Source organism: Marmota monax, unplaced genomic scaffold (assembly GCF_021218885.2).
Source record: "Marmota monax isolate L192 unplaced genomic scaffold, Marmota_monax_Labrador192_F-V1.1 WCK01_AAM20220418_F8-fsc00215, whole genome shotgun sequence".
NCBI lineage: Eukaryota > Metazoa > Chordata > Mammalia > Rodentia > Sciuridae > Marmota > Marmota monax.
In genome coordinates this window covers 1,393,874-1,515,769 of record NW_026695214.1, presented here as the reverse complement: position 1 = coordinate 1,515,769, position 121,896 = coordinate 1,393,874, and the positions used below count along the sequence as shown (strand labels likewise).

Here is a 121,896-nt window from a genome sequence, read left to right as displayed (position 1 = left end):
ATTGCAGCCAAGTTAAGTGCATACTGAAGGAAGGGAATGGGGTGTAGACTTCTGATGCAGCAACCCAAGGTTGTGTGCACTTTCAGCCCAAGTCTAGAATGTGTGGGCTGCTGTTGGGCAGGTGGAACTTGGCTGTTTCAGTCTTGTGTTGTCCTTGCTTATTTCCTGCCTAATGGAAGGAATTTCATTAAACCTGAATTTTTTTTGGGGGGGGAAATATTTGTCAGTATGTTGAATCTGACAATTTACAAAGTATTTCCACCTATTTGACTTATCAGCATTTTGGTCCTTAGCATACACGTTTTGTTTGATTTACACTTAGGTGATTCCCGTGTCTATTTTTTGCTTTCAGTTGGACCTGGTATTGTATTTTTTATTTTGGTTTCTAAGTGTTCATTCCTTGAAGCACTTCCTTTTCCCAGTCTTTTTTCATGTGGTTCAGATTGGATAATTTCAACTGATCTCTCTTTAAATTCCCAAAATCTTTTTAAAAAATATTTATTTACTTGTAGATGAAAACACAGTAACTTTATTTTTGTGTGGTGCTGAGGCTCGAACCCAGTGCCTCACACATGCAAGGCAAGAGCTTTACCATTGAGCTCCAGCCCCAGCCCCCCAGAATTTCCTTTTATTTCCATCCTGCTTTTAGGCCATGTGATTTCACACACACACACACACACACACACACACACTTGCACTGAGGATTGAACCCAAGGGTGCTTGACTGCTGAGCCACACCCCCCAGTCCTTTTTAATTTGAGGCAGGACCTTGTACCTGTGATCCTCCTGCCTCAGCTTCCGGAGTCAGTGGGATTAGAGGTGTGCCCCAGCGTGTGGGCAAGCCCAGGGAAATTCTAACATGCTGTATATTCCAGTTTAAACACATTCTTTTGATGAAGTACAATTGGTCACTGTATTGCCTTTCAGGAAAGTTCATAAACGTGTGACCAAAGTGAGACTGATGGGCTGAAGCCTTTTTGCATTCTCCAATTATAGTAGGTGCCATGTATATCTTTGTTTTTTTCATATATGTTTATCTTTGTTTTATTTATTTTATGTGGTGCTGAGGCTCGAACCCAGTTCCTCACCCATGCAAGGCAAGTGCTCAACCACTGAGCTACAACCCCAGCCCCCAAATGCTTTTTCTAATAGAAGACAAAGTCTGTGTTCTGCTGCCCACCTGCAGAACTGCCCGTGGCACTGTAATCCCAGTCTGACTTTCCCCTGGCACTCCCTTAGTACATTCTTCTGGTTGTCCGCCTGGTCTCCACTCACCCCTTTGTCTTTCCTAACAAAGCTCACCTTGTACTGGGGATCTCTTTACCCCCAGGATTCACAGGAAGCCACCTCATTCGCAGCGACAGGAGACTGTCATTGGCTTAGTCTTATTTTGAACACTGGTACTGGCCCAGGGTGGGGTTGTGCCATGTTGGCAGAGTGGGCCAAGGAAGGATTGGCATCTCATGATGTGGTTAAAGTCCGTGGACATAAAACAAAATCCCCTCAGAAAGAAGATCCCAACCTAGGAAGTTGTACAAAATTCATATTTTCATTAGGTTGACTTGATAGCGAAATTCATTGGACTAAAAATTACATCCCAAATGAGAGGCACGCCCCGCAGGGGCCTGGGGATTGTACGCGGGCGGCTCAGTGGAAACGCCCCCTGGGTTCCACCTGGGCGCTGCGCTGGCGGGGAGGTAGGGCAGAGCAGGCTTGGGGGAGGACACGGGCGGCGCCCACGGCAGAGGAGCGCGGGAGGCCGTAATGCGTGGAGGGGGCGCTGACCTTGTCCTCCTGCGCACGCGGACAGACACCCTCCCGCCCCACCAGGTTGAGTCGCTTTGAGTCCATCACTGAGGCCACAGGCTGGGGAAATTGGGACCGGTGTCAATTAAAACGAACTTAAAGTAAGCAGAAGGTGCAGGCAAAGCTTCAAGCCAGAGAGCACAAGCGGGAGGACGGCTTCGCCTCCAGGTGAGGGACAGCTCTGGAGGCTCGGAACTGCCCATGGGAAGGCGGGAAGGCGAGCCCAGCCGGCTGCGCGGCTGCCGTGGTGGGGGCCTGACTTCCACGAAACTCAGTCTTTGAGTTGGGTCCTGGGGAAGGCGCCTGTCTCTGCGCAGGCCCGACACCCGTCCACGGTGAGCAGGGCTAGCGGGGGCACACTGCCCTGGCGGGAGTGGGAGTAGGAAAGTCGCTGGCACCAGGCTGGGACAAGGCCCCAGGGGCTGTGGCCACTCTGTCCGCTACTGGTTCCCGTGTCCAACCGGGTCGGGCCTGGGAGCGCAGCCCCACTAGGGACGGGAACTGCAGGTCCGCAGCTGCACGTGCGAAGGGCGTCCACCTCCACCCGCGCTTGGCGGACCCCGGGGCTGTCCTAGGCCACGCACCTCCACCGGGCCAGGGCTCCGAGGGCTCCGGGACGGCGGTGTCTGGGATCGTGGGCAGCCTCGGGCGGCACGTGGAAGACCAGGAGAAGCCCGAAGGGCGGCCGGGAGCACTATCCCCACGCCCCCGCGCCCGCATCTCTCGGTGGTCAAGGCCAGCGCGGGTCCGGTCGGCACGTCTAGGGCAGCTCGCTGGTGGAGCCGGCCTGGGGAGGCCACGCCCCTCCGGGAGGCCCCGCCCCCGAGGAAGCCCCGCCCCCGCGACGTCTGCGCGCTCCCCGCCGGAGGCCCCGCCCCCGAGGAAGCCCCGCCCCCGCGACGTCTGCGCGCTCCCCGTCCGGCGTGGGCTTTCCCTGGCTGCGGGCGAGACGCGCGAAAGCCGGCCCGGGGCGGAACGACGTGCGAAGTAGGCCCGGGGGGACCCGAGCCCGGCGGCCTGAGCTGGGACTACGCCTCCCAGCGGGCGCTGCCTGGCCACGCCCACTTCCGGCTGAGTGCGCGCGAGAGTCGGGCTGCCGGGCAGGGCCGGGGCGGGAGCGCGGGTGTGGCCGGGGGCGTGTCGCGGGGCCGCCCGAGGGCGCGGGCGCCCGCGTCCCCACGCATGTCACCGGACGCGCGCACCCGCGCCCTCCCGAGGCGAGGCGGTCCGCGCACCAAGCCCCGGGCGGGCCGGGGTCGGACAGCGGCGGCGCCAGCGGCCCCGGCCTGCGCCGCGCGGAGAAGGCCGCGATCGCGGGGCCACCTCGTCCCCGAGGCCCGGCGAGGAGCGGTGTCCTGGGCGCCCGTGCGGGGAGGTGAGCGCGGCGGCGGGCGCACGGTGACAGCGCGTCCTCGGGGGCGAGGGTAGGGTGGGGCCGGCGGCGCTGGGGTTTGAGGCGGAGGTCGCCGGCCCGCGCTCCCCGGCCGTGCCCTGCGGGTCGCGCGGCTGTCGCGGCCCGGTTCGGTGCCCCGCGGTAGCAGGGTCCCCCTGCGCCTTCCAGAGCGCCCTCCCCGCTTCTGCGGAAGGGGCGCCCAGGGTGGTGGGGAGCGTGCCGCAGGCTCGTCCCTTCTCTTTCTCCTCTGCAGCTCTGCTTTCCGGGGACACTGCGCCGCTCCGGGAGAGGAACCGCCAGCGGGAGGTGGCGGGGCGGGGAGCTGGACAGAGAGCCATGGCGCAGGTGAGTGCCGGTCCTCTGCCTCCTACTCACTGAGGTTTCTTTTCCGTGAAGTTCCTGGTTGGGAGATCTGTCCTGGGTGCTGCCGACCGCTGCCCAGCGCCTCCCGCCTGCTTCCCTGCACCCCGGCCTCCCGCCTGCTTCCTCTGCACCCCGGCCAGTGTTCAGTCTTGGTTGATGAGGGGCTCCGACCCCTCTCCCCTGTGCCTTTTTGTCAGAGGTGGTCTCCAGGAGTGGAAGTGTGCTCCTTGGGGAAACAGGTGGCCCCTTGTGCTGTGCCTGGTTTGTTTGTGCCCATTCAATGCCAGTCCCCTAAATGCCATTTCTTTTTTCTTTCTTTGATTTTTCTGGAGGCGTGAACTCAGGCGATTTACCACTGAGCCCCCCCCTTTTTTTTTTTAATTTTGAGACAGGGTTTCACCCAGGACCTGGTTAAATTGAGGCTGGCCTCGAACTTGGCACACCTCCTGCCTCAGCCTCCCAAGTCACTGGAATTACAGGCCTGTGCCACCATGTCCACCTGGCTAAGCCCCATTCCTTCCTCTCAAGGGGCTCACAGCCTGTTGACAGGAAGTCAGGGAGGCAAGCGAGGGTCTAGACACCAGGTTCTAACCCTCGCTTTCAGGTTTTTCTCTTGGCCCCTATGACCTCCTGTTTCTGCCCAAGTTCCCACAGCCCCTCCCCAATGCAGCAGCTGGTAGCCCTGTTCAAACATTGCTCTTGTCATTCTTTGCTTGAAATCCTCCAATGGTTTCCCTGAAGAAGGGCCAAAATCCCTACTATGACAGGCCCCCAACTGGCTTCTTGTTATCTCTGATACCTGCTGCTTCACCTCACCACCACTCTTTCTGAAAAATCACCTTCTTGTTTTCCTGATCATACCTTCTACCATCTAAGAGCCTCCTACCACAATTCTTCAAATTCCTCTTCCTTGCTTTATTTATTTATTTTAAAATTCAGCACTTTCAACACACTATTTTACTTAATATCTTATTTTCTCCTACCTCATTGCCATACTTCATAAGCAGAGGTTCAGAGCAGTTTTGCCCTAGTGCCTGATACAGAAAATATTTGTTAGATAGATGTGCCTGATACAGAAAATATTTGTTAGATAGATGTGTAAATATATTCAGTTCTCTTGTGACCAATGTTTTGCTATTTAGTGTAGTGTTTAGACGCTGACCTTGAACTTGCAATCCTCCTGCTTCAGCCTCCCAAGTTGCTGGGATTACAGGCGTGTGCCAGTCTTACCTGGCTAGAATAATTATTCTTACACTTGATAATTGTGTCATCTCTTATTATTTTATTGGGAACATTCCCAGAAGTTTTCCTTTCTCTATGGACTAAGGTTTCCCAAACTTAGGTGAAAACATGGTACTTTTAAAATTTTATGTGGAGACAACAGCAGTAGAATGTCAAAAACTAGAATTGATGCTCCAAAAAAGTAACCACCCAGAAAAATAATCACCAAGTATTTGTTTCTACATGCTTTTAAGATTTAACTACATTTAATTGAGCAAAACAACAACACTTTTTGATACTTTTTTCCTATAATATTTTTAATTCACTTTTCTCTGTAAAATGTCAACAGAAAGCATTTTTTTTTTCTGTAAGGATAGAGTTGCTGTTTGGGGGGCTAAATTCATGTTTTCACATGTGTACTAAGGAAGAGTTAAATAACTGAATTTGAGGCTGCACCAGGTTCAGCTAACATGTCCTGGGTGATGTGGTGTGGAACGTGAACCCCGTTTGGATGGAGGTCTGCCTGTGTATGCTGCAGCACAGGAATAGAACAGGACTTGGATCTTTCAGCGGGTGTTCATACCCGGAATTAAGCAGGTTAATCTAGCTATCAGAGAAAGTTTGTCTTCCTCAGTGAGAGGGCGTGCTGTTTTCTAGTGCATCTTATTTCCTGGTCAGGAGAGGATGAGTGTATGAGTGTGTTCACTATTTCTGTTGCTGTCAGAGTTGAGGTTTTTTTGTTGTTGTTGTACCAGGGATTGAACCCAGGGCCATTTAATCACTGAGCCACCACATCTCCAGCCCTTTTTATTTTTATATTTTGAGACAGGGTCTCGTTAAGTTGCTAGGGCCTTGCTAAATTGCTGAGGCTGGCTTTGAACTCACGATCCTCCTGCCTCAGCCTCCCAAGTTGCTGGGACTACAGGTGTGCGCCACAGCGCCCGGCAGGAGTTAAGCGTTTTAATGGAGGCAGAGAAGCATGGCGTTTAAAGCATGGATTATGGAGCATCAGGGCTGACATTCAATCACTGGGTCCCATTTTCTTCCTCTGTCCGTGAGGAAGATGAAAGGCTGCTTCCGCGGTTCTCGTAAGGACTGCCTCTGTTGCCTCATTAGTGCCGAGCACATTGGACGAACTTGCTGTGTCAGCTGGCAGCAGCCTCATGACGTCATGGCAGTTTTAGAAGTTTGCAGGTAAGCCTTGTAGGTGGCATGCTTTTTAAAAATGTACACAATGTACAAAGAACTTTGGGAACTATGGCCTCTGGCTAAATCTGGCCCATCACCTCTTTTTATATGGCTCAAGAGCTGCAAATAGTTTTTACATATTTCAATTATTGAAAGAAATGAAAGGGAGAACAGTATTTGAGGACATGTGGAGTCACATGCAGTTGGATTTGGTGTCCCTGAGCAAGGTGTCCTGGAGCAGGGCATGCCTGTCCACGTCCTGCTGCCTGGGCACCTGTGCTGCCGAGGCGGAGCCGAGTGGTCGTGGCAGAGGCCCAGTGGCTCAGAAAGCCTAATTTTGTTTTCTCCGGGTCTTTGCAGAGAAACTCTGCGGGCCTCTGATGTCCAGCATGGGTGATGGCGTCAGACTGCCGAGCTGCATCCCAGCTCTGCAGCCAACGGACACGGATCCAGGGCGAGTTTCAGCTCCTTATTTTCTCTTGTGTGAGGAAAGCAGTTGTGGGGTAAAATAAGCTAATATATGAGGGTGCAGAATTGTTTCTGGAATGTTATGAGGGTCCTCAGCTGCTATTGATAGCCACAGGCATTTGCTAACAAAAGTCCTTGACTGAGAAAATGTCTTAGAAGGATGTGCACGTGATTAATGTTGGGTTCCTCAGAACACAGGTTAGAGAGATGGAGAAGGGGACTTTTTCTTTTCTTCTTCTTTCTTCTTTTTTTGTTTTTTTGTTTTTGTTTGTTTGTTTTGTTCCAGGAATTGAACCCAGGGGGCGCTTAACCACTGAGCTACATCCCCAGCCCTTTTTTATTTTTTATTTTGAGATAGGGCCCCCCTAAGTTGCTGAGGCTGGCCTCAAACTTGGGATCCTCCTGCCTCAGCCTCCCAAGGTGCTGGGCTTATAGGAGTGTACCACTTTCCCTGGCAGGAGACATTTCTTGTAAAGAAACATATCAAAACCAAAAAGATTATTCCCAGTTTAAGAAAGTACTTGAACTTGTTTACTTCTCTTTAGGAGTCACTAGACTCTGGGTTTCTTGACAGTGACAAGGTAGTTAAAAATGATAGAAGAGTGGGCATCATTTTACTTTGGTATCAACAAATTTATAAAAATGTAAAGATTTTTTAAAGATATCATAAAAATAACTTGCTCTATATACAGAGGTGTACTTGAAGAATATTTTCATATTTGAAGATATGAAGACAGTCTGTGTGAGACAGAGCAGGCAGGAGTGTGCAGCTGGAGTCTTGGGCTGGATCGTGCGAGCCCGTCTCCCTGCCCAGGCGCAGCACTGTTTGAGCGCCTAATTGTGTCTGTCCTGGAACACAGCTCCAGTGCCACATGTGCACTGGGACGTCTGGGATGCTGAGGTTCGTCAGCATGCCTGTGGGTTCCCACTGCCTGAGTGGCGGCATGTGACATCTGCTGGTGCAAAGTGCAGGTAGTGATAGAGGACACGGTCAACAGGAAACCAGCTGTGCTTCTTTCCATCCAGATCAACCTCTTGCCAGGCGCAGTGTACATGTCTGTAATCCCTGCAGCTTGGGAGGCTGAGGCAGGAGGATCTCGAGTTCCAAGCCAACCTCCTCAAGGGCGAGGCACTAAGCAACTCAGTGAGACCCTGTCTCTAAATAAAATACAAAATAGGGTTGGGATTGGGGCTCAGTGGTGAAGTACCCCTGACTTCAATCCCTGGTACCTGCTCCCCCCGAAAAAAAAATATGCATCCTCCCAAAAATCAGTTGGTGTGCTTTTGTGCCCAGATGCTGCAGCCGGCATGGTTGTTGCTGAGGGCCGAGCAGCATGTGTGTAGCTTCGATGGCTCAGTGTTAGTGCATCCTTGGCCCTTTCTAGGTGTTGCCGGGCAGTCTGTCCTGGGTAGGACCCTGGGAGATTTCCCCACAGGGTCCTCACGACTCACCTCTGCACTCTTCAGTAAAGTGCCCCCAGAGCTTGGTGGCAGGCTCTGAAGTCATGGTTGGGTCTTGTTCATCAGATGTCAAGCCTCTAAGGACTTTGGTTCCTGGTAGCACAGTGTGACCTTTAGGTTCAGGTGTTCAGTGTTGGGATCCCAGTGTGCTTAGGTGTGGTCTGAGCTTGGCAAGTGTGCACAGTGAGGGACCCCAAATCGGGGGGTTTCTCAGGTCCCAGAGGGAAGAGGGTAGTGCCAACAGGGAGCGGGGTAGACAGCACCCAGCACGCATGCTCAGCCAGCAGGGGGGGAGAGGCAGGCAGGGCCTGTGGGCGCCGCCCCCACTGGTTACACCAGGTGGGTTTCCCAGCCCTGGTGGTTTGGCTCATCTGAGGGGAGGGCAAAGCTGGATGGGGACTGGGGTGGCCTGCTGGAGACAGGTCAGACGGCTTGGAGTGTGGGGCCTTATTGACCTAGAGCACCGCGGGAGCCAGTGGGGACTGCCCTGGCGAATGCAGGTGGCAGGCTTGGGACAGCACGGTGTGAGAGGCAGCAGCAGGCGGTGAGCCGAGCTCACCGGCACTCGCCTGGCCTCGCTGCCTGGCCTCTGCCTGGCCTCGCATGTCCTGCACACTGAGGGGCTGGTGGGGCTAGGCAGAGGCAGCCTGGGACGTCTGTGCAGGTGAGGCATGCAGTCTGCCCTGCGGGTCACACGGATGCTCGGATGCTCACCAGACTCCAGGGGTCAGAGTTTGAGGGCACACGTTAGAATCTGGCGGCGTGTGTGCAGCTGTAGGCGAATCCAGGAGGGTGTGGGTCAGAGCAGGCTTTACCTTTATTTATTTATTTTGCGGTGCTGGGGACCGAACCCAGGCCTCACACATGCTAGGTAAGTGCTCTACCACTGAGCCACACCCACTCCCAGAGGTTTTCATCCTTACATGCTCATTTTTATTTTAGAAAAAAATAGTGTTAAATTTTGTCTTAACGAACATCTAGTAACAAAGTAAAGTAGAAATCCTTAGAGCTCAGTTTGGGCCGTAGCCATGCTGATCTCCTGAGGTCTGTCTCCAGGTTTCTCTCCCTATTCTTTTTTTTCCTGTCAGTCGACTCTATCTTTCCCCATGCTTGTGCTACCCCAGGCCACTTGCATGTCCCCATTGTGAGAAATGCCCTCCTATCTGTTGTATATGGAACAAGTTAGCCCTATTATGTACTGTTTGGAACTGATGGCAAATATGGGGGCGCCTCCTGCCACCCCACAAAGCTGCAGACTCCAAGGCAGGGGCGTCTCCATGTTTCTTCTTGTCTCTGGAGGCTGAGGTGGGAAGCCGGCTGTCCAGGCCAGGATGTGGCTCTGCGAGGGAGCACGTGCTTACGTGTGCTCCAGGCTTCCCACCCCTGCACCAGGAGAGAAAGCAAGCAAGGAGGCCACTGTCCAACAACCTCCAGGCCTTCAGATCACCAAGCATCGGTCTTTTATTTAAAAAAAAAAAAAAAAAAAAAGGCCCCACACTACTGTGTACGTGGAGGACAGACTTCAGTCCTTCCTTGAAGCACCCAGTCTTTCTAGGTGATTAGAAGATGCGCACAAAGTGTGTTGAAAGGGCTGGGGCTGCGCTCAGTGCTGGGGCCTTCCTGGCATGTGTGAGGCACTGGGCTCCATCTCAGCACCGCGTATAAATAAATGAATAAAGTAAAGGTCCACCAGCAACTACAACAAGGACAGGCGGTCTGGCCTGGACACACCAGAGCCCGGGACACAGTTCATCTGGGAACCGCCCGGTGAGCACGACTGGGGTTGTCTTTCAGGGCCTGGTGACCTTTGGGGATGTGGCTGTAGCTTTTTCCCCAGAGGAGTGGGAGTGGCTGAGCCCCACGCAGAGGAGCCTGTACAGGAAGGTGATGCTGGAGAACTACCGGAGCCTGGCGTCGCTGGGTAAGGGGCTGCCCGCCTGCCTCCCGCCCCCTCCCGCCCCGTCCCTTCCCCCCCCTTCCCCCCCCCGCCCTCCTCCTGCCCCCCTCCACCTCCCTCCCGCCCCCTCCAGCCTCCCTCCCCCGCCTCCCGCTCCCTATGTCCCCCCCTCCCCCCCGCCGCCTGCCCCCTCCAGCCCCCCTCCCTCCCCCTCCGTCCTCCCTCGACTGAGGAGCGCCCAGTCCTGGCCTCAGAGCCGGGGAGCTGCGCCCCTGTCTGGACAGGCCCACGGTGGGTGTGACATGCCTGTTCTTACCCCTCCAGGACTCTGTGCTTCTAAGCCCAACATGATCTCCTCCCTGGAACAAGGAAGAGCCCCCTGGACGGTGAGGAGAAGGGGGATGCGAGGCCGGTGCCCAGGTGAGTGTGGGGCTGGCGGGCTGCCTCTCTGCCTGCACGCTGTCCCTCGGGCAGTCCTCGCGGCCACGCGTCGGTCCCGCCTCCCTTCTCCATCAGACAGCCACCCACTCCAGGGCTTCCTCTCCTGTGTCTTCCAGACATGTGGAATCATCTGTGGTTTGAAAAAAATCTTTTGCTGATCCTTTTTAAAACCCGTTTTGTAGTTTCAGGTGGACAGCATGGCTTGATTGTGTTTATTTTTGTGTGCTGCTGAGGACCGGACCAGGGCCTCACATGCCAGGCAGCGTCACCACGGAGCCCCAGCCCAGCGCTGGCTGATGCTCGCGTGGTCTGTTGTTGGACTTGATGTCGGTTAGGGTTTGGTCAGCTGGTGCTCTCAGATGCTGGGTGGCATGAGGAGGGCAGACGTGGAAGAGTGACCAGCTCCCAGGGGAGGTGCCTCTGAACACTCCTGAAGGGAGCAGCAGCTGGGGTCCGCGGGTGGCAAGGGATGGCAGGACTAGGGAGTAAGAGAGCCCCAGGGCTGAGCCGGGGCGGCTCGAGTGACACTGGAGCTCAACAGAGCGTCGAGCAGGAGAGAGGGTCATCGGGATGGGCCTGGGGTCCAGGGGGCTTCTCAATGCAGACGGGCAGTGTGCAGCTAGGTAGTTGGCTCTCAGAAGACACCTGAGTGGCTGGTCAGACGTCCCGCTTGTTGTGGTGACATCAGGCTTTTGGGACTAGGAGGGCCACCGCAGTGTCCTTCCTGCAGCAGCAGTTGGTCAAGTGGACACAGCTTGGGACGTAGATTTCTTTTGAAGGCTCTGTTATAATAGGAAATGGCAATAGTTTTGAAGGCAGTGAAACTCTCGTAGATCTCTGCTCAAATCTTACTTCTAAGGCGGAGTTGTGTTGAAGGCAAGCACAGGTCGCTGGCCCTGTACCCGGCGAGGCCCCAGCGGGCCGCCGCCCCCGAAAGCCAGAGGGAGATGCCTGTGAGTTCTCCGTCCTGCAGTGTCTCACCACGTCCCCTGGGTGGACTGTGCAGGAGACGAGCTGGTCTTCCTGGCAGGCGCCTCTCCTGGTGGAGACCCGCTGCTCGTGAGGCTGGAGCTGCTCTCTTAGGAACCAACCTTGGGACCAAAGGGAGGCGTGGGGAGCTAGAGGTGGGCTTTCGTCAGACTGGAGGAAGCCGGAGCAGTCGAGCAGTCGCACGGCAGTCTCCTTTCATGGCGTCTGCCTCCTGGTTGTCTGGGTGAGCCACGTTCAGACTGGAACCTCCTCTCTCAGTTGTGCCATTGGGTGGAACCAGCCTCAGGCTTATTGGGCCAGCGACCTGCTGAGTTGTGCCCTGCCGAGGACTCGCATCTCTCTATGGATGACGCAGCGAGCACTACTTCTTCAGCCTGTGGGTGGGAAGGCTCATATTGCACCCTTTTGTACTGTGACCTCACAAAGTTAAGCACGTTCGTAGTCATTTTTAAAAGCTTCCAAAATGACATGCCTTTTTTACGTGTGTGGTGCTGGGGATTGAACTCAGGGCCTTGTGCACGCAGGGCAAGCACTCCACCAACTGAGCCACATCCCCAGCCCAACATGCTTTTTAAAAAATGTTTTTATCATAGATGGACACAATATCTTTATTGTTTACTTTTACGTGGTGCTGAGGATCGAACCCAGTGCCTCACACGTGCAAGGCCAGCGCTGTGCCACTGAGCCCAGCCCAGCCCATGACATGCTCTTGTCAGGATCTTAATTCAGCTGTTGGGCTTGGACGCTTTCTTCGTGCTAACACGTACCGGAGGAGAGATTGGTTTTCCATCTTTCAGAAGCGAAGGCTGTGCAGAAGACCCAGGAGGCCCTTCCCGATCGCCCACGTGAGGAAGGACGAGCCCCGGCGGCAGCAGGAGCGGGGCCCGCGGGCTGTTGCCTGGAGGACTCTATTTTAGGGGAGAACTGGGGTTCTGCTGCTCTACTTGAGACACAGCCGGTAAGTCAGGAGGTAAACTTCAGGCAGCCTTTTATGAGCAGCGCTGGGAGAGGCTTCCATCTGAGGGCAGTATTCCTGGGGGCACGCTGTCCCCTCGATGCACTTCAGAAAAGGGGGTGGCGGGGACGAGGTGAAGCCGCAGGAGAGGACGCGAGCACTCTGGGAGCAGCCCCCGCCTCTCTCCTGCTCTCACCCAGCACCTCGGCTTAACAAGGCTGTCACGGTGCGTCTGAGACGACCCAGCCCCACCTGAGTGACCAAGGTCACGCTTCTAGGTACAGACTGTGCCGATCCATGGGTGGCCATGGCCATCCCACTGGGGCCACGCAAGCCTGCAGGCGTGACCTGATCAGGAGCGTGTTCACACCTTTCCAGGGCTTGGTGACCGTCACCAGCATGGCCATGGACTTCTCCCGGCAGCCAGACCCAGCTCAGAGGACTTTCTGTAAGGATGTGCTGTGGGAGGAGCAGAGTGGCCAGGAGTCCGTAGGTAAGGCCTCCCTCTCCAGACCAGGTCTGTCTGCAGAGCCCCGCTGCACGCACAGGGGAGGCTCTTCTGAGGTGCTGCCCGGGCTCCGGCCCTGGCTGTGCGGTGCACCTCTGGCCTCCATGCAGGGGAAGGTTGGCGCGGTCCTTGTGCTCCAGGGGTCGTCTTGATGGCGCCTCCTCCTGACCACTCCCATCCTCACCAGGGAACGAGAGCCTGAGTTTAGAGGGCCACAGTGTGACCACCCCATCTCTCGCCCCTCACGCAGGACGGGGCGTTTCTAAGCCAGACGTGGCCTCTTTCCTGGAGCAAGAGGAGGAGCCCTGGAGGGTGCCCAGAGAGCTGGCTGCAGGCCTGTTCTCAGGTGAGTGTGCACATTGGTGTGGGGAAGTCCCTGCAGGTGAGAGTGAGCTGTCACCGCAGAGTGCAGGTCCTCAGCAGGAGGCTGTAGAAGCTTTACCAAGCCTCCAGATCCGGGAGGGAGTCAGTCCTGGGCCAGAAGGATGCCCGCCACCTTTGCTCCTCCTAACAGCTCATCTCCCAGTGCCCTCTTCCTCTCGGCCAGTGGCACCTGTGTCAGCCTCGCAGCTTTGAGTGACTTTTCCTGACCTGTACGTGCTCTTGAGCGTCTTTCAGGTTCACTCCTCTGTGGCTGAAGGGCCCGTTTGTCCATCACGCACCCCTTCCTGTGAGAAGCACCATCTGCAGGTGTGCCAGTGGGCCCCTCTGCCCAGCGCAGGCAGGCGACTGGAGGGAGGCAGGTGGACGCTCGGGCTGAGGCCTGTGTGAGTGTGTAGGCTGAGGGAAGGGTCACTCCAGCAGGACGACGCCACAGCCCTGGAGAACCGCAGGAGCAGAGACAGCAGAGCCTGCCTGGGCCTGAGAGGCCCCTGTGTCTCAGGACGGCGGGCAGAAGTCGTGTGCCAGAAGGCAGGGGCAGCGGGTGAAGTGCAAGAAATCCCTGTCAAGCTGACGGTTTGTAGAACATGTAACCATGTTGCCTACTGGAGAAGGAGTGGCACCCGTGACCCACCCCACAGGAGGGTAGCAGGAGCCTAGGCCTCTCACATGGTGGTTGCGCTCCTTTTCACACAGTGGTGGGTACCCTAGGTTCACCGTGGACGTGGACGCCCACTGCACGCGTTAGGTTTCTCAGTTATTAAAGGGATGCTACAACGGTTTCTTTATGCACAGCTGGCGATTGCTGTACCCCTGGACAGGACTGCCTGCTAGGCGCTCAGTGTTTTGTTTTAGTGAGGTTGGCAGGGACTGGGAGTGTGGATTTAATTGCATCCTGAAGCCAGATGTGGTAATCTTGCACACACCTGTAATCCCAGCAACTCGAGGCTGGGGCAGGAGGATCACAAGTTCAAGGCCAGTCTCAGCAACGTAGCAAGGCCTTGTCTCAAAATAAAAAATAAAAAAGTCTGTAATGTAGCTCAGTGGTAGAGCTCCCCTGGGCTCAGTCCCCAGTTCAGGAAAAAAAGAAGCATCCTCAAAATCTTGGCTATTTATTTGCCAACTCTTGCTTATTATTTGGTGAAAGATTATATAGCTTAAAATTATCATCTTATCGTGAAAGATTTGGTGCTGCCCCTAAGTTTTGTTTCCCTCTTCCTCTGTTTTCTTTTCTATGTTTACCCGCACTTTGCTGTTTGCCTGAGATGTTTTCTTCACAGTCCTGGTATTTTTTATGTATAAACATGCAAATTCATGGGCATATTGTCTCAAACTATTTTTGACAAATGGTAATAAGAATTTTAATTTTGGGCTGAGGCTGTAGTTCAGTGGAGAGCATTTGCCTAGCACCTAGGAAGCACTGGGTTCTATCCTTAGCACCACATAAAAATGAAGCAAATACAATAAATGCATGCTGTCCATCTACAACTGCAAAAAAATTTTTTAAAAAAAGTCTTAATTTTAATAGATCTTTTTCAGTTAGAACATATAAAATGTTTGAATTTTTATATGCATTTTTTTATTTAAATATTTTTTAGCTTAGATGGACACAATACCTTTATTTTATTTATTTATTTTATGTGGTGCTGAGGATCAAACCAGTGCTTCACACATGCTAAGCAAGTGCTCTACCACTGAGCCCCAGCCATAGCCCTGAGTTTTTACATGTTTTCTATTATGATTTCTCTGTTTCTGTCTTTATAAACTTATACACATAGTTGTGCTTCATTTTTCAATGGTTGTTTAGAAAAAAAAAAATAATAAGGTAAAAAAACAAATACCCCTTTGGGCCGAGATGGAACTCATCAGCAAAGCCCTGGGTTGAGCTTCAGTTCCAAAGAGAAAAGACAACAAAAAAAGAACCCCATCAAAGATAAGAAGTAAGACAAAGGCTGGCCTGGCTCAGTGTAGAGCCCTTGCCTGGCATTGCGAGGCGTGGGTCCAGTTCTCAGCACCACATATAAATAAATAAGATAAGGGTCCGTTCACAGCTAAATATAATATATATATATATATATATATATATATATATGAGATAATGGTTGTCCAGTAGTACAGCCCATGGACGTCCACTACCCTTGCACTTACTGTTGAAGATGTCTGACCGTTTAGGTCTGTTCCAGTTTCCACCTATGATGAAGAGGCTCAGTTTGCACATTCTCTTTGCTTATATGTCAGAATACCTCTTTAAGGTCCATGGGCCTCACAGACACTGCTGGACACAGGAGAGTGCCCCTTTCTGGAGATCATCACAGGCAGGGTCGGTCTGTTGCAGGCTGTTTCTGTTTGCGTTTCCTGCCCTTAGAGTTCTTCTGTTGGGTCACGTCCTTCTCTGTACGCAGTGCGGGGATGCCCGTGCTTAGGAGCAGGCAGCTCCGGCAGGCAGGCTGCGTGGTCTGGTGGTCTGCGTGGTCTGGTGGTCTCGTCTGCGGCCTGAACCCACCCACCGTCAGGCTTCCCTGCTGGGACGCCTGCCCACCCTCTGCTTCCTGCCCCTCCTTCTCCCTGCCGACCTTTCTCTTTATCCTCTCTTTTGCCGTGTGGGCTGCTGTTCTGTTTTATTTACCTGTTTTTATCATGGAAAAGTATGACTATGTAGCTATCCTAGCGCACACGATTGGGTGGCCTTATGTACATTCACAGTATTTTACAACAAAACCACTGTCTAATTCCAGAGGTTTTAAAGATTGCTCTAGAAGAAAACCTCCTGTTCACTAGGTGGTCATTACCATTCCTCCTTCCCCAGTCCGTGGTGACCACTGTCTGTCTGTCCAGGGGTTCTCCGTTCTGAGTACTTCACATACAGGAACCTGTACCATGCAGCCTCTGTGTCGGGGGGCTTTCCTGGGGTGCAGCGTTTGCCAAGCAGCATTTGTTTTACGGCTGAACAACACTGCACCTTATGGCTCTGCCACATCTGTCGGTCAGCTCACTGGTGGGCACTGGGGCTGTGTCTACCTTTTGGCTGCTATGACTAGTGGTGATTTGGACATTTGGACATTATGTTTTTATTTAAGCACCTGCTTTCCATTCTTTTTTGCTTTGTTTTAAGTGCTGGTTATTTAACCCATGATGCTCTATTACTGAGCTATGGCCCCAGCCTTTTTTTTTTACTACTTAGGATTGAATGCAGGGACACTTGATCACACTTGATCACTGAGCCACATCCCCACCTTTTTTTTTGTAATGTATTTGGAGACAGGGTCTCACTGAGTTGCTTAGGGCCTCACTAATTTGCTGAGGCTGGCTTTGAACTTGTGCTCCTCCTGCTTCAGCCTCCTGAGCTGCTGGGATTTCAGGTGTGTGCCGTTGCTCCTTGCAACCCGAGCCCTTTTCATTTTTTATTTTAAGACAGGATCTTTCTAAATCATTTAAAGTCTCTCTACATTACTAAGGCTGGCCTTGAACTTGCACTCCTCCTGCCTCAGCCTCCTGAATCTCTGGGATTATAGGCATGTGCTGCCATGCCCAACTAGACCTTTATGATACCTATGAGTTAAAAATATGTTTTCCTATTTTGTGGAATATTTTTTGTACTTCTTTTCTCTCTCTCTCGGTACTGGAGATTGAACCCAGAGGTGCTAAACCACTGAGCCACATTCCTAGCCCTTTTTGTGTTTTGAGACGAGTCTTGCTAAGTTGCTTAGGGTGACTTTGAACTTGTGATCCTCCTGCCTCAGCTTCCTGAGCTGCTGGGATTAGAGGCATGCACCATTACATCTGGCTCTCTTTCACTCTTGATAGTGTTGTTGTTGTTGTTAATGGAGATTGAACCCAGAGGTGCTCTACCACTGAGCTACATCCCAGCCACCCCCCTCACTTTTCAAATTTTTATTTTGAGACAGAGTTTCACTTTAGTTGCTGAGACTAGATTTGAACTTGCAGTCCTCCTGTCTCAGCCTCCCGATGTGTAGGAATTACAGGTGTGTGGCACTGCACCAGCATCCATAGTTTCTTTTTTTTTTTTTTTTTTTTTTGTGTGTGTGTGTGTGCATGTGGTGGTGCTAGGGATTGAGCACAGGGCCTCGTTCATGCCAGCAGACACTCTACCACTGAGCCACATCCCCAGCCCTTGGTAGTATGTTTGATGTACAGAAGTTTCTAATATTGTTAAGGTCCAGTTCACTCATTCTTTTGTTGCTTATTTTGATGTTACATAAGAAACCATCGCCAATCATGGGTCCTAGAGATCTTGTACGATCTGTGTGGTTTGACCATTAGAGTAGGATTTGGCCCGTGTTGTGTCAGTATTTGTATTTGGTGTGAGGTAAAGAGCTTTAGTCCTATTCCGGCTCCTCTTCTCCATTTCCCTCCCTCCCTCCCTCTCTTCCATGCTGGAGCCTCAACTCCGGGCAAGTGCTGTACCGCTGAGCCACAGCCCAGCCCTCAACTCGTTCTTCCCCAGGGGTGGGTCTCAGAACCCTTGAAAATCAGTTGACTCCAGAGAAGGCATGAAGTGTTCGGCAAGTACATGAAAAGTGCTCAGAGTCCCTCAGGGAGACGCTGACCAGGACCAGCGCCGTATCAAGACACGGACGTTGGGCTGTTAGGTAAAGAGATGGTGGGACCTTGAACGCTCTGGTGGGACTGCAGGATGGTGTAGTGGGGAACTGTATGGAGATTCCTCGTGATATCAAAAACAGGAGTTCCTCGGACTCAGCCAGCTGACTTCTGGGGGTCTGTCCAAAAGGACTGAAGTCAGGATCTCAAAGAGACAGTAGTCCTCTTACATGAATTCACACTGCAGCACCATTCATATACCAACATGTGGAAAACACGTCGTGTCCAACGGGGAGAAACAAGGAAATGTGGTGGATGCCCACAATGAGACACACTCTGTTTCCACAGAAAGGAAACCCTGCAGGAGTGACAGCATGGCTGGCTGCGAGGACATGGGAATGCTTGCTCAGAGACACGGCATTTAAATAGTCCAGTGAACAAAATCCGAGAGTAGAATGGTAATTGGTGGTGGCTGGGGGCAGGCAGAAATGAGGAGTTAGAATGAATGGGCATCAGGATTCAACTGGAGCATAAAGAAGCAAGATGAATATAGGTCCTAGAGATCTGCTTCATACAGCACTTCACTTACAGTGACCACGAGTATCCTGCACACTTGAAATTTTTCTCAGAAGGTCAATTTTAAGTGTTCTTTCCATGATAAAATGGAATAAAGAAAAATAGTTAGAATAATAATCATAATTCTATTAGGAAACCAGTTGGCTTAGTTGTATGGGTGTACTTCTGAGGTCTCAGTTCTGTTCCATGGATCTGTGTCTGTCGTTAGGCCAGTACCTCACTGGCTTGGATACCTTGCTCTGCATCAGGTGCTGGTGGTGGTGGTTGTCAAGGCTGTAGGTGGACTCAGTACCTTTACTTATTTACATGGTGCGAAGGGTTGAACCCAGTGCCCCACGCAGGCGAGGGACGCACTGTCCACTGGAGCCACAGCCTGCCCTGTAGTAGGCTCTGAGGTCAGGAATTGTACTCCTTCACTCTGTTCTCTTCCAAGGTTGTTTTTTGGCTATTAAGGGCCCTTGCAACTCTACTTGAATTTTAGGGTTAGCTTTCCCACATGTGCACAAAGAGGACTGGCATTTTGCTAGGGATTGCACTGGATCTTTCGATTACTTCAGGGACTGTTACATTTTACCTTTGTTGATCTTCTTACCATGAATGTGTGATATCTATTTAGGTTTTCTTTGATTTCATCCAGCAACATTTTGTAGTTTTCAACACATAATTTTACACTTCCTTAGCTAAATTTACTTCTCAGTATTCTATTTTTTAAATGACATTTTTCATGAAATTGTTTTTATAATTTCCTTTTTGAATTCTTGAGTATATAGAAATAGAACTGATTTTTGTGTATTTATCTTTTTTTCTGAATTCACTCTTCTGCAGTTTCCCCAGATTCATTAGCCGAATGCTTCTTCATGGATTCCTTAGGGTCCTGTACACATGGGCTGGGGTCAGAAGTGTTCCCCTCCTTCCTTTCTCACTCGGATGCCTTCTTTTTCTCGCCCATCTGACTGCAGCACCCAGGGCAGTGCTCAGTGAGTGGGGAGGGCAGCATCTGTTCTGTCCTGATCTGAGGCAGAACCTGCAGGCATTCAGCATGAGGAAGAAGTCTTTCTCCAAACATTTGGTGCTCTGCATCAGTTCCCTCAAGACCAATTTCATCTATATTTTTTGGGGGAAAAATAATTGTGCTTTCACAAAATTCTTGTAGAAGCTGGGTGACTTAGTGAAAAGATGTCAGGCACACTCTGTCTTCCCCATGAGTCAGAATGGGCTTGCTCAATAGTGTATATGAGTGTAATTAAATATAATATTAGTATTTGGTATTACTATAAAACAGTCTTTTCAAAAAAGAAATTAACATCTCAATAGATGCAAGAAAAGCATTTGACAAAATCAATATTCTTTCATAAAAACTCTCAACAAATGAGATCTACCTCAACAAAATCAAAGCTGTTGTGACAACCCACAGCTTACACTGTCGTCAGTGCAGGAGTGGGACACTTGTCCCTGAAGGCCAGGAACAAGACTAGGCTGCCCACTCTCACTTCACACGGCACTGGACGTCCTAGCCAGACTGTGAGTCAAGAAAAGGAGTACATGGCTGTGAGTTTAAAGAAGTTCGTGTCTCCGTCGCAGATGACATGCCCCTGTACGTAGGAAACTCTAAGGTCCCTGCACACGACAGAAGCCGGCCAGACCCGATCTGAGCAAAAGAAGCAGGATATACAACCGACGTGGAAAATAGTGACAGTCCTATAGACAGTGAACGCCTGAAGAAGAATTCAAGAGAAAACCCCACTTACAATAGTGACCAAAAAAGGAAGTGGAACACTTGGGGACAAATTCAGGCCAAGAGGTGAAAGGTGTGTACGCTGAAAACTGTGAACCACCAGTGAGGGGGCTTGACAAAGGTGGTCTGGACGGGAAAGCCACCCCAGGCCTAGGCTGGCCGGATGGGGTGCCCAATGTCCCCGTGTTCAAGGTGCTCTTAGACTCAAGTGTGGCCTAATCCAAACTCCAAAGGCATTTTACTAAAAATAGGAAAAGCAACTGAAAATTCATATGGAACCCCCAAAGACCCCAAGTAGCTAAAAGATAAGGCTGAAGACATCCTATTTCCTGATTTTAAATTCTGTTACAAAGCTATGATAGTCAAAATGGCATGGTCTTGGAATTAAAGCACATAAGGCACATAGACCAAAGGAGCAAAAAGAGACCCCAGAAATAGACCCATGCCTATAAGGTCGACCAGCCTTTGACAGAGGCCAAGAATATACAGAAGCCAAAGTATGATGTTTCCAATATATAGTTTTTGGAAAACTGAATGTCACATGCATAAAGAGAAATAGATAAAAGAGTCAGGTGCAGGGCATGCCCATGATCCCAGTGACCCAGGAGCTTGAGGGGTTTCAGTTTTGAGGCCAGCCTCATCAACTTAGCAAGACCCTGTCTCCAGATAAAAAGGGCTGGGGATGTAGCTCACTGGTCACACCCCTGGGTCCAGTCACCAGTGTCCAGAAGTGAATGAATAAAACAAGGGGCTGGAGACGGTGCCTCTTGGTCGAATGTCCTTTGGTTCAACACGCAGAACTGAGAGGAGGAGAAAGAGATCAGGTCCTGACACCAGGTGTAGAAATCAGTTCCAACATGAGATCCATGCGCCAGCTAGAACAGGCAAAAGGCACCTTGACATCGGTCTTGGCATGACTCTCTGGAGGTGACACTGAAGTGCAGGTGACAGAAGCAGGAATAAGTGGGGTCTCATGAGACTGACACTCCAGCACAGAAAGAAGCGAGGAACCAAGAGGAAGGACCATGTTCAAAATGGGAGGAGGGTTCAGACTCGGGAGAGGAGCTGAGAGTGACCGACTGCCAGGGACAGGGACGGGGAGGTGGGAGGTGTCGGTCTGGGTGTGCAGACTGCAGTGCACTGGGAGCCACCCCAGAGGCCCGGCGGATGTGCCAGTGGTGACTGTGATGAGTGACAACGGACGCGGGAGAGTCACCAGGAAGACGGTCTGGAGCGTTTGCACACACACACAGTAAGTGCGTGAGGTGACGCGTGCTCGTTGACTGCTGTGGCAGTCATGCCGCAGTGTACAGGTGTGTCAGAACACACCACATGTCTTAAGTATGCACATTTGTCAACTACACCTCAAAAAATCTGGAAAAAAGTTTCTTATAAAAAAGTGGCATTGCAAGCACCATTAAGAAACGACCAGGGATGTGAGGTTTCTCCTTCCTTTCTTTTTCTCCTGGCTTGTAGACAGCACAAAAGTGTGCAGTGACGGCTGAGTTTGAGCAGTCCATTGCAAATGTGTCTGTGTCCAAATACACTGAATAAAATAAGGCTAATAAAGACACATTTTCTACTTATAGAGAAATAACTGGACTTCCAAATAATCCTAATGATTGCCGTAGAAAAAGGGTCTTTTGTGTGCTTTTGCATGTTCCTTTGGACACATTAGTGATGTGGTAGTGTGATGCTGAATGACCACTACGTGGCGTCCAAAGCAGGTAGACAGTTGCGACTGAGAGGGAGATCAAGGCAGGAACATCCAGCCTCTCACTGCCTCTTCTCTGCCGTGCGACTGGCTCAGGCATACTTAACTATTTTGAACTTGCCTCCTGGTCCCTGTGTGACTTCAGTCTGGAGTGTCACATATTTGCAGACTGCATGTCTAAATGTAATGGCTTTAGAGCTGCAGAATTTGTGTTTCGTTCGCCAATTAGTGAATTAGTTCACCAATTTTCCTTTTACCAGAGTTCTCTTTTCTTGCACTTGAGAAAGAATAATTGTTTTCTTGATTTATTTCAGGCCAGCAATCTGTTCATGAGACCCAAGAATTATTTCCAAAACAGGACTTATGTGCTGATGGAGTAACAGATCGAACTTCAAGTGCCAAACTTGAGGGTTCCACTTTCAGAGAAAATTGGGCTTCTGAGTGTGTGTGTGAAGGGAAGCTGGCATATCACGAGACAGTCACTCATGACCAAGCCCCCCCAAAGGAGAGAGAGCATTTGTATAACAAACCTAGAAGATGGTTCCACTTGAATAGTTCAGAAGAGAGAGTCCATAGTTGTGATTCAGGTAAAGGTTTTCAGAAAACTTCAGTGGTAATAAAACAAGCAGGAATCTATGCAGGAAAAAAACTGTTCAAATGTAATGAATGTAAGAAAACTTTTACTCAGAGCTCATCCCTTACTGTTCATCAGAGAATTCATACTGGAGAGAAGCCCTATAAGTGTAGCGAGTGTGGGAAGGCCTTCAGTGACGGTTCCTCCTTTGCACGACACCAGCGGTGTCACACGGGCAGGAGGCCCTATGAGTGCACCGAGTGTGGGAAGGCCTTCATACAGAACACGTCCCTCATCCGCCACTGGAGGTACTACCACACCGGGGAGAAGCCCTTCGACTGCGCCGACTGCGGGAAGGCCTTCAGTGATCATATAGGGCTGAACCAGCACAGGAGGATCCACACCGGAGAGAAGCCCTACACATGTGACGTGTGTCACAAGTCCTTCAGGTACGGCTCTTCCCTCACTGTGCACCAGAGGATCCATACTGGAGAAAAGCCGTACGAGTGTGACGTCTGCAGAAAAGCCTTCAGCCATCATGCGTCCCTCACACAGCATCAGAGAGTGCATTCTGGGGAGAAGCCTTTCAAGTGCAAAGAATGTGGGAAAGCCTTTAGGCAGAACATCCACCTGGCCAGTCACCTGCGGATCCACACTGGAGAGAAGCCCTTCGAATGTGGCGAGTGCGGGAAGTCCTTCAGCATCAGCTCCCAGCTGGCCACTCACCAGAGGATCCACACGGGGGAGAAGCCCTACGAGTGCCAGGTGTGCGGCAAGGCCTTCACCCAGAAGGCCCACCTGGCGCAGCACCAGAAGACCCACACGGGGGAGCGGCCCTACGAGTGCAAGGAGTGCGGCAAGGCCTTCAGCCAGACCACCCACCTGGCGCAGCACCAGCGCGTGCACACCGGGGAGAAGCCCTACAAGTGCGTGGAGTGCGGGAAGGCCTTTGGGGACAACTCCTCCTGCACCCAGCACCAGAGGCTCCACACTGGCCAGAGGCCTTACGAGTGCCTGGAGTGTGGCAAGGCCTTCAAGACCAAGTCCTCCCTCATTTGTCACCGCAGAAGTCACACCGGGGAGAAGCCTTACGAGTGCAGTGCGTGCGGCAAGGCTTTCAGCCACCGGCAGTCCCTCAGCGTCCATCAGAGGATTCACTCTGGGAAGAAACCCTACGAGTGCAAGGAGTGCAGGAAAACCTTCATCCAAATCGGGCACTTGAACCAGCACAAGAGAGTTCACTCTGGAGAGAGGCCCTACGGCTGCAGGAAGAGCAGGAGAGGCTTCAGGCCCACGGCACACTGTGCCCACCCTCCGCGGGGCCACTCTGCAGAGTCCTCCACGACCAGTCCTGTGGACCTCTTCCCCAGATTCCTCTGGAGTCCGTCCTCACTGCCATCGCCGTAGTCTCAGGATATCATTTCAGCTGCGTCGTTTCACTTAAAAACTCATCTGTCTGCCCTTTGTTTTTGTCCCTTATAAGTTCATTCTTCAAAGTCAGACTGATTTTTAAGTGAAAATGTAATTAATTCATTTGTATAAAGCTTGTATTGCGATCCTCTCAATGATTAATGCATAAGATGTGCTGCACAGTGCTGGTCCATACCAAGCATTCAGTAAACTTGCTCCTTTTCTTTTCTTGTGGTAATGAACCTAGGGTGCTTTACCACTGAGCGCATGTACAACCCTTCTTAGTTTTTGGTAGGTTTTCACTAAGTTGTTGAGGGTGGCCCTGGACATTGAAATGTGACTGTAGGGGCTGGGGATGTAGCTCAGTGGTTGAGTCCTTCCCCAGCAGGCGTGAGGCCCCGGGTTTGATCCCTAGCACCAGAGGGAGGGAAAAAAGAATAAGAAAAAGTTATGGTAGTCATCTCTAGTAAAAATGATGCAGTGGGATGAAGGGAGAAGCCGATCGTGGGCCAGGAGTGGAGCTCTGCAGATAGCTAATGAAATCTGCCTGTGTTCCTTTAAAATTTGATTCCATGATGCTGAGAAGTATTGTGACATTCCCTTTGATCTACACGAATGTAAGGTGATCTGAGCTTTTTGGTGGCAAAATCCAAGTTTATGTTTGACAACAGTCTTTGATAGTGTAGAGAACATGAATGAATAGGCCATTTGGAACAAATGAATTAAATAGAAAATGCAAGATTGGTATGCAGAGTTAAAACTATTAATGCATTACTCAAGTATGAGAAAGTCGGCAGGATTTCATCTATTTAAAGTCACTTGGTTTGTGAATGAACTCTGTTAAACATTTAAGGTACCATTAACTCTGGATAAACCAATCTAGTAGCAAGAGTCAGCAATCCATGACTTGTGCCCAAGGTCTCACTGGTGATTTTTGTATTGCCCATGATCTAAAATTTTAAAACATATTCATAAGTGGTTCAAAAATGAAAATGTTTTCAACATGATCATTATGTTAAATTTCAGTGTCTGTAAATAAAGTCGTGTTTGCATATAGCCACCCTCGTTCATTCACACGTTGTTACAACAGCATAGTTGAGTAGCCCTAACAAAGACCATCTGGTTTGCAGACCCTAAGAAATCTGCTGCATGAACCTTTGCAGAAAAATTTGGTGATCCCTGCTGTACAGATTGCTGAGGAATCTTTGGCTCATGGGCAAAATCCTGTCTGCAGCCTGTGTAAATAGTCTTACCAAACAGTGACCATACTCATTTGTTCACCTACTTTCTCTGGCTGCTTTTACAACAGAGGCAGATGTTGAGTAGCTGCAACACTGATGATAGTTACTGTTTTTTTGTTTTGTTTTGTTTTTTGTTTGGGGGATTGAACCCAGGGCACTTTAGCAATGAGCTACATCCCCAGTCTTTTTGAGACAGGGCCTTGATAAGTTGCCCAGGCTGGCCTCAAACCTGTGATCCTTCTGTCATAGCCTCCTAAGTTGCTGGGATCACAGACATGCAGCACCACGCCCACCACATTGACCATTCTTTTATAGAACATTTACCGACCACTGCTCTGGAGTGGAGGAAAATTTACAAAATTATCAAATTTTGTAAGGTAATATAACTCTTACATCAGAAATTTAAAGACTGACTATAAAACAGTTTATGAAGAGATGAATTACTAAATTATAATGAAAAATAGAACATGTCAATAAAAAGGAAAAATAGATGAAATATTCAATTCTACTTAAATGATTGTAAATTATATATCCCAAATGGAATTCCAGTAGATATGTTTACTATAATGATTGTTGATGGTTGTCCTGAAATAACACAAGGAAGCACAACTAGGCAAGAAAAACCAAGATATACTTGAAAGAGTTTTCTTTGCATATGAAATTTAGTATGTGATACTGGTATGTTGATATTGGCTGAGATAGTTTTCTTTACATATGAGATTTGGTAGGTGATGCTGCCATAAAACTCTGTGTCAGAGGCATACATGAAAGGGTACGTTCAGTATGTAGGACATACAGTCTTTAAGATAAATGTGAAAGAGTTGTATTTAGATCTCTGTAAGGTCATTGTCACAGGGAGACAGAAGATGCCTTCCCCAAGAAGGCTTACTCCTTAAGATAAATGTGAGGCAGTAGTACTTAACATCTCTCATATGAAATCATATGTAGGAGGAACCAAAAAGAAATGCACATCTTCACCAAGTAGGGCATATAGATCTAGAAGGCACACAGGAAGAGGACCCTTCACCATGTAGGACACGCAGTCCTGGAAGACACAGGAAGAGGACCCTTCACCATGTAGGACATGTAGTCCTGGAAGACACACAGGAAGAGAACCTTTCACCATGTAGCACACGCAGTCCTGGAAGACACAGGAAGAGGACCCTTCACCAAGCAGGACGCAGAGTCCTAGAAGACACACAGGAAGAGGACCCTTCACCATGTAGGACATGTAGTCCTGGAAGACACACAGGAAGAGAACCTTTCACCATGTAGCACACGCAGTCCTGGAAGACATCCAGGAAGAGGACCCTTCACCAAGCAGGACACACAGTCCTAGAAGACACACAGGAAGAGGACCCTTCACCAAGTAGGACGCAGAGTCCTGGAAGACACACAGGAAGAGGACCCGTCATCATGTAGGAACACAGTCCTAGAAGACACACAGGAAGAGGACTCTTCACCAAGCAGGACGCGTAGTCCTAGAAGACACACAGGAGGAGGACCCTTCACCATGTAGGACACACAGTCCTGGAAGACACACAATAAGAGGATGCCTTTCATCAAGAAGGACACGTAGTCCTGGAAGACATCCAGGAAGAGGACCCTTTACCAAGCAGGACACACAGTCCTAGAAGACACACAGGAAGAGGACCCTTCACCAAGTAGGACGCAGAGTCCTGGAAGACACACAGGAAGAGGATCCTTCACCAAGTAGGACACACAATCCTGGAAGACACACAGGAAGAGGACCCGTCATCATGTAGGAACACAGTCCTAGAAGACACACAGGAAGAGGACTCTTCACCAAGCAGGACACACAGTCCTGGAAGACACAGGAAGAGGACCCTTCACCAAGTAGGACACACAGTCTTGGAAGACACAGGAAGAGGACCCTTCACCAAGTAGGACACGTAGTCCTAGAAGACACAAAGGAAGAGGACCCTTCACCAAGTAGGACGCGTAGTCCTGGAAGACACACAGGAAGAGGACCCTTCACCATGTAGGACGTGTAGTCCTGGAAGACATACAGGAAAGAGGACCCTTCACCATGTAGGACGCACAGTCCTGGAAGACACACGAAGAGGACCCTTCAACAAGTAGGATGCGTAGTCCTGGAAGACATACAGGAAAGAGGATGTCTTCACAGGTCATCCTAGAAGCTGTAAAGGAAAAGAATAGTTGACTTGTGCAATGATTTAGAACTCCATCATGGTGAAAGTCACCAGAAACATGTAAAAAACAAATGGCAGAAAATATACACAATTCATTTAAAAATATGCCACTTAGGAAAAATACCATTAAATATGAAAAGTCACGGGGGATCTTTATGGCACATACCAGAATGTATGTCACAGCTGCTACATTCAAGTGAATTAAGAAACTTTGTGATGCTCTTCCCTCATTAAACAGGGAATAATTAAAAATTATGAAAATAATTTTTCTTGACTCTTGGATTAAAATCTAAAGTTTGAATGACATCCCATCCTGGTGTCAGTATGTGAAAACAGGTCCTGTTTGTCACTAACAGTGTAAATCTGTATCCTGCCTTTTAGACAGCAATGTGGCATGACCTATCAACATTGTAAGTGTGTGCTTCTTTTGAGAGTCATTCCAGGTCTAGGAACTTTGTCTCATTGGAATACATGTAATGTTTATTGCAGAATCTTAAAAATCATGACAATAGGATTTCTGGGTCCTGGGGGGGCATACTGATTAAGTTGATATTTAATATAATACTGAAGTTTACAGTTGGTAGGAAGGGTTTAAGCTCCATGTACACTTCTGTAAAGAGCTGTCCCCAGTTACTACATGAAATGTCATTTGCAGAACCTCACATATGTACTGATCTTATAGTCAGAGCCAACAGGGATATCGAGCACACAGATACATGTGAGCATGTATGTGTGCACATACCACGTTCAGTTACATGCTGGTCTGTTTTTTCTTCAACACATTTTTTTCCCTAGCTTTTTCCTTTTTGGTACTGGAAATTTAATCCATGGAAGCTTTCGCACTGAACTATGATGTTTCCAGCCCTTTTGTTTTGAGACAAGGTATCCCTAAGTTGTTGATGCTGGCCTGGAACTTGGGTCCTCAGCCTCCGCGCAGGCTTTTCCGAGGCCTCCTCCTCTTCAGTGTTCCTGTTCTGGTGAGCGGCAGTCACACACACCTGCGGCCAAGCCAACCAGACGTCTCATTGTTTCACTGGAGAAGGGACGGAGCGGGGCCCAGCATGACTCCTCATGAACTGCCGGTCCACAGGAGTGCCTGCCATCAGCCAGGAGTCACGGCCACTGGCTCGGACGCCCACTGTGCCAGCTCTTACTGTGTAGGTGTCACTCCTGGGCTGCAAGGGCTTGGACTCAGGCACCCGTTGGCAGCACCTGAAGGTCCCAGCATTTGTCACTGGGGCCCTGCCTTCTCACACCCTGGTTTTTTACTTCTTTAAATCTTTAAGCCATTTGTATTCTTCTAATATTTAATTTCTAACTTTACATTAAATTCAGGTTCTATTGTTCTCAAAGAAAGCTAGATAATACAGAAGCTGATAATAGAGAATGATTATCAGGCTATAAAGAAGCAGAGTGTAGATCAAGAGACAGAAATTGGTCCTGAACTTGTGATCCTCCTGTCTCAGCCCTGAGTAGCTGGAATACACAGCTGCATCCCCAGGCCTTTGTGTTTTGAGACAGGGTCTTGCTAAGTCACTAAGGGTCTCACTAAGTTGCCCAGCTGGTCTTGAACTTGCGATCCTTCAGTCTCTGTCTCCTTAGTCCCCGGGATTCATGCATGTGCTACCATGCATGAGTGGGAAAGGATATTTCTACAGAGCAGGATCATAAGTTCATTGTGCATTAGGGACTGAAAGGCACCTACCCAAAACTGAAAGTGATGTGAGGGATGCTACTTCCAAAATTGTTGTGATAACTTGTTTTATAATGAAATCATATAATTAAAAGTCACAGCTCAAGGCTGCTTGAAATTCTGACCATAAGAAACTGAAGCCAGACCTTTATGTCTATGCTGGGAAACGTCTCTGTTTCCAACCATGGCTTCCCTCTGAAAACCAGACCAGTCAGCAGGTGCCTTTGGCTGCTGAGCTATGATGATGGATTCCCAGTGCCATCTCCATTATGTCATGCAATAAGGCTATCAAGAACGACTTCAGGGGCTGGGGTGTAGCTCAGTGGCAGAGTGCTCACCTAGCATGTGTGGGGCCCTGGGTTCCATCCTCAGCACCACACAAAGATGAGTAAGTAAAGGTATTATGTCCATCTACAACTAAAAGGTATTAAAAAAAATGACTCGAGGATCTTAGAAAACTTTGACCCTCCCCATCCTTAAGAAACCTACTAGTTAATTCTTACCTTCTCCCGTTTTGACTGAAAACTTAATTGTCCCTCAACAATATTGCTGGGATGGTAGCCCAAAACCAGAATTCAATATGACCTATAATGTGGAATACAGAAAAAAATTAATATCCAGATATATCTACTATCCTTATTTACTATCCTTTACCAGTCATACCATCAGAAATGTAGGATCATTTCTCAAAGTGTATTTAAAGTTATAAATTACTCTGCACAATATCAAGGACCTGAGGGACTTGAAGGCTTTACCAGGCTGGAGGGGCCATGTCAGCCCTGAATGTCAGTTGCAGCGAGGCCAGCAGCCTCCCCGTCCATCCTGGGGCTGAGGAGCACCAGCATGTGAGGCACAGTCTCCTCCTCGGACATGGAGTCTCCCCTTCCTGTGAGACGCTGCTTTTGAGTCAGCAGCTGGATGACAGGGTGGCAGGTAACTGCAAGAAGATGGTGGAGTGGTCATGATAAATCTGGTATTTGCCCTCCATTGAGCATGTGTGAGGCACTGGGTTCCAACCCAGCAGGAGAACATGACTACTCCAGGGCAGGGCACTCGGTCTCACCCGTGCTCAGGAGTCACTGGCCGGGGGCTTGGCACTTGGGGAGGGCTTGTGGAGCAGTCCTTACTGGAGGGTACCTGACACCAGATGCATGGAGGTCCCCAGGTCACAGGTGGGTTTTGCTAAGGGTATCTATGATGTGACTAGAGGATCACAAGTCTGTGCTTCCTTTTCTGTTGTCCGGAGTTGGCTCCGGGTTGTGACTGCCTGGCATATCCTGTTCCCTGCCCACACTTGCTTCTAGGTGTGGCTATAAACTTTCTTTCCTGGGAATAGAAGTGACCTGGTTACTGAAGACAGGAATGTTCTGTCCCACTGGGAGAACAATCTATCTTATATAATGACAAAGCTGAAAGATGGGAGACCTCCGGGTCTCTAAACCAAAATTTGGAGGAGAGCGGTTGCTCACCTAAGACCACCAGCAATGGATTATTATGAGAAAAAACTTATATTGTGGTAAGGTATTGATATTTGGGCTTCAATTGTAATAGCAGTTACTGTAATTCTAATCAATATGGTGTTTGACAACTGACTTTCTATTTTAATTCACCAAGTCATAGAAGAAGAGCTGTGACGGTGTTATCTACTGTTCCTAAGAGATTACCTCTGAGTGGCTCAGAGAGACAGCTGTTGACCATCCCAGTTCTCCCCCTAGGGAATCCAGGCAGAGCTGAGCTGGGAACCTCGAGTCCCGGGTCTTTTCCAAAGCTGTGGTCATGCTGTCGGCCAGGGACCCAGTTATCTGAAGGCTTCATTAGAGGAGAATCGGCTTCCAAACTCCCTAACTGTTGGCGGGCCTCAGTTCCCTCTGGCTTTGGGTTGGACGGTTCCTTTCCATGTGCGACCCTTTACAGGGCAGCTCCTAACATGGTAAATGGTGTCCTTGCAAGAGATGGGCAGGAGGAGAGGTGGGCAGGAGGAGGGGGCCCCGAGGTAAGCTGGGGTCTTTCTGAACTCTGGATCAGAGGGGCAACCCCTCACCTCTGCATCTGCTGCCTGGATGGAAAGGAATGCCCACTGCAGGGGGAGGGCGGCCGAGCGGTGTGACCGGTGTGACCATCGGGCGGCAGCGATGGTTGGGAACCCAGGGCGCGCAGCTACCCTCGCCGCGGCCTCAGGTCAGGCTGAGGGCGGTGTCCTCGGGTCGACCTCTCGGCCAGCTCGGCCGAGCCGTGGCCAGGCAGAGGTCGGGGACGCCGGCAGGGGTCTCGGCCGGCGGTGCGGCTCCCAGGCCCCGCCGCAGGGCGCTCAACACCCGTCCCGCTCCGCCTGCTGACGCCGCGCTAGCGACGAGCGGGCTGCGCAGCGGGCCCGGCCGGGGAAGGCAGCCCGTGCCTCGGGGCGCTCGCTGGGAGGCCGGGCAGTGCCGGGTCGTCCTCCGCCCGCGGACCCCGTCCGAGCACAGGGCTGGTGGGCAGGAAATCAATCGCCCACCAGGAAATCTCAGTGCTGGCGGGCGCCCGGAAGTCAGGCGCGCAGCCCAGGGGTCCAGCTCCCCGCCGGTCGGGCGGAGATCCCGCGAGCGCCTGTGTCCTGGCCCCGGCCTGAGAAGCGCAGCCCCTCCATCCGGCCCACCCGGCGCGCAGCACACAGGCGCCCGGCTTCCCCACTTCCGGCCGCCTCCTCCGAGACCACACTTCCCAGGGCTCCAAGCGGCAGGACACACGCACTTCCGGCCGCGACTGGAAGTCTCGGGTCCGGGGGCTGAGCGAGTCTGGCGCGGTGGCCTGTCCGGGCCGTGGGGAGGGCCCGAGCGGGAGGTGGGAGCTGTCGGCGGGGCTCCCGGAGGGGTCGCCCCGGGTGCCCTGCGTAGTCCCTGTGGGCCGGAGCCTGGGGCCCTGGAAGGCGTCGCGAGGGGTTGCGGCCGCGGCCTTTCCGGCCTTTCGGGCTCGCCCGCCTGACGGAGGGGCGGCGCAGGACGCGCCCCCACGCCGCGGAGACCCTGGGAACTCGCCGGAGCTGAGAGACGGTGGGTTGGGTGCGCCCGAAAGAGTGGAAATGGAGGCCTGGGTGCTGTCCTTTGGGGTCCGAGTACTGGAGGAGGCTGTCCCTGGTCCCCAGGGCTGGTGGATGCCGGAGTCCGCGGGGTTGGTGGGTCACCTTGGTGCAGAGCGTGGAGCGAGTTCAGAAGGGGAGCGTGACTCGCAGCGTCACCTCACCAGGTGTGCCCCCCAGTTCAGGTCGTGGGCCCAGGGCGCCAACACGAGAATGCTCCCCGTTACCGGCGTCCTCCGGGTCCTCGGCTGCTCTAGCGCCACCCTGTCAGCCCTTAGGATTTTCCTTCCGGGGTCCTTGTCCCGTCCACCAGGGAATTGGTCTGCGGAGGGACGCAGGGTTCGCACTTCACCTCGAAATGCGGAGCGATTCCGTCTCGTCCGTGGCGTAGTCACGTTCGAGTCAGTGCCAGAGACTATTCCCATCCTTCAGACTTCCTCTGTCACTGTCTCCAGGTCATTAAAGAGGGGGACAAATTGCTGCCCCTAGCCACCTAGCCCTTGTTCTTTGCTTGCTTTCCGCCGCGGGGTTAGAATGGCTCACCTTTGATGAGTGCCTCTGTGCCAGACCTTGTTGAAGACCTCTGGGAGTGTTAACAGCAAAGGCACGACTTTATAAAGTGGGGACCACCTGTCCTTACAGATGAGGATGAGAAGATAAGTAATCACTAATAAGTTGAAGAACCAGGATTCAGATCCAGGACAGGCTGACTCCAGAGCCCCTTCTAGGATTTTTTTTCTTTCCTCTGGGGTGCTGGGGTTTGAACCCAGGGCCTTGCATATGCTAGCACAGGCTCCTCCACTGAGCTCCACTCCCAGCCCTCCAGAGCCCCTTCTGTACTGTCCCTCAGTAACTGTCTGCAGTAGGTATTCCCAGCCACTTTTGACAACTGCAGAAACAATTGAGACTGGAAATAATTTTTAAGAGTTCAGATCTTCAAACTTCCACTAAGTGAGTTTGGAGATTTATTAAACTTTATGGTTCTAAGTAAGAGTTCATTCTTATTATCATCATTATAATATCCTTTTAGAAGGCAATTAAATTTTGGGGAAAGAAGCCAGAATTCATTTAGATACTGTCCTCTTCCTGATTAAAAGAATGGCTAAGGTTATCGAGGAACTTCATCAAAGCTGCAGTTTGCCTCAAAAGCAAAACGAGAACTTAGGTCTCATGACAGTTTTGTTGGAACAGTTTTCTGCACTCAAGGATGTTTTGTCACATCAAAGGTAAGGCCTCTCTCTGGGAACAGTGGCATTCTCCAAGGGATTCATCATGTAGAATCTGGACAAATCCTGGTTTCTTGCAAGAGGGCATATTTTCTGGTGTCAAGCAATTAATTTGTGTGGTAGAGTCAGGAAGACTTAGGTTGTTGACTGATTCTTACTAATTATGAGCTGTGTAACTACATAAAAGCTCTCACTTGCCCAGAGACTTCCTTTGTAAAATGGTGACAATATCCTCTACTTTGATGATTGTGGAGATTAAAAGAGATGATTAATATATGTAGCATACCTCATAAATCTCTGTTAGTGAATAGGTGGCTGAGAGAGAGAGGCACGAAGAGGGACTGGCTGTGTTCAACCTGAAAACCCAGAGCAGAGGGGAACCCTAGTTGTAGGCTACAAATTCCCCTGTGGGTATCTGGTCTGTGGAGATGGAGTGGGGATGGGGGCAAAAGCAAATGCGGCTGAAGGTAAGGGAAGGTTTCTACGCTGTGATTCCTAGTGCTACTTGGTCTCTCACAACTCTCTCCTCTTTCAGCTCTGTGCTTGAGGCAAGGCCCTTTTCCAAATAAAGAGCCAGCAAGAAGTGGAGGTGACAAGAACTGAACTTGTTAAAGCCATGTGCCCGGTGAGTTAATGTTCCCTTTCTCCCCACTAAAGTCTCACTTTTCCTGATTTTGTTCAGTTTGCTTTTTTCTGAAACTTGTCTATTTAAGAGTTCCAGGCAGGCATGGTGGTGCATACCTATAATCCCAGCAACTAGGAGGCTGAGGCAGGAGGAATGCAAGTTCAAGAGCAGCTTGAGCAACTTAGTGAGGCCCTATCAAAAACAAACAAACAAACAAACAAAAAAAAAAAAACAGTTTCACCTTGGGGCCTGTTTCCCATTTCTTGCATTTCTGGTGAATGCTGAGACTTCAGGGGTAGACTCAAAGAGTCCAGTGGACTCTCAGAGGTTCTTCCTCTTCTTCCTCCTTGGTGTTTATGTTTTCCATTCAAGAAATGACCAAGTGTAAGCCCTTTCTTTGTACTTAGTCTTTCTTTAGGCATCCGACGAAGCAGAAGAACAGTCCTAAGGAAATTTTTAAGAGCCACTGTGCCGGGCTCCTAAGTCTCTGTTGTGGCTCCCCAAGAACTTGTAGTTTCTTAGAGAAATGGAAAGGCAGCAGACACATATGACGTGATAATGTTGTGGAGTGGTGGGAGGGCCGCTGATACCCCCACGGTGCTTCCAGGGGGAATGGGAGGAAAGGGGCCCCTTCCTGGACTGGTGAGGACCACACCCTCTGTCAAGAGGGCTCTTCTCACTCTAGCTCTTACCTCTGCAGAGGGATCCTTGTGTGGGATGTGACTTGCGGTCCTGCTCATGCCCAGAGGGGAAGGGTTGGGAGTATGTGGCAGAGGAAGGGTTCCTGAGTCTCATCTTGAAGGCAGCAGAGGAGATCTACAGTCACAGGTGGGATGCAGGTTCCCCTCCCACCTGACTGTGCAGCCTGGGTCATCTTAAAATGCCAGGGAAAACTCTACATCCTCCTTTCTCTCTAGGGTAAACACCACAATCTATAATCAGCCAGTTGTTGTTCCATTGGTAAATTATGGTCAGCGTTTTGCTGTTTAATTGTGTTACAGTGATTACTCTTGTGGTTGAATTTTTGCTCTCATTTCTGATTGTTTTCTTTGACTAAATTTCTAGTTTTTTATTGTTTGTAGATTAGAGTTCTTAAACTTACTTTACTTTCATATTATTTTTATTATTAACATTTTTATGACCAGTAGTAGAAGCTTAAACTTAAGTTTAATATAAATTAAACTTAATTTATATTCTGAATAAACTGATAGTTCCATCAGCAAATTGATTATTATTATTATTTTTACAAGTCTGGCACCAGAGATTAGGACTTTCAATTTGTTCTAATGTCACTGGAGCAAAAATCATAAAACATTTTGCTTTCCTTTACAACCTCCTAATACAAAAATAAAACAAAAAACTATTTGTAGGGAAAAAAACAGTTTTGTGTGTGAGATGAAACAATATAAATTCAAAACTTACAGATAAGGGTAAGCTGTATCAGTCATCTCTTTAAAAAGTTCATGTGAACATCCTGTCATATCCAACAGGGTACCTCCTTTTGAAATGTCATCTGTGTGGATTTCCAAGCAGACCATAGGACTGTGCACTGTCTTAGAAGGTCCTCAGAGGGCTCTGTCATTCAGAGTTAAAAACCCCAGAGTCCTTTCTTTCAAATGGAAGAGGGACAGAAGAAACTGTTCAAACTCTGTCTTCTTTCCTTGTGGCTTGTGGTCTCCTCCTCCCCCTGTCTCCTTGGCCACCAACCCTGCCTCAGAAGCCTCTTCTGCTTCTACCATGACCCCCAAGGCCACCTTTCCCTCTAGGCATGGCCCAGTCCAAGGTAACTGTGTCCATCAATTTCCCATCTTCTACAGCCTCGTTGGCGGCTTTGGCATCCTCTTCACTGTTGAAGTCTACAAAACCAAACTCTTTGGAGGACCCAGTTTCCTGGTCATTGACTATCCTTGCAGGAATAGAGCAGTCAAATGATTCCTTTAAGGCTTCTTGGGTGGTATCCTCAGGCCAACCTTTGACAGCATTTTCAATGTCTGGCTTCCTGCATTAGGCCATTCCCTGGTCCTTGCAACTCCAGCCTGATTACAGTACCCTCAATTTCCCTTTTATTACAAGAATTTAAAGCTTCTGTTGCATCTTCAAATGAAGCAAACTCTACAAATGCATACACTTTAGATTTGCCGTTTTGGTTCTGGGGTACTTTGATAAAAGTTGCCTTCTCAAACACTTCCTGAAGAGTTTCTTCTGTTGCAGAGTAAAAGAGGTTGCTTAAAACCAGAGTTTTGATCACCACTCCAGGTGGTGTTCTTTCCATCTCTGTAGTCTTAATTTTGATCTTTCTCTTCCAGTTTAGTAGAGGGAAGCAAATTGCCTGTCCATCGCTGTCCCCTGCTTGGCTTTCAAGGTTTTTTCTGCATTACCTTCTGTTAAATTCCATGTGAGCAGTCCCTCTCCTTTCCCCATCCTTGCTGACTGATCCTATCCTCATGGCCTCTTGAAACACTTCTTTTGATTCAATCTGAGTGACTTTGTAAGGGAGATTTTTGGTCAAAAGTGTTCTTGCATCTTGATCTTTCTCACTGTCTTTTCCTTTTGGTTTCTCTGGTTTAATTTTAAGCAAATTGATTATTATAAGAAATCATCAAATTTATAAACTTAGAAAATCAATCAAATAAAAATAATTTGGAATCGTTCAATTATTTTTATTTTATTTTATTTATGTATTTGTGTGTGTGTGTGTGGGGGGTGCTGAGGATTGAACCCAGGACCTTGTGCATGGAAGGCAAGCACTCTACCAACTGAGCTATATCCTCAGTCCTCCATTGTTTTTATTTTATAGCAAAGACATAATGAGTGACTCATGGTAATAGCATGACAGTTTTTCTTAGGTACAATGCCCCAAAAGGTACACTGCCATTGGGACTTGTTCCTTGGAGCATTTAAATACATCCATATTTCTTTCTTTAATTCCTTTCTTCCTTCCTTTATTTATTTATTTAGCAGTACTAGGGATTGAACCCAGGGACACTCTTACCAGTGAGCCATATTCCAGCCATTTTTTAGTTTTTATTCTGAGTCAGAGTCTTGCTAAATTTTTGAGGCTGGCCTCAAATTTGTGATACTCCTGCCTCAGCCTCCTGAATCACAGGGATTATAGGGGTGTGCCACTGTGCCCAGCTAAATATTTTAAACAACATTGTTGTTCATTATCAGGGAAAAATAAATTTAGTTTTTGTGGTGCTGGGGATTGAACCCAGGGCCTTGTGCATGCAAGGCAAGCACCCTATCAACCGACCCAGGGAAAAACATTTTAAGAGTGGCATAAAGGTTTGTAATGTGGACTCTGGAACCAGACTGCCTGGGTATGAATTCTAACTGCACTAAATGCTAAGTATGTCGCATTAATTTCAGTTGTTTAATTTCAGTCTTCTCAAGTATACAATGTGCGTGGGCTCTCTCTTGTCCAGCGAGAAGGTCCACAGAACAGGGTAGAGGAGAGTGTGGTTGCAAAGTTGCTAATCAAGACCTCCAGAGACCAAGCAGGAAGCAGGTCTGATTTTATTGCACAGTTACCATGCACATATATTCGGGAAGTAGCTAAGCAAATTACAGGCAGCCACCCATGCAATTTCTGCTGTCTTTGCAGTGACCAATTGAGGAGTGGGCCATGGAGCAAGCACAGGGACTGCAACACATGGCCTCACACACAGGTCTGTGCCTACAAGGTAAGCAGTTTGCTGCTCAGACACCTAGCAGGAGGGGAGTGGCCTGCCACTCAAACACCTTAATATGCCATGTATGCAGTCCTCCATGCACTTGTCCCCGCAAAAATGGAAATAGTAATTGTATCTGATTATAGGGTTGTTGTGAGGATTAACGAGTTAATATGTTTTAAGTGCTTATAAAAGTACTTGGTATATGGTAAATACTATGAACATTACCTAAAGAAGGCATCATTTGATTATTGTTGAAGAACTAAGTTCTTTGTGCACATGACACTTGTATGTGTAAGTTGAACTTATGTTGAAACACAAACCTAGAGAAGGTTGGTTGGAACTTGTAGCCAAAACAAAATGTCAACATTCTTCACAGTACTTAAAAAAAAAAAAAAAAAGTCTCATAACATCATATCCAAAGGCTGGGGCTGTGGCTCAGTTTCAGAGCCCTTGCCTTGCACCTATGAGGTTCTGGGTTTGTACCACAAATAAGTAAATGAATGAATGGATAAATAAATAAATAAAGTTATAAAAAAACAAAAAACCATAATATCCAAAATGTCTAGCCTCCCATCTAAAATTATTCAGCTTACCAAAAGACAGGGGTAATCCCATCTTAATTCAAAAAGGAAGAGACAGCAGATACATCAGTGTGATCTGATAAATACTTTAAAGCACCTATTATAAAATGGAAAGATGAAACATCTCAGGAGAGAAATGGAAAATGTAAATAAGAAATGAAAAATGTGCTAATCAAAATTAGACTTACTGGGTGGGCTTAAAGGGAGGATGGAGGTGACAGAGAAGAGAGTTGGTGACCTTGAAGATGAACAGGAGTTGTCTAATGTGAACAACGGAGGAAGAAGGGGCACGGAGCCTCAGAGCCCTGTGGGATGGTACCAGAAGTCTGACGGGTACCATTAGGATCCCAAAAGGATGAAGCAAGTGGAGTGGAGGTACAAATATTTGAAGAAACAGTGGCTGAAAATGTCTCACTTTGGTGAAACTTATAAACCTGTGGACCATTGAAGTCAACAAACCCCAACATGGTAAACTCAAAGAAATCCCTGCCTGGGAGCTTCAGAAAAAACTGCTGAAAACTAAAGACAAAAAGAAATCTCAGAAAACAGCTAGAGAAGCACAGTGCGTAACATGCAGGTCAGAAGTGATTGGAGTGACTCTGACTTCTCAGAAGCATGGAAGCCGCGTGGCAGGGTGCAGGTTTTTACAGGTTCTCAGAAGACTGTCAACCCAGAATCTCAGGTCCTAAGAGTAGCCTCCAGGACTGAGCGTGGAATGCTTTCTCAAATGAAGGAAATCTAAGAGAATCTATTGTTAGAATTCTAAAAGAATTGTTCAAACAGATCCTCTACCAGAGGGACTTTGGAACCTGAGGAGTGAGGATGTGCGGTGGAAGGGGTCTAAGTGGAAACACAGTCAACTGTTCTCCTGAGCCCTGAGAAGTGCTTCAGTGGTCAGAAACACAACTAATAGGCGAGGCTTCCTCGACAGGACTCGGGGCTGTCTTGCTGTAGCTCCAACCTGGACCTGGGTGGCCTGGACTCGGGGCTGTCTTGTGTCTCTCCATCCTGGACCTTGCTGGCCTGGACTCGGGGTTGTCTTGCTGTCTCTCCATCCTGGACCTGGGTGGCCTGGACTTGGGGCTGTCTTGCTGTAGCTCCAACCTGGACCTGGGTGGACTGGACTTGGGGCTGTCTTGCTGTAGCTCCAACCTGGACCTTGGTGGCCTGGACTTGGGGTTGTCTTGCTGTCTCTCCATCCTGGACCTGGGTGGCCTGGACTCGGGGCTGTCTTGCTGTAGCTCCAACCTGGACCTGGGTGGCCTGGACTTGGGGTTGTCTTGCTGTCTCTCCATCCTGGACCTGGGTGGCCTGGACTTGGGGTTGTCTTGCTGTCGCTCCATCCTGGACTTGGAGCTGTCTTGCTGTCTCTCCATCCTGGACTTGGAGCTGTCTTGCTGTCTCTCCATCCTGGACCTGGGTGGCCTGGACTCGGGGCTGTCTTGTGTCTCTCCATCCTGGACCTGGGTGGCTTGGCCTCGGGGCTGTCTTGCTGTCTCTCCATCCTGGACCTGGGTGGCCTGGACTTGGGGTTGTCTTGCTGTCTGTCCATCCTGGACCTGGGTGGCTTGGCCTCGGGGTTGTCTTGCTGTCTCTCCATCCTGGACCTGGGTGGCCTGGACTTGGGGTTGTCTTGCTGTCTGTCCAACCTGGACCTGGGTGGCTTGGCCTCGGGGTTGTCTTGCTGTCTCTCCATCCTGGACCTGGGTGGCCTGGACTCGGGGCTGTCTTGCTGTCTCTCCATCCTGGACCTGGGTGGCCTGGACTTGGAGCTGTCTTGCTGTCTCTCCATCCTGGACCTGGGTGGCCTGGACTCGGGGCTGTCTTGTGTCTCTCCATCCTGGACCTGGGTGGCTTGGCCTCGGGGCTGTCTTGCTGTCTCTCCATCCTGGACCTGGGTGGCCTGGACTTGGGGTTGTCTTGCTGTCTGTCCATCCTGGACCTCGGTGGCTTGGCCTCGGGGCTGTCTTATGTCTCTCCATCCTGGACCTGGGTGGCTTGGCCTCGGGGCTGTCTTGCTGTCTCTGCTCATCCTTCCCCAGCAGATACAATATGAGTAGGCGGAAGAATCGTCCAGTAACTTCCTGACGGGGTCATTTAGAACCTGGGTACAGAGACTTACCCCCTGTGGGAACAGGACGCCCGTTTCCCAGAGAACACCTGGTGTGGTGAGCACTGACTGAGCAGGACCGTGTTTGTGACTTTCACAGACGTGGCCATAGACTTCTCCCAGGAGGAGTGGGAGTGGCTGAGCCCTGCTCAGAGGAGCCTGTACAGGAAGGTGATGCTGGAGACCTACCGGAGCCTGGTCTCCGTGGGTGAGTACCGTGCTCTCCTGCTCCCTGCCCAGCAGCCGGGCCTGCCTCTGTCGCCTTTCCCTCACTGTCCCTCTTCTTCAGGACCGTTGGTCCAGGGTCGTACTCTCGACTCTCCACAGCGTGGCCGATTTCATGTCTCATATGCAGGTCTCTGCATTTCTAAACCAGATGTGGTCCACTTACTGGAGCAGGAGAAGGAGCCCTGGACGATGCCAGGAGAAGTAGTCAGGGGCCTGTGCCCAGGTGAGTGCTGGGTGGTGAGAGGCTGAGTCTATCCTCGAGTGTCTTCGCCGGTGTGTGTTGGAAAATCCCCTCACTCCCTCTCAAGTTGACACTTCTAGTGCCACTTTTGTGTGTGTGTGTGTGTGTGTGTGTGTGTGTGTGTGGTGCTGGAAATTGAACCCAGGGCCTTGTGCATGCGAGGCAGGCACCCTACCAACTGAGCCACATCCCCAGCCTCTGATCCCATGTTTTAAGAGCTCTTCTCTTCCCCACTGATGCTCTGTATGCGCCAGGATCTCTTTCTGGACTTATGTTTATTGATGCTTTCCTAGTCGTGCTCATGTTGTTATACTTACCCCTGCCCTTAAACATTTCTGAATTCTTTGACAAATTCATGTTTTTTTTTTTAATTTTTAAAATATTTTTTTTAAAAGATGATTTATTATGTTAACATGTATAATAGCTATAGTCTTTCTTCCGCCTGTAATTATTTTTCTCTTTGATGTTTCTTTTATTATTCTTATTTTGTTTATTATGTTTGTTTTTTTTTTTTTCTTATTTGACTTCATCCCACACTACCTCTTGATTGGAAATATTTTTAGTTCTATAAGTTGTTACTTCTTTGTCTATATATTTTTTATCTGTATTTTCAACTTTATCCACCTGAAATTCAGAATATTTCCCTTGGTACTCCTAAGGAAGATGGAGAAATTAGTTCACGAGTGTTAACTCTTCCCATGTGTCCCATCTTTTCCCCTTGTACTGACTGGCATTTGGGGCTGTTTTCTTCAGAAAACTTTTTATTTCCTCACTTTGTGTTAGAGCGGTTTTTCTGGTTTAGAAACTTAGATAAAAGACACAAAGACATGGGGCTCAGTGGTAGTACACTTGCCTGGCATGTGTGAGGCACTGGGTTCAGTTCTCAGCACCGCGTATAAATAAAGCAAATAAAGGTATATCAACAACTAAAAAAAATATATATATATATATATATATATATATATGAATGAAGTGGTGTTTGCCCATAACCAGCAACTTGGGAGGCTGATGCAGGAGGATTGCAATTCAAAACTAGCCTTAGCAACTTAGCAAGGCCCTAAGTAACTTAGTGAGACCCTGACTCAAAATAAAAATCATAAAGGGCTGGGGATGTGGCTCAGTGGTTAAGTGCCCCAGGGTTCAATCCCTGGAACAAAAACAAACAAACAAAAATAAAAGAATATTGGAGGGGAATGAGCCTCATGTGAGAGGGTCAAAGTTTATTCTGTGGCCTGTTGTGTGACCTCTTCCTGCTTTCAGTTCTCAGAGTTTCAAGAAGAGGATTGTTAGTAAGTCACATGTGGCCATAGCTATGCACATTAATTGATAAGTAATTAAATAAGATCAAGGTAGTAGAACAAGAACAAAGTGAATCTAATGAAAACCAAAATAACTCACATATAGTGACTTCTGCTTCTAAAGATAAAAGTGGGAATAAATGATTATAAAACAGATCTGATGCAAATAAATCAAATATGTGCCTCTTTAGAAAACCAGTAAAATATAAAAATCGTCAGGACAAATGATTGAAAACATAAAAACCCAAAAATATATAAGGAAAAAACCAATCATATGCATCTGCTTTCCTCAACCCTCTAATTAATTTGAAAACCTGGATGAAGGCGAATCTAAAGTGGCACAGCTGACACCATGAGAGAGAGCATCTGAACAGACCATTTCTGCCAGCAAATTGCAGGAAATCGCCTGTGGATGCCTCTCCCAAGAAAAGAGGTCGCAGCCTGAAACAGTTTTGTGAGTCTATCTAAGAGACCCTTAGGGAAAATATAACCATCATCTGAAACATTCAGTTTAGAAAATAAAAAGAAGAGCTTGAAAAATGATTGATGAAGACAGCATAATGTTTGATGCTGAAATCTACCAAAAGCACCAGAAAAAGGAAACCACAGACAAATTCCCATTGTGAGTGTTGGTGTGAAATCTTGACTAGAAGGTGCCGCAGTAAGTACCCCGGCCACCCAGGGTCTGTCCCGGAGTGCTGGGGTGGCTGTGTCATGTCAGAAGGCTTCGCAAACAGCAGATGCAGGTGCTTCCTGTGGGCATCATGGTTGATTCACATGCTTTCATTTTGAAGGTTTCCATTCTTCTAGCACTGCATAAAGGACATATTTGTTTTCTTACTACCTTTCAGACCTGGAGTGTGTGGGGGTGACCAAGGAATCATCTCCACATCGGGACATGCACGAGGAAAAATTATCCCAGGCTGCAGTAATGGAAAGACTGACAAGCCGTGACCCTGAGTGTTGTGCACATTCTGGGGAAGACTGGAAGTGTGGACCCTTGCTGGACAGGGAGCTGGTAGGTCAGGAGACAGTCACTCATGTGGATACCCATGTTGAGAAAAGAGACCGTTCTACCAAATCCAGAACCCATTGTCATCAGAATACAGTGTCTTACATAACACAGATTGTTCCCAGGGGGCAGAGAAGGTGTGATTTTGATACAGATAAGAAAACACATTCAGTTCCCAAAAAACCCAAGCAAGTCTATGGAGAAAAGAAACTTTTGAAATGTAACGACTGTGAGAAAATGTTCAGCAAAGTTTCTACCCTTACTCTTCATCAGCGAATCCACACTGGAGAGAGACCCTATGAGTGTGCCGAGTGTGGGAAGGCCTTCAGCCAGAACGCCCACCTTGCCCAGCACCGGCGAGTCCACACGGGAGAGAGGCCCTTCGAGTGTGCCCAGTGTGGGAAGGCCTTCAGCCAGAACGCTCACCTGGCGCAGCACCGGCGGGTCCACACCGGGGAGAGGCCGTTCCGCTGCCCGCAGTGCGCCAAGGCCTTCGGCCAGCCCGCACACCTGGCGCAGCACCGGAGGGTGCACACGGGGGAGAGGCCCTTCCAGTGTGTGCAGTGCGGGAAGGCCTTCGGCGACCGCTCCTCGCTGGCCCACCACCGCAGGGTCCACTCTGGGAAGAGGCCCTTCGGGTGCACGGACTGCGGGAAGACCTTCAGGCAGAAGGCCTCCCTGGTGCGGCACCAGCGGTACTACCACAATGGGGAGAAGCCCTTCCACTGCGCGGACTGCGGGAAGGCCTTCACGGACCACGCAGGCCTCCTCCAGCACGGGAGGGTCCACACCGGGGAGAGGCCCTACAGGTGCGGCCAGTGTGGGAGGGCCTTCAGCCACAGCTCGTCCCTGACCGTGCACCAGCGGGTCCACACGGGGGAGAAGCCTTACCGGTGCGCCGCCTGCGGGAAGGCCTTCAGCCACCGCGGCTCGCTCACGCTGCACCAGCGAGTCCACACGGGCGAGAAGCCCTACGCGTGCCAGGACTGCGGGAAGGCCTTCCGGCAGAGCACCCACCTTGCCCACCACCGGAGGGTGCACACGGGCGAGAAGCCGTTCGCGTGCCAGGACTGCAGCAAGGCCTTCAGCCAGAACTCACACCTGGCGCAGCACCGGAAGGTGCACACCGGGGAGAGGCCTTTCGCGTGCCGGGCCTGCGGCAAGGCCTTCAGCCAGATGGCACACCTCGTGCAGCACCAGCGGGGGCACACTGGCAGAAGGCCCCACGAGTGTCCTGAGTGTGGGAAGGCCTTCGGACAGAGGGCATCCCTGGTCTGTCATGGATGCCGTCACACCGGCGAGCAGCCTTTCGAGTGTGGCGTTTGTGGGAAAGCCTTTATCCATCGTAAGTCCCTGGCTCTGCATCAGAGAGTCCATGCGAGAGAGGCCGCATGACTGTAAGGACCGCAGCAAGGCCTTCAGCCAGGTGGCCCCTCTGACTCGGCGTCAGAGGACCCACACTGGGGAAAGGCCCTACCGTGCGCAGCCTGCGGGAAGGCCTTCAGGCAGAGTGCGCATCCTGCCCACCTTCAGTGTGCACACTCCGCAGCCACCTCCCCAGCCCTTCCCCGCTCCCCGCGCCGGGCCACCAGGTCCCCGGGAGCCGTCCTCCACGTGCCTCTAGGCTGCCGTTTCCAGTCCGCTACCCAATTTCATTTGGACTTCTACAGTGTGGCACGATTCCAGCTCAATCTTTTAAAATAAAATACATGTTCCTGTTTCTTTTCCATTTAAAACACTTTAAAAAACAGAGGAGGTCATCTTTTTAAGGGTTTGCACACAGTCCTGACATACAATTGGCACTACATAAATGCTAGTCATTTAGGTAAAAGTTTTCTTACAACCATTTTCAAAAAAGAGAACCATAGGTCAAGGTAAGAAACCTGCAGCTTTAGAGCAGACTGGAACCTCCACTCTCCCTGAGTCATGAGTACTCTCAGAATGAAAGGTTCCCACGCATAAGGTAATAGGGTGGCTCCCCTCTCCTGTAAACATGTACGTTTATGCAGCAGCCCAGGTGTTCTTTCTTCACTGTGACTTAGAGAATAAGCCAGTTAGAACAGAAGCTTCTGGAAGCACACTGGACTAGCCAGTGGGTAGTGGTAGCAAAACTGAGAAGGAAGCTTTGATAGGTTAGTAGCCATGAAAGAAAACACATACACACACACAGTAGCACAGACAAGTTCTGGAGTGTTTTAATGGCTGTAGAACACTGAAATACTATAATAATATCAAGGTGTATGCCTTTAATCCCAGTGGATTAGGATGCTGAGGAAGGAGGATTGCAAGTTTTAGGCCAACCTCAGCAACTTAGTGAGGCCCCAAGAAACTTAGCAAGACCCTATCTCAAAAACTAAAAAGGGCTGGGGATGTGGCTCAGTGGCTAAGCACCCCTGGGTTCAGTCCCCAGTACCAAAACAACACCAAATTCCCCCTCCAGGGGAGAAAAAAAAACCTGCATTAAAATTTCCTATCTTGTTCCTGAGATTGACAAGACATACCCAAACAGAAATACTGCAATTAATTCTGAATATAGATGTTGAATTTTTAAGATAGTAAAAAGTTACCAGGAGCAGTGGTGCACAAGTATAATAATCCCAGTGGCTTGGGACACTGAGGCAGGAGGATCTCAAGTTTGAGATCCTCAAAAGGGTGGGGATGTAGCTCAATGGTAAAGCTCCTCTGGGCTCACTCTCCAGTATCACCAAAAAAAGAAAAAGTTGGAAGGCTAGTCATGCTTCTATATAGAAATACTCAGTTGGGTAAAGCTATTTCTCCTCCAGTTAAATATGCAGATTTATTGGTATTACAATATAAATCCCAATATTTTTTAAGGTGACATTCTTGAGTCCAACAAATCTGCCTAGATTTGTGGTTATAGAGAGAAATGTAGTTTGGGTTAGAAATTAGCGATCATTCAGTTGATGTTAACTGAGCACTTACTAATGTGCCAGGCACAGTTTTAGGTAGTGGAGATGGGCTGGAGTAGGAGGTAGACAAAAACTGTACCTCACAGACTGGTGGGAGAGAACAAAGGCTTAAATACTATTTGACAAACACAGGTGCCACAGAGAGCCACCATCTAAGGAAGGTGCTAGGGAGTGCTGGGTGTAGGTGCCTGCTGCTCAGACACAGGGGCTGTGGAGTGAGAGGTGTTGAAGGGAGAACTGGGACACAGTGATGGAGAGGCTGTGGGGGAATTTCCTCTTGGTAGCAGCCCTGTTGAGAAATTATTCACATGCCATGCAATTTTGGATAAGACCCCCGTGCCGCCATCAGCAGAAGTAAAGAGGAACCTCCAGGCGTCACTGGAACTAACAATGCGTGGCTCAGTGTATTAAGAGTTGTGTCGCTGTCACCACAATTTTAGAATCTTGTCACTCCCAAGTGAAGTCCTGTGTGCTCTAGCAGTTAACCTATCCCTGTAGGGGTATATTTTCTGGAGCCCCAAAGCTCTTGGGTCTTCTCTTGGATGCTGCCTCTGACAGTATAGAGGTCCCTGTGAAGGAAGCTCTTAACCAGAGCACCTGGCTGCTAGAGAAATGGAGATTTCCAGCGCTCTCTCCCTCCTTTTTTTTTTTTTTTTTTAATCTTTTCTGTCTTTATTTAGTGCTTGGGACTGAACCCAGGGATGCTCTACCACTGAGCCACATCCCCAGCCCCTTTTTAATGTTTTGAGACAGGGCCTCACAGTTGCTTAGTGCCTCCCTGAGCTGCTGAGGCTGGCCCTTGTACTTGGGATCCTCCTGCCAATCTCCTGAGCTGCTGGGGTGACAGGTGTGTGCCACTGCTCCTGGCTCAAGCTCCTCTTCACATCTGATCCAGGGTACAGGCCACAGGATGAGCAGCCTCATGCAGAGCATATATAGCCTTCAGATTTCCTGTGGATATGAAAAATGATTGTTCACTGCAGTGTAGAAGAGATGGATTGATTAAATGGTATTGGTACCCTAGCTCACTGGAAAAACTTGACCTGTACTTTGTACAGTAATGGAAACCTAAAAGATTAAGGTTTTGAGTGTAATATGTTAAAGTACAAGAAAGAGGTAGAATAATATTTCTATACCCTTGGTTTGAGTCAGACCTTGAGCATTACACATAACCCAGAAGCTGACATTAGGCTGTACAAAATTTATGAGGTGAGAAAACTAATGTTTGCCATGTAACAGAGGGCCATTCTCTGACTCAAAGCACCGGTACAAATTGGTAATGGCAACATCTGCAACTTAGGACCATGAGAAGCTAACTCAAGTAATGTATGTGCTTCAATTTTAAATAATAGAAGAATGATAATTCCGGTATAGGTGAGTGCGTGGGAAGTAGGAAGTCCACTGTTCGTTATGCGTACATACTAGCGAATCCGTATTTCTCGGAAACAAAAGTGTACAAGCAGAGAAAAACATACAGTGGCCAAAAAATCAATGGTGAACTATTAGAAACAACGCCTGAGTGCCCATCATGAAATTTCATGGTGTATTCATTCAGTAGAATCTATGCAGCTGTTAGGAAAATAGATGTAAATGCACATATAGACATGAAAGAGAGCTACGTGAAAACGACACCGAGAGGACCTTGCGCGGTACAGTACGAACCCGGCATCGGAAACACGATGCGGCGCTGAAGGCACGTTTCTCCGTGCAGTGTCCCTTGCCCCCGTCCGCATCTTTTCAGCTGAGTAACTGGCCCTGCTCTACCGCGTGGTTCCGAAGGACCTGGCCAATCACATTCTTGCTGGAGTTGGAAAGGCAGTTGGCACTGCTCTCTCCTTTTCAACCTTTGGTAATGGGAATTTTGAATCCAGGGGTGCTGCACCACTGAGCTGCGCTTTCTTTTATTTTGAGGCAGGGCCTAAGTTGCTGAGGCTGGCCTGGAACTTGAGCTCCTCTGGCCTCAGCCTCCCGAGGTGTCACCGTACGTGGCTCTCTTTTGGAATCTCAGGAAGGCAAAACTGCACCAAGTTGATTAAAGAGCTAATCTGTTTTCATTTTCTACTTGAGAGTGGGGCAGCAGGTCAAAAAGGAGTGTCGTGGAAAGCTCAGGCGAGGAGTGGGTCGGGCTTACACGAGGAAAGGGCGGGGACAGCAGACCCCAGTGGGCCAGAGGTCCGGTCACTTTCTCCGTGAAGGGCAAAGCCCAGGGCACGTCCCAGGACTGCCAGCCCAGCCTGTGTCTGCACCTGGCCCTCCCGCTCGCTCCTGGCGTCCGGGGAGCGCGGACGGCCCGCCCCGGCGGCCTCCGGGAGAGGTCTTCAGCAGCCTGGGCTCCGGGCTCCTCTGCATCTCCGTGGTTCACACCGGTCCTATCAAGAAGCCGTCCTCCAGCCCAGCCCGCCGGCACCGCAGCCGGTCCTCCCTCCTTCCCCAGCTCCCTCCCGCCGGCCTTCTCCCCCGCCCCCATTCCTGCCCCTCACGTCCCGGTCCCTGCGCCCACCGCGCCCCACCCGCTTGTCACGGGATCCGCGGAGGCCTCTGGGAGACGGGGGGGCTCCCTGCGGCCTCGGCTCCGCTCGGGTTCGCCCGGCCGCGCGCGGGCTTCTGGGAGGTGTAGTCCGGCCTTGTCCGCGCAGGCGCACCGCGGCCTGGAGGGCCTAGCGGGTGCGGTCATTGTCCTGGCACGTTTTGCAGGTGAGTCCACCCTCTACGCGGCCGAGGCGATCCGGCCCCCGGAAGGGACAGACTTGGGGATAGGGCGTCTATGCGGGGAGAGGGATGAGTATGCAGGAGAGGGCGTGCACGCGGGTAGAGGGACGAGTATGCAGGAGAGGGCGTGCACAAGGCGAGGAGCTGCTTGCGGGGAGAGGGCGTGCACGCGGCGAGGGGGCGTGTACGTGGCGAGGGGGCGTGCACGCGGGGAGAGGGCGTGCACGCGGCGAGGAGCGTGTACGGGGCGAGGGGGCGTGCACGGGGCGGGGGGGGGGCGAGTGTAGGGACTGGGGAGGGAGTAGAGACAGGAGAGAGCGTGTTTGTTCAAGGTTCTGCAGTGTCTCAGTGCAGGTCTGCTTGGGGGACTGGGTGGCCCTGCCTTTGTGTGTGCGCCAAGGTCCTTCATACACAAACGCTTCATCAGAGTCCTTGTCTCTGTGTGAGGACGTTTCCGCTGGTACCCTGGGCCCCAGTCTCTGGTGTGATCTCTGTCCATGGTGTCTCTGCGCTGCCCTCTGGGTGTCCACCTGTGTGTAGCTTTTCCTTCTGTGTCTGGGGGAGCGGGAGTGTCGCCTGAGTGTTTCTGGGTGTGAGTGCCTGTCTGGGTGGGTGCACACGTGCAGGTGCGTGTGCTCCTTCCACGGTGTGTGTGCCAGCCCGTGGGCGCCTGAGCCTGGGGCCTAGAGAGCCACTGCCTCCGGCCCACACTTCTCCTAGTCCGCTCCCGGCCTCCCCCTACTGTCCCTGGCCTGGCGAGGATGGGCTGGAGGGGCGGGTCCTGGGCGTGCAGGGGGTGTGTGAAGGACTGGGCGGGGCTGCAGCTTCTCCCTCTGCCTCCCAGGGGCGTGCCTGAAGGGCCGCTCGCTCTTTTCCCACAGGAGTCCTCTCTCCGGAGGGTGTCGAGCTGGTGTCGGTCTGGGCACTTTTCCAGGGCTCCTGAGATTGTCTTACACACGGGAAACCGAGGCTCCGACGTTAAGGGGGCCACCCAAGGCTGCGCCCAGGCATCCAGGTTCCAGGGCCCCCTTTCCCTTTCTGCTCAGCTGAGACAGGTTACAGGTTTCCCTAAGGGAGGCTCCCTTGGAAACTGGAAATACCGGGAAGCTCAGGGGAAGAAGGGGAACGAGAAGCCGCTGAGTTTGCAGCTCGTGGAAGCCACACTGAGTGCCACCTCACCCGCTGCGCTCCTGGCCACGTTGCTTCTAGGGCTACTTTATGATTTCTGGGACTCTTTCTATTCATGGGCAGCTTGCGCCATTAAAAAAAAATCAAGTTATATTTTGTGATTTCGTGAGTATACAGACAAGTGTAGTTAAGGTTGCCTTAGACTAACCTTTTTTTTCTTATGATTTTAAAATAAATCAGACTTTGCCCAGGCCCTGCAGGTATTATGGGGCCCTGCTGTGTGTGGACAGGTTAAGTAGACTGTGGTCACTGCCATAGTCCAGCCAAAGGAACCAGTGTGGTGACCTCAGTGCCAGGGTGAGTGCTAGAGATCATTGACCCAGAAGAGATACGGTTTAAAAATTAAATTCTGTTAAAAAATTCACGATGGGACTCTAAGCTTGCTGCACCCAGGGGCACAACTCAGAGGAGTAGAAAGAAAACAATAATTAGCAGCCCCCCTCCCCATTTCCATTCCACACCTCAAGGTACCAGCCTTGCCCAGCACTTCTGGAAAACTGGGCACCACTTAGTAAAACCATGAACACATGGACAGGAACAAGACTGTCTTTTGTTCTCCAGAAGTGACCTAAAGTGACCTGTTCTCCTTGTCAGAGGCCCCTCCATTTATGTGACCTGTTCCTTTGGTCACCGGGTTCATTGGTTTCCAGCCCCCCACCTGCTCCCAGCAGGGATGGAGCCCAGCCTTCATGTGATAGGCAGGGCTGCCGCCCTCACTTTATTTCCAGTCTCTAGTTGCCCAGACTGGAGCTTGAGATCCTCCTGCCTCAGCCTCCCAGGAAGCTGGGATTACAGGCCTGTGCCTCTGAGTGCCCAGCTACTTTCTGCTTCCTGCTTGGCTTTCAGGACAGCGCCCTTCTAGGCGCACTACCTGTCCCCCTAGTCACTCATCAGGCTCGCACGCTCTCGTGCGCGTGCTCGCTCTCTCTCTCTCTCTCTCTTTGCGCTTTACCTCTGAGGCACCCCAGCCCTTTTTAAAGATGGACACGATATCTCTTCTTTATTCATCTTTATGTGGTGCTGAGGATGGAGCCCGTGCCTCACGTGTGTGAGGCAAGCGCTTTGCTGCTGAGCTATAACCCCAGCCCCTCCTTTTTAATTTTTTGAGACAGGGTCTCACTAGGTTTCTGAGGCTGTCCTCACACTTGCTATCTTCCCGCGTCACCTCCTAAGGACCTGAGATTAAGGTGTGTGCCACTGGCCCAGCACGTCCAGGGTTTCTGTTGGTTGAGGTGGTTTTACATTTTGTTCTGCTCCTGGCTCTGGGAGCAGTGCTGCAGTGAACTTGGTGTATTCCGTGTGTGACTTCTCATAGCTGTGGCAGATCCCAGGGTTGTGTCCTGCCCACTCACTTCTAGAAGGAGGGTGAGGACCCCCACCCCTTCAGCAGCCTGTGGGGAGTCCCACTTCCTGGTCCCTTGCCCCGTAAGACGTGGCTTTGTTCTGGAATCAGCGCTGTATTTGGGCATCTCCTATGTGACAGATGTCCTAGATTTCTGAGATGCCATCCAAAACTGCTAATCCTGTGCTCCGCCAGGGACTTCTGTCTGGGGGGAAGACAGGTGACCCTCTAAAGGCAGCACTGATGGTGTAATGAAGTGTGCTGGGGCAAGACCCGAGTGGGCTGCGGCTGAAGGGCTCAGGGCCGGGAGCGCCTTCTCCAGGTGACCTCTGAGCTGACCCGAGGCTCTGGGTGGGAAGAGAACCCTGCAGAGGCAGAGGCCATTCCTACACCCCGGGGGAACGCCTGTTCTCGGCTCTGCCCTTGCCATGACAAGGCCTGGCTTGGTGCTGTGGCTGCTTTTGTCTCGGGTTCTTGCCCTGGAAGCTGGTTTACAAGTGCTGAGGCTGGACTGGGAGGCTCTTCTGAGCAGAGCACTTGCCTGTTCCAACCCCAGTACCCCGACAGGGTAGATGCTGGTTCTAGCCCCCAAGTGGCACCATTCAGGCTCCAGGCTGGGCAGGAGTCTGTGCTGAGTAATGACATTTTGCTAAGCTCCCAGTAATTTTGGAGTTTTGACAGATGGCAGTTGTTGAAGGTCCATCGTGGAGGGGGCCTGGGCTTTCCCAGGTGATCTCCAGGTTGTAGATGTTCAGGGCTGTGCTGGGCCTTGGTGTTGCCCTGACCTGAGCCAGCTGTCCTGGGCCTTGGTGTTGCCCTGACCTGAGCCAGCTGTCCTGGGCCTTGGTGTTGCCCTGAGACCTGAGCCAGCTGTCCTGGGCCTTGGTGTTGCCCTGACCTGAGCCAGCTGTCCTGGGCCTTGGTGTTGCCCTGACCTGAGCCAGCTGTCCTGGGCCTTGGTGTTGCCCTGACCTGAGCCAGCTGTGCTGGGCCTTGGTGTTGCCCTGACCTGAGCCAGCTGTGCTGGGCCTTGGTGTTGCCCTGACCTGAGCCAGCTGTCCTGGGCCTTGGTGTTGCCCTGAGACCTGAGCCAGCTGTCCTGGGCCTTGGTGTTGCCCTGAGACCTGAGCCAGCTGTCCTGGGCCTTGGTGTTGCCCTGACCTGAGCCAGCTGTCCTGGGCCTTGGTGTTGCCCTGACCTGAGCCAGCTGTCCTGGGCCTTGGTGTTGCCCTGACCTGAGCCAGCTGTCCTGGGCCTTGGTGTTGCCCTGACCTGAGCCAGCTGTCCTGGGCCTTGGTGTTGCCCTGACCTGAGCCAGCTGTCCTGGGCCTTGGTGTTGCCCTGACCTGAGCCAGCTGTGCTGGGCCTTGGTGTTGCCCTGACCTGAGCCAGCTGTGCTGGGCCTTGGTGTTGCCCTGACCTGAGCCAGCTGTGCTGGGCCTTGGTGTTGCCCTGACCTGAGCCAGCTGTCCTGGGCCTTGGTGTTGCCCTGACCTGAGCCAGCTGTGCTGGGCCTTGGTGTTGCCCTGACCTGAGCCAGCTGTGCTGGGCCTTGGTGTTGCCCTGACCTGAGCCAGCTGTCCTGGGCCTTGGTGTTGCCCTGACCTGAGCCAGCTGTGCTGGGCCTTGGTGTTGCCCTGACCTGAGCCAGCTGTGCTGGGCCTTGGTGTTGCCCTGACCTGAGCCAGCTGTGCTGGGCCTTGGTGTTGCCCTGAGACCTGAGCCAGCTGTCCTGGGCCTTGGTGTTGCCCTGACCTGAGCCAGCTGTCCTGGGCCTTGGTGTTGCCCTGACCTGAGCCAGCTGTGCTGGGCCTTGGTGTTGCCCTGACCTGAGCCAGCTGTCCTGGGCCTTGGTGTTGCCCTGACCTGAGCCAGCTGTCCTGGGCCTTGGTGTTGCCCTGACCTGAGCCAGCTGTCCTGGGCCTTGGTGTTGCCCTGACCTGAGCCAGCTGTCCTGGGCCTTGGTGTTGCCCTGACCTGAGCCAGCTGTCCTGGGCCTTGGTGTTGCCCCGACCTGAGCCAGCTGTCCTGGGCCTTGGTGTTGCCCCGACCTGAGCCAGCTGTCCTGGGCCTTGGTGTTGCCCTGACCTGAGCCAGCTGTCCTGGGCCTTGGTGTTGCCCTGACCTGAGCCAGCTGTGCTGGGCCTTGGTGTTGCCCTGACCTGAGCCAGCTGTCCTGGGCCTTGGTGTTGCCCTGACCTGAGCCAGCTGTGCTGGGCCTTGGTGTTGCCCTGACCTGAGCCAGCTGTCCTGGGCCTTGGTGTTGCCCTGACCTGAGCCAGCTGTCCTGGGCCTTGGTGTTGCCCTGACCTGAGCCAGCTGTCCTGGGCCTTGGTGTTGCCCTGACCTGAGCCAGCTGTCCTGGGCCTTGGTGTTGCCCTGACCTGAGCCAGCTGTCCTGGGCCTTGGTGTTGCCCTGACCTGAGCCAGCTGTCCTGGGCCTTGGTGTTGCCCTGACCTGAGCCAGCTGTCCTGGGCCTGCAGTGTTGCCCTGAGACCTGAGCCAGCTGTCCTGGGCCTGCAGTGTTGCCCTGAGACCTGAGCCAGCTGTCCTGGGCCTTGGTGTTGCCCTGACCTGAGCCAGCTGTCCTGGGCCTTGGTGTTGCCCTGACCTGAGCCAGCTGTCCTGGGCCTTGGTGTTGCCCTGACCTGAGCCAGCTGTCCTGGGCCTTGGTGTTGCCCTGACCTGAGCCAGCTGTGCTGGGCCTTGGTGTTGCCCTGACCTGAGCCAGCTGTGCTGGGCCTTGGTGTTGCCCTGACCTGAGCCAGCTGTGCTGGGCCTTGGTGTTGCCCTGACCTGAGCCAGCTGTGCTGGGCCTTGGTGTTGCCCTGACCTGAGCCAGCTGTGCTGGGCCTGCAGTGTTGCCCTGACCTGAGCCAGCTGTGCTGGGCCTGCAGTGTTGCCCTGACCTGAGCCAGCTGTCCTGGGCCTTGGTGTTGCCCTGACCTGAGCCAGCTGTCCTGGGCCTTGGTGTTGCCCTGACCTGAGCCAGCTGTGCTGGGCCTTGGTGTTGCCCTGACCTGAGCCAGCTGTGCTGGGCCTTGGTGTTGCCCTGACCTGAGCCAGCTGTGCTGGGCCTTGGTGTTGCCCTGAGACCTGAGCCAGCTGTCCTGGGCCTTGGTGTTGCCCTGACCTGAGCCAGCTGTCCTGGGCCTTGGTGTTGCCCTGACCTGAGCCAGCTGTGCTGGGCCTTGGTGTTGCCCTGACCTGAGCCAGCTGTCCTGGGCCTTGGTGTTGCCCTGACCTGAGCCAGCTGTGCTGGGCCTTGGTGTTGCCCTGACCTGAGCCAGCTGTGCTGGGCCTTGGTGTTGCCCTGACCTGAGCCAGCTGTGCTGGGCCTTGGTGTTGCCCTGACCTGAGCCAGCTGTCCTGGGCCTTGGTGTTGCCCTGACCTGAGCCAGCTGTGCTGGGCCTTGGTGTTGCCCTGACCTGAGCCAGCTGTCCTGGGCCTTGGTGTTGCCCTGACCTGAGCCAGCTGTGCTGGGCCTTGGTGTTGCCCTGAGACCTGAGCCAGCTGCCCTATTTCTTCAGCTTCATTTAAGTCAGTCCCTGATTCTTCTTCCTACACCAGCAGTTTTCAGTGCCCCCTGGACTGGTGTGCGCAGAAGCTGAGTGTGGCTGTGATCAGGGAGGCGCAGACCAAATGGCCGGCCAGGGGACTGACCAGGTGGAAAGTCCTGCCTGGGGTCGGGGTCGGGGCTGGGGCCTGGGCCCTGCTTGCCTTTTGTCCCAAGGGAGCTCAGGAGGTGAGGTGATGACCCAGGCCGTGGCCACTGGCTCTTTCTCAGCATGGGGAACCCGCCTCTGAGGGCCCTGGACAGCCACATGAGGTCTGCCCTTGGGAACAAACATGGCTCTCGCCCATAGTAAGGACCGCAGCATGAGGTCTGGGAGCACCCGAGGGGCTGGGGCTGGGCAGGGAGCGGGAGGCACTGGGAGGAGCCGGGGGTCCTGCTCCCCCGAAGGCTGTGTGTGGTAGAGCAGCCCTGTGACGTGCATCCGGGAGGCCATGGGCTACTGTTAAGCCCGTGGACACCGACGTACTCCACCCACTCCAGTCCTGGCTCCCATCTGGGGCAGAGGATTGGCTCTCTTGGCCTCAGTTCCCCCATGTGAAGTGGGTGGGTAGTAGTGCCCACTTCTGGGCAAACAGGGCTTCCATGAGATCATGTGTGCAGTGCCTTGCCTGCAGTAAGCCCCCTCAACACGGGCCCTCCTGTGTCCTCCTGTGTGTGTGTCCTCCTGTGTGTCCTTGTGAGGCCAGGCCTGACCTCTCACCTGGTCCCCGTCCCCCACATCCACAGCTCTGTTGGTCCCTCAGGACCATCCTCTTCCCCTGATGATCGTGTCCCGGTGGAGAGATGGCTGCTCAGCTGCCGACTGACGTACCGCTGGTGAGTCACGTCACCCCTGCCCTCCTTTCAGAAGACTCGGGCCCAGGGCACAGGGCTCTTGCTTCCCCATGAGCCTCCACCGACACAGACCCCTCCAGGGCCCTAGTCCCCAGCTGTCTCCTGGGGGCTGTGTGTGCCTTGGTAAGGAGGGCATGACCTTGTCCGGCACCCTCCAGGGCTGGGGGCCAGCTATGCAGGACAGGGCAGTGCCCAAGTGGCCTGGCCTGCCCTTGGACTCCCAGGTGGGCCCCTGGTGAGGGGTGGCTTAAACACGTTATGCTGGGGCTGGGGATGTGGCTCAAGCGGTAGCATGCTCGCCTGGCATGCGTGCGGCCCGGGTTCGATCCTCAGCACCACATACAAACAAAGATGTTGTGACCGCTAAGAACTAAAAAATAAATATTAAAAAAATTCTCTCTCTCTCTCTGTCTCTCTCTCTCCCTCTCCCTCTCCCACTCTCTCTTTAAAAAAAAAAAAAACACGTTATGCTGAATAACACGGGCCTGGTGAGGTGCTGCTGGGCATGTGGCCCTTAGAAGTGGACACGCAGCACTAAATGTCCATTGTGGGCGTCCACCTGTGCTGTGACAGGACACACACCTGTGGAAGCAGGCACACCCCATCTAGGAGGTGGGGGACCTCCAGTGAGAGGGAGGAGAATATGGGGGCCCACATGGGGTCTTCAGTCCCAGCCACGATGCTTTATCTTTAGCTGGGGGGGGGGGGGTGGCTGTTGGATTTTTTTCCCAGAAACTTACGTTTAGACCAGAAATAGTTTGTAATAAAAGTAGGTGGCATATAAGTACTCGGCCCAGAGCACTGGGCGTCAGGACGCGGGTGCTGAGGCCGCACGTCCACGCACAGGCCTCTGTCCGGGAGGAGCCCGTGGGCGCTGGAGTTGAGTTGAGATCTTCCTTCTGGGGGAGCGCTGTTGTAAAGGGCGAGCGAGTGTTGGCTCTGCTGCTTCAACCTCGAGGGTGGTTTTGATCCAATTTTATGCCGCCAGGTCCCCGGCCTTTGAACCTGTGCTGACGTGCCTTGTTTGCCGCAGCACCCGTGTGCGCCCGTGCGCCTGGCCCTCCTCTTTCCCATAGTGCAAGGGTGTGCTCTAGTTGTGTGCAGCAGTGGGGCTCGTTGTCACATAGTCACACACGCACGCAGTGTGACACGGAGTCTGCCAGCGGCATCCCCAGGGCTTCCCCGTCCGCCTCTCCCCCCCCAGCTCCTTTTCTCCGCTCTGCTGATCACCTTCATTTTTCGTGAGATCCTCCCCACTTTCCTTTCCGTTTTCCTCTCTAGCTGACAGGTATGAGAGAACACACGTGACCTTTGACCTGGGCTTACTTCACTCAACATGATGGTCTCTAGTTTCATCCATTTTTCCTGCCAATGACATGGTTTCGTTCTTCTTTATGGCTGAGTAAAACTCCATTGTGTGTCGGGGCTGGGGTGGTGGCTCAGTGGTAGAGCGCTTGTCTCGAATGCATGAGGCCCTGGGTTCGATCCTCAGCACCACAGAAGAATAAATAAATAAAAATAAACATATTGTATCTCTCTACAACTAAAAAAGAAGAAAACTCCATTGTGTATAAATCCCACATTTTCTTTATCCATTCACCTGTTGATGGACACCTAGGCTGCTTCCATATTTTGGCTGCTGTGGATTGTGCTGCAGAAACATGGGTGTGCGTGTTTGCTGTAGTAAGAGTGGTGTAGCTGGCCATGGTGGTGGTGGCTCCACGTCCAGTCTTTTGAGGAGCCTCCATACTGATTTCCATAGTCGTCCTGCTGATTTATAACCCAGCTTTGTAAACGTGTTCCTTTTTCTCCACACCCTCTGCAGCATTTACCACTGCTTCTACTCTTGGTGACTGCCATTCCAACTGGAGTCAGGTGAGATTTCATTGTAGTTTTGATTTGTGTTTTCTTAATTGGTAATGATGTTGAACTTTATATTTATTTATATATATATATATATATATATATATATATATATATATATATATTTGTTGGCCTTTTGTATTTCTTCTTTTGATAAGTGTTGGTTTAGTTCATCTGCCTATTTTTTCTGGTGTTGAGTTTTTTGAGTTTTTATAATTCTGGATATTAATCCTCCATCAGAAGAGTAGCTAGTAAAGATTTTCTTCCATTCTGTAGGTCTTTCTTGGAATTCTTACTTGTTTCCTTTGTTGTGCAGAAGTTTCTAAATTTGATGCCATTCCATTTATTAACTCTTGGCATTATTTCCTGAGCTTTGAGTCCTATGGAGAAAGTCATTGCCTGTTGGAGTGTTGACCCTATTTTTTTTTTCCAAAAATTTCATGGTTTCTGGTCTAATTTCTAGGTCTTCAATCCATTTTGAGTTGATTTTTGTGCAGGCTGGGTGATAAGACTTTCATCTCATTCTTTCACCTATGGGCAGCCACTCTTCCCAGCACCATTTGTTGAAATGTGTGTTTTTGGCGTCTTCATCACGGATCAGATGGCTGTGTCTGTCTCGGGGTCTTCTGTCTGTTCCTCTGGTGTGTGCATCTGTTTTTATACCACTATGATGCAGCTTTTGTCACTGTAGCTCTGTCGGGATGACTCTAGTATCACTGGGTTTCTGTTTGTTTGTTTATAATTGCTTTATTCTGGATCTTTCATTCTTCCAAATTAATTTTCTAGTTCTCTGAAGAATGTTGTTGGTACTTTGATGGGATTGCATTGATCTGTGTGTTGCTCTTGGTACTATGGCCATTTTAACAATATTAATCCCGCCTGTCCATGAACATGGGAGGGCTTTCTCCGTCTTCAAAGTCTTCTAAAGATTTCATTCTTCAGTCTTCTATGATTTTCATTGTAGAGGTCTTCCACCTCCTTAGGTAGATTGATTCCTAGCTATTTTTTTTTTGAGGCTATTGTGAATGGAATTGTTTTCCTGATTTCTTTATCACAGACTCATTACTAGTGTATTTATTATTGGTGATTCTATTGCTTTTGCAACCAGCTACTTGGCTGAATTTGTTTATTAGCTCCAGCAGTCTTTTGGTAGAGTTTTTTTTTTTAGGTCTTCTGAGTATAGGATCATCTTGTCTGCAGTGATAGTTTGACTTATTCCTTCCCTATTTTTACCCTTTTTATTTCCTTCTCTTGCCTAATTGCTCTGGCTAGCATTTCTTTTTTCTTTTTTTTTACTATTTATTTATTTATTTATTGTTGTTTGTTCAAAACATTGCAAAGCTCTTGACATATCATATTTCATACATTTGATTCAAGTGGGTTATGAACTCCCATTTTTACCCCAAATACAGATTGCAGAATCACATCGGTTACACATCCATGTTTTTACATATTGCCATGCTAGTGTCTGTTGTATTCTGCTGCCTTTCCTATCCTCTACTATCCCCCCTCCCCTCCCCTCCCATCTTCTCTCTCTACCCCCTCTACTGTGATTCATTTCTCTCCCTTGTTTATTTTCCCTTTCCCCTCACTTCCTCTTGTATGTAATTTTGTATAACCCTGAGGGTCTCCTTCCATTTCCATGCAATTTCCCTTCTCTCTCCCTTTCCCTCCCACCTCTTATTCCTGTTTAGTGTTAATCTTTTTCTCATGCTCTTCCTCCCTGCTCTGTTCTTAGTTGCTCTCCTTATATCAAAGAAGACATTTGGCATTTGTTTTTTAGGGATTGGCTAGCTTCACTTAGCATAATCTGCTCTAATGCCATCCATTTCCCTGCAAATGCCATGATTTTGTCATTTTGTAGTGCTGAGTAATACTCCATTGTGTATAAATGCCACATTTTTTTTATCTATTCATCTATTGAAGGGCATCTAGGTTGGTTCCACAGTCTAGCTATTGTGAATTGAGCTGCTATGAACATCGATGTAGCAGTGTCCCTGTAGCATGCTCTTTTAAGGTCTTCAGGGAATAGTCCGAGAAGGGCAATAGCTGGGCCAAATGGTGGTTCCATTCCCAGCTTTCCCAGGAATCTCCATACTGCTTTCCAGATTGGCCGTACCAATTTGCAGCCCCACCAGCAATGTACAAGTGTACCCTTTTCCCCACATCCTCGCCAGCACTTGTTGTTGTTTGACTTCATAATGGTTGCCAATCTTACTGGAGTGAGATGGTATCTTAGGGTGGTTTTGATTTGCATTTCTCTGACTGCTAGAGATGGTGAGCATTTTTTCATGTACTTCTTGATTGACTGTATGTCCTCCTCTGAGAAGTGTCTGTTCAGGTCCTTGGCCCATTTGTTGATTGGGTTATTTGTTATCTTATTGTTTAATTTTTTGAGTTCTTTGTATACTCTGGATATTAGGGCTCTATCTGAAGTGTGAGGAGTAAAGATTTGTTCCCAGGGTGTAGGCTCCCTATTTACCTCTCTTATTGTTTCTGTTGCTGAGAAAAAAACTTTTTAGTTTGAGTAAGTCCCATTTGTTGATTCTTGTTTTTAACTCTTGTGCTATGGGTGTCCTATTAAGGAATTTGGAGCCCGACCCCACAATATGTAGATTGGGGCCAACTTTTTCTTCTATCAGACACAGAGTCTCTGTTTTGATATCTAGCTCCTTGATCCATTTTGAGTTAACTTTTGTGCATGGCGAGAGAAGGGGATTCAGTTTCATTTTGTTGCATGTGGATTTCCAGTTTTCCCAGCACCATTTGTTGAAGATGCTATCCTTCCTCCATTGCATGCTTTTAGCACCTTTATCAAATATAAGATAGTTGTAATTTTGTAGATTGGTCTCTGTGTCCTCTATTCTGTACCATTGGTCCACCCGCCTGTTTTGGTACCAGTACCATGCTGTTTTTGTTACTATTGCTCTGTAGTATAGTTTGAAATCTGGTATCGCTATACTGCCTGATTCACCTTTCCTGCTTAGAATTGCTTTTGCTATTCTGGGTCTTTTATTTTTCCATATGAATTTCATGATGGCTTTATCTATTTCTACAAGAAATACCGTTGGGATTTTGATTGGCATTGCATTAAACCTATAGAGAACTTTTGGTAATGTCGCCATTTTGATGATGTTAGTTCTGCCTATCCATGAACAGGGAATATTTTTCCATCTTCTAAGATCTTTATGGCTAGTATTTCTAATGCTATGTGGAACAGGAATGGTGAGTAGACAGTTTGTCTTGTTCCAGGTTCTAAAGGGGATACTTTTAAGTTTTTACTCATTCACTATGATGTTGGCCTTTATGATGTTGAGATAGGTTCCTTTTATGCCTCCATTTTTTAGTTTTTTTTTTATCATGAATGAGTACTGAATTTTGTCAGAGGCTTTCACTGCATCTGTTGAGATGATTAAGTGATTTTTATCCTGCTATTTATGTGATGAATCACGTTTACTTACTTGCATTTTTTTTGAAATATGTTTTTAGTTGTAGATGGACACAATATCTTTATTTTATTTATTTTTATGTGGTGTTGCGAATAGAACCCAAGGCCTCACATGTGCAAGGTGAGTGTTCGACCACTGAGCCCCGGCCCCAGCCCTTGATTTGCATAGTAAGCCACCCTGTATCCCTGGGAAAAGTCCACCTTGGTCATGATGCACGTCTTCTTCATAAGTTGTTGAACACAATTTGCCAAGTTTTATTAAGGATTTTTTGGATCTAATTTCATTGGGGATTTTTGATCTGTAGTCTTCTTTCCTTGATATGTCCTATCTGGTTTGGTATTTGGCTTCATAGAATGAATTCTAAGTGTCCCATCCCTCTCTATTTCATGGAATAATTTGAGGATCATTGGCGTTTATCTCTTCTTTAAAGGACTGATAGAATTCAGCTGAGAATCCATCTGTTCCTGGGCTTTTCTTTGTCAGAAGACTTTTTATTATTGCTTCTATCTCGTTTCTAGCTATCGGTCTATATGGTTTCCATGTTCTCTTGATTCAATTTTGGCAGGTCATATGTGTCTAGAAGTGTATCTGTTTTTTCTAGGTTTTCCAATTAACTGAAGTATACACTTTCAAAATAGTTCTTAATTATCCTATGATGTCTGCGGTGATTTCTCCTTTTCACCTCTAATTTCCTTAGTTTGGGGTCTTCTCTTTTGTGCAGTGTGGCTAAGGGCTTCTCAATTTTATCTTTTCAAAGAATCAACTTTTTGTTTCATTGATTCTTGGTATTTTTTAATTCTCAATTTCATTGATTTCAGCTCTGATCTATTTTCTTCCTTATACTGGTCTTGGAATTGGTTTTTCTCTTGTTTTTCAAGGGCCTTGAGAGGCATCATCAGATTGTGGATTTCCGGTCTCTGAGTTCCCAGGTAGGGTTTCTCGTAGCTGTAGACTTTGCTCTTAGAGCTGTCCCTCATAGTGACACAGAGTCGTGTCGCTGTTCTCATTTCATTCTAAGAATTTCCACATTTCTCCTGTGATTTCTTCTGTCACCCGTTCATGATCCAGAAGAGTGTTGTCCAGTCTCCGTATGCTTACATAGTGTCTATGGGGTTTTGGTGTTGATTTATAATCAGATGCAAGGGATCGTCTCAGTTTTCTGTGTGTTTGCTAAGAGTTGCTTCATGGACTAAAACATGGTTTATTTTGCAGAAGGTTCCATGAGCTGCTGAGAAGAAAGTGTATGAGCTTCTGTTGGATGGAATGTTCTATAGAGTCTGTCATCGCCGTCTGAGACTCCAGTGAGTCTTAACTGAGTTAGATAGGTCTGGGTGAACTGTCTACTTGTGAGAGGGGTGTGTTGAGATCACCCAGTATTATTGTATGTTGGGTCTGTCTGAGTCTTTAATTTGAATATTATCTATTTTATATACTTAGGTGCACCAGTGTTTGGGGCATAAATATCTACTATTGTCATGTCTTCTGGTGGTGTTGATCCCTTTACCACTGTCAAGTGACCTTCTGTGTGTCTTCTGGTTTGGGTGTGAAGTCTGCTTTGTGAGATACCAGAGTAGCTGCTCCTGCCCACTTGGGGGCTGCTTTTGCATGGGATGTAAACTTGTGCCTTTCGTCTTCAGCCTGTGAGTCCTGTGCCTGGAAGGTGCATCTCTTCAGTCCACACAGAGTGGGTCTGGTTTTTAATCCATTCTGCCAGCCTGTGTCTTTGGATTGGACAGTTGAGACCACTTACACTTAATATTATCATAGAGAGGTGTTTTTTTTTTTTTTTAACTAATTGTTGCTATTTTGTTTTACTTCCAGTGTTTCATTTGGTCCCATTTCTCATTTGCCAGACGGGTGCACTCCCAGGGTGGGGCGGCTGCAGCGTTCTGTGGGTGCACCTCTGGTGGGTGGGCTTAGGGCAGATCAGGCCTCAGGGCTTGCTGGGTGGTGACTGCTCTAGAGAGACGAGGTCAGGGCACCCTAGGGCCTGGCACTTGCCCCCCTCTGCTGGGAGTCTGGGTCTCAGGAGTCCCCCTGGGATCCCACTCATGAGGCAGGGAGCCACTCCCTCACCCACAGTGCTGCCCACAAACACAGCCGTCCCCAGGCTCCGTCCCGAGTGTGTTCATGCTGGCCTTTCATATTCCTGACCCGCTTCGGCTCGAAGGAGAAGCGGTGGGCTGCCTGAGTGTCTCTGACGTGGGTCCCCTGGGTGCCGTCTTCTCTGTGCCTGTTTTATGCACATCCTGCTAGCCATACCCTGGCCCCACGGCACGCCTGCGGGGCCAGCTTGGTGGAGTTTGCTGTGACCTCGGCTCCACAGCAGCCCTCCTGCAGCCGCCCTCCGAGTCCTCTGGCTGTTTCCCAATCATGCACATGAACAGATCATGGAAGGAAGTTGCCAGAGGTAAGGAGATACATGATCACTAGTAAATACATGATCATAGGGTAGAAAACCCATAAGAAAACGTGTAGGAGATGAGATTCACCCGGAAGACCTCCCGCAGAGGAGCACTCCACAGTGTTCAGGTCGGTCTCTTTCTCCCGGGACACTCACGTTGTTTTGCAGAAATAACGACGACCCTGGCTAAGCAGTCTTGTATTCTGCTTTTTAATCAAAGACTCCATCCTGGTGTTTCTCCACATTGTTTAAAACTCCTCTGTGACATCTGTGGGTGACGACATGGGTCTCTGCGTGGTGTCCCTGGTTCCTCATGGTTCCCTTGTTGAACACGTGCTGGTCTCCCACGTTCTGGTCACCACTGTGGTCGAGGGACACAGGCGGGTCCACTCTTCCCGGGTCTTAGATGATGTCTTAGGAGCGTCTCCTGAGAAGGAGCCGTGGCCGAGCAGGCCTGTCGGTGTAGCTGTCCAGGTGTGTTGGGGCAGGTGAGTCCCCACGGGTGAGTACCAGAGGGCTTCCGCTGGCTGGCCACTGTCCATGTGTGACCGGTGCTGGATGCAGAAGACACGTGGACAAAGGGATAGATGGATTTAAGAGATAGTGGTGCCCCTGGAGCATGATAGGTGACATATGGTAACACCGGACCTCTTTCCAAGTGGCAGTGTTTGAATTATTGCTGGGCTTAATTCTTAGAAAATGTTTATTAGCCATTTCTTTTATTTTTTTTTTACTTTTAATTTTTAAAAATCCAACTTTTAGGGGGCTGGGGATGTGGCTCAAGCGGTAGCGCGCTCGCCTGGCATGCGTGTGGCCCGGGTTCGATAAATATTAAAAAAAAAAAATCCAACTTTTAAATACTTTGTATTTTAAAATTTAAAAAACCGCTATCTATTTGGCCCTTCCTGTAGGAGGTGGGTGGGGTCTTGTGCTCCCTGGCCTGCGGGAACCTCGTGTCCTAGACAGGAGAAGTGTGTGTGTGCTCACAAGAGCGTGTAATGCATAGATAGGTGGCGGCTGCTCCTCCAGGTTCGCCTTTTCTCGCTCACTTAATTTGTTCGTTTCACTTTATTTCTGGTTGCAAAAGCTTTTTGTGTCGGAGGTCGCGTCCATGCTGGCCTGCAGGGCCTCCGTGGTGCTCAGCCTGTGCAAGGCCTCGCCGCCCGCAGGTCAGCAGCAGTGGCATCTTGTCCTGCCTGCTGCTTGTCCCCTGAGCACTCCGCGTGGCTGCTGGCTCCGGCCGCAGCTCGTTCTGCTGTAGGAGCGTGTGCATGGACTCACTCCTGCGCCCGGCTTGCTGCGTCTTCACCGAGGGCTTGCCCTCACCTGCCGCCAAGTTCTGGTAAACTCACCGTTGTGGCACCATCGCCACTATCGATTTTAGATCGTTTATCACCTCCAAAAGACCGTGTGGCCTTTAGCCCTCCCTCCTGTTCTGCCCGTAAACCTGGCCCGTGGCGACCTTGGTTCGCCCTTTGTCTCGATAGACTGCGTCTCAGGTCCATGAAGGCATGCAATAGGAGCTCTTCTGTGACTTTTTTTTTCACTTAGCCAAATACGACAGGGTGTGTCCCTGAGGACACGTGCGCTCCCTTCAGCGCAGCTGTGAGACTCCAGTGCACACCCATGTCCGCCCACGCGGCCTGTCTCCCCCTGTTGGCTTTATGGACCAGTTGACCCAGAACTGAAACTCCAGCACTGGACACTACCTCCCGGCCCCCACCCCCGCCCGAGACCGGCTGCCCTCGTCCTCCCTCACAGTGGAATTCTGCAGTTCTGGTGGCCGGCAGATCTGACGTGGTACGTTGTCCCCGAGGCCCACCGTGCTGCAGCAGGGCTCGGGTCTTCCTCTGTCAGGCCGCCTGGGTTCCTCCTGGGCGGATCTGGCTGTGCCCCCCGCGGGATGCTGCCACCTCTGGGCTTGCGAGCAGAGCTGTGAGAGCACAGTTGCAGGCACAGGGTGCCCCCTGAGGTCCAGAGTCAGGTCCCGGCAAGGAGGGGAAGGGGCTGGCTGGGCTGAGGAGGGGAGAGCGCCGAGGCAGAGGAGCAGCAGGTGAGGTGCAGGGCAGGCGGGCAGGGTTGGGGTCCCGTCGGGATGCGGACGTTGTGCCTGGACACTCCCAAATTTTCCCATCCGCCCTCTCGCTGGTTCCCGAGAGGCATTAGGATCCGGGCTCGGGATCCAGCCCTGGATTTCCATGCCTGGTGTCCACTAGCTGCCGTGTGACCAGAGGAGGGGCTGTTTTAGTCAGCTTTTTGCTGCTGGGACCAAAAGACCCGAGAAAAACAGAGGAGGAAGAGTTTATTTGGGGGCTCACAATTTCAGAGTCTTTTAGTCCATAGATGGCCACCTGTGTTCCCTGGGCCTGAGGTGAGGCAGAACATCAGGACAGAGTGCGTGTGCAGGAGGGCATCTGAGGACACGGCACCAGGAAACAGAGAGAGCTCTCCTCTCCACGACAAGATAAACGCCCCAAGGCACAGCCCCCAGGACACCTCCTCCAGCCACAGCCCGGCCACCTCCAGTTACATGCTAACCCCGCCAGGGGACTGATGCCCGGTCAGGTGGGCAGCTCACGACCCAGCCTCTCCCCCCACACCGCTCGTGGGGGCGCCTCACATCTCAACCGCGCAGGGTCTGCCCCTCTGCGCCGGCCGCCCCCTGCACCTGCCAGCTCTCTGCAGCACCTGCTCCTGGCAGGGCCCAGCGGGCCGTGGGGAACCAGGAGTGCTGGGGCAGGCAGGAAGGGGCTGGGAGAGGTCACGAGAGGTGACAGGCCGCCGTGGCTGTCTAGGGGCCTGCCTGAATTAGTGAGTGGGTCAGCGTGGGAAGTGCTGTGTCCATCTACCGGGTGGCTGTACAGGGCCATCAGGAGCTGTCCTCCCACCCCGGAGACTGACGCCCTGGCAAGTTGCCCACAGGACTCCACCCTTCTGAAGGCGGGGGAGGGGTCTGCCCTGGCACTGTCCCTGTGGCTGGGTGGCATGCGTGTGGCACATGGCTGCCATCTTGGCTGGGTTCTGCATCATGGCCGGCCAGGGCTACTGCTGCAGGATGACCTCGTCGTGACTGATCACTTCCCCAGCCACCGTGTCTCAGTCCAGTCAGGACCCTGGGGAGTCAGGACGTGCCCTTACAAATGTTTGGGGCACAGCCCTTGATCTGACCCATGACACCGCCCAGAAGGGCTGCACCGAGCAGCTGGGAGGAAGTGAGGGCCACTGCTCTGTGACCCTTCTGCCACCATCTGCTGCTCCGCTGTGGCGTGGTCTCATGGTTCCAGCCTGTGCCTCAAGGACTGCTCCCCACCCCAGCCGCCTGACCACCTGCTAGGGCCCAGCTCGGCTCCATGGACCCTCTTCCAGAAGCCCCCCAGCTCTCCAGACTGTGCGCAGCCTCACCCTAAAGCCACCCTTATGAGGTGCTTCAGAGCTCTGCTCAGCCCCCTGTGGCCGCATCTCCAGACCCTGGTCACCCGCCTGCCCGGGAGGCACCTGTCCCTCCTCCCTGTCTGCCCCTGGCTTCACAGACATCCCTAAATCCTGCCGGTGTTTCCCGCCACACCTCCAGAGCTCTGTGAGGAGGGCCTGGCGGTGAGTGGTGCGGGTCTGTCTGCAGGAGTCAGTGACACTCAGGGACCTGACTGTGGACTTCACCCAGGAGGAGTGGCAGCAGCTGGAGCCTGCCCAGAAGGACCTGCACAGGGATGTCACGCTGCAGAACTACAGGACCCTGGTCTCTCTGGGTCAGGGTGGTACTGTGGCGTCCCCTGCAGCCCATAACAGGACCACAAAGTCACAGGAAAAGGATCCTGCCAGGAAGGGTGTGGGGCCGCTAGAAGGTGCAGCTGAGGAGCTGGCACAGAGGGTACGTTCCTGGTCCTGTCATGGCTTGAGGCTCAAAGTCAGGTTGGTAGGTGACATGAGGATGATTTCTTCACATGTATAACCAAGGGGTCATGATCCATCAACGACCCCTGGGAACAAAGGGCAGAAAGACTAAGTGAGAGATAGGTAATCAGACCACACTGACAGGAGCTGGCAGTTCACAGACACACAAGGTGACACACAGGTCACAGCCTGAAGTTTCAAAACACTTTCCTGATAGAAGTTTACAAATTGAGAGATCATCCTTTTGGAATACACTAAGATCAATGAGAAAGACGTCTGCCTCACGAGGGTTTGGGGCCAGAGACCCACTTCAGGAGTGCAGTCTGGCAAGTCTCTTGGAGGACAGTTGGTATCAGTAAGTCACATTTTTAACAGTCCACTTTTAAGGTCTGTCCTTCAGGCCCCTTCCATAAGTGGGGGAAGTGTGTGGGAAAAAAACCAAAGGACAAGACCTAGTCATCGGCCACATTGCACAGTCTGGGCATTGCCCTGTGGAGGGAGCCCCACCCGCACCTGGAGTGGTCCTGTCTCCTTCGTGGATGGTTTTGGGCTACGACTGGCCTGCGATTCACAGCACATACGTGCAGTGCACAGTGCCACCAGGGCCATGACAGGACAGCATGTCCACCACCACCCTTGTTGCCCTTGGAGATCACTCCTGCCTCCCGGCCCTCTCCTGTGGCCGGGGTTTGGTCCCTGTAGTGTCTCCGCGTGTCCTTGATTCTGTGCACACACAGCCACAGGGCGTGCACCTTCGTGTCCGGTTCCCTGACCTGGTGGTGGTGCTCATGATGCTCCCAAGTGGCCGTGTGTCTCAGCAGTCTGTTTCTCCTCCTCGCCGTGCATCATGCCACCGTGTGGGCACCTGCGGTTTGTCTACCCAGCCACTTGTTGAGTATTCGGACTGTTTCCAGTTCACTCTGTCATGCACAAAGCCCCAGAGAGCATGCGTGTCCAGGGCCTGGGCTCAGGTCCAGGTCCACCAGCCTTGCCCTTTTCCGGCCTGGCTTTCCACACAGATGGGTGGCCTCATCGCCCTGGCCCTCATCTGGAGTCGACAGTCTTCCCTGTGTCCCGTGCCTTGTGTGTTATCTCTGTCAGGCCTCAAGCCTGGGGCATGCTCCCTTTCAAATCAGTTAGGTCATGGCGGAGTTTTGAGAGTTCCCGTTCCTGGTGCAAGTCTTTGAGCAGGTGTGCTGGGCAAACATCTCCCCGCCTTCTGGGGGCTCTCTTTTCCCTTTCTTGATGGTGTCATTTGAAACACAGTTTCTAATTTCCATGATGGTTTTGGGGTAGACTGGCCTACCATCTAATTTCTGATTTCCATAATTTCTAGTCCCGTTTATCTGTTTTGTTGTATTTGTGCTTTTGGTGGCAGAGTGTTGCAGGGGGTCAACTCCTATATTCTTCTCAAGTTCTGTTTTAGCTCTTCCTTAGGTCTGGGATCCACTGGGGATTCATTTTTATGAGCGGTGTAGGAAAGGGTCCAAATTGTTCCTTTGTGTGGGCACCTGGTGCCCAGCGTTTGTTGAAGAGCAGAGAGGTCTTTAACTTGGTGAACTCCAGTGTATCAACGTTTTTTCTTTTATGGATAGTATTTTTGGTGTCAAATCTAAGATATCTTTTCCCAAGGCCCTGAAGGCTTCATTCTGAGTTTTCTTTTGTAATTTGTAGAGCATGGGCAGGGGATAGAAAGGGACAAGAAATGGGTGTGGTGGGGCCCACCTGTACCCCTGGAGACCCAAGGGCAGCCCTGCTCCTGGGCAGCGGGGGCAGGAGAACCACAAGTTCAGGCCAGCCTGGGCATCTCAGTGAACCCATCTCAATGTAAAACATAAAAGGGACTGGGGATGTGGCTCTGTGGTAGAGCACCCCTGGGTTCAATCCCCAGGACCCCCCCACACACACGAAGGATGGGCAGTTCATGGGGGGGGGGCAGGCCTGGGGAGTCCACAGGCCACCGGCAGGCCCCGACTCCATTGCCAGTGTGTTGGGTCTGATCTGGTGTCCCCAGGATGGAGGTGCGTGAAGAGGAGGCCGCGTTGGGAGGGTGGGGAGCCTGTGGGTCGCTCTTTGGGTGAGAACCTGTGGTGGCTGCAGGAGCTCTGGCCCCACTGGCGCCAGTTGTGCATGCAGTGGCACTTACACCGGTGGTGGGAGGAAAGGGGAGCAGCAAGGACGACTGCTAAGTCTCTAAGAATATACTTAAAAATTGTGATAAAATATACATAAAACTTACAATTTTGATCATTTTTAAGTGTGGTTTAATATCATTAGGTTCGTTCACTCTGTAGTGCAGACATCGCCACCATCCACCTGGAGAACTGTCTGGTCTTGGGACCTGATACCCGCAGCTGCTCCCACCCCGGCGACGCTGTGGCCGCAGCCTCCTGCCAGGCGCCTCCTGCGGGCGACACCTGCAGCCGCTGACTGAGGCTCCTGCAGGGGTCGTTTTCTTGTTAGGCTCACAGGAGAGAAGGAGCGTCAGACGCTCAGAGGGGACGTGGGGGTGGGGGCGCCCCCAGGGCTGCGGAGACCACGGGTGGAACGCAGGAGTGGCCTGCACCCTGCAGGGTGAGGGTGGCACCCCGAGCACCCCACTTCGCCGCCAACGCTGCCAATTTCTCCCTTTGCCTGACACCCAGAAGCCGGTGGCAGGTCAGACGGGAGGCAGGTGAGGAGCAGAGTCACCAGCACGCGTCACCTGTGGACACTTTAGTACGAGCGAGCGCCGAGGCTCGGGCGCACTGGGCGAGGGTGGAGCCTGCGCGCAGCCTCGGCTGCCCTCCCGCGTGCCAATCGCGTCCAAGCCTCAGTGCGACTCCGGAGCTCACAGCCGCCCTTCTCCCTCCCAGAAGGGGCGTTTTTTGCCCCCTCGGTCCTTCAGCCACACGCACCCGCACCCTGCTTCCCCGCTCGCTCGCTCTCCCAGATCCCAGCGCGTGATTTCTCGCCCGGCCCTGCCTTGCCAGCGTCTTGGGGCTCCGTTGCCCAGTCCCGCTGTGGATGTTCCTCACGCAGCATCGCTGACTGCTTCTGTTTTTGTCGTTTTGTTTTGTTTTTCCAGACTGGGGGACTAGACCTGAAATGAAGGAGTTGGATGCTAAGGACGACACTGTAGAGGGCAAGGCACCTGCCAGGGCAGCCTTGGGAGGGCCTGAGAGGACCTGCGCCTGGGCAGGAGCGTGCACGCGGGGCAGCTGGGGTATGGGGTCTCGCGGGCAGCGGCGGCCCACTGACCAGGGCAGCAGCCTGGCAGAGGGCTTTGTCTCTGAGGGCCGTGAGTTCAAGGCCTCTACCACGCAGAGCGGCACCCCTGACCCGCTACCGCTGGAGGTGCCCGCGGAGCAGGGGGCCTGCCTGTTTGGGGTGCGTGGGGAGCGCCCCAGCGGTTCAGACCCTGGCAAGCGCCTGGCATCCTACGACTGCCGGGAGTGCGGCAAGGCCTTCGGTCGGAGTTCGTCCCTCGTAAAGCACCTGCGCATCCACACGGGCGAGAAGCCCTTCCGCTGTGACGTGTGCGGAAAGCCCTTCATTGAGCGCTCGTCCCTCACCATCCACCGGCGCGTGCACACGGGGGAGAAGCCCTACACGTGCGGGGACTGCGGCAAGGCCTTCAGCCAGCGCATGAACCTCGTAGTGCACCAGCGCACGCACACGGGCGAGAAGCCCTACGCGTGCCGTGTGTGCGGCAAGGCCTTCCGCAAGACCTCGTCCCTCACGCAGCATGAGCGCATCCACACGGGCGAGAAGCCCTACGCGTGCGGGGACTGCGGCAAGGCCTTCAGCCAGAACATGCACCTGATTGTGCACCAGCGCACGCACACGGGCGAGAAGCCATACGTGTGTCCCTTGTGTGGCAAGGCCTTCAGCCAGAATATGCATCTGACAGAGCACCGGCGCACGCACACGGGAGAGAAGCCGTACGCGTGCAAAGATTGTGGCAAGGCCTTCAACAAGAGCTCCTCGCTTACCTTGCACCAGAGGAATCACACTGGCGAGAAGCCGTACGTGTGCAACGAGTGCGGCAAGGCCTTCAGCCAGAGCTCCTACCTCATCCAGCACCAGAGGTTCCACATCGGAGTGAAGCCCTTCGAGTGCGCGCAGTGCGGCAAGGCCTTCAGCAAGAACTCGGCGCTCGCGCAGCACCAGCGCATCCACACGGGCGAGAAGCCCTACGAGTGCTACGTCTGCAAGAAGCACTTCACCGGGCGCTCGTCGCTTGTCGTGCACCAGATCGTGCACACCGGCGAGCGTCCCTACAAGTGCAGTGACTGCGGCAAGGCCTTCAGCCAGAGCGCGTACCTGATAGAGCACCAGCGCATCCACACGGGCGAGAAGCCCTACCGCTGCGCGCAGTGCGGGAAGTCCTTCATCAAGAACTCCTCGCTGACGGTGCACCTGCGCATCCACACCGGCGAGAAGCCCTACCGCTGCGCCGAGTGTGGGAAGACCTTCAGCCGCAACACGAACCTGACCCGGCACCTGCGAATCCACACCTGAGCTCAGCGGTGGACACCAGGTGGGTGGGCTGCGCCGTGCAGGTCAGTGGGGCCGTTCTGTCTTTGGAGCACATGATGACTGACCCCAGGAGGCCCAGGAATGTGGGCATCCTTGGAAGGCTTTTTGCTCCAACATGCCCTCCTAGGAAGGTAAGCAAGTCCCTGGATACCTGGTGTATTTGGGGACTTTGTAAGGTTTCTGAGGTCCAGTTAGTAATGGAACTTAGGCCGGGGGCCCAGTCCTATGTGTGAATACCACAGGAGCTTGGCAAATGGCAGTGTCTCGGGGCTGCATGTCAGCAGGACTAAGGGGCAGGTGGGAGGAGGGTGAAGACTGGGCTCTTACTCCCTTTGTCATGCGTGCCCTGAATCCAGATATCAGTTTGTCCCATCTCAGTTTTCTCCATGGGTTAAAGGTCCTTCCCACTCGCAGTCCGTCCTGTCCTGCTGGATCCCAGTTCTTGGTAAGGGAGGGAAGGTCCCCATGCCGTAGTTAGCAAATAACAATACCTGCTTTGAATGCCAAAGTTAGAGTCGTCTGTTAGGATTTTTAAAAATAAAGCTTTTGATTAAGGGAGACTAGGTCATTTTAAGTGATCTTTTAAGTGTAAGAGATAGGATGCCAGTCCTGTGTCAAAGTCGACTTCGGAGATGGAGGGGAGAGTGGGAGGGAGGGAACCAAGGCTGCGCCAGGTTCAGGTCCCTGTGGGGTTCAGGGAGGCATGCACTTCAGCAGACTGTTCCTGCAGTTATTTTAGCAGCTAGGCTTGAAGGTAAGTGCCGAGCCCATTCCTGCTGTCACAGGAAGAGCCCTCCGCTGGGTAGCCATGTGCAGTGGCACAGCACTGCCTACAACAGTCCTGGAGCTGGGAGGGCCAAGGTGCCCGCAGGTTTGGTGCCTGAAGAGGCCCATTCTTTATAGACTGCCTCTGTGTGTCTTCCCTGTGCTCCTTGGGCCTCTTACAGGGGCTCTGCCCCTAGGACCCCTCCTCCCAGAGGCCACTTCTTCATGTGGTCCCACCATGAATGTGAGGGACACCGACACCCAGGTTTGCTGGACCTTGTACTGCACCTCCTGGCTGACTGGAAGCTCTGCCTGCACCTGGGGGGCCCAGCACCCCACAGGCTTTCTCTGGGGCCTTTAGGCCACCTTTTAATACTGACATTGATAGAACTGGTTCTGAACGCCCTGGAATTTCTGATGATTCCCACTTTTTGATACTGGTGTATATGAAGAATAAAAAAGTCATTTAAAGGTCACTTTGGTATCACAAGTACACTTTGTAAGGCGAGTGGGGGAAAGTGCCCTCCTGGCACGTATAAGCAAGCTGGACCGTTTTCCAGCTGGAAGCTGGTCGAGTGTCCGGTGGGCTTGGTCCAGGCACTCGGTGGTGGAGCCCTTGCTGTCTGAGTCTCTGGCTCTCCTTCATGAGTTGGCATCCCCCATGACTTCCTGTGGGACCTTGCCGTTCGCAGCAGCCCCTCGGCCGCATCCTGATGGAGAGAGAAGACTTCTTCCAGTCTTTGGGGGAAGAAATCCTAAGCTTCCTTCTGTTGGGTTCACCCATGAACTGACCTCTGCACAGAGGTGGCGTGTGCTGGTAAGAGCAGATCTGGGCCCTTTCCGCACTCCCAAATAGCTCTAGTGAAGGATGGTATCAATGCCACTGTCTACCCTTGATGTGGGTGTCCAGGTCAGTCCCTCCACATCACAGTAGGGGAGACGAGTGGCAGTGTGGAGAATATGACCTGGTCATCTGCCTGGGTCAGCAAGAATCCAGGAGGACTCCTCCCGCTGACTGCCTCATGAGCGTGGTTCTCACTGCACATGTCTCTTGGAGGCCATCGCCATGTCTGTTCCCTGTGTGTTAGCCAGGAGGTGGGGCAGGGGCCGCAGGGGCGCCTGCGTGTCCTGGTGGCTGACATTGCACCCACACTTCTGCTGCCGAGCAGGACGCCCCAGCCCTTCACAGAGGTGGGAGAGAATGGGGATACTGACATGTTGCTGTCCCACAGTGGCACGTGCCCAAGACATTGTGGGACCAAAAGGCAAAGTGTGGTGGGATAGAGCCCAGGGGAAGTGGCTCCTCGCCAGCCTCATAACCCCACCGTGTCCTGTGTAACTCCTGGGCTTTGGATTCCTCGGCTTGAAAATGAGAACATAGTGGCACCCCCCAGGTCACAGAGCACCGCTCACTATACCCTCCGGCTTGGGGCTCTCCGTCTCCCCTGATTGGCTCTCCTGTTTCTGTCACACACCTCCTGGGAGGCTGAAGGCGCAGGGCAGTGGCAGCTCTGCTCCACGGGCCATTCAGGACACAGGTTCTTCCCGTCTTACTGAGTGACTATCCCCCAGGGACGTCATGGGTATAGATAGGTTCCTGTGGGAACTGAGCTGCTGCTATACCCAGGGTCCAGCCATCACGCGGCCGCGTGGTCATGACCCTGAAGGAAAAAATCCACCAACTGCAGGAGGCCCGTCCTTAGTGCTGATGGGCATCTTGATCTTGGAGACATTCACATGTGTAGACGTGAGATCTGGAGTTCAGTTGGATGGTGAATGGCCTCGCTGCCCGCGCCAGGACCGGGGCACAGTCTTGGCAATCTCCACACACCCGCCCACACCCCGTGGCGGCCTGGGTGGCAGGACCCGTTTGAGGCTGCCGGCATCCCTCACCCCTCTGCCCTCCTCCCTCTGTCAGGGGTGCTGGTGCCCAAGGGCGCCGTCTGGGCTTCTCACCCACCGCGTGGTGCTTTTCTGTGTGTGCTTCAGTTTCCTCACCTGCAAAGGGGTAAGTGACAGCGCCTGCAGCTGGGTGACAGTCCCAGCCCTGGACCCCGCACGGAGGCACCGGTGACTGCGCCTCCAGGGGCCTGGCTGCTGGCTCTTGCTGGCATCAAGCCGCGGTGAGGACTTAGGTTCCCAGATGCCCGGGCCAGACGCAGCGGGAGAGAATCTAAGGCACACAAGGCCTACCAGCTGGGCGTGCGGCGCTCAGGTCCCCTGCAGGGAAACCAAGCACAACCAGCCTGGGTGCTGCGGCCTCTCCAGCCCGACTCACCGCCGTCATCCGTGCTGTGCTTGGGGCTGCTGACCGTGGGGGCCATCGGCACCCGCAGCTCCTGCCCAGGGAGCCTGGCAGCCACCCGGCCCCGCCGGCCCCGCCCCGCCAGGCCCCGCCCCGCCAGCCCCGCCCACTCGCGTGAGACCCACCCATGATTGCCCACCCTGCTCTAGCCCCGCCCTCCCAGCCCCACCCATTACACAAGGCTCCACTTACGCTCAGGTGGGGAGGGGGCGGGTTAATAGTCTGGGCCCTCTCAGTGCACATGACTCTTACTACTAGTGTCACTTATAGCGCACGTACGCCATGCGGGGCCCACAGAGCATGGCGTTCACCTGCAGCCAGAGGTGGCTTTGGCTGATAAATCTGGGAAAGGCCTCAGAAGGCCTCAGCAAGATGGGTCGCGTGGTCGGGTTTCGCCTCTGCTGGGAAAGGTGGGTGGGTGTTTGCAGGGATCCCCTGTGTTGCAGAAGGGTGGAGAGGTGCAGAGGTGGAGCGGGTGGGGCAGGTGTGAAGCCGCTAGGAACAGGAGGCGGTGTGTAAACGGGAGGAGAGGTTTGGGTCAGGAAGGGCCTGAGCTACTTTTCCCCTCGCTGTTGGCGGTGGGGCAGAGGCTGTGCCTAGAACGTGGGTGCCTAGTGGACGAAGCTCTGGGGTGGGCAGTGAGTCCTTCGGTCAACAGATCCGAGCTGTGCCCCGGGCACTGTTGCAGAGGTGGGGAATCCAGCGGCGACCAACCCACCCCTGATTTCTGAGCACCGTCGGAGGATGAGAGAACAGATGAAGCGGGTGGCTGCAGCCAGGGAGGGGGGGCCCGAGAGGGTGGCGCTGGAGCAGACTGTTGGCAAAGGGAAGACCACTCACACACAGCTGGAAGAACAGCACTGCCCTCGTCCACCTGGGCCGAAGCCGCGCTTGGAAGAGAGCAAAAGGGGCCACACCAGGCATCACCTCAAAAGACTGGCCTAGTAGCTTAGGGTTCACCTGGAAGAGCAGCCGGGAAAGGCGTAGAGAGTGAGATGGAAACACTCAGCCACAGTCCTGGGCACGCTCATGCCCCTGTTTTAAAAGTGAGGGGGCTTCAGGGGCCTTCGCCCAGCAGCTGCTTACCAATGTCCTGGAGCATTTTGATAAAGGAATGATGTGTGTGAGACTAGTAGTGTTTCTCTGCTCACCATCACTCTGGGTGTGGGGTGTTGCCTTCAGCTTTGGCCGTGTGGCAACTGCTCCAAAAGTTAGTAAGACGCTTCTTCATTGTGGCCTCCCGGACGATGTTCCACAGGGCGTCCCTGCCATCCTCACTGGTGCAGTTGTGGTTGCTGCTGGTCAGCTGTGGGCAGGCTGTCTTGACTAGCCCGGACTGAGTGACTTGCCTCTCCTCCATGGCTGTCCTCCATCGAGTGAGCTGGAGCCAGTGCAGGCTGAGCAGGGAGGGAGTTGGGGTCCCCTGACCACTCGCAGAGGAGAGACAGTGGAGGGGGCTGGAGGAGGAGGCTTCTTGGGGCTTTGGCCTGCTACAGACACCCCAGCATTCTCATCGCATTTCACTGACAAGTCCCAAGAGCATCTGGAAGAGTTGGAAATTCCTCATTGCAAGGAGGCATGCATCCAGTGAGGGTTTCCTTGGCAGTCTGCTCCATCTGGTTAAGCATAAAAAGTCAGGAAGAGTATAAAATATCTGATAAACAGAAGACATGACATGACCGGGACTTTCACCTTATACACTTTAAATTCAGAAGTGTTCAAATGTTTTGCAATAAACATTACATTTTAAAATATCTCGGCATGGAAGTCTTCAAGCACACACTCTAGCACTGGGAACCCCCTGTGTCCATCTCCCAGTTACCACTGTACCAGTCTGGTTGCATTTAAACATGTCTCTTCTCTGCTGGTTTATTTAAACCCATCCCAGCTACCTCATCATTTTCTTCATCAATATTTCAGTGTGTGTCTCCAACAGAAGAGAACTTAAAAAAAAAAAAAGAAACTTAACTGCTATATGAGTTTCACACCCAACAAACTGAGCAGTCATTCAAAATACCACCTAATGGGCCAGGTCAGTTTCCCCTGGTTTTCTAAGTGATGCATTTTAATGGTTAGTTTGTTAAACCTGGATCCCAAATAAAGTCTGAAGCTGTGTTTGGCTTAAACGTCTAGCATTCTTTTTTAAGTCAGGAAAAATAATGTTTTTGGAGGGTAAGAAACAGAAGTACTGAAACAAAAAAATTCAGTGTTATTGGTGAAAGTGTATTATTTAAAATTCGATATTCTTACTGAAAAAAGAGGGAATCTGTTAACAGGGATGATACTGGTCTGTAAAGCAAGAGGGTTCATATACCAGCCAGGCCACACACTAAGTGACTCTAGGTGGTCACCCACCTCTATGAACCTCTGCTTCCCGCTCTGCAAAACACACTCTGCCCAGGTTTCATGGCTGCATTCAGTGGGGGAGCCAGAGCAGAGCATTCTTATTCTATCTGACCTGAAACTGGGCCTTCCTCATGTCTTCTAAAAGGAACTGATGAAGATGTAAATCATCTCTCTGATAAGGGATTAGTGTCCAAAATATATAAAGAACTCCTAGCGTTCAACAACAAAAGAAAACAATGCAATTCAAAACCAGACACCGGCCAGGGCCAGGCACCATGGTGCACGCCTGTAATCCCAGCAGCCTGCGAAGCTGAGGCAGGAGGATGGTGAATTCAGAGCCAGCCTCAGCAATTTAGCGAGGCCCTGAGCAACTAACTCAGTGAGACCCTGTCTCTAAATAAATACAAAAAGAACTGGGGGATGTAGCTCAGTGGTTAAGAACCCCTGGGTTCAATCCCTGGTACCAACAAAACAAAACAAACAAAAACTAGGCACAGGACTTGGGTAGACATTTCTCCAAAGAAGATATACCAATGGTCAGTAAGCACATGATGGATTGTGGAGATGGTGGTACAACAGTGTGGATGAGTGATGTCCCTGAGCATTCTTTTTAAGTCAGGAAAAATAATGTTTTCGGAATGACTTAGATTTTTAGGGCATGTGGGTACATTATCTGATTGTAACAGGAAGCTCTAGGTCACCACATGAGGCATGCAACACATCCACTGCCCTCTGCCCAGGTTTCCTGGCAGCAGGGAGTTGGTTCATTTTGTCTCAATCTTTAAAAAATGTACTTAATTATATGAATTATCATTCATTTAAGAGCTTGTTTGATACCAAACTCAAAAGGGTCAAATAAAATGACAAAAAAGCAAGGTTGGTCCCATCTTCTCTTTCGATACCCCTGAGAACTATGAGGATCAGCTTCTTTCCTCCTTGGCCTCCCCCCGGCCCCCCCTGTGGTTCTGGGGGCTGAACCCAGGGGTGCTGTAGAACCGAGCTGCATCCCAAACTCCTTCTGTTTTTATTTTGAGACAGAGTCTCACCAAGTTGCTGAGGCTGGCTTTGAACTTGGAATCCTGCCTCAGCCTCCTGAGTTTCTGGGATTATAGGCATGTGCCACTGCACCAGTCGGAGGATTGGTTTCTTTTGAAACCTCCACAAGATGTTGGATATGCGCACGCACACACACACAACACACACATACACACACAACACACACACACATCTCACCTGACCCTAGCAGGGCCAGCAAATGAGGGGGTCAGTAATCAATGGCAGGTCGTCCAGCTGCTCTGAAGGCGTGATCCAGATTTCCACAGCAACTCTGGAAGCTTCTCTGGAAGAGGCAGAGCAAATGCTGATGGGCAGCCCACAATGGAGCGGGGATCCTGTCTGGGAGAAGAGGGCTTCTGCAGGGACTCCGTGCACTGCCATCTCCAAGTGCTGCTCCCTGGGGAGCTCACAGGTCCTGGGGTGAGACTGGGGAGGGGAGGAGGTGTGCCTCTGGGTACAAAAGCCCTCATGAGGCATGTGCCCCGTGGGTAGGACTAGGGCAGGCGCCAGAGCTCCTCCGTCTCTGGTTTGAGTCAGGCTGCCACCATGCCTTCCACGTAATGTGGCTCCGTGGACACCAGCGGGCTGCGTGGTGTGTGCCGAGCATTGGCAGTTAGGGTGAGAAGGCCTTTCCTTCCTGCCTCGGGGGCTCAGGGGCTTCATTTCTTCCAATATCTTTTCAAAATCACAGTTTTACTTCTCAAGAGTTAAGTAAACACACTTTCCTTGTCGAAGGTCAAGGGCATCCACGGGTGAGATCTGCTGCTGCCCACCCTTCATCAGCCCGCCTGCTGTACAGGTGAGGGTGCTGCTGGGGTTGGCTGCAGGTGGGGAGTGACTGGGTTTGACGACTGCATTCTTGACGCAGTTCCTTGCCCGAGGAAGAGTGTGGTGTGTAGAGTGTGGGAATGCGGCGGTCTCGGCCTCCCTGTCCCTAGTGGGCCTGGGGAATATTGCCCATCTCGTGTGACAGTGCCAAATGTGTCAGCTGCTTACTGTGAGCTGTGTGCTAATGTCGGTGAGTAGTGATGATTAAATGCCACATTTCCTTAATGCTATGGTGGCTTTCTTGTTTTTTTTTTTTAATTTTAGCATTTCTCACATTGAAATATGTCTGACAGTTGTCCATATACTTGGATTCTCTTTTTTTAAGATTTAAACAACTTGGGCTGGGGATGTAGCTCTGTCACAGAATGCTTTCCCAGCATGTGTGAGGCACTGGTTTTGATCCTTAGCACCACATAAAAAACAAAGGCATGCTGTCTATCTACAACTATAAAAAATTAAAAAAAAATCAAACACCTTATTGTATGAGCAGTCCATGTGGAAACAGAGCTGTCTCATTGAAGGCAGACCGCAGTCAGGAAGAAAATCTAGGTTGCATCCTGAGATTAACCTGAAATAACAGAGCCACCCTGTCTAGTCTGGTCTCCAAACAACAAAGCATGAGCACTTCCTGAAGGCTGGACTCTCGGTGAGGCGGGTTAACCCCGGAGCCTTTCAGGCTGAGATCTGAAGGTGTCACAAGCCCCCTGGACATGCTAAACGTTCGATGAAATCACCATTTTTAAATTGTGCAAGAACACACATAACATTGGTGAGCGTGGAGATCTCATGGGTTTTTGTGTTTTTAATTTGGCAAGTCTTCACATGCATTTCTGTGCACCCATAGAAGATATCTGACCAGGTTTTATGTGCTGAGGGGTTCCTTACAAGTGACATCAGGTTACATCTGCAGTTCTGTAACTTGCTTCCCCCACTGGTGTGTCTTGAGACCTTTTCAGATCTGTAGTCTGCAAAGACTTGTGGAAGTAGGATAACAACATTACTGGGTTGATGGGATCTTGGTGGAAACACAAAGCTGCTGTGTGACTTGGTCCTAATGGTTCTCTTGGGGACGTTAACCCTACCACCCCTGCTGCTGGGATGAACCCAGGACTTGGCACGTGGCATGCTAGGCAGCCTCCCATCAGCCTCATCCCAGCCCCTGGTTATATTTTTACTTTGAAAGAGAGTCTTGCTAAATCGCCTGCTGACCTTGAACGTGCCTCAGCCTCCTGAATTGCTGGGATCACAGGTAAGCACCACCATACCTGGCAGCTCATCTTTTCTGAGGGGGTCTTCAGGGGAGTCCTGTGGTCAGGGATGGATTGGGGGGTGCGTGTCTCTCCAAGCCATTGGTGGCTTGCTGCCCTATGGCTTCAGCCCTGTCTCCTGGGTGGCTGGAGGCTTCACCTCGGGCAAGTTTCCCTGTTGGTCATCCTTCTCCCCCTGCGGTATTAGTGGAATAAGAAAGCCTGTGGGGACAGACTGCCCTGGTTAAATCCTGGCCAAACTATTTGCAATATGAATTTTTCCCCCTTCCAGAGAGGCCAAGGGCCCCAAATGACTGCTCTTTGGAAACAACCTGAATGCCAGCCAGTTTGAGAATGGCCCCTGAAGGAGGTGCATCCACAAAGGGCAGTTCGTCCCCTCTTCTCTTGGTGGGTTCCCTGATAGGTGCTCCAGGACACTGCCTTCTGAGCCATAGCAGATGCCCAGAGGAGGGGACCAGAGGTCTTGCCTGGGAAGCCATCTCAGGGCTGGGCTCAGTCACCAGGGGTTCCATGATCATGGGTGTCTCACCTGGCCAGATCATGAGCTGTGTCCAGCCAACTGATGAGCTCCGTTGAGGTCACCCATTTTCTTTTTAATTTAGTGATTTGCCAAGATTAAGATTCACGAGGGTCACCTTTCATTTTTTAGCCCTTCAAAACAGCACCCATGGAGCATCAGGGATGTGCTAAGAAGGGCTGCAGGTGCTGGACACTCAGGGTGAATTAAAAACAGCTCTTACACCAGGACCCCAAATTCCAGAAGGCAAGACATGCAATAAGCAAGAAAAAGTATAGAGTGTGGTGAGCTCCAGTGTCTTCCGAGAGCTGGGGACGGCAAATCCACTGGACCAGACGCGGCAGGAGAAGGCATTAAAGTGGGCTTGGAGCCAGATCTGGGTTCTGCTTTAATTCGCCTGCACATAGTGGTGTTGGTGAATTCCTGTCTTTTGAGTGATGTGGGAAGTTGTGGCCTTCCCAGTGATGATATTTTTGTAAAGAACAAACTTGTTCATTCATTCATGCAACCATTTTGAGTGTGGGTGGGTGTTATGCCAGGAACTCATTCTTGAAGAGCAGGCACAATTTGGAACCCACAGAATTCAAGACTAATCATAGCAAGGGGTGATGGGAATGTCTATTCACCAGCTAAAGTGATACTAAAATAACAAGCACAGCTTACAATGTGCATATTTGGCTCTATTTAAAAATGTGGACTTTTGAGGAATTTGAAAATCGCCCATCTTCTCATCATTTCAAAAGCTGCCACCCAAGCTAATGGTTTAAGAATTTTCCAATAAAATCTAGTCGTGCTGCGTTTCTACAAAGTGACAATCCTACTCCTCTGTGACCCCACCTGCGTGTGCCTTGCCAGTCCCGTGTGTGCACAGCCCCCTGCGCCCCACTTCCTGCTTCTGCTGAATCCTGGACACGTCTCCTCGCTCGCCCCGCCCACGGCTGATTTGGAAACTCGGTGTAAACGATGGCAGTGAACTTGCGGCAGGCCCTGCTGTCTGAGTGCCAGAGCTGACTCTAGGAAAGCACTCTGCAGCCTTTTTCCTCGTTTGCCTCCATCCCACTCCTGGCAAGGTCCCCAGGGAGCTTAGTTTCCCGGCCACAGCTGGGCTTTTCCCGGGGCGTCCCCTCGGCGGGAGCGAGGGGATCAGCACCGCGGACGGCGCGCCAGGCGACTCAGCACCGCGGACAGCTCCGAGGCCGTCCTCCAGCAGGGCGTGTTCCAAGATGTGGGAGCTGCTTGGACCCACTCCCCAAAGCCACCCCTAGAGTCTCAGGGAGGCGAGTTCGCGTCATGCAGTCCTTCCTGGGCCACGCCTAGAGGCTCGGGTGTCCCAACACTCAACACGCCCATAAGGGAACTCAATTTTCCCTCAAAGGACCCGTGATCCTAGTCAGCGCGCGCAGGAGCCATGTGTCCCCTGGGCTCCACCTGCAGCTCCACCAGGACCGCGCAGCTCTTGTCCCCACTGCCTCCTGCCTCCAGGCCAGCTTCTGGGTCACCTCTTCCATGGCAGGCGTCTCCTCATGACCCTCCCTCTGCCCCTTCCCAGCCACCCCCCAGCAGGTCCAGTAGGCTTCTCAGAGCCCAAGCCCCAGCGCACCCGCAGCCAAACGCAAAGGCCTCCCTGGGCTCCCAGGACCTGGACGCCCCTCCGCCCCTCCGAACCTACATCCCATCCCCCCCCCCCCCCCCCCCGCGGCCTGGCCTCCTTGTCCCTTTGAACCTCATGTTCTCTGTCATGGATTCTCTCCTAACTGGCTCCTCCCTGCCCTCAGGTCTTCTAAAAGGGTCTCGCACTTACTGCACACGGAGCCGTCCGGCACTGGTGGAGGTCAGCACAGACTGCATTTCATTTTACATTCCTGGCCTCCCCTCCCTGTTGTCTGCTTCCGTGGCTGGAATACAGGCCGAGGTCACCCAGAGCTGCAGCTGCCAGTGGTTTAATAGCTGTAGAGTGAACAGGTGGGTGAGTGAGTGCACAAGTCCCTGCCCACAGTCACCTGTCTCCCCAGCTAGTGTGGAGGTGCCAGCAGCCCTCACATTCTGTAGAGCCAGGTCCAGGGCCTGAGGGTCGCATCAAGCTCCCCGAGACCACCGGGGCTTGGTGGTTCCCTGGCAGGCTTCACAAGTCAGCATATTGCTGTACTCACTGCGGTGACTTTCTACCGTGAAAGGGCAGGAACACAACCAGAAGGGCAAGGCCCACGGGCCTGCTGGTTTCCCTCCACCCCTCCACTGCCCGAGGCTGTGCAGGGGCAGGAGAACCAGGCCCCACGACCAGCTTCATCTGCCTCGGGAGGGAGCAGTGCTTCCAGCCACAGCGGATCAGTCTGGATTTTACTTCCATTTCAGGTTTTGACGCCTGAGATGGCCTTTCCATGCAGAGGGCACAGTACAGTTTCCTCTTAAAGGCAGTGTCTCAAAAGGTCTCGGGAAATGAGTCCAAGTGAAGTAAAAGTGCGAGGTGAGTAGTACTACAGGTGTGGGAGGGGGCAGTCTTGAAGGAGGTGTCCACTGATGCAGGAAGCAGAAGCCAAGGAGGGTGCGTGAAGCCAGTCTGAGCGGCACGGAAGTCAAGCAGTGGGATTCCCCAGTGCACCTTCACTTTCTTCTTTTCCTACGGAAAGCAATGATCTCCCAAGAAGCCCTTCGGATACTTTCTTTCCTCTGGGACTTTATTGTAAGAAATGTAAGGATCCAGCCAGGATCCCCCATGCTGAGAACCCCGTGTTCAGTGATTGCAGTGATAATACCAGGGGCTTCTGTTGAGTACTTGGTATGTGTGAGGTGCAGTCACTAACTCATGATGCTCAGACACCCCGCAGGTCGGAGCCATCGCTGTCTGCACTTTGCAGGTGAGGAAGCCAAGACCCAGTTACCATGACAGTGTGTACTTGGAGCTGTCTGGAGGTCCAGCTGGACCTTTGTGGCTCCTAAGCGGGGCAGTGCCCTGGTCCTGGCCCGCCATGACTTGTCAGCAGAGGAAGCACCGAGGGTTCATGAAGTGCCTTACTCTTTAACTCGTCTCTCCTCTTCACTCTGAACAAATGACTCAACTCCTCTGTGCCCTGTACCCTTCTCTGTAAAATGGGGACAATAATGTCTAGCACTTGAGGCTTTTGAAATTAAATGACATAATGTACGAAAGGGCCTTTGCTGACAGTATCTGCTGGAAGAATGACATGGTTTGGATGCCTTTCTAGAATACCAGTGCAATTCAATTGGCTACCCATTTGGAAAAGAAAAGCAAATCCTCACTTCACAGCATTAAACAGATATCCAGAAGATTCAAGTAACTGTACACCAGGCAGTAATGTATGGCATCACACGGAAAGGTGGGTCTGTGAGGTCAGAGGGTATCTTAAATAATACATCAAAGCAAAAAACAAATTGGATTCTTTTCAAAATCCAAAACTTCCAGCAATGTGTAAATAAAATGAAAAGGAACAGGGTGAGTAAGGATTCACCACAGACTGACGGGCTCAGGATCAATAGCTAGAATCTAGAAAGGTCAACTATCAACCGCTGTATAAGAGCCGCTGATACAGGGAGGCCGACAGGTAACTCACAAGCTAATCTGGCTCACTTTGTTGGTGATCCCGGAAATGCAAAGCCAGACGGTGGGGCCGCCACACCTAGGTCAAAATGCTGAGAGCCGCCGTGCAGGCGCCCCAGGGCAGCTCGCAGCCGCTCTAGGGACTGCGCGGGAGTCCTGGGGGAGGGTGACCCGGAGCAGCGCCTCTCTACAGAACGGGAAACCGAGGCACGGAAGTGTCCATGTCCCCACGACATTCCAGGGCCAGGTGGCAAGGCAGCTCCTGACCTCCAGCAGGCGGGTCTCAGGTTCCCCGGGGCCGTGTGTAAAACAGAAGAGCCTGCAGGGGCGTGTGCACAGCTTTCGTCCTGAGTGCGACAGCAGCCGGAGCGCGAGGTGACCTACGTGCCCCTCAGCGGGGGCTGGACGGCTCATCCCACTCTGGCTGGACCCTCGGGGCCTGCCCAGAACCTCCCTGTCCCGCAGCCAAGCAGCGGGCAGAGTTCCGTCGTCCTTCCTCCTCCGCTGCTTCCAGGTGCAGGCTCCCAGGGCGGGGGAGGGAGGAGGCTGAGGGAGGAGGCTGCCTTCGCTCCGGTCTCCCCACCTCCCACCTCCCACCTCTCACCTCCCACCGCAGCCTCCGCGTCTGCGCAGCCGCAGTCCGCAGCGCCGGCTCTGCAGTGCCCCGACAGGGTCTGGTTGGGGAGGGTGAGTCCTTAGAGCGACCCCACGGCGGGAAGGGGAGGGGAGAGGGGCTGGGGGCGTGGGCAGGGACCGGAGGCGTGCGCGGGTGTGACTTGAGAGTGTGTTTGTGTACGGGGCGAGGCGCAGAGGCTGGGGGGGGGGGGTCTGGACAGGGAGGGTTTCCAGGCCTTCAGTGGGAGGGGCTGGGGGTTCTGTCCAGGTGGGGTCCCTTTCTCTGCCCACCCGCCTGAGGGTTGCGTGAATTTCAGCTCCGGTGAGGCGGGAGATGGGACCCCGCGCGGAGGAGCGCGCTTTCGGGCCCTGGCTCCGCGTGCTGCGCGCACGTGCGCGCGGGTCTGGGGTCCCGGGTCGGTGCGCGGCCCTCTGCCTCCGGGAGCCGCGTGCGCACCTGCGCGTGTGTGCCCCGCGTGTGTGCCCCGCGTGGGCCAGGAGCGCGCTGGCCGGGAGCGCAGGCTGCGAAGCCGCACCGTGCGGGATCCGGGCTCCCTGCGCCGGGCTTGACGGAGGGCCACACCCGTACCCTGAGAGCCGCCCGGAGTGCTGGTCCCCGCCGGTATGGGCATTACCGTGTTGTTGTGGGTGCTCCTTCTCTCGGCCTCTCTGCCCTTTCTCCTCGGCTGAGGCCCCGTGGCTATTTCACCACCGAGAACACCCACCGAGGCTGAGATGCGGGCCCCTCCATTCCTCCGTCTGCTCCCCTCCCCATCCCCTTGACCTGGTCACATGGGTGTGTCACCTCTCCTGCCTTCATCCCCCTCTTCCTGGGCCCCCTCCCTTGATTAGTCGTGTCTCCTGTTAAAAACAAGAAGAATAAACCAAACAGACTTCCTGGGAGTGCTCTCTCCCTCACACACTCTTGTCTGTATGTGTGTATACATATAATTTCTTTTTCTTGAGAACAGTCCATGCTGAATCCTCACCTCTCCTGGCCAGGCACTTGTCCTCAGCCACCTCAGGGTTAGCTCAGCTTCATGACCTGTGCTGCTTGGCTCATCCCGTGTCTTCCTCTTAAACATCTGACATAGTCGTGGACACTCTGAAATGCAGAGGAGGCCGGGCACGGTGGTGCCCACCTGTAATCCCAACAGCCAGCCGAGCTGAGGCAGGAGGATGGCAGGTCCAAGGCCAGCCTCAGCAACTTAGAGAGATTTTCTCAAAATAAAAGATAAGAAGGGATAGGATGCGGCTTAGTGGTAGAGTGCCTCTGGGTTCGGTCCCCTGTGCCACAAAAATAAGATAAAATGCAGAAGACATCTTCTGAGAAAAGGAGACCTCCATCTTCTCTGGACAAGCTGGAAGGCTCTGGAGAGCCCACCCTAAAGCTGCTGGGTTACCAGGGCAGCGCTTCTAACTGGGGAGGCGCTCTCCTTGTGCCACCCTTCCCTCTCCCCTTCCGCACCCCCGGCCACACAGCAGTTCGCTTGCTTCCCTTGCAGTGGTCAGTGTCCCTCAGGGTCCGCGTGCCATCTCACTGTCAGAGAGTGGAAGTAAAGCCAGAGGGGCTCTTTGTCGTTGCTTTACACTGTTCCATTTGTGTTACTGCCCAACCTCTGGGTGCATTTGGGTTCGACCCTTACTGGCAGGTTCTGACCGCAGGCACTCGGCAACTGCTGCTTTTGACCCTGTCTGCTGCCTGCCCTCCAGGAGGACGTGGGCTGTTGAGTTCTCAGATTCAAATTCCGTGCCCAACACTCAGCAGGGCTCTGGTGCAAAGTTCTGGCTGAGAAACAGTTGGAGAAGGAGGTGATGCTGGACCATCCATGGGTGGCAAATATTTGCAGGGTCCCATGGAGGTGGTGTTCACACTCAGCCTTGCAGGACGGGCAGGGTTTGCTGCCTTCTGCAGAGACCGTACCTAGATCACCTTCTGTCAGGGTAGGAGGCTCAGCGCCTCTGAGTCAGCAGGGAACATCAGCCCTGGGAGGTGGGGGTGACCCGGGCCAGGCAGCAACCAGTGCATGGTGAGTGGGCACCTCCACGCCTTGCCTAAGCCCTCTGCCTCAGCAGCAGGAGTGACCCTCTCTCACTCGGGCAATGCCCGTGCTCGCATGCTCTCCATTTCCCCTGTGAATCAATCCTCTGTTTCTCTCTTTCAATGGTTGTGTTTTAACACCTGTGATAGGCAGCATGCTGACTTCCAGAAGATGCGCGGGTCCAAGTCCTCAGCACACGTGACGACGTCTGGTGGCCTGCTGAGGAGCAGTGAGGTTGCAGATGAGATGTGGGGACTCATCAGCTCAGCTGGAGATGAGCAGATGAGCTGGGTGATCAGGTCAGCCCGGGGGATCCAAGTGTCCTCAAGCATGGGAGAGGGAGGCAGGAGGGTCAGTGTGAGAGTCGAGTGGTCATTGCTGGCTCTGGAGGTGGAGGAGGGGCTGGCAAAAGGGGGTCTGATGGTCCCCGAAGCCTCCGTAGGGAGCACTGTGTCATCCCAGTGACACCCATCTCAGACCTTTGACATGTAGAATAGTAAGATAATAAATTTGGTGTCTTAAGAAACCAAATTTGTGGTAACGTGTTACAGTATCCAATTCATTTCGCCCCTAAAGGGGTCCTTAAGTCAGACTTCACGATGTCACAAGGCAGGTGGTGCAGCAGAGTCATTCTAAGCAGCATGAGCACACCAAGAGGTCATTCCCAAGCCAGAGTCACTCACTGCAGCAGATGTGTGGCAGACCACAGATGCGCTCACAGGACACTTAAACAATGGTACCTAGTGTCCTTTTTTAGTGAAGTATAAAAATCACATAGTGTAAATTAAACACGGTGCGTATTCCAGTGAAAGCAGAGCTCCGTGAACACAGGGTTGAGGCACGTGGTCACTCAGACGAGACAAAGCCGCTCCGGCCAGTGCACGGGCCACCTAGCATGAGTCGGGCTCTGACCTCCCTCCACACCAGTGCATCCTACCTGGTCCACACACAGAGCTGGCCCTTCTCACACACACACATACACAAAGAGTAGGCCCTTCACACACAAACACACACAGAGTAGGCCCTGCACACAAACAAATAGAGTAGGCTCTACACACACACACACAGTAGGCCCTTCACCCACACACAGAGTAGGCCCTTCACACACACACACAGAATAGGCCCTTCACACACACACACAGAGCTGGCCCTTCATACACAAACACACACACACACATAGACATAGAGGTAGCCCTTCACACACATACAAAAACACACACAGAGGAGGCCCTTCACACACACAGAGTAGGCCTTTTAAACACAGAGAGAGTAGGCACTTTACACACACACACAAAATAGGCCCTTTACACACATACAGAGACTAGGCCCTTTACACACACACAGAGTAGGCTCTTAATGCACACACAGAGAGCAGACACTTCACACACACAAACAGATAGGTCTTTCACACACACCCAGTGTAGGTTCTTCACACAGACACACACAAATAGGCCATTCACATAGAGAACAGGGGGCCCTTCAACACACACACAAATAGACCCTTCACACACAGACAGTAGGCCCTTTCCACTCTAACAGAGGAAGCCCTTAACACACACATGCACACGCACACACAGAGTAGGCCCTTCACACACACACACAGAGTAGGCCTTTCACCCACACACACACAGTAGGCCCTTCACACACACAGAGTAGGCCCTTTACACACACACAGAGTAGGCCCTTCAAACACACACACAGAGTAGGCCCTTCAGACACACAGAGTAGGCATTTCAAACACACAGAGTAGGCCCTTCACACATGCAGAGTAGGCCCTTTACTGACACACACAGAATAGGCCCTGCACACACACACACAGAGTAGGCCCTGCACACACACACACAGAGTAGGCCCTGCACACACACAGAGTAGACGCTTCACACACACAGAGAGAGTAGGCCCTTCACACACACAGAGAGAGTAGGCCCTTCACACACACACACAGAGAGTAGGCCCTTCACACACACACACACACAGAGTAGGCCCTTCACCACACACACAGAGTAGGCCTTTCACACACCCAGAGTAGGCCCTTCACACACACACAGAGTAGGCCCTTCACCCACACACAGAGTAGGCCTTTCAAACACAAAGAGAGTGTAGACCCTTCACACACACAGAGTAGGCTCTTCACACACACACACACAGAGTAGGCCCTTCACACACACAGAGTAGGCCCTTCACCCACACACAGAGTAGGCCCTTCACACTCGCACACACTTACAGACACAATAGAGACTGAGCCCTTCACAGGCACAGAGAATAGAACCTTCAATCACAGCACAGTAGGCCCTTCACACATAAACACAGAGTAGGCCTTTCAAAGACAAACAGTTGGTCCTTTGCACACACATACAGAGAAGGCCCTTCACACGTACCACAGAATAGGTCTTCACACACACAGAATATGACCTTCACACGCACACACTGAGTACGCCTTCACACACATAGAGTAGGCCCTTCACACACACACAGAGTAGGCCTTTCAAACACAGAGAGAGTAGGCCCTTCACCCACACACACAGAGTAGGCCCTTCAGACACACAGAGTAGGCCCTTCAGACACACAGAGTAGGCCCTTCACACACACAGAGTAGGCTCTTCACACACACAGAGTAGGCCCTTCAAACACACACACAGAATAGGCCTTTCACCACACACACACACAGAGTAGGCCCTTCACACACACACACACAGAGTAGGCCTTTCACACACACACACACAGAGTAGTCCCTTCACCACACACACAGAGTAGGCCCTTGTCCTTCACACACAGAGTAGGCCTTTCACCACACACACAGAGTAAGCCCTTCAACACACACACAGAGTAGGCCCTTGTCCTTCACACACAGAATAGGCCTTTCACCACAAACACAGAGTAGGCCCTTCACCCACACATACAAAGTAGGCCCTTCACCCACACACAGAGTAGGCCTTTCAAACACAAAGAGAGAGTAGGCCCTTCACATACAAACACAGAGTAGGCCCTTCATCACACACACAGAGTAGGCCCTTCAACACACACACAGAATAGGCCCTTCACACACACACACAGAGTGGGCCCTTCAACACACACACAGAGTAGGTCCTTTACCACACACACAGAGTAGGCCCTTCACCCACACACAGAGTAGGCCCTTCACACACACAGAGTAGGCCCTTCACCCACACACACACTGCTGGTCCTTCACACACATACACACAACAGATAGGCCCTCACGCACACAGACACACACACTCACAGACACACACATGCACACACACAGAGGCTCGCCATGCCCATGAGTTCCCCATCTTCCAGCCAGGGATGGATAAGTCAGAGAGCAGTAGCCCCCACGTGCGCACAGGGACTGGTCTCAGTGGTTGTTCTGTACCCGGCACACTGATGTCGTGGTTGTAGAGTGTTATCAGTCACCTAGACAGAAGTCAAAGCCCACTGTAGGGTGTGCAAACAGTGTACCAGTTTACACAAGAAACTGGAGCCGCCATAGGTCTTGGTGTGTGCAGGAAAATGCAGGTTACCAGTCCTCAGGGATGGCAAAGAATGGCTCTCCCACTCTCAACTTTGTCTGTCCGTCTGTCTATGTATCTGTCTATCCATGCATCCGTCTATCTACCCACTTGCTTACCTAGTTACCTACATACATATCTATCTACCTACCTACCTACCTACCTACCTACCCTCCTACCTCTCTCTGTGTCTATCTACTTATTCATCCATCCATCTATCTTGCTCTCTATCCATCCACGTATCTATCTATCCATCCATCTGTCCGTCCATTTATCCAGCCATCCAGCCATCCTCTCTATCTCTAGCTCTTTACCTACCTACCTATCTCTATCTATTCATCCATCCATCTATCTTGTTATCCATCCATCTACGTACCAACCTACCTGCCTACCTACCTACCTATCTACCTATCGTCTATCTATCCATCCATCTGTCCATTCATCCATCTCTATCTCTCACTTTCTACCTACTACCTACCTATCTTTCTCTACCTATTCATCATCCATCTGTCTTGCTATCCATCCATCCATGTACGTACCTACCTACCTGTCTACCTACCTACCTACCTATCATCCATCCATCTATCCATCTTTATCTGTCTACCCATCTATCTGTCCATCCATCCATCTCTATCCCTAGCTATCTACCTACCTACCTATCCACCTACCTATCATCCATCCATCCATCCATCCATCCATCTCTGTCTCTCTGTCTACCCATCTATCTGTCCACCCATCCATCCATCAATCTCTATCTCAAGCTACCTACCTACCTATCTACCTATCATCCATCCATCCATCTATCTCTATCTCTGTCTACCCATCTATCTGTCCATCCATCCATCCATCTCTATTCCTAGCTATCTACGTACCTATCTACCTACCTACCTATCTACCTACCTATCATCCATCCATCCGTCTCTATCTCTCTATCTACCCATCTATCTGTCCATCCATCCATCCATCTCTATCCCTAGCTACCTACCTACCTATCTACCTACGTATCATCCATCCATCTATCCATCTATCTCTGTCTCTCTATCTACCCATCTATCTGTCCATCTATCCGTCTCTATCCCTAGCTACCTACCTACCTACCTACCTATCATCCATCCATCCATCTCTATCTCTATCTACCCATCTATATGTCCATCCATCCATCCATCTCTATCCCTAGCTACTTACCTACCTATCTACCTACCTACCTACCTACCTACCTATCTACCTACCTACCTATCATCCATCCATCCATCTATCTCTGTCTCTCTATCTATCCATCTATCCATCCATCTCTATTCCTAGCTATCTACCTACCTACCTATCATCTATCCATCCATCTATCTCTATCTCTGTCTACCCATCTATCTGTCCACCCATCCATCTATCTCTATCCCTAGCTATCTACCTACCTACCTACCTACCTATCTACCTACCTATCATCCATCCATCCATCTCTATCTATCTACCCATCTATCTGTCCATCCATCCATCCATCTCTATCCCTAGCTACCTACCTACCTATCATCCATCCATCCATCTATCTCTATCTCTCTATCTACCCATCTATCTGTCCACACATCCATCCTTCTCTATCCCTAGCTATCTACCTACCTACCTATCTACCTACCTATCATCCATCCATCCACTATCTCTATCTCCCTTGCTACCCATCTATCTGTCCACCCATCCATCCTTCTCTGTCCCTAGCTACCTACCTACCTACCTATCATCCATCCATCTATCTATCTCTGTCTCTCTATCTACCCATCTATCTGTCCACACATCCATCCTTCTGTATCTCTAGCTAGCTACCTACCTATCTACCCACCTACCTATATCCATCCATCCATCCATCTCTATCTCCCTTGCTACCCATCTATGTGTCCACCCATCCATCCTTCTCTGTCCCTAGCTACCTACCTACCTATCATCCATCCATCTATCTATCTCTGTCTCTCTATCTAACCATCTGTCTGTCCACCCATCCATCCATCTCTATCCCTAGCTATCTACCTACCTACCTACCTACCTACCTGTCATCCATCCATCCATCTATCTCTATCTCTTTGTCTACCCATCTGTCTGTCCACCCATCCATCCTTCTCTGTCCCCAGCTACCTACCTACCTACCTACCTACCTGTCATCCATCCATCCATCTATCTCTATCTCTATCTCTCTGTCTACCCATCCGTCTGTCCACCCATCCATCCTTCTCTGTCCCCAGCTACCTGCCTACCTACCTGCATACATTGCAGTGCAGACATGGCAGATTCGTGCAGGGTCTGCTGTATGAATGGACACAACGTGCGTGTCCCGTCTGGCTGGTGGTTGGCCTGTCATGATGCATTGAGTGGTTTACTCAGAGCAGCTTGTGTCCATGACAGAGGGTGTCGACATCCGTGAACTAGTGTTTGATGCAGGCTCCACCTGTCTTGGGTCAGTGCCTAGGAGTGGAACTGCCGTGTCCTGGGGCGAGCGCGTGTTCAGCCCTGGCAGATGGTGCTACGCGGCCCGGGAGTGGATGGGCCGTCAGGTGCTCCCATCGGCTCCCATGCAGCAGCCCGCCCCCTAGATCCACTTCTGGAGTTTCTGAGGGCAACGCATGTCCCAGATATAAAGGAGGCCAGCGCCACTGGTCGTACTTGTTAACAGCGATGGCGGGTGACCATGAAAGCAAACAGTGGAAGCTGAGCGGGACAGCCCTCAGACGGGCTGGCGGGGCGTCAGGTCCTCCAGCAGGAGCTGTGACTTCCCAGAGGGCCCAGGGGTCCCAGTGCCAAGGAGGGCAGCCTTTTCTCCCCGGCTCCTCTCTCCTTAGGTCTTGGGCATGCCTGAGATCTCTGCCCACGGCCCTTGAGCGCAGAGGGCAGGGCCAGGGTCTGTCTGCTGCCTGCAGCTGGCCCACGGGGGACTGAGGGGGTGAGCTGGTGGAGGAGTGGTCTGGGAGCAGGGTTGGTACCAGGGAGAGCAGCGTCAGGCTACTGCATCCTGGGGACAGAATCACAGGCCAGCGGGAGAGCTGAGGCCCCGTCAGGAGGCACGCGCAGTGGGCTCAGCCACTGACCTGATGTGGGCGTGAGGAGGGACAGTGGTGGCTGATGCCTGTGGAGATGGTGGAGGACCCAGGAGGGGCCTGCCTGGGGAGACAGCGGGCAGAGGTGTCGGGCCAGTGGTGGGCCTGGAGACACCCCCCCCCACCAGGGAGCCGTGGATGATGATTCGTGATGCAGAAGTAAAGGGCACATTCGGCCTATCCATAGGTGCACGAGACGTGACTATCAGCTTATTGTTGACCTGCTCTGATAAACGTCATTCAGTGTGCGTCACCTGTCACACACCCACGACAAGACATCTCGGACGTCTATGTGAGCCACCTCCTGCCCTCCCAGGCCGGGCGCCTTCATCTTTTGTCTATATTTTTGTTATTTCTTTGCAGAGCTCTTTTTAGTGGGTACATGATAGTTGGCGTATTTAAGGGGTAGAGTGTGGCGTGGCAGGACCTGTGAGCAACGTGTGACGACAGATGGGGCGATGGGCATGTCTGTCGCCTCAGACATTTGTCACTTACTTATTCCTGATGGGGAACCTCGGGGTCCCTGCTGGGCTGGAGGACACTGGAAGCTGTCCTCAGGCCCTGCGGCAGCCCCAAACCCAGCCATCCTCTCTCCTCCCCGCCCCCCCCCCCCGGCTCTGGAAGCCTCCTCTGCTCTGTGCACAGGTGAGATTCCTGGAGATGGCCTTCCTCTCTCTGCCTGAGCATAAAGCAAATCTCGGCCATCCCATCAGTCCACCCCTACATTCTGCGAGAGCACCTCTGGAGAAAGAAGATGGACCATTTCTCACACCTTTGCAATGCTGTCCCCCATTCAGCAAAATCAGGGGCAGTCCCTTGGTCTCATCAGATCCCCAGTTCTTCATGAATTCACATGCTCTTCTTAAATAAGTCTTTTTAGCGGTTTTTATAATCTGCATCCAAACATGGAATCCTCCACTTCAGAGACCTGTTGAGTTTCTAAGTTCTCTTTGAATGTACAGGTCTAAAGATCTGATAGAACAGTCTGTATTTGCGTAACCCAAGCAAAGAAGAAAAAGCTTTAAGAAGATTCCCACTCTAACCGTGTGCATTTTTTTAAAAAAGTAACTATTTGTAAGGGCAGTCAGTGGTCAGGGCAGTCAGTGGTCATCTATGTGATTTCAGGGATGCATGCACCTTGCTGCAGCAGATCCCGGTGGGGGGCGCTCAGCATCACTATAAGTCATTACAGTTCAGATGGCTTCTTGCCAACAGCTTCCTGGTTGCAGGTTAGTCAGATACAGAATGAGAACATTGAAAAATGTCTCTTTGATCACAGACTTTAAACCCCTACATGGCAAATCGGTCATTTTTATGACAAAGGAGACAGTGGGGCTGCAGGCCCTCTGGGAGGGCCAGGTCCTTCTCTTGGTGACAGAAGATTGGATTTATCCATTTTCCATTGCCATAGAAAAACACCTGAGACTGGGTACTTTATAAAGAAAAGAGGTTTATTTAGCCCACAGTGGTGGAAAATCAAAAGCCCACGATTGGTTTGCCCTGGTGAGGGTGGCCTTGCCGTGTGACACACAGGACCTCTGGTGGGAGTGTGTGGGAGAGACCACATCGCCAGGCAGGTAGCCAGAGATTCCAAGGCGGGGCTGGTGTCAGAGACTAACCAGGGTCCCTGGATACCTCCTTGCTGCCTCTCAAGGACAGGCCTGGGTGACCGATGACCTCCCTGTCGGCCCCACCTCTTAAAGGGCCCACCACCTCCTATCATCCCCATGCTGGTGGTGTCGCCAACCTATGGATGCTTGGAGACAGACCATGAGCAAGGCAGGGACCTGAGGGTGACTCTGTCTTCTGAAGACCCGCGACTGTGCTTCGGGTGTGGATCGGGAGTGTGCGCCTGTGGGCACACACTCAGCCCAGCCTTCCCTCCCCTGCTTTGTTGGCCTCCGGGCACTCATTGCCGTCGACACACCGTGTCCTTGCCGTCCCCTCTCTCTTCCCGCTAGAGCGCGAACCCCACAGTGTGGCTTTGTGGTGATGGCTGGGTGCCTCTGGCATCTGGGACAGAGCCTGGCGCCCTGCGCTTTTTAACTACGCGTTGAGCGGCCGGATGTCTGTCAGTCCTTAGATTCTGAATCCTGTTCCTGGGACCAGAGGAGAAGCCGTCCCTGAAGCCCCACGTCCTCCTGGGGACATGCAGAGCCTCAGGCCTGAGCAGGCGCGGGGGCTGCTGGAGCCCGAGAGGGCCACGGTGCTGCTGCCCTGGGAGAGCAGGGCCTGGGAGAAGTCCACGCACCCGAGCTTCGCCAAGGACTGGGAGGCCGTGGACGTCGGGGCCTCTGGCTGCGAGAGTGAGAGAGGTGAGGGAGGGTCCCGGGGGAGGCGGGAGGGTCTCAGCTGGGCTCCGGGAGACGGAGCCCTCCTTCCTGGCTGGTGTTGGCTGGCTAGCTGGTGGACACGGGCCATGGGTCTCTAGCAGGCCGTCCAGGACTCTTCCGCGGAGGCCTGCGGCCTTCTCAGGAGCAGCAGGAGAGGCGGCAGGTCTCTGCCGAGTGCCCAGTTATTCCTCGGCCATTGGGCAGGATGAGCCGCAGGATCAAGCCCAGAATCAGCAAAGAAAGGGGCTACCGGGGGTGGACACAGACACTTGGTGACGAGCGTGGACACTGCTGTACGCCAGGCACCGTGGTGAGGGCTGGGGATATAGTGGGAGGGCCCGGCAGGGCTCAGATTCCAGTGGAGACAATAGACGTGCCCAGCTTTGGGCAGTGGGACGGATTGGTTTGCTCCAACGGGGGTCATCTGCTGCCATCTAGTGGGTGGAAGTCTGGGCCGTTTTGTAAATCTGTGGGACTCTGGCCCAAATGTGGCAGTGCCCAGGGTGAGAAGCCCCGCCTCTGAGCCTGAGAGGTTGCAGGGTTCCGAGGTCGCGGGTGGCAGCTGTCCAAGAGAGAGAGAGGTGAGAGAAGTGGACAGACTCGGGCCACATTTGAGAGGGAGAATTGGTTCTTGCTGGGGACATGGGGAAGTGAGAGAAACCAAGGGTGGCCCTTGGGGGTTCTGACCAAGACAGTGGGACAGCTTGCTGTTTGCTGAGGCGGGGGCATCTGAGCCTCAGCCCACTGCAGAGGGGGCTGGACCGTCCTCCAGGGACCGTCCCCCTCCTCCATCCTCCACTGTCCTCTTCCCTGGGTCGGAGGCAGGGGACTGGATGGAGCTTAGGTGTGGGAGGGAGGAGGAGGCTTGGGCCCTGTGGGGCTGTAGCAGAGGAGGACGGGAAATGCCAGTCTTTGCTCAGCTTAGGGATGAGGACCCTGAGGGGCCACTGTGGGAAATCTCCCCAGGAAGCTGTCATCCTGATGTCACTCCCTGGCTGCTGCTTCTGCTCCCTCAGTCAGTTTTGCTGGAGGCCCATGGAGAAGAGCTCCTGCCAGTGGACACGTGAGGGGACGAGGCCTAGGGAGAAGGGCCCGTCAGGTGTGCCAGTGTGAGACCAGGAGGCTGTAGGGTCCGAGTTCTCCCATCCTCTCCTGCCCACCTGAGCTAGACTGGCCAGTGCAGCTGGCAGGAGTCAGCAGAGAAGGGTAGGACGCCAGTGGGAAGAGGGAGAGGGGCCTGCCTCAGTGGCCTGGTCACTCACCCCTGCCTCCTTCCTCCTCTGCTCCTCCCCCGTCAGACCTGTCTTCTCAAGACACGGGACTTTCCCAGGAGTGGTGCTCAGTGGAGGAAGATGATGAGTCGGAGGACTCCCAGGTATGTGGCAGGCGGGCTTCTCTCCTTTTCCATAAATGTGTCACCCTGAGGACCTCAGGGGGCTGCCGTGCTTTCCTCTTTAGCCTGGGATTTCCATGCCCCGTGGAATTTCCGAGAGTTGTCTTGTGGGAAAGAGGACATATTCTTATGGTGATCAGACACAAAGACACTATGTGATATGTATGTAACTTAATCCACACATGCTCTTCATCCCTGCACTCATAAACCCACCCATCCATCTGTCCATCTCTTCACCCTTCCATCCATCCATCCATCCATTCACCCATTCATCCATCAAACTACCCTCCATCCTCTCACCCATCCATCCATCCACCCATCTACCCCACCCACCCACCCATCCATCTATCCATCTCTTCATCCATCCATCCATCTACCCACCCATCCATCCACTCACCCACCCATCCATCCATCCACTCATCTACCCCATCCACCCATCCATCCATCCACCCATCTATCTACTCATCCACCCACCCACCAATCTACCCATCTCTGTACCCATCCATCCATCCATCCACCCATCCATCCATCCACCCACCCACCCATCCATCTACCCATCTACCCATCCTTTCAAACATCACCAACATTTCATCCATATGTTCACTGTTATATCTACCCAAACTATTATTCACCCACTCATCCATATCCCTGTGACATCCACCTGTCCATCCATCCACCTCACCTATCTGTTCACTTATCTGTCCATTCACTCTCCCCTCTACTTACCCTCTATCTCTAGTCATCAGTCTATCCACCACCCATCCACTCCTCCATCTCCCATTGAACACCCACCAATCATTCATATGTTCACTTGTTCATCTGCCCAGTCCTTAACGCCCTGTTCACTTACGTTCCCATCTCATCGCCCATGTATCTAGTTATCTACATGCTTTCTCATATACCCTTTTAACCACATGCCAGCAATTCATCTATCCAACCTACCTGCCCCTACACACTTGAGCAGTAGCACAGGGGTCATAAGGAGGGAGAGGAGTGGAGGGCAGTAGTAGGTGAGGCCATGGAATGATGGGGTAGACAACGCAGGGTCTTGTAGACCACTGCAATCATTTGGGGGACACAGTCAGAGCACTGCAGAGATCAAGGAGCAGGTTGTGGGAAAGAGGACACATTCTTATGGTGGTCAGACACAAGTGAAGGGTCTCCACATGATATGTATATAACTTCATCCACACGTGCTCCAGAAGGAACCCAAGGTCAATTTAGACAGGCTGTTTGAAGAGGCCTCTGTGAGGTCCTTCGCTTATCCATTCACCCATTCAGGTTCATCCATCCATCCACCCACCCATTCATCCATCAATCCACTCACCTGGTCAGCCCAGCTGAACCTTCTGCATGGACAGGTGCTCCTTCCTTGGAGTTGTATTCCAAGAGTGAAGAAGTTCCCACTCTGGAGGAAAAAAGGGTCCTGTTACTACCATTCTATAAACACAAGCAGGTGCAACACTTGCAAATCCTATCCGAGTGTGTGAGTTTAAAGGAAAAAAGAAATACCAGTGCCCAGAAAAGTTCCCTGGTGAAGGTTGCTGTAACAGGTGAATTCTTCCACAACACTAGAGGTAGGACAGAGGTGGACTAGTGAGAGTGGGAGGGAACCTGGGGATTGGGGTACTGGTGATGATCTACTTCCTGTTCTGGGAGCCGCTTCGTGCAGTATTCACCTCTGAAGATTGCTCAGAGACCTCCCCACGTTCAAGGGGGCATGTCTTAAGACCCCAGTGGATGCCTGAAACCCAGGAGAGTACCACATCCTGTATGTCCTGTTTTTCCCTGTATGTGCATACCTATGATACAGTATAGTTTATAAATTAGAGGAAGAGATGAACAACAATAACTAACCAGAGTTGAAGTGGTGTTTTAAATCTGTAAGACTTTCTAAACCAAATTTTCATCCATTATTCTGAAATTTTCTCCAATGGAGCATAGGCATGTTATTTTTGTGCATTTATCTTATATCTAGTCACTTTGTTGTACCGTTTTAATTTCAAAAAGCTTTTCTTTTGATGTGCTGTTTCTTTTCTGGCCAGATAATCTATTTTCCTGCAAGTGATGGTGCTGGCCCCTTCCTGTGGTGTTCACACTTACCTCTCTTCTGTTTCAGGGCTTTGTGGAGTGGTCGAAAGCTCCACAGCATACGACTATAGTCCTGGTGGTGTGCGTGCTGTTTCTGTTCCTGGTTTTGACGGGGATGCCCATGATGTTTCACATTTAGCTATAAGAATGGCTGTTGTTTTCAGATAGATACCCTGTGTCATTTTAAGGAAATGTTTGGCCTAAAAATCAGGAATGAGTATGAAATATTATCAAATGCCTTTCAAACATCCACTGAGATGATTTAAAAAAAAACTTTTTAGTATGAGATTTTGCATTACTGTATTTCATTAAAATTAGGCCTCATTGATTGTAAGACACATTTTATTTTATATATCACTGAGAAAAAATGGTAATCAATTGCAAGATGTCAACAATCAGAAGACTCCTCTTAACTTCAGAGGGGGTGAAAACAGCTTAGCGGCTGTGGAATCTGGCGACTTCCTGGCACCCTGGTCTTCCCATTCCTGGGGCTGGGGTGTGCCAGTCTTCCTACGCTGAGTTCCTTTATTCCATGTTTACGTGGGACTCTTGCCTCTCTTCACGAGTGAGTTTGGTGCTATCTTTGTGAAGTTCGGCATCATGGCTAGCTTGCATCCCAGGAAGACCTGAGTACCTTCGCCCTTTCTTTGTTTTGGGATACTTTCTGTAACCTGAGAGGGCCCAAGGCCTTGCCAGTTGAGAAGAGTTCACCAGTAAGGCAGCCAGGTCCCAGAGCCACGGAGGGGAGGGTCAGGGGAACCCTTGGGCAGCCTTCTCAATACCCTCACGATGGCAGTCTATTCATACCTTCTACATCTTGTTCCTTTTGATGGTTTACGGTGGCCTTTCATCCCCTAAAGGATTCTTCATTCCATAGACTTTTTCAGATAGCTACTTTAATTACGTGTCCTATTTTATAATTAAACACAGACTTTCTCTTTGTTGCGTTCTAGCCATATTCTCCTTTTAACTTCTGCCTGCAGTTTATTTCATAATTTGATTTGAAAGTTTTAACTGGCTTATTACTGTTTTTTCAAAGAGTCAGCATTAGGATTTATTTATATCCATTATTTTTCATTTGTAATTCATTTTTCTTTAATATATATTGTGTTTTATTTTTACTTGTTTTTATTCCTTATCTCAAATTTTAAGTTGAATACTTAATCTATACTCTCTTTATATTTGCAATAATAGCATATTTAAAAATATAAATGTACTTCTGGATACAGCCTTGGCCACATGTCAAAGTTGGTGAGTCATCTTCTTGTTTATATAGTTTTTTGTTTTGTTTTGTTTTTGTAGTGTTCCTAGAGAGTGCTTTGAATCTCAGTGATTTGGCTAAATTTTGCTTAAAATTCGTTTCTGGTTTTACTGCACTGTGAACAGAGAACGTGGCCTAGAATAGATGTTCTTTCAAGACATTGTGAGAAGCTGTTACTGCAGCCTAGGACATAACTGGTTTCTCTAGTTTAATGGACATTTAAGATGAGCGTGTGCTCATCGTCTGTAGAAGTTAACTGCTTTTGAGTCTGCTCACTGGCCAGGCATGGTCAGTTATACTGCTCATATTTCATGTGATTTAATGTGGCCCACTGCATCTATCAGAAACTAATCAGACTGTGTGAAAATCTGTTAGCGCAACTGGTTTACCAATATATTTTTATAATATTGGCTTTATGTATTCAATAGCTGTGTAAATCAATGCAGATAAGTCCAGCACTGCTGTCTTAGTCAAATAGGCAATATATGTAATACACCAAGCACAGTTCCAGGCATACAGTAGGCACTCAATAAATGTCAGTTAAAACTTGACCCTGAATCTTCTATCAAATATGAAATGATTGCCTTCAACTCAGCCTTTGCCTTAAAATTTACCTTGTCTAATGCTGGTTGATATTTTCATTCTGCTCTTTTTAAAATTGTGTGTGTGTGTGTGTGTGTGTGTGATGTCTGTTGTTTGTGCGATGTGTGTGGTGTGTGTGTGTTTATCTTTCTTCTGGGAGCTCGTGGGCTGCCACAGAGCTGGGGCTCCATGGAGGCTATGGATGTGAAGAGGATCAGGACCACCAGGAGGCCACACCAGGCACGCGGGCCTGGGCTGCTCGCTGGGCCGCAGGCTGCATGCTGAGCTGGGCGCAGCTGGCCTCGGCAGCCCAGGGTTCCTGCTGCACCACCGCCAGGCGCCCTCCTTAGGCACAACTTTGCCCCCTTGGACTCCGGGGTCACCCATGCGGGCCTCAGTACTCACACTGGCCTCCTGTCCTGCTCGTACCAGCCTCCCTGATCCCTCTCTTGTGGGAGTGCAAGTGCCTGCTCGGGGGTTGTGCCTGCCCCGGGTGCCCCTTCTGGACGTCTCCCTGCAGAGAGGCCCTAGCCCCTGGGCAGCACTCCCCTCTCGGGCCTCTTGCAGGGTTCTCACGGCTGAGGGGCAACAGGGGAGCCTCGTCAGCGCGGTTCCTGCAGAGCTCCCTGGGCAGCAGCCTCCAGGTGCTTGGAGCAGTGCGAGCAGGACCCCGCCCTCTCCCACCCGTTGGTCCCATGCGCTTGAAGCTGCATTGCCCACTCTAGAGCAGGGCGTGGACCCAGGCGGCATCTGGAAGTGGCCTCTGGGGAGTATCCGCAGGGGAAATCTGTGCGCAAGCCTGCGAATTCCACAAGGCTGAGGTGATAGGGAAATGCTGGACGCCCTTCAGGGACTCTCTGAGGACAGCAGTCCCCTCCCCAGAGCAACCAGCTTGGGGTTGACAGTTTGCTGCACGCTGCCCCCCCCCCTGGGGGGGGGGCTTGGCATCCGGTGCTCAATCAGCGCAAGCTAATTCCCTGCCAATCCTGGAGAGTCTCAAGGTCACAAGCTCGGAAGTGTCTTCTAGAATGATTCCTCTGGAGTCCGCTGCTAGGGTCCTACAGCAGCAGACTCAGGGTAGACTCTTAAACAGCAGGAGGGATTCAGGCAGAATCTTGCTCCCCTGCAGCGCCAGGAGCTCACCGCCAGAGGATCAGCCAACACTGACACAGTGCCAAAGCGCCCAGTGCCAATGGACTCAATGGAGATCCCTCACCTGCTGGCACAGCCCAGCGCCCCTTGTGAACTCAGCACTTAAGCACTGAGAGGCACCGGAGGCACCTGCGCCTGCGCACTCCCACTAGGCTGCTCTTGGAAGGGATTCAGAAGGCCCCGCCCACTGGCCTAGCCCTCTCCGCAATCGTGGCTCCGCCCACAGTCCTGGCCCCTCCCACAGCCTAGTGGTCTCCGCAGAAGGGTCCAACTACCCGCTTGGGCTCACCTGCTGTCTCGGGTGACCAAACTTTGTCCATAACTGTCAACTAGGGTTCCATTTCACTCATTTGCCCATTCACCCAACATTTCCAGAGCACCTACTGTGTGTTGAGTTCTAGGCTGGGTGATGTATCAGGCATAGGGAGGAGCCCACTGTGTGATCTCTAACCCTGAATGGCTCTAGGGCTGGTGCTGGGGGTGTACAGTTATTCTTTAGGACCCTGGGCATTTCTTGAGGACCTTCTGTGTGCTGAGAACTGGACTGGACAAAGTTTGGTCAGAGGGAGGCACCAGACTCCACGGTCCTCACCCTGCTGTCTCCTGTGCTGGTACTGAGGAGATTGAGCCGCTTATTTATCTGGCATCTCTTGAGGACCTGCTGTGTGCCAGGGCAGCACTGGGCTGTATGGGGCACAGGGAAGAAAGTACTCTGTTCCCTGACCCTGAATGGCTCTGGCTCTGGTACAACTATTCATTCTGATCTGCAGCAATTCTTGAGAACCTACTGTGTGTTAAGTTCTGGGCTGTGATGTGTGGGTCATAGGGAGGGTCCAGCTGTTGATCCCTGAGGGGCAAAAGTGTCTGACTTATTAATTCCTCAGCCTGAACTTTCCTGGGTGCCGAGACCTGTGCAGGCGATATCAGGATGCAGATCAAAAACAAAAAAATAGGGCCTGGGGTTGTGGCTCAGAGGTAGAGCGCCTGCCTAGCATGCATGAGGCACTGGGTTCGAGCCTCAGCACTACATAAAAATTAAACATTGTTCCACCTAAAACTAAAACTAAATAAATATTAAAAAAAACAGCAGCCAAGCAACTACTGCAGCCCCCCAGGAGGGGCAGCAGCCAGCTGCGTCCGCCGTGTGCCCGGCCCTCTGTCTCAGGTGTGTTCCCACAGAGCTTGTTTCTGTCGGATTTCTCCCTGTGTTAAAGACCAGTGTATCTCGGCTATTTTCAAGCCTGAACTTTTTTTTTTTTTTTTTTTTGAAAAATCATATCATTTTCAAACATTTCTTCTAGTGGAGGTGACTTGTTAGCTGGGGGACATGGCCATAAGATTTTCTTTTATTCTTTTTTTTTTTTTCAATAAATGGTAAACCACATGGAACATATTTACTGCGAGGAGATCTTGTTAGGACTTTTTAGTCTTGTAAAGTGATATGACTGTCACTGTGATTTCATCTGTGGCAGGTGGGTGGCGCTGATGATTCCCACGTTCCACTCTTCCCTTGAGCAGTCCTCCGGATAGGCTCCTCCCGACACTTCTGGGTGCAGCTGGGAAACTGCTCTGGGAGGTCTGGAACTGCCCTGCTGTGGTCACGCTCTCCCCCTGCCAGGCCAGGGGAACAGCCCAGTTAGCCGCCGGTCACAAGGAGGACAGTGGAGTGCGGCTAGCTGCACCCTCCTGCCTGGAGCCCTCACATGATCCACAGTTGACCACAGATGCCTAAGAGAGCCAAGACCCATCAGGCCTGGTTCAGACCAGCAGAACCACCGGGCTGACCAGCTGATGCAAAAGAAATCGTAAGGGACAACTGGTGATTGGTTGTGCAATGAGGGCTGATAAAAACATAAAAGTAAGGTCTTGGGGGGCTTCCTCACACGGAATAAAAGGTGGGGTCCACTGTGGAACAGGCCCCCTTGGCAGGTGTGTGCAGAACCACCCCTTCTGGAGGGACCCTCCCTGCTCTGCATTCCTCCTGTCCTTCTCTCTGAGCACAAGTTCTGTCTTAGATCCAGATTGCTTTTTCAGACGGCTCCTTTAGTAAATATGCAGCATCACCCAAGGAGTAGAACCTCTCACTGTCATTTATTAAATGTGTATTTATTAATATTTATTAAATATTTAGTAATATTTATGCCTAGTAGATCATAAAGTGAACAACTAAAAGGCCAGCCAGAGACTCTAGGCATTTCTGTGGGTCCACCTGCCTGTGTGCGTTTCCAAGTCCCCACGTGGAGGTGCTGAGACTGCTCTGGAGGTCGTGGGGTTCAGCCCCGGCCCCCTGTGTGTTCCTTGCTGTGTGACCTCTGGTAAGTAAGGGAGCTTCTCTGAGCCTTGGCTTCCCAGGACAGCCTCTGCCCCACAGTGCTCAGGCTGTAAATGAGGTGTGGACAGGAGGGGTTCGAGGCCCTTCTTGTGCCTCAGCTCTTACTCTTCTGCATGTCCACACAGGGTCTGCTGGGGTCACCGCCGAGAGCAGGCCTCTCCCCCCACCCCACCCCCGCCCCTGAGTTAGGTGTGGCCGCAGGGAAAAGCGGACCCGCACAGGAGGAACAGGTAGGGCCTCTTGTCCGTGTAGGAGAAGCGGAAGGCCTTGTGGCAGCGGCACTTGTTGGGCCGCTCCCCGGTGTGGGTGTGCACCAGGTGGTGCTGGATCAGATAGGCGCCCCGGAAGGCCTTGCCACGCTCATGGCAGGCCTGGGGGGATCTTCTGGTGCTCCAGGAGGGAGGACACGTGGCCGAAGGCGGCGCTGACCCGCAGGCACCTGTAGGTCACTCCCGGTGTGCACCACGCGGCGCTGGAGGAAGTGCAAGCGGTTGCTGAAGCGCTTGCCACAGTCCTGGCACTTGTAGGGCCGCTCACTGTGTGCGTGCGCTGGTGCTGCGTCAGATGCCACACCTGCCTGAAGGCCTTGGTGCACTGGCCGCCGGCTTCTCGCCCGTGTGGATGCGCTGGTGCTCTGCCAGCGAGACGCTCCGGCACACGTAGGGCTGCTCCCCCGTGTGCGTGTGCGTGCGCCGCTGCTGTGCCGGGTGCGCGATCTGCTGGAAGGCCTCGGCGCACTGGCTGCAGCAGTACGGCTTCTCCTCGGTGTGGGTCTCTGGTGGCGGACCAGCCGGAGGAGAAGCGGAAGGCCTGGGCCCACTGCGCCCTCAAAGGGCTTCTCGCCCGTGTGGATGCGCTGGTGCTCCATCAGGGACAAGCGGTTGCGGAAGGCCTGGGCGCACTGCACGCAGGCACAGGGCTGCTCTCCCGTGGGCACGCGCCGGTGCTGTGTCAGGTGTGTGAAGCGCCTGAAGGCCTTGGTGCAGTCCCCGCAGCCATAGGCTTCTCGGGTGTGTGCGCCAGTGTGCCACCAGGCAGGAGCCCTGGCTGAAGGCCTTGCCGCACTCGTGGCAGCCGTAAGGCTTCTCCTCCGGGTGCGTGCGCTGGTGCAGGGTCAGGTGCACGCTCTGGCTGAAGGCCTTGCCGCACTCAGGGGCAGGCGAACGGCTTCTCCCCAGTGTGGATTCTTCGGTGCAGGATGGATGCTGAACAGTACCTGAAGGCCTTCCCACAGTCCTCGCTCCTCCAGGCTTCTTAGGGCCTCCACCCTTCTCCCCTTGGCTGGTGCCAGTGTTCTGCTCCAGGCTCTTCCTTGGCGCGGTCTCTCCGCAGCCTGGTTTTGCTGGGCGCGCCCAGCTGGGTCACAACAGAGCTTGATGTTCTCGCGCGCAGCCCACCGACCATGTTCCTGGACGGCCTCTCCTGCAGCCTCTCCCCTGTGGGCCACTGGCTCCATGCAGCTCTCTGGGTTTTCCCGTGGGTCCTCAAACTCGCCTTCCTCTTTCCAGGGACCTCCCAGCTCAGAGCCCTGGAGGGTGGTGCTCAAGAGCCCCTCCATCCTGCTCCCCGGGTGCTGCGTTGATCTTCCAGCTCCTCTCTGGATCTGAAAGAAAAATAAATCATCAGCGTTATCCTTTGCCCTGGGCTGGGGAGTGTAGGAGCTGGCCTAGGAAGGTCTTGGTGCCGCTCCCTGGACCTGCCTACCCTGGCATCTTGAGTCAATAATTCTTTGCCCTGGGCGTTCACCCGTGTGCTGAGGGAGGCTGAGTGGCATTCCCAGTCTCCCCACGCTGGAGGCCAGTGGTGTTCTGCAGTAGTGACAATCAAAATGTCTCCAGACATTGCCAAGTGTTCCTGGGATGAAGTCATCCCTGGTTGGGCATCTGAAACAAGTTCAAAAAAGATCCCTGGCCCACTCCAAAAAATCACAAAATTAATAAAAGAACCTGTCAATCTTAAATATGGGCTGTAACCTGGTGCTGCAGACTAGACCAGGTCCCCAAAGGACTATGTTGAAGCCCTTGCCCTCAAAGTGATGGTTTTTGGAGGTGAGGCCTTGGAGAGTTGGGCAGATGAGGCCATGAGGGGAGGGCTGAGCTGGGTTTGTGTCCTTATAAGAAGAGGAAGAGAGCAGAGCTGCCCTCTCTGCCAGAGGAGGACACAGTGAGGAGGTGCCCTTCCCATGCATCTGACCTCAGGCTCCTGCCCCAGAACCCTGGGGCTGCATGGCCTGCTCCCGGCCTCAGGACCTCGGGGCACATGTTCCAGAGCCACCCAGCCCTTAACAGAAGTCAAGGCCTTTGCAAGGGCCGTCTGCTGTGCCGGGAACGTCTTCCCCAGCTTGAGCCACACTGAGCACAGACTCTGGACTGGAGACTCTGGGGCCCGAGGTGACGGAGTGAAGGGCCGAGAGGGCCTCAAGTGCAGAGGGCCTGTCTCAGGTCCGCCACGGGTGGGTGGGGGGCCGTGCTGGAGCACAGCGACCCCAGCATGGAACAGGAGACAGTGTGACAGGGGGGAGGGTCAGCGTGTGCACAGCAGCAAGGCGCTGTGGAGGGGGCCGGGCTGGTCCCAGTGCCCATGCCAATTCCACAGGCTGCCCCCAGGCACGGGCAGTGGTACCCACCTCATCGTCCCGGGAGCATCAGGTCCTGTCACGGCAGGTGTGGCCCTTCCTGGGGTTGCTGGGCCTCAGTGGGTTAGTTGACATCTGCAGGAGAAAGAATCGGGGACCATGACGGTAGAGGCTGGGACAGACACAGGTGATGAGGGGGGACATGGGATACTGGGTGGTAGGGAGCCCAAGATGGGGACACAGACAGGCCTGGGGTGGTAAAGGGACCTCTCTACTGCCAACACTCAAGACAGGAGTTTTCCCACACCAGCACTCAGCGTTCAGGCCCCTCTGGCTGGCAGGCCCCCACCCCTCAAGTCACAAGGTGGGGAGGCTTCCCACAACCCCTGCCTGGGAGGGACGGCTTGCCTGATGGACTCAGGGAAGCCCTCCGCCTGCTGTCACCATTGACTGTAAAGGATCTGGCTCAGGAGCAGCCTAGTGGAAGATGTGCAGGGCAAAGTCCACTGGGAGCAACGCGAGCGTCCATGTTTCTGCTGGTGTGCCACCCTGGGTCCACCCACCTGCAGCTTTCCAAACCCGGACCTTTAGGGGTTCTATGAAGATTTCATTATGTAGAGGTGACTGATTCCACCTTGACCATTGGTGATGACCTCAACCTCCAGCCCCTGTGTGTGCAGGGGCGGGGGGTGGTGGTGCTGGAGCTGAAGGTTGGAACACTTCAATCAGAGTGGGTTCCCGTGGCAACAGGCTCCCTCCTGAGGCCACCCAGAGGCCCACCCACCAGAAGTCCCCTCACTAGCATAAACACAAGGCTGATTGAAAGGAGTTCCAGCATTGTGAATAATGGAAGATGCAGTTCTTACCCCATCACTAAGGAAATCCAGTTTTAGCTTTATGCCAGGAAATGGAGACAATGACCAAATAGACATATACTTTTTTTTTTTTTTTTTACTTCACATCACAGATAGGCACATACATTATGTCAGAGTCCAACATACACAGTCACATGTCATCATAACCCAGGTCATCATAACAGACATGCAGGAACACATGCTCCCCCACAGGCAAGGAGGCAGCGGGAAGCTGTGCACCTGCAGCACTCATGCCTGCTTATGGGACTTTAGGCACAGGTAGCTACAGGTAGCTATCCCATGTGTACTGTCCCCAAGTGAACAGGGACACTCAGGGATCAAGATGCATAGATCACCCTCTCCAGCACAGGCAGGCCATGTGCTGGGAAACTACCTACAGGAGCACACCTGGCCATAGGCATAGTCATACCTGGTGGGCAGAGCCCCAACATAGCAAAGTCCGCGTGTGCACGGTCTCCCTCATGTGCAGATCACACACAGCAACACAAACACACCGTGACACCGGAGGGCCCTCTTTGTACAGAATGATACAGGCACATCGGGCCACCTAGTTTCGTGCTAGCAAGCACAGGTCTGACTTATCCTACACTGCTGCATACCCAGAACACAGACGCGGGGAGCCTTCACCTCGCACCCAGGAAGACAAATTTCATACGTGTCGGGAGTCAGCCACACACCTGTGTGACTATGTGTGCCGTGGCGCGATATGCAGAGATGCCCAAATGCATGCACACATGCTGTTACACAGTTTCACCTGCAGACACGACACTTCGCTGGAATTAGCAGGTGCAAACAAGGACACGTGGGGATGAGCTCTCATGCAGTCACACCTGCGCAGGCAGGCGCTGCCATAACCAGGTATACACACAGTCATACCGGCACGGGAACAAGCTCCTGAAAACGCACAAGCAGCCACGCACGCGTTCGCGCATGCGCGCATGCCATCGGCGCCCCACTGCTGGGGCCACAGGCTCCTGGCAGCTCCCGCTGAGCCCGGTGGAGTCCGGTCGGCTTCCCCTTCTTGCCCTCGCAGACCTCGGGGATCTCACCTGCTTCAGCTGCACAGAGGCCAAAACCTAGGCCGCCAGAGACACGAACAAATGAGTCCGGTATGTCCTGGGCATAAGAGGCGCGGCCCGAGCACACTGCCCATGAACTACGACTTCCAGAAAGCCCTGCGCGCGCGCGCCTGCGCAACAATCACTGACTAGTGTGCTTGGGTCGTAGAAACTACAACTCCCAGAAGGCCATGGAAGGAAGGAGGGAGGGAGGGGAGGAGGGAAAGGAGGGAGGGAGGGAGGGAAGGGAAAGGAGGGAGGGAAGGAAGAGAAAGGAAAGAGGGAAGGAAAGGAAGGAAGAAAGGAAAGAGGGAAGGAAAGGAAGGAGGGAAAGGAAGGAAGAAAGGAAAGAGGGAAGGAGGAAAGGAGGGAGAGGAAGGAAGGAAGGAGGGAGGGAGGAAGGGAGGGAAAGGAAGGAAGGAGAGAAGGAAGGAAAGAGGGAAGGAGGAAAGGAGGGAGGGAAGGGAAGGAAGGAAAGGAGGGAAGGGGAAAGGAAGGAGGGAGGGAAGGAGGGAAGGAGGGAATAAAAAAGGATGGAAACAAAGGGAGGGAAGGAGGGGAGGAAGGAAGGAAAAGGAAGAAGGGAGTGAGGAGGGAGGAAAAGGAAGAAAGGAAAGATGGAAGGAAGGGAGGCGGGAGGAAGGGAGGGGAAAGGAAGAGGAGGAAGGGAGGAGGCGCGAGCGGCCCAGTGGGAATGCAAGGGCTGATGGGGCTGATGGGGCTGATGTGGCTGATGGGGCTGATGGGGCTGATGTGGCTGATGGGGCTGATGTGGCTGATGGGGCTGATGCGGCTGATGTGGCTGATTGGGCTGATGTGGCTGATGTGGTTGATGTGGCTGATGTGGCTGATTGGGCTGATGGGGCTGATGTGGCTGCTGATGGGGCTGATGGGGCTGATGTGGCTGATATGGCTGATGTGGCTGATGGGGCTGATGGGGCTGATGTGGCTGCTGATGGGGCTGATTTGGCTGATGTGGCTGATGGGGCTGATGGGGCTGATGTGGCTGATTTGGCTGATGTGGCTGATGGGGCTGATGGGGCTGATGTGGCTGCTGATGGGGCTGATTTGGCTGATTTGGCTGATGGGGCTGATGAGGCTGATTGAGCCCGCCTGGGCGTCTGTCGCAGAGCGGGCTCCTTGCCGGCTGCGCGGCTGGGCCGCTGGAGGCCCCAGGGAGCACCGAGCGGGTCCTGGGTGCGTTTGCGGAGCCCGGTGGCGGCAGGCTTGTCAGGACCCGGGGACCGCTCTCGCGCCCTCCCGCGTCCTCGCTGGCGTCTGGCCCCCTCCCAGCGGCTCCCTGTCGCCACCCGCTGACAGGAGGAGTGCGGGCCGCCTGGTGGCCAGGTCCCAGGTTCAAAGCTGTGCCCAGTCGCCACCGGCAGTGTCCCTAGGCGGGTCCTCTGGCCTCACCTGGGCCTCGGGCGTGAAGAGCACTCGGAGCTGGTGACCTTTCCGCCGGGCTCGCAGGTCCCTGATCCCAGCGACTGGGGATGTGGCCGTGGGGCAGCACCCCGAGGTCGATCCCCAGTACAGAAAAGAGAAAGTGGCATTTTCAGATAAAAAGGGGTCACCCTGTACTTAATTCACCTAAGATATTACTGGGGGGGGGGGAAAGCAGAGCCATTTTAAGGAAATGGGTAAGCAGTTAGGTCCCGACTCACCACATCCCATCAGGCCAGGTCCCTGGGCTGAACTTCCCCACGAGGTCCCCTGGGTGTGGCAAGCCCCTCCCCTGGCTCACCCAGCAAACTGTCGCTTAAATGGCAGTGACGCTGTGGTCCTGAAGTCCTGACTGGCACACTGTGAGGCCTTGATCATCCAGGTGTGTCTCCACAGGTGTGTGTGCAGGGAGCGGGCCCGAAGGAGACTTCTAGAGATGCTTCCATTAACAAATTTTACACCCAGGCTCCTTTCCTCGCCCCTACCCACCCAATTAGGTCAGTCCAAACCCCAGTGGCCAACCACAGGGCGGAGAAGGACAGCAGCCCTGGAGTCCCTCCTCTGAGCTCAGGGTCAGGCCTGGGCTGGTGATGCAGGCTTGGGCTCAGGGCCAGATGACCTGGAGACCTGCCTCTGAGCCCGTGTCCCCTCTAAAACCAGGACCCCACTCACAGCAGGGCTGCTGGGGACGGCTGTATACACTTTACTTTCCCTAGGGCACCTGTCCAAGCATCATGGGGAAAAGATACCTCCAAAAGAGGGTCCTGAGGAGTTCCTGGAGAAAGGAGGAGTGGGCTCAGGACCGCTGGGTCCTTGACATCTGTGACAGAAAAGAATTTCAGCACATGCCCCTAGAGGCATTCAGGGAGAACGTGGACCATCTCATGAGACAGGCCAGCTCTTCTAAAGGAACCGAGGGGCATGAGGAGGTGTGGGGTGACTTCACTCTGGCCATCTCAGGATCCTCTGGTGGATGTTTGATCAAAAACATTGCAAAGTCCCCTGAATTATATATAAGCTTCTCAAAATATCAGGTCTCTCTTTGCTTAATCTGTTTATTGATGGATAATTAACAGTGCACAAGGTAATTTTTATAAATGAACCAATTTTTGGTTAACTCTAAGATTTACAGCCAGGCATGATAACACATGTCTGTAATGCCAGTGGCTCAGGAGGCTGAGGCAGGAGGATCTCGAGTTCAAAACCAGCCTCAGCAACTTAGTGAGGCCCTAAGCAACTCAGTGAGAGCCTGTCTCTAAATAAAATGTAAAAAAAAAAAAAAAAAAAAAAAAAAATGGAGGGGGGCTGAGGTGCCAGCTCAGTAGTTAAGAACCCTTGGATTCAATCCCTGGTAACAAAAACAAAAACAATTAGCAAATTTCCCAGAAATTTGAGAGTGACAAGCCTGGGCTTAGGGAGTGGCTGTCGTGGAAGCATATGAGGAACTTCTGGATTAAGTTTTGTCTCCTTGTCCTTCCTGTGTCTTTGATGTCCTCTACCCTGCTTCACAAGGAGATGAGCAGGCTGTGGAATCTGGCCTGTTCACACCAGGGCTGCAGGATCCCACCCCAGCATGTGTCCACGCTCAGGGACTACCAGGCCAAGTCTGTGTCCGATGTCCCTCAAGGGAAATCTTATTCAACAAGAAAGAAAAGCTTGAAGCATTGCAATTAGAAACACGTCTTGTTCTGTTTTCTCTTTGGAGGTGAGGCCTTGGGCACTGCTAGGTGGCACTGCTGGATAAGGAATGACAACTAGGCTCAAAAATCTGCTTTTTAGAAATCCAGGTGGCAGAACACGCATAACACAGAACTGACCTTTTCGCTCATGTTAACCCTTGAACACAGGCTTGATATTTTACCTTGTCTGTTTTTAAAACTGGTAACATATACATAACTTGGTGTTTATCATTTTAACCAGGTGTAAGGGGCACTTTGGTGGCATTGTGCACACAGTGTGGGGCCGCAGTCCCCCCATTCCCTGTGGTGCTCACTGGTCCTGCGGAGCTGAACTTGCCCCCCGCCTGGCCCCTGCTCCTGACACCTCTCCCCTGTTTCTGAGTCTGAGCCCCCAGGTGCGCTACCTGAGAGACAGCGCTCCTTGCTCTCTGGGACTGGCTAAGGCTCCTCCTGACCACAGCCAGAGCCAGTCGACGTCCTTCCTCTGCAAGCCCCAGCACCACGTTCATCCTTTGAGGGGCTTGGCTGCTTGCACTTCTTGGGGGCCCGAGTGCTGCTGCTGTGGACACAGATGTGCACAACGGGTGACGTTCTTTGGGGTGAATGTCTGCCCTTGGCATCGCTGCACTGTGTGATAGTTGCATTTTAACATTTTCAAGGGCATCCACATGACCTTCCACAGTCAGGACATCACGTCACACTCCCACCACAAACACTTTGTCTAATTCCTGCTACATTGTTATTTTCTCTATTTATTTGAATAGTGACCATAGGGCATGGATGTGTGGCAGTTCCTTGTTTCTTTTGAAAAGAAAAAATATGACTTTTCCATTGTTTCATGACGACTGTTACTTGGAAGAGGGTAAGTGCCCCTTGGGTACCCAGTACCCACTGGGCATCATGCAACTTCTCACTCCTTGGAACCAGATCTCATTTCCTCTTGAATGTCGACCTCCATGCCAGGCCTGCTCTTCACAGCAGCCACTGACAACCCGCTTCACAAAGACAGGCAAAGGGCACGTGGAGAGATCTGAAGTGGATCTGAGCCACAGGAGCTGGTGGTCCCTGTGCCAGCGTGGAGCGTGGCTGGGCTCCCACTCTTGGTGTGCAGGTACCTTGCAGGCAGCCGCAGCTGTGGGGTGAACAGTGGGTGCGGCAGGTCCTCACTGGAGGGGGGATACAGGAGCTGGTCTGGTTGCCAGGCAACGCTCAGAGTCCCTGGAGATGAGTCACCAGGAAAGAGAGTGAGGAGAGGAGTGGGGGAGGGGCTCGCCTCAGCCCAGCAGAGAGGGTGGAGGGGGAAGGGCCTGCGGCTGAGGTCCTTTGATTGACAACCTCTCATCTGTCTGTAGCCGAGGAGATGTACTGTCAGAGCCGGGATGGAATCAAGGCCACTGCAGGGGACCCCACTGGATTCTGGGTTCTCACTTGAGAGGACTCTTAGTGGGAGGCCTAGGGAGAGGGGGACAGGGGACACTCTCCAGGAAGAGAGCGGGCCTCGGACAGGGGGAGTGCCCCTCCTGCCCTGCAGTCGTGTTGGGGTCCAGGGACGTTTGCAGAGTCTCGCCCACGGCTGAGTTGACTGACAGCCACAGGATATCAGACTTTCAAGTCTCCACTGCTCATGTAAGGGTCCAGGCAACTCTGGGTCACTTTGACCCACGCTGACCGGTTCTGATCAGAACCCCCCCCCCCCCCCCCCCCGTTCGTACAGATTTTATGGTGGCGGCAACTCTCCTTAGCCCCTGAGTTCTGGAACCGGTCTGTCCCCCGCCCCCCGCCCCCCTCCCAGGATAGCTGGGCCCTGGTCCTGCAGACTGCAGGTAGTCTGCTGAGGAATGTAACCTGTCCTGTTGACGGGAGCCAGGCAGGGCTGCTGTGAGAGAAAGCATGTGGGGGTCAGCGCAGTGGGCCAGTTTAGAGGATCATTCCCCAGCTTCCTGTTCCCACTGCAGCCTCGTCAGATGGCCTCTGTTTATAATTTCATCTCTGTTGTTCATCTGTCTGTTAGGCCAGTGGTCCCCAAAGTGCAGTTCCAGGCTCCCTGGAGGGGATCAAGGCCCTTTCAGGAGGCCTACAAGTTCCAAACCATCTTCTGAGAATATTTAGATTTTACTGGCCGAGTCCTTCTATTGTTTCTGCGTGTTGTCAAGTTGCCAGGGCTGGATTTAAGAGGCAGGTATGAGAATTCAGCTGTCCTCTACCTGGGAGGACATTGCAGGGATCTGCAAACATGTCGGAGACACCTTTATTCATGATCATTATCTGGAAAGAGCAATTGTTTTTCATTCAGTGTATATGATGCTGATATATAAGAGATTCCTTACCTTTCAAAGTTTTTAAAATTAAAAATATCCAGTTTCCATTTATAGTATGGTAAATATACATGATCGTAAATCAAACAAAGAGAAATTATTTTGGGTTCTCAATAATCCTGGAAAGCACAACGTTCCGACAGGATGAAGTTTCAGAATGACTCTCCTAGGAGAATTTCCTTCTTTCTTTCTTTATTCCCCCCCCCCCCCCCCGTGTGGTGCTGGGGATTGAACCCAGGGCTTTGTGCCTGAGGGCAGGCACTCTACCAGCTGAGGTGTGTCCCCCGCCCTCCTGGGTGACTTTCCAAGATGCAGCTTTGCTGGCTGAAGAGGTGCATGTTTAAGGTGTCTGATGCCCCCGTGTCCTGATGTGACTCTCTCTTCCCATCTCTAAATCCTCACGAGAAAGAGTCCACAGCCCAGAGCAGTGGATCCCACCAATTATCCCAGCCACTGAGGCAGGGGGATCACAAGTTCAAGGCCAGCCTTCACCCTGAGCAATTTAGTGAGACCCCATCTCAAAGAAAGAAAAGGGCTGGTGGGTAAGTCTCACCAGTGGCTCAGTGGTTAAGTGTTCTCGGCTTCAATCTCTGTTCCCCCCGCCCCCCCCAAAAGAGAAAGAAACAGAAATAGAGGGTCTACGTCTGTCTGCCTCCTGTGATCAGGAGGGGAGGTTGGTGGCCCAGAGCTGGAGCCCCGCGGCTGGACACCGAGTCCCTCGCTAGGGGTGAGCTGAGAGCTCTCGGGAGAGGAGGTGGGAGGCAGAAGCCGAGCTACAGACCCGACACTGTCGCCCCCGACCCTGGACGAGACGTGGGCCCCTCTGAACCCCACTTTCTGCACCTGCAAGGTGGGGCTTTAGCTGGAAGAGAGCTTGATACAGTAAATCGTGGCATGCTTTTGGTTTTTAAACACAACATTTTTGCTACCTTTATTTTCTTCATTCATTTTTATGTGGTGCCGAGGATCAAACCCGGTGCCTGGCTTGTGCCAGGTGAGCGCTGCACCACTGAGCCCCAGCCCAGCTGACATGCTTTTGTTTTTAATCATTTCTACAATATTAAATATGAAAAACTTTAGTGATTTGGGTAAAGGACACTAGAGAGAATGAAGCTTCACTTTCCCGTGGCATTTTGCCCGCCTCCGTATCCACAGTTGCTGACGCAGTTCCCTCAGTGCCGCCACACTAACCGTTCTAGTCCTCCGTCCCCACCGGTGCTGGTGACATAACTGCCTGTCCCCCTCTCGTCCTGCCCTCTGGGGAGTTTGGGCTGCGTCACTAAAACCTGTCCCGACAGCGCTGGGCGGCTGGGCGGGCGATGCTTTCCGAGGGAGCCCTTGACTTTGGTCAGGACGGCCTCAGCGCTGACTAGGACTGTCCACGGAAAGGCGGGGGGACCTGAAGGTTTCAGAGGAGACCGTGGCCTCCCTGGGAGCGGGAGGTGCTGGTTCCCACGCAGTCCACTTACGGGGCAAAGTGAGACCAAGCGACACGGTTCCATAAACAGAGGAGAAGAAGCCTTCAACTGTGGGACAGCCCTGCTGCCGCGTGCAGCCTGGCTGTGTGCTTATCCTGTCACTCAACGGCCACTTGGCATGTGACGGGGACAGTGCGGGGCACGAAACAGGAGCAGACCCTTGTGTTCTTAAAGGACTCTCCTGTGGGTCTGGGGAGTCGGCGAGCTCCGTGCATGTCCTGAGCCGACCCTTGTACAGCGCACGTCCTCCTTTCCCAGGGGAATAGAGTAGTGCCCCTAGTACGTTGGCTGCTTAATAAACAGGCTTCCTCAAGATACCAGACTTCACTGAAAGATGGAGAAGAAAACAAGACATGTGGAGAGAGCTGAAGTGGAACCGGAACCACAGGAGCCGGCGGTCCCCGTGCCAGCGTGGAGCGTGGCTGGGCTCCCACTCTGGTGTGCAGGCACCTTGCAGGCAGCCGCAGCTTGGGGGTGGAACGGAGGGTGCAGCAGGTCCTCACTGGAGGGGGGGATGCAGGAGCTGGTCTGGTTGCCAGGCAACGCTCAGAGTCCCTGGAGATGAGTCACCAGGAAAGAGAGTGAGGAGAGGAGGGGGAGGGGCCGCCTCGGCTCAGCCAGCTGCGGAGACCGAGGGGGAGGGGCCCGCGGCCGAGGGTCTCTAACCAGCCCTGCTCCGCGGCGTTCAGATGGCCCCCACCCAGAGTGTCGTTATCATTGTTATTACTCGTGTGTCTATTAGGCCATTTGCTCCCAAAATTCGATCCAAGCGTCCCTGGAGGGAGCCAAGACCCTCTGGAGGGTCCACACGCCTCCCAACTATTTTGCTAAGAGCACAAAGGTGTCATTTGCCCTTTCCTTCCCAGCTTTTTGCAGAATGACGTATTGCACGTGCTTGAATTAGGAGCCCAGATGAGAATCCAGCAGTCCCCTGTGACGGAGGACATCAAGAGAGTCGGAAAAATGTCCCACGTGCCGCCTCCCCCACTGATCTTTGTGTAGAAATACAACCATGTCACACGGTGTTGTCTCCTAGGTCAGCGTTCAGCTCAGCTGGTGCTCTGGGTTCCTGGATGCCAGCCGTGTGGGAGACGTCCTCCAGGGGTGCTGAGGGTTTCCAGGGGAGTCCTGAGGCGAAGCCCTGCGGTGACAACTACCTGGGGCTGTTCTTGACCGTGTTTCTCTGGGTTGCAGGACACAGACGTTCAAGGTGTCTCCCCACGCGGTACCAGGTCGCTGCGCTGGTCCACAGCTGTCTCACTGCCCCTCTGTCCCCTGGGAAGTGCCAGTGAACGTCTCACTCCTGTCCACTGGCAGCCTGCCTCCAGGGTGAGGCCAGGGAAGGGACTTCTGTGGGACGGGAGCGTGGGCTCCCGTCTCAGAACCCTGGGTCTCCCCTAGCACAGGGTGAGCGTCGGTTCTCAGCGGAGAGGCTGCTGTTTACCAAGGCTGGCTCCCGCGCTCGTGCTCGGTGTGTGGAGGACCACGGGCTCAACGTGGCCCCTGGGAGCCTCATCTCCTCACCTGTAGATGGGGACTGAGGCAGTAAGAACACACGGGAGCAATCCGGTGCGCAGCGGCTGTACGGTTTTGCATTTCTATAATAAATATAATTTATGGATACAAGAAAGATCAGTAAGAACAGAAAGCCATGTTTTGGGGGGTGAAACTTTCTTCACTCAGTACGTGCCTGATTGTTGAACAAGCCCCTTTACGTGTCAGAGTAGGTGACGGTTCTCTTGTCCCCCTGGAGGGTAACTGTTGCTTGTTTCCTTGTGCCGGGGGGCAGCCTCTCCCAATCCTGCATCACCAGAGCCCTGGGGAGCCCGGATCCAAGGTCTGCCCAGCCCCGCCAGGGCGAAGGCCCGGGTGCAGGAGCACACACGTCCCGGCCGCGGGTTTTAACAGGGTCCAGGGCACCTCTGAACGTAGCCCTTGCTGCTTATTTTAAAACGGACATGTTTTTCTTCTTCTCTCTCCCTCTCCCTCCCTAGCCCAGGGTCAAGAACAAGAGCACCTTGGGTTACCTATCTGATCCCCACAGGAAGGAGATGTCCCTGGGAGAGGACTGTCTCCCAAAATAACAAGTGAATTTCAACGTACCTTCAGGCGGGTGCACCTGGGACCCCGCGCGGCACACCTGCAGCCTTTCCACAGCTTCTTTAGAAGCCCCTGTCCCCTGAGGGGCAGAGTCACAGTCTCTGGGACAGGTCCTCCCTGTGTTCTCCTGTTCTAGTAAACAATAAACCTCTTTCCTTTTCCTCAAAACCCTGTGTTCCTACTGAATCCACCTGGGGAACAAGGACCCAGCTTTCAGCGACAAGGTGAGGAAGCGGCTGAGGCGACCTCGCGGCCTATTGAGGGAGGGAAGGGAGCGAGGGGCGAGAGGCCCGGCATCCAGGAGGACGCCGTGGCGCCCCAGCAGCCGGGAGCAGGGCCGTCCACTCCCGCAGTGCGGACAGCGACCGCAGGCGCGGTGCAGGCGTGGTCCCTGCAGCCCCCGGCTTCCGAAGGCACGGAGCACCTTCACGTGCACATTCCTATGTCCCCAACAGCGCCAGCGGGGCCACGCTGAAGCGTGTGGGTGTGGAACAACCGGGTCTCCTGGAGCCCCTGGAAAGCCGGCTCCGGTGAAGGAGGGAGAGGAGGCTGACGGCGGGGAGGACAGACAGACTGCCTGAGAGCGGGCGTCCCTCCAGCAGAGACTCTGGGCGTCTGGGGGGCAGCCCTGTGCTGCTGGTCCAGCACCCCCCCATCTTCTTCGCTGTCCGCTTCCTGTCTCCAGGGCTCTGCTCAGCGGTCCCTCGTGGGAGTCCTCCCTGGTGGCCTCCCCGCGGCCTGGAGGAGCCGTCTCTCCATTAGATTAAAGTCCTTGGGCAGCGGGACAAGCCTGGCCACTGGGCTGGGTTCCCTGTGGTTGGCCTGTCCAAGGAACAGCGAGGGCACCTCTTCCCTGAGGAGACCGCAGAGCCAGCCTCCTCCTGCTGCTGGTTTTGTCACTGAAACAGCAATCAAGGGACACTGGGGAGGAGAGCTGGCGGTGTGGGGTGGACAGCGGGAGTGTGGAGCCGGCCTGTGGGCAGCACCCGTGGAATCGCCGTGAAGTAATAGCGTGGGGGCGGCTGTGGGGGGGGGCTTGAGTGGGGCAGACAGGCGGCAGAGTCCTGGAAGCAGAATCTGGAAGGGACTTCAAGTGTGGCCCAGGAGCCACACTCATCAAGGATGTGATGGGAGGGTGGTCTCCAGGGAGGACCCAGGAGGAGACCCTGGGAGCAGGAGGTAATGGTGGAGGCCAGCCGCTCCATCTGAGGAGGAGGCTGACGGGAGTGGAGGGAAGTGTCTGCTGCAGGCAGCTTTGGAGGGAGTGCTAGACCACAGGTGTCGGTCCCCAACCGGGGCTTCTCCTCCTGGTCCTGTGGAACTCCAGGGCCTTTGCCGTGGAGGAGGGAGGAGGCTGTTCCTGCGCCCTAGGGTAAAGGAGGCTGTCCTCCGCTGAGCATAGGAGGCTGAGCAGCATCCTTGAATTTCCCATCTCCTTCCCTCCCACCAGCTGTGACAACCAAAAAAGTCCCCAGATATTGCCAGACACCCTCTGGGGCAACACTGTCCCTGCTGGAATGTCCACCTGGGGTGTCAGCTGGTTTTGGTGGGCACGGTCAAGAAGCAGGGAGTCCGTGGGCTCAGGAAGCCAGGAGACCCCCTTGCCTTCCGCAGCTCTGATGCTTGGGATTCTGCTGACCCACAGGACGTCTGACCAGGGACTCCAGTCCTCTGAGTGTGCCCTCTGTGTGCAGACCAGTAGGTCAGAAATCACCCACACGCGGCCTCCGTTGGACTCCCACACTCTGGACCCTCACGCACCTGCCCTCCCGTCCTGGGTGGGGGCCAGACACCCCGAGAGACCACTGTGCCCAGGACCCATGAAACACTTCACACCGGCTGCTCCTGCTCCTGCCAACTGCTCGCCAATGACCGGGGGCCCCTAGTGGAGCTCTTCCCACGAGGGCCCTCCCCGACCGGCCAGGAACCCCTCTCCCAAGGCAGGCTCCTGCACCACATTGTGTCCGAGGCACACTTTTCCCCGACGTGTGTCTCCTGCGATTCCTGGAAGTGGTTCTTAGGATTATGAATCCATTTGGTGAGAGCCCAGAGACCCCAGACACATCTCTGCATCCGGCGCGTGGTGTGGAACTGGGGAGAGGACCAGGTCACCTCCCCTGTCCCCATCAGCCTTGTAGGACTGTGCCCAAGACCGTGCCCCAACCCAAGGCAGAAGGACAGCCTTCCTGCAGTCCCTTCTCCAGACAAGCCCAGGACAGCTCCCGGGGGGTTCGGAGTCAGGAGGGGGCTGGTGATGCCACGGTGGGCTCAGGGCCTGCGGCCTGGGGACCCGCCGGAGCCCAGCGCTCCCCTCGTAAACCACAGTCACCTAGGACCCCGCTCGGCTGCCGGGGAAACCCAGCCCGGACTCCCTGGCAAGCTCTGTCCACGCCGGGGCTGAGGAACTCCCCCAATCCCTACGGCCCACGACGGCCACGCGGTGCTCGGCAAAACACTTGTTTTTAAACCCGGGCCCGCGAACAAGTGTCCGTCGCCGCAGTGCGGCTGCGGCGACCCGGTCTCGTTCCTAGTGCGCGGCGCGAGATGGCGCTGTTGCCTAGCGGGAGAGGAACCAGGCCCCGCTGACATTCCTCAGCTTTCCGTTTTCTTTTTAATTTCAAACGTTAATATATTTTCTATTTTATATTGAACATATGCCTCAGCAAGCCCCTCTTTTGCAGAAACGATAACACCCAGGGGCAAAATCTGTAAGATGTCGCTTGAAATATTCTTTGTTATAAAATAATAAAACTTCAAATAAATAGTCTTCACACCAAACAGCATGTTGAAAAATTAGAAAATAAATGTTTAATTTTACTACAACTACGATATACATGAAGTCGAAGGGGGAAATCAGAGTTTTCCAATAAAGGCTTCCTGTAAGGCAAAATACAATCTAAAGACATACTGATTGATTCACATTCTTCCGAATGTACAACATATTAGTATAATATTTTGTGATTACCATGGAGTATGGCACAACTTGTTTTTCACAGTTGCGAATATCATTGTATATTCAAAAATATAGCACATTATCTCTGGGGAACACAATGGCAAGAAGATCATTGGCTAATTTACAAATTTTGCAAGGACTATTCACAAACAAGAACTGCCTAGGAGTGTCTGTTGCTTAAGCTTATGCAATATGTGGGACACCAAGTTCCGTATCCCTTAACTTTGAGCTCCATTAGCTGAGTTCTAACAAGCATATCAGTTAAAATAGCACACAGACAAAAAGCATCTCACTGTAAGCAGCAAAGACTATCCCAACCCTCTACGAACAGTGTCAAGATCACAACTGTCTAGTTGGTTGCATATGTGTTTAAGAAAAAAAGAGAACAACCCTTAATACTGATATTCCTGATTAACAATGCTATGTTGGTGTTTCAAAGTGCCTCAGGGGCAACAGTGGGAACTTTGTAGCAGACTGTGTTTGAGTTTTCACACCGGCACCCAGGCCTGGTAACCCAATCATAACACCCCTGGCACAATTTAAGGCAACCCATGGCTGGAGGGTAACACCATAAGCAAGGCAAAAAGACGGACATGAGACCCATGGCCGACCAACGCGCACAGTAGTGAGAGGGGCTGCAGGAGCACGGGTTGTCAGAGCAGTCGTCCTCCTCATCGTCAGAACAGTGGTAGAAGACAGCTTGCACACAGCACACGCAGGTCCCATAGTCAATCACGTTCTGGGCCGAGCAAAGGCACCGCTTGTTGCAGATCCAGTTGGATGGCAGGGGCCTGGGACGGGTGCACTCCTTGCACTTGCACTGGCCGCAGTCCTCACACCTGTAGGCGTGCAGGCCCAAATCTTCCACGCTCAGTGGCTTGCGATC

At 52.5% G+C, this 121,896-nt stretch overlaps 5 protein-coding genes and 1 long non-coding RNA gene across 9 annotated transcripts in view; 4 read left to right on the top strand and 2 right to left on the bottom strand.

The window, feature by feature from the left end:
• Positions 1 to 2,735: 2,735 nt before the first annotated feature.
• Positions 2,736 to 24,697, top strand: Zfp28 (ZFP28 zinc finger protein). Its single transcript, XM_046430912.2, has 8 exons — positions 2,736 to 3,181; positions 3,453 to 3,544; positions 9,695 to 9,821; positions 10,122 to 10,217; positions 12,026 to 12,186; positions 12,562 to 12,676; positions 12,942 to 13,037; positions 21,972 to 24,697. Exons 1-8 carry the CDS (start codon positions 2,989 to 2,991, stop codon positions 23,636 to 23,638), a joined length of 2,547 nt encoding a protein of 848 aa, XP_046286868.1. The 5' UTR covers positions 2,736 to 2,988; the 3' UTR covers positions 23,639 to 24,697.
• A 6,944-nt stretch (positions 24,698 to 31,641) lies between these two features.
• Positions 31,642 to 44,535, top strand: Znf470 (zinc finger protein 470). The gene is given in 9 exon segments (XM_046430928.2): positions 31,642 to 31,778; positions 33,566 to 33,655; positions 37,039 to 37,163; positions 37,260 to 37,338; positions 40,121 to 40,228; positions 40,376 to 40,471; positions 42,639 to 44,178; positions 44,180 to 44,274; positions 44,277 to 44,535. Coding segments are annotated over 6 exon segments (2,124 nt in total). The 5' UTR covers positions 31,642 to 31,778; positions 33,566 to 33,655; positions 37,039 to 37,163; positions 37,260 to 37,280; the 3' UTR covers positions 44,504 to 44,535.
• A 2,723-nt stretch (positions 44,536 to 47,258) lies between these two features.
• On the bottom strand, positions 47,259 to 48,542 carry LOC131423699 (uncharacterized). Its single transcript, XR_009225603.1, has 2 exons — positions 48,240 to 48,542; positions 47,259 to 48,098 (listed from the first exon to the last, which is right to left on the bottom strand). It is a non-coding gene; the product is annotated as an uncharacterized LOC131423699 (long non-coding RNA).
• Positions 48,351 to 72,750, top strand: Znf71 (zinc finger protein 71). Of its 2 annotated transcripts, XM_046430992.2 has the most exons (3): positions 48,389 to 48,423; positions 55,274 to 55,363; positions 70,056 to 72,750. In XM_046430992.2, the coding sequence occupies exon 3, from the start codon at positions 70,076 to 70,078 to the stop codon at positions 71,489 to 71,491; it is 1,416 nt and encodes a 471-aa protein (XP_046286948.1). In that variant the 5' UTR covers positions 48,389 to 48,423; positions 55,274 to 55,363; positions 70,056 to 70,075; the 3' UTR covers positions 71,492 to 72,750. The 2 variants fall into 2 exon arrangements, with proteins under 2 accessions (XP_046286951.1, XP_046286948.1); XM_046430995.1 differs by lacking the exon at positions 55,274 to 55,363 and having other exon boundaries at positions 48,351 to 48,423.
• Positions 48,379 to 101,761, top strand: Smim17 (small integral membrane protein 17). Of its 3 annotated transcripts, XM_046431049.2 has the most exons (6): positions 55,271 to 55,363; positions 82,370 to 82,556; positions 82,947 to 83,058; positions 95,467 to 95,705; positions 97,022 to 97,098; positions 99,236 to 101,761. In XM_046431049.2, exons 4-6 carry the CDS (start codon positions 95,540 to 95,542, stop codon positions 99,344 to 99,346), a joined length of 354 nt encoding a protein of 117 aa, XP_046287005.1. In that variant the 5' UTR covers positions 55,271 to 55,363; positions 82,370 to 82,556; positions 82,947 to 83,058; positions 95,467 to 95,539; the 3' UTR covers positions 99,347 to 101,761. The 3 variants fall into 3 exon arrangements, with proteins under 3 accessions (XP_058430747.1, XP_046287005.1, XP_058430746.1); XM_058574764.1 differs by lacking the exons at positions 82,370 to 82,556; positions 82,947 to 83,058 and adding an exon at positions 48,379 to 48,423 and having other exon boundaries at positions 55,274 to 55,363; XM_058574763.1 differs by lacking the exons at positions 55,271 to 55,363; positions 82,370 to 82,556; positions 82,947 to 83,058 and adding an exon at positions 84,282 to 84,837.
• A 19,673-nt stretch (positions 101,762 to 121,434) lies between these two features.
• The window catches only part of LOC124084079 (protein sprouty homolog 2-like), a 945-nt gene continuing 483 nt past the window's right edge, over positions 121,435 to 121,896 (bottom strand). Inside the window, exon 1 of the mRNA XM_046431036.2 lies at positions 121,435 to 121,896. This exon is cut by the window's right edge and continues 483 nt beyond it. Within this exon, the coding sequence (XP_046286992.1) occupies positions 121,444 to 121,896 (453 nt within the window). The 3' untranslated portion in view covers positions 121,435 to 121,443.

Excerpts from the sequence above, each read along its gene's own strand:
- Zfp28 (XM_046430912.2), top strand. The coding sequence starts at position 2,989 with ATGTCACCGGACGCGCGCACCCGCGCCCTCCCGAGGCGAGGCGGTCCG. Across the intron at positions 3,545-9,694 it reads GACAGAGAGCCATGGCGCAG|GGCCTGGTGACCTTTGGGGA; the intron begins GTGAGTGCCGGT and ends GTTGTCTTTCAG. Across the intron at positions 12,677-12,941 it reads GAGTGGCCAGGAGTCCGTAG|GACGGGGCGTTTCTAAGCCA; the intron begins GTAAGGCCTCCC and ends CCCCTCACGCAG.
- Znf71 (XM_046430995.1), top strand. The coding sequence starts at position 70,076 with ATGAAGGAGTTGGATGCTAAGGACGACACTGTAGAGGGCAAGGCACCT.
- Smim17 (XM_058574764.1), top strand. The coding sequence starts at position 95,540 with ATGCAGAGCCTCAGGCCTGAGCAGGCGCGGGGGCTGCTGGAGCCCGAG. Across the intron at positions 95,706-97,021 it reads TGGCTGCGAGAGTGAGAGAG|ACCTGTCTTCTCAAGACACG; the intron begins GTGAGGGAGGGT and ends CTCCCCCGTCAG. Across the intron at positions 97,099-99,235 it reads ATGAGTCGGAGGACTCCCAG|GGCTTTGTGGAGTGGTCGAA; the intron begins GTATGTGGCAGG and ends CTTCTGTTTCAG.